General features: G+C 40.4%; 18 protein-coding genes across 18 annotated transcripts in view; 12 read left to right on the top strand and 6 right to left on the bottom strand.

Annotated features, from left to right (window-relative positions):
* Positions 1 to 9,980: 9,980 nt before the first annotated feature.
* Positions 9,981 to 10,925, bottom strand: LOC309354845 (olfactory receptor 13G1-like; the record flags this gene model as incomplete). Its single annotated transcript, XM_081885110.1, has 1 exon — positions 9,981 to 10,925. One exon carries the CDS (start codon positions 10,923 to 10,925, stop codon positions 9,981 to 9,983), a length of 945 nt encoding a protein of 314 aa, XP_081741236.1.
* An 8,455-nt stretch (positions 10,926 to 19,380) lies between these two features.
* LOC309354844 (olfactory receptor 13G1-like) lies at positions 19,381 to 20,325 on the bottom strand (the record flags this gene model as incomplete). Its single annotated transcript, XM_081885109.1, has 1 exon — positions 19,381 to 20,325. One exon carries the CDS (start codon positions 20,323 to 20,325, stop codon positions 19,381 to 19,383), a length of 945 nt encoding a protein of 314 aa, XP_081741235.1.
* Positions 20,326 to 24,945: 4,620 nt separating this feature from the next.
* Positions 24,946 to 26,302, top strand: OR13G1 (olfactory receptor family 13 subfamily G member 1; the record flags this gene model as incomplete). Its single annotated transcript, XM_081885106.1, has 2 exons — positions 24,946 to 24,971; positions 25,363 to 26,302. The coding sequence occupies 2 exons, from the start codon at positions 24,946 to 24,948 to the stop codon at positions 26,300 to 26,302; spliced, it is 966 nt and encodes a 321-aa protein (XP_081741232.1).
* A 3,314-nt stretch (positions 26,303 to 29,616) lies between these two features.
* Positions 29,617 to 30,555, bottom strand: LOC309354841 (olfactory receptor 5BS1-like; the record flags this gene model as incomplete). The annotated part of the gene is made up of 1 exon (XM_081885105.1): positions 29,617 to 30,555. One exon carries the CDS (start codon positions 30,553 to 30,555, stop codon positions 29,617 to 29,619), a length of 939 nt encoding a protein of 312 aa, XP_081741231.1.
* Positions 30,556 to 35,370: 4,815 nt separating this feature from the next.
* LOC309355547 (olfactory receptor 8S1-like) lies at positions 35,371 to 36,303 on the bottom strand (the record flags this gene model as incomplete). Its single annotated transcript, XM_081886492.1, has 1 exon — positions 35,371 to 36,303. One exon carries the CDS (start codon positions 36,301 to 36,303, stop codon positions 35,371 to 35,373), a length of 933 nt encoding a protein of 310 aa, XP_081742618.1.
* A 4,017-nt stretch (positions 36,304 to 40,320) lies between these two features.
* LOC309354840 (olfactory receptor 5BS1-like) lies at positions 40,321 to 41,244 on the bottom strand (the record flags this gene model as incomplete). Its single annotated transcript, XM_081885104.1, has 1 exon — positions 40,321 to 41,244. The coding sequence occupies one exon, from the start codon at positions 41,242 to 41,244 to the stop codon at positions 40,321 to 40,323; it is 924 nt and encodes a 307-aa protein (XP_081741230.1).
* Positions 41,245 to 46,953: 5,709 nt separating this feature from the next.
* Positions 46,954 to 47,886, top strand: LOC309354839 (olfactory receptor 6N1-like; the record flags this gene model as incomplete). Its single annotated transcript, XM_081885103.1, has 1 exon — positions 46,954 to 47,886. The coding sequence occupies one exon, from the start codon at positions 46,954 to 46,956 to the stop codon at positions 47,884 to 47,886; it is 933 nt and encodes a 310-aa protein (XP_081741229.1).
* A 3,767-nt stretch (positions 47,887 to 51,653) lies between these two features.
* Positions 51,654 to 52,574, top strand: LOC309355559 (olfactory receptor 5V1-like; the record flags this gene model as incomplete). The annotated part of the gene is made up of 1 exon (XM_081886504.1): positions 51,654 to 52,574. The coding sequence occupies one exon, from the start codon at positions 51,654 to 51,656 to the stop codon at positions 52,572 to 52,574; it is 921 nt and encodes a 306-aa protein (XP_081742630.1).
* A 3,014-nt stretch (positions 52,575 to 55,588) lies between these two features.
* On the bottom strand, positions 55,589 to 57,106 carry LOC309354838 (olfactory receptor 6B2-like; the record flags this gene model as incomplete). Its single annotated transcript, XM_081885102.1, has 3 exons — positions 55,589 to 56,584; positions 56,687 to 56,721; positions 57,103 to 57,106. 3 exons carry the CDS (start codon positions 57,104 to 57,106, stop codon positions 55,589 to 55,591), a joined length of 1,035 nt encoding a protein of 344 aa, XP_081741228.1.
* Positions 57,107 to 61,386: 4,280 nt separating this feature from the next.
* LOC309354837 (olfactory receptor 5AR1-like) lies at positions 61,387 to 62,328 on the top strand (the record flags this gene model as incomplete). The annotated part of the gene is made up of 1 exon (XM_081885101.1): positions 61,387 to 62,328. One exon carries the CDS (start codon positions 61,387 to 61,389, stop codon positions 62,326 to 62,328), a length of 942 nt encoding a protein of 313 aa, XP_081741227.1.
* Positions 62,329 to 65,494: 3,166 nt separating this feature from the next.
* Positions 65,495 to 66,427, top strand: LOC309354836 (olfactory receptor 5V1-like; the record flags this gene model as incomplete). Its single annotated transcript, XM_081885100.1, has 1 exon — positions 65,495 to 66,427. The coding sequence occupies one exon, from the start codon at positions 65,495 to 65,497 to the stop codon at positions 66,425 to 66,427; it is 933 nt and encodes a 310-aa protein (XP_081741226.1).
* A 6,096-nt stretch (positions 66,428 to 72,523) lies between these two features.
* LOC309354835 (olfactory receptor 10A4-like) lies at positions 72,524 to 73,480 on the top strand (the record flags this gene model as incomplete). The annotated part of the gene is made up of 1 exon (XM_081885099.1): positions 72,524 to 73,480. The coding sequence occupies one exon, from the start codon at positions 72,524 to 72,526 to the stop codon at positions 73,478 to 73,480; it is 957 nt and encodes a 318-aa protein (XP_081741225.1).
* A 4,045-nt stretch (positions 73,481 to 77,525) lies between these two features.
* Positions 77,526 to 78,482, top strand: LOC309354834 (olfactory receptor 10AG1-like; the record flags this gene model as incomplete). Its single annotated transcript, XM_081885098.1, has 1 exon — positions 77,526 to 78,482. The coding sequence occupies one exon, from the start codon at positions 77,526 to 77,528 to the stop codon at positions 78,480 to 78,482; it is 957 nt and encodes a 318-aa protein (XP_081741224.1).
* A 4,594-nt stretch (positions 78,483 to 83,076) lies between these two features.
* On the top strand, positions 83,077 to 84,033 carry LOC309354833 (olfactory receptor 10C1-like; the record flags this gene model as incomplete). Its single annotated transcript, XM_081885097.1, has 1 exon — positions 83,077 to 84,033. One exon carries the CDS (start codon positions 83,077 to 83,079, stop codon positions 84,031 to 84,033), a length of 957 nt encoding a protein of 318 aa, XP_081741223.1.
* Positions 84,034 to 90,430: 6,397 nt separating this feature from the next.
* LOC309354831 (olfactory receptor 10A4-like) lies at positions 90,431 to 91,387 on the top strand (the record flags this gene model as incomplete). The annotated part of the gene is made up of 1 exon (XM_081885095.1): positions 90,431 to 91,387. The coding sequence occupies one exon, from the start codon at positions 90,431 to 90,433 to the stop codon at positions 91,385 to 91,387; it is 957 nt and encodes a 318-aa protein (XP_081741221.1).
* Positions 91,388 to 93,548: 2,161 nt separating this feature from the next.
* LOC309354830 (olfactory receptor 10C1-like) lies at positions 93,549 to 94,187 on the top strand (the record flags this gene model as incomplete). The annotated part of the gene is made up of 1 exon (XM_081885094.1): positions 93,549 to 94,187. The coding sequence occupies one exon, from the start codon at positions 93,549 to 93,551 to the stop codon at positions 94,185 to 94,187; it is 639 nt and encodes a 212-aa protein (XP_081741220.1).
* A 4,397-nt stretch (positions 94,188 to 98,584) lies between these two features.
* On the top strand, positions 98,585 to 99,410 carry LOC309354829 (olfactory receptor 10AG1-like; the record flags this gene model as incomplete). The annotated part of the gene is made up of 1 exon (XM_081885093.1): positions 98,585 to 99,410. Exon 1 carries the CDS (start codon positions 98,586 to 98,588, stop codon positions 99,408 to 99,410), a length of 825 nt encoding a protein of 274 aa, XP_081741219.1. The 5' UTR covers position 98,585.
* A 6,036-nt stretch (positions 99,411 to 105,446) lies between these two features.
* Positions 105,447 to 107,588, top strand: part of LOC309355578 (olfactory receptor 10A4-like) — a 2,476-nt gene continuing 334 nt past the window's right edge. The window contains exon 1 of the mRNA XM_081886535.1: positions 105,447 to 107,588. This exon is cut by the window's right edge and continues 334 nt beyond it. Coding sequence (XP_081742661.1) covers positions 106,653 to 107,429 — 777 coding nt within the window. The 5' untranslated portion in view covers positions 105,447 to 106,652 and the 3' untranslated portion in view covers positions 107,430 to 107,588.

Below are 107,588 nucleotides of genomic sequence, written 5' to 3'. Positions count from 1 at the left end.
AATAAAGTAGATTGTGGGGGAAGGGTGCCTGGTTGGCAGGGCTGGGGGAGTTGTTCCATCTTGCAAATGTTCCCATTGGCCCCAAAAGGTTGATGGGTTACAGCATTATGCACTATATACAGTGGTACCTCAGGTTACATACGCTTCAGGTTACAGACTCTGCTAACCCAGAAATAGTTAAGAACTTTGCTTCAGGATGACAACAGAAATCGTGCAGCAGTGGCGCAACAGCAGCAGGAGGCCCCATTAGCTAAAGTGGTGCTTCAGGTTAAGAACAGTTTCAGGTTAAGAACGGACCTCTGGAATGAATTAAGTATGTAACCAGAGGTACCACTGTACAGTAGATAGCTGCCAGACACGATTAAACAACAACAACAACAAAAACCGCTTTGAGTTCTTTTTAAGAATATAGAGTGGTTAAATTGTTTGTTTGTTTATTACATTTCTGCACCACATTTACTTCCAATAATATGATGCTGCACTGGTGCCTGCCTGCACTGAACAATATCAGTGAGGAACCAAGATGGGCAAAATGTTCTTGCTGGAAATGTCTCCACTGGCAGTGGCAGGCAGAACACCCAGAAAGCGAGTTTTTCAGGGACAGTGTGCTGGCCATAGCTGTCAACCTTTTCCTTTTTTTAAAGGGAAATTCCCTTATTCCAAATAGGATTCCTTGCAAGAAAATGGAAAAGTTGACAGCTATGGTGCTGGCAGGTGAGGTCCACTGAACTAAAAGCTCTGCAGATCCTCCCAAGGCCCTGATCCTCAGGCATGTGCATAAGGGGGAAATAGTCCCTAACTTCTATCTTGGTTGCTGTGAGCCTGAAGGAATTGCGATACACCTCCGCTTATCCCCAAGTACGCTCTGTTGTATTGTTTTATTTATATGTTAGTTGAAGAATTTAAAAAAACCGAGAAACATCATATATAGCTAATGTATTATTGTTAATAAGCACACAAAGCACACAAATCTAAATGTATGGAATATATGCATATACTGAAATATGCTTTTTAAAGCTTTTGGTATTTTTTTTCTTTGCCATCACACCCTGGAAAAAGACTCATTAGCCAGACTATGGTGAAAATTGGTCATATTTATTCAAAATAAAACAGCAAAGAGGATATGCAAAAAAACCACACCAATTTAAATAAATTTCCCTAAAACACAAGGGATAACTCCCTCCCCTCCCTGGGTCTAGAGTGTAATTACCATCATTGGCCTCATCACAAAAGACTGGAATGAATCCTTTCTCCAACCTGAACCTGTTAAGTGCATCATGGACTTATGGGCTCAGCTTTTACCCTGGTGTGCATGCAAAGCAAGCACTTGTTTACATGGGAGAGATAAAGGACTGCACTTGGGATTTGTTGGGATACTGCCAGGGAGACAAAGGCCATCACTGCCTCCACGTCGTCTCCGGACGATCTGTTGATGTCCCGTAGTCACGCAGTATCAGCAATTAGCGGCACCAAGCCTCAGAAATAGAATGCCACATTCCTGGGCTGGTGCACACTCTTTCAGCAGAATTCACACAGCAAAAGTTGCACTCAGGAGAGTATCATTTAGAATGTTTATTCAGCGTTGGTCAGAACAAAGAAAACATGACCGACTGCTATCGTGTTCTGGCGCAGAGAGAGAAAACGAAAGCAATAGCAAACTTAAACATCCTGAGAAACAGGAAACACGCAGACTCTGACTCATACAGCCTGCTCCCTTTTAAGGTGGAACGGAAATATCCTAACATCCTCCCCCTTTCCGTGTAACCTGTAGTACCTGTGGTTCACCCAATTGCAACTTCTGTACGTAAACCTTAAGTTGTTCTCTGTTAACAACCTTAGACAACAGATCAGCAGGAATTTCATTTCCTGGCATGTAGGACACCTGAATCAGTCCTTTCTGAATACACTCCCTTGCACGATGTAGCTTAATCTGCAAGTACTTGGTTCTTTGCTTGCAACTCTCTGAGTTCAGCAAAGCCAAACAGGATCTATTGTCTTGGTATACCTGTATAGGACATTTCACAGAAACCCCAATGTCCTTAAACAGTTGCATCAACCATTCACAATCCATGAGTGAAAATGACAGAGCATTGAGTTCTGCTTCACAGGAACTTAGGCTCACTGTCGTCTGCTTTTTGCACAACCAGTCAAACAGACAGTGGTTGTACATGTAGCACACTCCAGAAGTGCTTGTACCATCCGTGGTGTCACTTCCAAAACTTGCATCTGCAAAGATTTCAAGACCTCCAGTCTTCTGACTGGTGAACCTCAGCCTGTAGTGCATAGTCCCTTTCAGATAGCGGGCTATGCGCTTCAGAGCTTTCCAATCCTGAACAGTAGGATTGTTAGCATGTCTGCTAAGCAGGTTAGTGCTTACAGCAATGTCAGGTCTTGAGCATCTAGCAATGAAATTCAACTTGCCTAGAATGCATCTGTACAGCGTAGTGTCAGAGAACGCTTCAGCAGTACTATCTACCTGGTAGCCTGTCACCATCGGTGTGTCTGCTGGGTTTGCATCAACCAAATTCAACCTGGTTAATACATCAGCAATTTTCTGTGTTTGGTGTACCAGAAAATTACCTGCTTGGTCCCTCTCCACCTGCAGAGAAAGATAGTTGGATACCTCACCAAGATCCTTCATGTCAAAGTGCTCCTTCAGCTGAGCTAGGGTGCTTTGGTAAAAAGCCTGATTCTTCCAAAACATCAGAAGATCATCAACAAAACATAAACAATACAGTTTGTTTTGCCCCTCCTCCTTGACAAACACACATGGATCAGCTTTGCCCTGGTGAAAACCTAGAGAAAGCAACGTCTCAGTGAGTTTTGTGTTCCAACACCTGGCACTCTGCTTGAGACCATATAAGGATTTCCGCAGTTTACAGACCATTCCCTTCTGTATCTGCATTCCATCAGGTGGAAGCATATACAGCTCCTCCCCCAGAATCCCGTACAAAAAAGCTGTATTAATATCATGGTGAGAAACATGCAGTTTCTCCTCTGCAGCTATCTTGAGCATTAGCCGAATGCTCTCATATTTGACGGTGGGCGAGTAGGTCTTGTGGTAATCCTGTCCTGGTACCTGTGAAAAACCTCTGGCAACCAACCTGGCTTTGTGTCTGACAACCTTGCCATTCTGGTCTGTCTTGGCCTTGAAGACCCATTTGCTGCCAACCAGTCTCATTCCTGGGACTACCGGTACCAATTCCCAAGTTTGGTTCCTGTTCAAGGAATCAACTTCAGCCTTCATGGCATTAAGCCAAGGCTCAGCATCTTTAGAGGTTAACTCCTGAACCTCTTTGAAGCTTGAAGGTTCCCACACCTTCTCTGAGCTACTAAGAACAGCAGTTGCCATCTTAGCAAACTCATCAGCAAATCTCTTTGGAGGTCTGCCTTTGGTGGCCCTCTCAGATCTGCGAACCAGACGTAAGTCTTCTGGACTCATCTCCTCCTTCTTAGGAGAAAAGTGACCAATGGTGAACAGTGGTTCTTCCAGTTCATTGTCAGACGCATCAGATGGTCTGACTGAGGCCTTTGCGCTCTTGTAGTCTGCTGTGTCATCACTGTCACTGACAGCAGCAGCAGCGCCACCAACTGAACTGGAATCCGAACTCTGATCATCATCATCATCATCATCCTCATCCTCAGCTTTCTCAACATCATCTGTCTTTTTCCCATCACCTTCATCCTCCTCTGGGTAACTCTGGAAAATTCCCACATTTTCCCCCCACTTAGGATTGTACTCAACACTCTTGGTGAACTTAATGGACTTAGAGTTAGTCATCCACACCCTGTATGCACCTTTCTCGTACCCCATGAACAAACCATGTGCCCCACGCTTCCCAAGCTTGTTGTTTTGTGGGGAGTGTACCCACATGTCAGAACCAAAGATTCTCATGTGCTTGACGTTCGGTTTCTTACCAAACATCTTCTCGTACGGAGTGCAACCTATGGGTGATGACAGTCTGCGATTAACGGTATAAACCACTGTCGACAGAGCTTCCCCCCAAAACTTCTCAGGGAGGTTGGCATCATGCAACAAGGTTTTTAGGCCTTGAAGCAAGGTCTGATTTGCTCGCTCCGCAAGTCCATTCATCCATGGCGATCTAGGCGTTGACAAATCATGCTGGATTCCCTTCTCAGTCAGAAAAGCTTCAAACTGCTGAGAAGTGAACTCCCCGCCCCGATCGGTAAAAAGACAACCGATACTTTCACCACGAACATTCTGCAACCAAGCACAGAATGCCTTGAACTTAGGGAATGCTTGCGATTTCTGCTCAAGCATAAACACATGAATGTACCTAGAAAAAGAATCAATTAGAACCATGAAGTACCTTGCTCCTCCCAAAGAGGGCGCAAGTGGCCCTACCAGGTCTGCATGCACTAGCTGGTAGGGTTTGGAAGCCTGCCTGCTAGACTCCTTGCCTTTTGGAGCAACCTTCACCTTGTTCTCTGCACAAGATATACATTTCATGTGGTACTTACAAGGTTTGATGCTCAAACCTTCAACCAACCCTGGCATCTTGGCTAGCGCTTGCCAAGACATGTGACAAAATCTTCGATGTGCTTCATGAATACAACCTGCATGAAGAACCTTGTTAGTTTGGGCAACACAACAAGAATCAGCATTAGACACAACAGCATTGTCATCATAAGTTATACAGAATAAACCATCCATAAATTTTGCATGCAAAATGTCCTCTTTGCCTTTCCTGATGACACAGACGCTCCTCTTGAAGGAAATTTCAAAACCACGCCCAGTCAGCTGTGGGACGCTCAGCAGATTGTCCTTAGCTCCAGGTACATAAAGCACATTACTTATGGTTGTATGCAAACTTGCAAGTTTAACAGTCCCTTCTCCTGCAATTTGCAACGTCCTTCCATCAGCCAGGTGGATCTCTCCTTCTTGAGGTGTAAAGGAGATAAACAGGTGCCTATCCTTTGTTAAATGGCGCGTGCACCCTGAGTCCACAACAAACTTGGCTTTAGCCCTTGGAGTAGTCTTTGCAGCAAGCAAAACCTTGTTTTCCACCAGCGTGGGCTTTTGCAGCTTGCCCCCCTGCTCCTGGCCATGAGGCTTGCCTTTAGCCTTTGGTGAAGCTGTGCCAGCTAACAAAGCTTTGTTTTCCACTGTCGTGGGCTCTTCACTCCCCCTCTGCTTCGGGCCATCTGCAGGCATCTGTCTTTGTTTACCTCTGGCCTTCCGGCCTCTGCAAAGACGATGACCTTGGCTCCCACGAGAAACAGAGCTCTCAGCTGCCGACTCCTTGGCTCCCCCTGGAGGCTGGAATGCTGCCTGGGCTGACATCACAGTCTGCTCCCCCTGCAGCTTGCAATCGGTACCCTCAGCATCCCTGCATTCATTCGCATTCTGGGAAACAGCCAGGACCTCCGATGCAGTCAAACTCTGGGCTGGGATGATTGGCAGATGGGCAGCTTTCAAAGCATTCCACATCTTTCGTGCCGTCATGTTGCCAGCAAGCGTTTTTATTTCCTCCAGAGAGACGGACAAGACGATTATGTCAATGGCCCTTGAATTCTGGGCCTCCCATTTCTCTGTCAGAGGAACTGGGGGGGCTTGAGACACGGTTTGCCACACCCCGTACTGACGCAGCAAACTCTCACACCATTTTGCCCAGGTCTGATAATTTCCCCCATTTAACTTAGGGCATTCAGCAGCTTCAGACACTTGGAAAAACTCCATTCCAGGTCTTTATGTGAGCCCGAGTCTCTTTCTTTACTTCAAAGACTCCTTATCTTGGCTCCCATTAATCACGAAGCCTCTTTGGCTTGGCTCCCAGGCTAATTAAGCCTTGCCGCGCGGCCCAACAGAAAAGCCTCCTCATTTTGCTTTTCACATACCTCAGCAGCAGTCTGTTGCATTTTCATTCTTACTCTCCTTTAAGTGCCGTGAATCTGGGCCCGAAACCTGTTGTTGGGATACTGCCAGGGAGACAAAGGCCATCACTGCCTCCACGTCGTCTCCGGACGATCTGTTGATGTCCCGTAGTCACGCAGTATCAGCAATTAGCGGCACCAAGCCTCAGAAATAGAATGCCACATTCCTGGGCTGGTGCACACTCTTTCAGCAGAATTCACACAGCAAAAGTTGCACTCAGGAGAGTATCATTTAGCATGTTTATTCAGCGTTGGTCAGAACAAAGAAAACATGACCGACTGCTATCGTGTTCTGGCGCAGAGAGAGAAAACGAAAGCAATAGCAAACTTAAACATCCTGAGAAACAGGAAACACGCAGACTCTGACTCATACAGCCTGCTCCCTTTTAAGGTGGAACGGAAATATCCTAACAGGATTACCATTCAGATGGCTGCTCAGCCTGACCCGTGCCTCTAACCTCAGTCATCAAGATTCAGACCTGCTACTTCAGCATACCTCCTCTTAGTTCTGTTTCTTGAGGCACTTCTAGAATGTCACTGTTCTGAGGTGGGATTCAGTCACATACTGGCAAATTCAGGTTGCACAATTATAGTTGTTTGGGAGCAGAAAACTCATGTCACTCAGAGGACTTTTTATGATAAAGTGAGGTGAAAGTGTACTGGAAAGTGAGAGAAATAACACCTGTGCATGCAAAGCTTAAAAGGCCCTCCAGGGTCCTGAAGGACAAAACAATGTAAGATTCCCACAGAAAGCCTATATTTCCCCACAAGATCTTATATTTCCAGCCTGGAAAGGCCAATTAAACCAATCCCATTAACTCTGTGCATAACAGTAGAAAAGAGGTGGGGGAGAGGAGTCCCAAAAGCAATCAGGGCCGTCCCGCAGAACTACTACTCAACACTGAAACAAGCAACTAGCAAAGCTTGTAATACTAAAAGAAGAGGGGACAATTTGGGGAGGAAACTGATCCAAATTGCTTCCTTCCTCTCCTGATCAGGCAATCCACCAGGAGCCACCTCTTGCCCGGCCTGTTGCTGCATCCCACCTCATCAAGCAGCAGAGAAGACAAGTGGCAATGCCACATGCCAGAACAGTCCCACTTTTGCTGAACTTGGTGAGAGGGGGGACATGTTCTCCAAGGCTTGGGTGTTCATCTTGTCTGCCCCAGCAGGGCACAATTTTTATCTCCAGTACTATTTAACATTGATACGAGGCCTCCTAAAGCAGCAGTTTAGTAGTGTGTTTCAAAATACTATCATACTGTCCGTATGTTGGTGACACTCAACTCTGTTTCTCCATAACATGTGAATAAGGAAGGGCATGTGGGCTTGGAAACAGTGGAGGGAAGGATGCGGATAATAATAATAATAATAATAATAATAATAATAATAATTTATTATTTATACCCCGCCCATCTGGCTGGGCCCCCCCAGCCACTCTGGGCGGCTTCCATAGAAACCAGGAAACACTAAAATATCATACATTAAAAACTTCCCTGAACAGGGCTGCCTTAAGATGTTTTCTGAATGTCAAGTAGTTGTTTATCGTTTTGACATCTGCTGGGAGGGCGTTCCACAGGGCGGGCGCCACTACCGAAAAGGCCCTCTGCCTGGTTCCCTGTAGCTTTGCTTCTCGCAATGAGGGAACCGCCAGAAGGCCCTCGGCACTGGACCTCAGCGTCCGGGCAGAACGATGGGGGTGGAGACGCTCCTTCAGGTATACTGGGCCGAGGCCGTTTAGGGCTTTAAAGGTCAACACCAACACTTTGAATTGTGCTCGGAAACGTACTGGGAGCCAATGTAGGTCTTTCAAGACCGGTGTTATGTGGTCTCAGCGGCCGCCCCCAGTCACCAGTCTAGCTGCCGCATTCTGGATTAGCTGTAGTTTCCGAGTCACCTTCAAAGGTAGCCCCACGTAGAGCGCATTGCAGTAGTCCAAGCGGGAGATAACTAGAGCCTGCACTACTCTGGCGAGACAGTCTGCGGGCAGGTAGGGTCTCAGCCTGCGTACCAGGTGGAGTTGGTAGACAGCTGCCCTGGATACAGAATTGACCTGTGCCTCCATGGACAGCTGTGAGTCCAAAATGACTCCCAGGCTACGCACCTGGTCCTTCAGGGGCACAGTTACCCTATTCAGGACCAGGGAGTCCTCCACACCAGCCCGCCCCCTGTCCCCCAAAAACAGTACTTCTGTCTTGTCAGGATTCAGCCCAATCCATTAGCCGCCATCCATCCTCCAACCGCCTCCAGGCACTCACACAGGACCTTCACCGCCTTCACTGGTTCTGATTTGAAAGAGAGGTAGAGCTGGGTATCATCTGCATATTGATGGACACCCAGTCCAAACCCCCTGATGATCTCTCCCAGCGGCTTCATATAGATGTTAAAAAGCATGGGGGAGAGGACAGAACCCTGAGGTACCCCACAAGTGAGGGCCCAAGGGTCTGAACACTCATCCCCCACCACCACTTTCTGAACAGGAGGAAGGAGCGAAACCACTGTATAACAGTGCCCCCAGCTCCCAGCCCCTCTAGACGGTCCAGAAGGATGTTATGGTCGATTGTATCAAAGGCCGCTGAGAGATCCAGCAGAACTAGGAAACAACTCTCACCTTTATCCCTAGCTCGCCGGAGATCATCAACCAGTGCGACCAAGGCAGTTTCGGTCCCATGATGAGGCCTGAACCCCGATTGGAAGGGATCCAAATGGTCCGCATCCTCCAGGCGTGCCTGGAGTTGTTCAGCAACCACACGCTCAATCACCTTGCCCAAGAATGGAAGATTTGAGACTGGGCGATAGTTGGCCATACTGGCCGGGTCTAAAGATGGTTTTTTAAGAAGCGGTTTAACGACCGCCTCTTTCAGTGGATCTGGGAATGTTCCCTCACAGAGGGAAGCATTCACCACCCCGCAGAGCCCATCGCCCAGCCCTTCCCGGCTTGCTTTTATTAGCCAGGATGGGCAAGGATCAAGGAGACAGGTGGTTGGTTTCACGCGTCCAAGCAGCCTGTCCACATCCTCGGGGGTAACGGATTGAAACTGATTCCATGCAACTTGACCAGACAGGGCTCTAGCACTCTCCCGCCCCAGCCCTGCTCCCACGGTGGTGTCTAGCTCCTTCCGAATATGAGTGATTTTATCTGCAAAAAACTTTGCAAAATCGTTGCAGGAGATCTTGGGGTCTTTACAAGGCCCCGGTGGTAAAGGTGGTTCTGTTAAATTGCGGACCACCTGAAAGAGTCTCCTGCTACTATTTTCTGCAGATGCAATAGAGGCGGTGAAGAAAGTCTTCTTCGCCGTCGCTATCGCCACTTGGTAGGCTCGACGTTGAGCTCTAACCTGTGTCCGGTCAGATTCGGAGTGAGTTTTCTGCCACCGACGCTCTAGCCGTCTCAGCGATTGTTTCATCGCCCTCAGCTCCGAAGAAAACCACAGGGCTGTCCGGGCTCCATGCAATCGGAGAGGGCGCTTCGGAGCCAGACAGTCAATAGCCCTGGTTAACTCCGCATTCCAGCAGGCCACCAGGGAATCAGCTGAAAGGCCATCAACATGGGATAAAGCATGTTTAGCTTTAATCTTTGACTCGCTCAGGCTTCTCAATAATCTTCTGTTTGTGAAAAAGGAAGATTATTCTCCAATATGGTGAGAAATAAGTTTGGATGACAAGAAAGAATGATGAACAAAAGATAGCAGGTTGGTGCCTGAGAGCATTCAAAGGCCACGTACTTGAGAAGGAAAACGGTAAATATAGATGCAGGCTTTTATCTATGACATTGAGGAGAAACCAGTTCCTACAATAATATCATTGCCTGTTAAAGCACTTATGAAGGACTCCTCTATCTATGAAATCACATCGTTTCCTCTTCAAAAACCATCCTAGTGGTGAAAGGATGATTTTAGTGTTAAGTTTTATGTATTTTTAATGAAATCTATTATCTGTTAGAGAGAAAATCATGAAAGCCTGAATCATAAGTTCTGCAATCGAGTTCTGAAGAACTGGAGCATATTTGACTACGCATAAAGAAATCAAACAGTTTACTATTTCCAGTTTTCCAGTAGTCTTTATAATAAATGTATGTAGATCAATCAACCTTGAGAAATTTGAAGCAGCCTTCCTCTTGCAGTAATTGTCTTGAAAGCATCTCTGAAATCTTTGTTTCTCAGTGAGTATATGATTGGATTAACAACTGGGGTTACCACTGTATAAAGCAGAGAAACAAATTTGTCTTGGTCTAGAGAGTAGTCAGAGGTGGGCCTGATATATGTGTAGATGACTGAGGAGAAGTAAAAACTGACTACAATGAGATGTGAGGAGCATGTAGAAAAAGCCTTTTTCTTCCCTTCAGTGGAACGAATTCTGAGGATACTTCTTATGATAAATGAGTATGATGTTAGAGTCAACCCACAGCTACAAATCCCAAAAATCACATCTGCCGCAAAAGCCACAGTCTCATTCAGACTAGTATCAGTGCAGGAGAGCTTTAAAAGTGGAGGAACATCACAGAAGAAATGGTTGATGATGTTAGAGCTGCAAAAGGAGAGCTTCAGCATGAGTCCAGTGTGAACAGCAGAGTTGACCATTCCAGCAACCCACACTCCACTTGCTATTCCTACACATACTTCCTTCCTCATAATGACTGTGTACTGCAGAGGATGGCAGATAGCAGCATAGCGGTCAAAAGCCATAAATGACAGAAGGAAAAGTTCTGTACCCAAAGCCCATAAGAATAGATACACCTGTGTGATGCAACCATAAAAGGAGATGCTGTTTGCATGGGTCCAAAGAGTCTGAATCAATTTAGGAACTGTAACAGAGATGGAAAACACATTCACTAAGGACAGGTTAACAAGCAGGAAATACATGGGAGAGTGGAGTTTTCGGCAAGAGCATATGGTAAAGATTAGGAGGAAATTACTGCCTAAAGCGATAGCATAGATGAATGTGAATAACCCAAAGAGAAAAGTCTGGAGTTCTGGGGAGCTGATCAGACCAACCAGTATAAATTCCATGGTAACCGACTGGTTCTTCATTTCAATAACTGTGGCACTGGTGTCCTAAACAGATAAATTATATTAAGTAGAATTAATTATCCAAATTTATATGTACACCATCCTTCTTTCTCTCTTTTTGTCCCAAATGGAGAAAATTGGCCCTTATTTGACTTCACTAGTCATTTTTAAGATTGTGGCAAGCCAGTCTGACATCATAGAAAATGTGAACTCTGAAGTTATCCCTTGCACTATACTCAGAAAATAGTCTCATTGACATTGAAAATTACTAAAGCAATACTACCCACCACAACCCCAAAACACACACACAAAAGATGGCCACTGCTTAGGAAAATGCAGAAATTTAAAAAAAGAACGCTGCTAGCTAGCAATAATCTCTGACATTTGTATTACCTAGTGAGGATGAGAACCACCAAGTAGTTTCAGTAAATGACACAATGCTTACCCTCGTTTATATCAGTTTTTGTTAAGTGTCAAAATTTGTTGAGACATGCTGATTATTCCCTCCATTTCAAAAGGTCTCTGTGGCCATTTTGTTCATACTTAAGCTGGTTAATTAACTATATCTGAGTGGAAATGTATTGCTGCAATGCTGCAGGATTTGAACAGGTAGATGTATCAGTCCACTCAGGGGGATGTAGTCAGGTGGAGGATCCTGTGATTGCAGATACAGATGTAAAGTCTGACAAGTGCTAATTCATCATGCACAATTGCTTGTGCCCATCAGCTCTGTAGGGAGCAAGACCCAATGAAAATGGTGAGGCTTTCATCCGAGAAAACTTCCATAAGATTGTGCTATTTAGGGTGATATCTTGGATCTTTGTTCATAAAGGATACATTCATTTCACCATATCTGGTTAAACCAGTTTTGTGAGGTGTTGCATTTTTAAAAATTATATTAAAAAGAAAGTTTTACAAGTGAAATAAATAACACAAAAATACATTTAATAAGAGAGAAACTTTATGCTTCATACTTTAATCAAACAATAATCAAACACAAATCATCAAATTTAAATGACTATTTGATGATTTGTGTTTGATTATTGTTTGATATTTTATTCCTTATTGACAAAAAAACATGTATTTATTATTCTTCATCATTTAATTTGAATTGATATAATCCAATTGTGGTTTAATTAAATCCAATTATACAATTTCTAATACCTCATTTCTATCATTCAAATATAAACTTTTATTATTTCTGTTCTTGTTAAACTTGCCCTGCTGTTCCAATCATTTTTTGGGGGTGGAGCATATTCATTCTTAGAATAAGCTTATATCTTATTGTATGTATTAATAATTTACTGTGCTGTAATTTACTTTGCCACTCTTTTAAAGATAGGTGCTACCCCATCTCTCCTTTCAAATACAGTTTTTAACCACCAGCACCTGAGCAGAGACTGACATACTCACAATCATATTTCTACTCTTAAATGAGATTTCTTTCAGCCTCAGTGTTACATTAGCCAGCAGACAATCTTGGTGGCACATTCCATGACACTGCACATGAAATACATATCAAAATATAATACTATATAAAGCCTCATTTTACAACCCCTTAAAAAGTGGTTTGAAAGGGGTTTATCAAAGCACAACAGTTTCTTATTTATATTTATTTACTGTGTATTTATTTCTTCCCCACCCAAAATTAGCTGAAGAATTACATTAAAAAAGATAAAACACTAACAATAGAGAATAGAAAGAGGAAAACTACAGTAGGGCTGCAACTGCTTGGTAATACAATGTAATTATTAGAGAGGAGCACAGAATGCCTGAAAACATGTTATCAGGTAAACCTAGCATCATAGGTGATCCTATGCTTGAACTGAATGTCTTCAAAATCAGAATTGCACGTCTGAAGGTCAAATTGGCCTATTACTGGTCACCAAAAGTGGCCACCATGTTTCCTTTGAACTAATAAGCTCCAGATATTTTCCTGCACAGTCACTGATGATGTGGTTAATGCTCCCTCTCACCAAAGAGTCACACTTTATTCCACCAGCGTTCTAATGTTAGAAGATAATGAGTGGACCAATTATGGGAGATTTCTAACATAGCAGCTGGCATTAGAACAAGAATGAGCTCTTTGTAAATCAATGGCTTCATTTCCATTAGAGAAATCAATAACAGTGCCAATGTTAGTTCTGGAGGGATAATCTGTAGGACAATTGCTGAGAATTTTTGGAAAATGGGAGTCCAAACTGCTGTCATTATTGGGCAAGACCCCCACATGTGAATAATATATGCCCAGCCTGCAACATACCATCCAGAACTTAATAAATAGCTTTCAGTTTATCTTTCCAAACTTCACCAATGAATAATATCATTGGAGCACTACTTTGTATATATATTCTTTGACTCTAGCTGAAACCTTTTGGAGCAGGCGCATGTACCATGGGTTTTTTCATGCTCCTGATTTTATGCAGCCGATTTAGGTTCAGAGGAAACAGTTAGATGAAATCAAATATTTACCTTCATATGTTTTTGCATTTGTTTGTTTGTTCCTATTATTCATTTGTTCATTTATTTCCTCTTCTTATAATGTAAAGCCAATATCCTCCTATCAACCTGATGTCTGATAATAACCAGTTTGATATCATCGTAGGCACAGTATCCAGACAAAGTTAGTAACCAGCACTAAATATTTCTTTAAGTGACGAGATGGTGCCACTGGGAGAAAGACATTAGAGGCATCATCTGGGAGATGATGATGATTAATTCTGTAGCCAAAGTAAATGCACATGTACATTTGCATCATTTCCATGTTTAGCACACTTGTCAAATTCACTTCCTATCATTCAACTTTTAGAAACCTAAGGCAAAATTCACATTCCCACTGAATTTAAATTAATATGAGTGTGCTTAACCTTGGGTGAATCATGCCACTACTATTTCTACAAATAAAGTTATTGTTTTTGTGAGATGATGCAACCCTAATATAATTGGGTTTTTCTATGAACACTACCCAAAAGTCTTTGCCTGGACATATTATAAGGTAAAGGTGACATATTATATATACACATGTAATATATGAATGAAATACAGTGGTGCCTCGCAAGACGAAATTAATTCGTTCCGCAAGTCTCTTCGTCTTGCGGTTTTTTCGTCTTGCGATGCACGGTTTCCCATAGGAATGCATTGAAAATCAATTAATGCGTTCCTAGGGAAACCGCCTTCAGACCAGGTCCGGGGACAGTCTGTCCCCGGACCTCTTCTGAAGGCTGGGGGGCGCGGGCTTCGCAGCAGCGCTACGAAGCCCAGCGGCTGGGGCAGGTGTTCCCGCCCCCCCCCGCTTCGGAGCAGCGTTCCGAAGCGGGGTGGCTGGGGCAGGTGTTCCCGCCCCCCCGCCCGGCTTCGCAGCAGCGCTACGAAGCCCGGCGGCTGGGGCAGGTGTTCCCGCCCCCCCGCCCGGCTTCGCAGCAGCGCTACGAAGCCCGGCGGCTGGGGCAGGTGTTCCCGCCCCCCCGCCCGGCTTCGCAGCAGCGCTACGAAGCCCGGCGGCTGGGGCAGGTGTTCCCGCCCCCCCGCCCGGCTTCGGAGCAGCGTTCCGAAGCGGGGTGGCTGGGGCAGGTGTTCCCGCCCCCCGCCCGGCTTCGCAGCAGCGCTACGAAGCCCGGCGGCTGGGGCAGGTGTTCCCGCCCCCCCACCCCGCTTCGGAGCAGCGTTCCGAAGCGGGGTGGCTGGGGCAGGTGTTCCCGCCCCCCCGCCCGGCTTCGCAGCAGCGCTACGAAGCCCGGCGGCTGGGGCAGGTGTTCCCGCCCCCCCCGCCCGGCTTCGCAGCAGCGCTACGAAGCCCGGCGGCTGGGGCAGGTGTTCCCGCCCCCCCACCCCGCTTCGGAGCAGCGTTCCAAAGCGGGGTGGCTGGGGCAGGTGTTCCCGCCCCCCGCCCGGCTTCGCAGCAGCGCTACGAAGCCCAGCGGCTGGGGCAGGTGTCCGGGATCTCTTTTGAAGCAAGCGGCTGCGGAGAGAAGCGATCTCCCCGCAGCCGCTTGCTTCAAAAGAGGTCCGGGATCTCTTTTGAAGCAAGCGGCTGTGGAGAGACGCGATCTCCCCGCAGCCGCTTGCTTCAAAAGAGGTCCGGGATCTCTTTTGAAGCAAGCGGCTGCGAAGAGACGCGATCTCCCCGCAGCCGCTTGCTTCAAAAGAGGTCCGGGATCTCTTTTGAAGCAAGCGGCTGCGGAGAGAAGCGATCTCCCCGCAGCCGCTTGCTTCAAAAGAGGTCCGGGATCTCTTTTGAAGCAAGTGGCTGCGGAGAGACGCGATCTCCCCGCAGCCGCTTGCTTCAAAAGAGGTCCGGGATCTCTTTTGAAGCAAGCGGCTGCGGAGAGACGCGATCTCCCCGCAGCCGCTTGCTTCAAAAGAGGTCCGGGATCTCTTTTGAAGCAAGCGGCTGCGAAGAGACGCGATCTCCCCGCAGCCGCTTGCTTCAAAAGAGGTCCGGGATCTCTTTTGAAGCAAGCGGCTGCGGAGAGACGCGATCTCCCCGCAGCCGCTTGCTTCAAAAGAGGTCCGGGATCTAGATGGCTCTAACAAAGCCTCTAGAATCATTACTCAAGATGACTCTTCTGAAGACTCCTTCCAGTGTCTACAGAATATATTGAACTTTTGCACGTTATGTTTCTTGTTTTGCTTCCTGTCTAGCAGCCCTCCCATTCGCTGACTGTGTGGACTTATTGGATCAACTCCAACTTCTTCCTTTTCAGAGAGGCTGTCTGAGTTTGATTGCACTGTTTTGTGCTTCCTGTGAGCTTTGGCCTGTGTTCTAGCCTGCTCTCAGCTACAGTGGTACCTCAGGTTATAGACACTTCAGGTTACAGACGCTTCAGGTTACAGACTCCGCTAACCCAGAAATAGTACCTCGGGTTAAGAACTTTGCTTCAGGGGGAGGGCCACCAGGTGGCGCGTTGGAAGATGGCTGACAATAACATCTCTCTGACCCATACGAGGTAATTAAGGGGCTGCTATGAGAAGTATGCAGTCTTCCTACCCCCCCCCCAGGAGACCGGGGGGGCCGCTGCCTTACCAGCGGTGTTCACAATGCACCCCCTGATCCGAGAGATGGGGGTGCCAAACACTTGGCACGAGCCCTAGGTGAAGTCAGATCTTCCTGACGCCAATTCCAATTAGCGCGTGCTGGTTGCTTCAGCTTGGAATTATAATTGGAAACATATGATTGGAATGAAGCTGAAGCACATACATCAAGTAATGTTCGAGAGATAAGACTGCTGATTAATGGATCTCTGTGACCGGGAGTGACAGATGGATAAGTAAATATTCTGATGAATCACCACTAGGAGACTGTATGTTTGGAATGAAGGGGGGTGGAGGAAAAAACTTTTTTTTTCCTTTGCACGATGTGATATTAATAACCCTTCACCCCAGATAGAAATAAGATTGTTGCGTTTTTATTATTCACAAGCAGGAATTCAAGAACTGTGTGGGATGGATTATAACAGGAGAGAGGATTGGTGAACGGTGAGAAAGAGGAATTTTTTTATGACGCAGTTAAAAAATGGCGTCTTGCCAAGACAGACTTGCCGGAGAAAAAAGGACAGGGGGAGGAGAATCAGGATCATTCGAAAGAGAAGGAATGTTGGAGGCTGTCCCTGAGCGATATGATCTTTGAAGAGTACAAAACCCACACAGAGGATGCCTGTTTTCAATCTGCTTGTGAAAATTATCAGAGATCGCAAAGAAAGGAATATATGATAACAACAAGAAGAGAAAGAAAGTAATAAAGGACTATCTGGATTGAACTGGATAGAACTGTCTAATTAAAGCAATAATATAAGTGATGTTTGGACTCGTTCGGAGTTTTGGACTCGTGCGGAGCTTGATGTATGGGTACCTCCAACAAAATTTAAAATTTGGCTGTATAATTTGGAACTAATGTGATTTGGATAATGTGATGTGATTGGCCTGTTAATAAAAATTATATATTTTTTTAAAAAGAACTTTGCTTCAGGATGAGAACACAAATCGTGCGGCGGCAGCAGGAGGTCCCATAAGCTAAAGTGATACCTCAGGTTAAGAACAGTTTCAGGTTAAGAACAGACCTCCAGAACGAATTAAATTCTTAACCCGAGGTACGGGTAACCTTATCAGCCAGCCTGTCACAGTCAGGAAGAGCTGAAGTCAGCAACTCCCTGGCTCTCCCTTGCCTGACTAACATCTAAGTTTCTCTGTTCCTGGCTGCTTTCTGCTGTTGGCTGCAAACATTCGCTCGGAGCTGACTCATTCCTGACAATTTGTTGTTAAAACTGGAACAGCCCATGTTTTGCCCTTCAGTTGTCCCATATTCTGTTACCATTGGCTATCATAACTGGGAATTGAACTCCAACAAAACCTGGAGGGCATGACACTGATTTCTGTGTTAAAAGGTAAAGGTAAAAGGTAAAGGACCCCTGGAGGGTTAAATCCAGTCAAAGGCGACTATGGGGTTGTGGCGCTCATCTCCCTTTCATGCCGAGGGAGCCAGTGTTTGTCCACAGACAGCTTTCTGGGGCATGTGGCCAGCAGGACTAACCGCTTCTGGCACAATGGAACACAGTGACAGAAATCAGAGTGCACGGAAACACCGTTTACCTTCCTGTCACAGCAGTACCTATTTATCTACTTGCACTGGAGTGCTTTCGAAGTGCTACATTGGCAGGGGCTGGGACAGAGCAACAGGAGCTTACTCCGTTGCAGGGATTCGAACCACCAACCTTCTGATCGGCAAGCCCAAGAGGCTCAGTGGTTTATACCACAGAGCCACCTGCATCCTAACAAAACCTGGAGGGCATGACACTGATTTCTGTGTTAAACCAATAGTTGAAAGAGCAAGTTAAACCTTGTTGTTGTTGTTGTTAGTTCTTTTCTGTCCCCACAGCTCCTGCCCTTGCCACACATCCATGTCTAATATGAAAGGATTAATTTGTAGTTTTGGGTTTCCCATTTTTCCAGTCCTAAAATCAGCTCTACACATTTGTCTTTAAAAAAGTCCTTATGTAAAATTGTCAACCTTTTACTGTGGATTACTCCTACTATACATGTTTGAAAGCATGACTTTCCTATTACACACACTCTCTCTCTCTTTTGCAAAGAATTTTCTCCAATATAATACATTTTGTAAGCTATGTTCAGAAATATGCACATTCAATGCACTCTTTATCTAGTATATGCATATTTCTCCATATTATGGTTGTGTTTGGGGTTGCATGTTGTTTAGGAAAGTTCGGATTAGGTAGATTCAGCTTTACATGCAAACTGAATAGAATTCCCCCTTCATCCCTAGTCCATACTCTCTATTTCAGCAGTTTGGGATAAACCATTACTCCTTTGGTTTCTGTTCCACTTCAATTCAGTTCAAATATCATTTCAGTTCAGTTCAATTGTCACATTTCACTGTCAGGTTAAGGAGCAATATGTTTAAGTTACGTATATTCATGCTGGGTTCAGTGGCTAAATATAATTCAAAATTAACTTTCAACTGGCTGCTGATACGTCCATTTTTAAGAGTAATATTTTTATTGAATTACAGAAAATTACAGTGGTTCTTGTCTTTACTCCTAAATCCATACACAATTGTACATTGCATCATCATTATTATTTTTTAAAAATTACAACTATGTGTGTCTTTAAAAGGCTTATAACTCACAAACTCACAAAGTGCTCCTAATATTCATTGCTAACTGGACAATTTGAAGAGATCCAGCAACATCATCTGTATATATTGAACTTTAGATAATATAATGCACTGTTCCAAGTTACAAAGACAGGCAGGATATTAGGAATTACAGTGGCACTTTGGTTTGCAACCACTTTGGATTAGAACCGTTTTGGATTACAACCACATCTAACCTGGAAGTGTGGGTCCCTTTTGGGGGATTACAACACATTTTTTTGGATTACAACCCATTTTTTTGGGGGGGGGGAGAACCCATTGGCGAAAGCATGCCTTGGGTTACAACCTGTTCTGGTTTACAAACAGACCTCCGGAACGGATTGTGGTTGTAAACCAAGGTACCACTGTAGACTATTTCAAACATTCCATGGGACACCATTTCACCATTTCACAATGCGTGGATTGGAATTGTGTCTGCAAAAACTGCCCAAGACCTCCATGCTTGAGTCCTGCAGTTCTAAATAAGGCTAAGGCACATGAAAGGCTCATGTATGTGCAAAAGGCATGTTCCCCAATTGTGTGCACTGATGTACATGTACACTCTCTATCAGACACTGGAATACTGCCATTCTATACTTGTATTTTCAGCAGTAATACCAATGAGTTCAGGGGAGCTTATACTTAAGTTGTTTCCTAAAATAGATTGCTTCCTAAAACGTGCTTGTTATTTATGCACCATGTTTGATTCTCAAGTACAAAATATGTCATCTGAAACATCTTACGTCAGCTAAACATAAACAATATCCTGTTGTCAACCTTTTCTTTCAGTTCGCATATTTTTAAGAATGCTGCTCTAAAAGGATATGGAGTTCATTCTTGGAGTATTGGAAGCAGCCTGCTTCTTCCACGAAATGTCTTGAGTGCTTCTTTAAAATCTTTGTTTCTTAGTGAATATATAAGGGGATTAACAACAGGGGGTACCACTGTATAAAGGAGAGAAACAAATTTGTCTTTGTCGGGGGAGTAGTCAGAGGATGGCCGGATATATGTGTATATGATTGAGAAGAAGTAAAAACTGACTACAATGAGATGTGAGGAACATGTGGAGAAAGCCTTCTTTTTCCCTTCAGTGGAACGAATCCTAAAGATAGCTCTCATGATAAACAAATAGGATATTAAGGTTAACCCACAACTTCCAATCCCAAATATCACATCTGCCACCAAAGCCATAGTCTCGTTCAGGCTGGTGTCAGAGCTTGCGAGCTCTAAAAGTGGAGGAAGATCACAGAAGAAGTGGTTGATGATGTTGGAGTTGCAGAAGGACAGTTGCAGCACAAGTACAGTGTGAATGGCAGAATTGCCCATTCCAGCAACCCATACTCCACTTGCTATGCCAAAACACACTTCCTTCCTCATAATGACTGTGTACTGCAAAGGATTGCAGATAGCAACGTAGCGGTCAAAAGCCATAAATGAGAGAAGAAAAATCTCTGTTCCTAAAGCCCATATGAATAGATACACCTGTGTGATGCAGCCATAAAAGGAGATGGTCTTTGTGTGAGTCCAAAGAGTCTGGAGCAATTTAGGAGTTGTAACTGAGATGGAAAACACATTCACTAAGGACAGGTTGATGAGTAGGAAGTACATGGGTGTATGGAGTTTTCTGCAACTGCATATGGTGAAGATGAGCAGGAAGTTTCCAGCCAAAGCAATAGCATAGATAAATGTAAATACCCAAAAGAGAAGAGTCTGTAGTTCTAGGGAGCTGCTTAGGCTGACCAGTGTAAACTCCATAGCAGTAGACTTGTTTTTCATGTCAATATCTCTGATGCTGAAGACCTAGACAGGCAAATTGTGTTAACTTGGTTATCCAGATAGAAACTTAAGTTTTTCCATTCACTTTCTCCCTCTCTCACTCACACAAGAGATTTGGCAGTTTCTTTCTTCAGCTGGCAAATATTTGCAAAGCAATTGTTCTTTCATTTGAGATCACAAAAAAATAAAAACTTATTTTGAGTCTCATGGCTAACAATATACTTTCATTCATTATTAAATTGGCTGTCTTTTCATTAAAGAGCAGCATCTACTATGGCCTAAATAACTTGTTAGTTGATCTTTATAACCTAAATTGTATTAATATTAGCCATAGCTTCTTATGGACTGCCAAGCCTTGAAATAAATACTAAATAAATAAGGCCTAAATAACCCAGTTTCATCTTTAAATTCATCCTCGGTAAATATCAACATTAGTAAGAATATGCTGCCTAAATCTTTCCACCACTTTTTGAAAGTTTTCCATAAATGTGAGTATCTGAAAACAAGTGGACATTTTTTGTGCAAGAAGTTAGACTTCAGAGATTTAAGTGATTGTGTGAAAAATCATTGCTTGCAAAATGCTATGTGAAATACTATGTCAAGCCACATATTACAAGTCATTTATTATCCTTTAATAATTAACCAATTTACATTATGAAGAAACTCTTAAGTAACATGAAAAATTTACCTTCATCCCTATTTGCTCTTTTGTATCGTTGCTGGTATTTTATAACTTGGAGCCAATTGCCTTCTATAAGTTGGATGTCTGATGAAAACTGGTTTGATCTCATTGTAGACAGGCTTTCGAGGAAAGCTATCAGCTACCTTTAAATCTTACTTTAATTGAAGTGATGGTGCCACTGGGAGAAGGAACTCTGAGGCACGTGGAAGATGATGAGGATTTGTTCTATTCATTCTATGGATGTCAACATTTAGCCCATTTTTCAAATACACTTATAATTCAAATTTCAATGTTGACAATGCTTCATTTCCAAAAAGAGTCAGTTTTCATTTCCAAAATGAGTCAGTTTTCACTTCAAACTGCACAACAGTAAAATCTGCAGTAATATATTGTCATTTCTTGCTTTTAACCTTTGCCATACGTTGCTTGATCCCTATATATAAGATCAATTATAGGAGGAATTAAGTGTCATCTAAATATTACTTTGTAGATGTTTTGCTTCAAGATATGCTTTCAAACCCACAAAGTATCTAGTGGGATCTCTTGTCCCATATCTATCCCCCATTTGAATTGATAGCTGTTCATTAACACATTTAAACCCCAGTGCATTCCAAGGTACTATTGGGGGGGGGGAGGAGGCAAAAGGAACATGGTGTAACTAACAGAGCAATAATAATACTCTGAGGAAGGGGAAATGAAATTTAGTCAAACCATCACATGTAAAGCCCAGGCTCACTTAGTCCTTGTTTTGGAGAGTTATATATCTCTGGGATGGAAATAAGCTACACCAGCTTATTTTTTAATAGTTTTAGTTTTAATGACAGATCAGGAGAGTGGGAAACTTTTGGACTCTGTGTATAGACAGCTTCTCCCAGCACACCTCTTTTTTGCACTCTCTGACACCAAAGTTCTGACGTAGAGAAGCAACAGATATGATTTGTTTTCTTTCCATCTGCAGAGAGAGAAATCTAGAAATTTATATTGTCCTTCAAAGATCTTATCAACAGTCATAGCATTAATTTACAAATTGACATTACAGGTTTATTTTGAAAATACCTAGGCAAAGGCAGGTTCATCTAGCCCCCATTTTGATGAATGAATGGAGGAAGGGAGGAAGGAAATTATACCATTGTTGCTCTTATTCCTGTTTTTACTACGATGACTTTGGTGGTTCTATTTTTATAGAAAACAGGCTGTCTGGCTTATGCCTTGGCTGGTCTGATATGCTTGAGAGATGACAGTGGTGCAACCCAGACCCAGTGGGAATCAATTGTGCTTGGAAAAGGACTAGCTGTGCAGTTAGGTGCCGCATATTGCAACCAAGTGGCTGGGTGATCCAGCACCCCAGTATTACTTTCTCAGAAGAGACTCTGTTTAGGCCTGATGGCATGCACATATTCTCCACAGGAAATGATATTTGGTTGGCAGACATTGAAGGAAGTATCAGGGTTTGAATGCAGATGTGAGTGGTTTGGCAGTGACTGTTTTGCTCGATTGGTGGTTGGGGCATTGGGACAATTCTTTGTCTTGGATGGAGGGAAGGCTGTAGTCTCCACCTGCCCTTCCAAATGCTGGGGTATCCTGATAAAGAGATCTGAAGGGAGTGGTCATGTCTGTGTGCCCAGGTGGGGCCAAGGCTTATGGTACTCCCACAGACAGCAGTCCCTGTGGGGGTCCACCTATTTCATATAAGTCTTAGGAATCCTCGCCTGGGTTGACCTACGCATCATTTCCAGTGGGTGGGCCGGAAGTATTCAATAAAGTTGTGGCCTGTTTCAATCCAAACCAGACTTAGTCGTCTTTTATTTATCTGGGGGTTGGGGGTTGTGGAGCATGATGCCTGGACCTGCAACTACTTTGGTGGTATTATTTTTATAGAAAACAGGCTTATTCACTACTGGGGGAAGTTCCTGGTGCTGGAAATTAAAAGACATTTGTGAGTTTGGGGGCTGTATGTGTATCATATGAACCAACTCCTAGGGGTCAAGCTCCCTTCAACCCCCCAATAAAACATTTGAAGGGACTGGCTAGGTCCCCCCAAACTTGATGGGCATTGCCATCCAAATGGTGTTTGTGTGTGCTGTGTCTTGTCATCAGGTATGCAAGATAGGGCTTACCTGCCACCCCCGCCCCCCATTTTATTCAAGTTGGCACCCCTGTAGCCTTTTAGAGTTCACCGATTGGGTCTGCGTTGCTCCGGGACAGGAGGAAGGAAGTCAAAATGACACCGAGGTTGTTTCAAAGAAAGAGTTTATTCTGCTCTCCGGATAGCAGAAGGCACTTGCGTGGTGAGTCCACAGCAAGTACAAAGAAATGACAGGTTTCATGCAGTTTATATATCCTCCAGGCACCCTCTCACTCCTCCCCTAGGAGCCCAACCACGTCGGTGTACGTACACAGGTTGACATCACATATGTTCCTGCTCTGGTACTCTCAACCATAAAGGGATCTTCCTTCCTGCACTCCTGACCATAAAAGGATATTCCTGTTCCTACTCCTATCTTGGAGCAAGAGGTCACTACTTCCGAGAACATGCTCTGGCGTTAGTCCCAGACTTGGGTCTCTGCATCATTTGTGTTCAGAACATAAGATATGTCTGTGTCTGTTCTACTGGTAGAGTCAAGGCCAGTCTTGCCGTCAAACTGATAAGGGAGAGCGCTGTGCTCTTGTTTTGCATTTGCTCAACGGCTGAAGTTTATGCATTTTAGCTAAGGAGAAATGGGGATTTTGGTGCAGTTTAAAAACTGCCTGCACAGTCAGTTTTTGGGTTTTGGAAACCCATTCCTTCAACATGTATATATCAAATTTGTTGACGTTCTACCAAATGGGGAACAATATCTTCAGTGGCATCAAAATTGACTTGTTTTTGACGTTGCATGCCCCGAATCATGTGAAGTCATACCCAACTCATGCTTTCTACCACAGGAGCGCCATCTCCTAAGGACCAAGCCCTTTTGGCACCCCCCCCCCATGTTTAAAGGGGGCAGAAGAGAAAAAGCACAGAGCCAAGTGTGGCACAACTGGCTCCTTCTCCTCCTGCTGCTCCTAGAGAGGAAGAAACAGGAAAGCAGCCCCCGGGTGGTGTTGGTGGCAGCAGCAGCAGCAGCAGCAGCAGCAGCAGCAGCAGGAGTCCTCATGGCCATTGAAGCCGCACTGTCAATACACTGCCACTGTGTTTGGCTCCGTCCTGGCTACTCCCAACATCCTGACATCACACACTCTGTGACATCAGCCCCCCATTCCTCCTTGGAAATTGGCACCTTTGGTCCACCATCTTGATTCTAAATGGCACCAGGCATCCAAATATTGATGAAGGCCACAGGCCCCACCTCAGGAACTCTCATGCTGAGTTTGATGATAATATATTGAAAGATATTATCTAAGCTATTGAGAAAAAGAAAACCATTTTTCAAAATTTGTAGTACATTATGATAAGAAAATAAAACGTGCCACAAAAACTTTTCTAATGTTACGTTGGCCATGTAGAACAGGTTAGACAATCAGAGACTTGTTATGGTGATATGGGGTGGGCTGGGGGGAGAATGTGAGGAAAGTATTGGGAGTAGGTCAGTCCCAGGAGCTGCATTCATTTCATTTGCTCTGATTGGGGAACACCGGGGATGAAATGATGCAATGTTCTGATGAATCGTCAGAGGGGTTGTTATCCTTATTGCAATAAAATATAATTTAACAAGGAACTTTAATGATAAATCGAAGAGAAAGGGGGGATTTGTGTGATGTCATTTCATAAACAAACTAAAATTTTAATTGTTCCTTTAGGGTTCAGTATGGAGTTGCTTTGGGAATTGTTCTCTCTGTAGTCACCTATATATCATTCCACACATTCATATTGGCATGTTCTCGCCCACTGAGTGCATTGTAGCATTATCTGTGTTCTATGGTAGCAAAACTAACCTAAGTAGTAAGAGAACAGAAGCATGGAAAAGCAGTACTTTGATGACATGTAAATATACTATCTTTTGGTCTTTTCATAAGAAGCAATCGTTTGTCTTAGTCCTTGCAGGACATCACTAAAATATATTGTGAGTTATAGAAATTTTACTATTTGGTGATATATCAAAACAATGTTTATGATAGCTGTTGTGCTTTCTAGCCATTCCATGCTGCTAGAATTCTTAATAATAAATGTGAGCTTAAAAAACAGCAGTGCCAAAATGCTTAAATTTTAATATAGATGTTCCAATATAACAGTTAGCTTTAAAGGAAGTGAAATGAATGTTGTTAGAAAAGGAGGAGGAAAGCAACTGTCTATTGATATAAAACATTACTTTAACTACACTTGTTTTTCATAGTTGTTGATTCATATTATCATGGACATTCTTTTGCATTAACAGATCATGTGGCCAAGTTGCAGTAAGGAACAGGAGCTGTGTGACCACATTCATGATGATGGGCCTCTCTGAGCATCCAAAGCTGCAGATCTTCCTCTTCATTCTCTTCCTTTCCATTTATATAGTTGCCCTGATAGGAAATGCAGCAATCATTGCTGCCATCTTTTCTTATCCCAAACTTCACACACCCATGTATTTCTTCTTGTTCCATTTGGCTGTGGTGGATATAGTCTGCACTTCCACCATCATTCCCAAGATGCTGACAAACATAGCAACTTTTAGCAAGAGAATCTCCTATTCTGGCTGCATAGCCCAGCTCTATTCCTTCACATGGTGTTTGGGAGCTGAGATGGTGCTCTTCACTGTCATGGCTTATGATCGCTATGTAGCTATATGCCACCCCTTGCGTTATAGCATCATGATGAACAAGACAGTATGTGTAGCACTCTCCACAGTGGTGATCCTTATCGCCATTACAAACTCATGGGTTCACACTGGACTGATTATGAGGCTCACTTTCTGTGGCCCCAATGGTATCAATCATTTCTTCTGTGAGATTCCTCCACTTCTGGCTCTCTCCTGCAGCCCAGTAAGAATCAATGAAGTCTGGGTATTCACAGCAGACATATTTCTTGCTATGGGGGACTTCTTAATAACATGCTTATCTTACTGCTTCATTGTTAAGGCAATCTTAAATATCAGGACCTCTGAAGGGAAGAAGAAGGCTTTCTCCACTTGTTCATCACATCTCATTGTTGTGTCCTTATATTACTCGACTGTCATCTATACTTACATACGACCAGCCTCCAGCTACTCTTTTGAGCGAGACAAGGTGGTTGCTGCCCTATACACACTGGTTACACCAACTCTGAATCCTATAGTCTACACTTTAAGAAATAAGGATGTCAAAGCAGCTCTCAGAAAAGTATTCCTCAACTCATGAGTTAAGCAAGAACATTTTACTCTTTTTCTCCAGCAGAATTGCAGTATTATATTTAGAGCTCTGGTTCTTGATTTTGGGGTGGTTTATTTTTGTACATTTGATTATTTGTAGGTAAATGGGTGAAATGTCTCCACTCAAAAACAGTATATTGCAGGTGATGGGAAATATTAAAGTTTTACCAGTAGAATATATACAGTACAGAGCAATCCTAACTATAGAAAACTGGTGTAAGTTATCACACTTAGGCTGATGTAGATTATCACGATTCCAAATGTTGTTCAGGAGGAATTTTGCCAGCTATGTTCTGCCCAGCTGCTGGGTCATGCACCAAGCTGAAAGCAGTTTGAAATAGGTATAAGTCTACCCTTATTCCATCCCACTCCTGCCACATCCCCAGGATACCCCTTCTGGTGGAAGTTCTGATGACTGAACCCTGGCTGAGACTGGTGAGGGACTTTTGTTTCCATAACCACGGCTCTGCCAGGAAAGCCCAAGATCAGCCAAATCCAAACTCTTTCATCCCAGTGGACCTTGGGTTTCTACTGCACTGATAATAAACAATTTAAAATCTATAATTTCATTTGCACCTCTGTAACAAAACAAGCTTTGTTAATGAATGGTTGGAAGAGCCAAAGGCAAAAGTGGGTGAAGAAATGAATGTATATATTGCCTTCATACAACAGGCTAGCATCTACACACATTCACAGACATTGTGTCCTCCATCAGACATGATAAGAGGACCATTCCAGCCAGAATGATCTTATTCTCATCTTGGGCTCTTTGGAATTTGGCCTATCATTTGGCCATCTTTCAAGAAAAACTTGATGAAACTGTGAGCCTTTCTTTTTGCATGTTACAAAAATGTTCACTCCTGTTACCTAACCCAATGGAAATGGCTCGTCTTCCCAAAGAGTATCAGATAAAGATGCTTTTCCATGCCCACATTCCAAGTAAGTTAACACTCCTATCTCAGTGACTGACATCTATGCTATCTTGGTCATGTCCACAGAATAGAAGATGTCAGGATCTCCAAGGGCATGCTCTGCGGGGAGCTGGTTTCAGACACCAGGCCTCTTGGCAGACTAACTTTGTGTTCTTGAACTCTGATAACGCCTCTTGCTTGGATGGGTGATAATGATGCAGAGGGGTGTGTGAGTATATATAGAAACAAGCCACACCAACCTTTGCATCTATCCACGACAACCACTGGTCTGGAAAGAGACAAGGGGGGCTGAGAGGGCTCTGTAGGGAAGGCTTTTCATAATATTGGAGCTATTCCTTAAATGTCCTTGCCTGCCATGTTTCTAACAGGAGCAAGAATAGGGTCTCATATGCCAAAGTTATGGGACACCATGGAGTTTCCCTTCCTTTCCTAACCCATTCATTTCACTAATGATATTTTTTTATAATAATTTATATTAATTTTTCATTAATAATAATCCAATATAAGCCACATTGATACAATACCAAATCATAAAATAATTTTAAAAAACCAATTATTCCATTCCAAATTAAACATTTTGGGGTGACTTCCTATGTTCTGGTCTTGTGGAGATACTGTTGTTGCTCCTTCTTCTGCTTCCATTCTTATTTAATCCGAATAATACCATTCCGATGTTATTCCTTTATCTTTGCAGCCACTGACGTAATGACTTTCATTCGTGTTTTTAACTGTTCCATCTCTGTTAATTTGCCAGAGGGGGTTATATCTTCTAACTTTCTCTGTGTAATATATTTTAATGTTTGTCTTTCCTTTTCTGTTGCAATCCATTATTTCTGGCATTCCCACCCACGCCACTCCGAGAACTTAATTCTTACTGCGCAATCCTCTCCACCATGTTTCTTTGGCCTGTAGCCTTGCTCCGGGCTGACTTACTCCGTAAAAATTATAAAGTTTTTGTTGATTCCCTCTTGCATTCCATTACTAATTACAATCCATTGATAATTATATTCCATTAGAAATTATTTTTCTTTCTTCAGTGAAGGGTTGCCAAATCATAAAACTATGTAGTGCATGTATAGAGAAAAAACTAAGGCTTCCCTCCACCTGCCTTCCAATCCGGTTATGACGATAGTCATCTCCAGATGAAGACCTTGGCACTCAATGCCTGATTCATTTAGCAGGTTATCTTGTCTCCTTCTTCCAGAACGTGTCTGTTTTTTCAGTCTAAATTCATATCTATCTTAAAAAACAGAGGAACCACTGCTCATGGTGACTGTGTTGGAAAGTTACCGATACGTGCAGTGCTATGCACTCTGCATCCCCTGTCCCGCATCATAGAAACAAGAAGCAGGTATCGGATGATCTGCAAGTGAGAGCTCACCCCCCCTGAGCTTGGGGGGGGGCTTGCAAGGATAATTACTCTCAAATTAACCTTAATTATCTGCACACCCAGCATCCACTATCATGGGAATTGCTGTTCGCCATGGCAGCTCCGGACTGGAAGTCCCATTCATTTCACTAATGTAATCTGCATTATTGTTAGCAAAGTTGAAAAATAATTATTGCAACCATAAATAGGATAAAGCTAAAGAATTCATGGTCCATTTTAAGGTATTTATTATTATTTATTATCCTATTTTTTATTATTATAAGGTTATATAAACATAGTGGTTTATGTATAGAATACAATAATTACAAGGTCAATTGTAATACAACATTATCATAAAGGCAGCATAAAACATCCAGAAGGACTACTATTACAATCAAAAAGATCCTTGGAAACTAAGAAGGACTTTGGTGTTGAAAGGACAGTCAATTGAGTAATAATGAAAATTCCTTGGGGAGAACTTTCAACAACTGAGACATCACCACTGAGAAGGATCTCTTTCTGGAAACAAAACATCTCACTTCATAGTGGCATAGTCACCCATAGAAGACCTCCATTGACAACACAATCCTGAACAAATGGGCCTACTCAAAAGTAAATTCAATTGAGTTCAATGGGCCTTATTCACTAGTAAATGTGTTCATGATTGCAACATGAAGTTCTTAATATATGGGCACATTAATATGGAAACAGGTGGTCCTTCAAATATTATGATTGATCGGGAAATGTTCAGATTTTATACACATATTATTGGGTGTTTATTCTCTTTTATGAGAAACAGACAGTCAGAAATCTTATTGCAAATTAGAGAGATGAAAATTGATTCAGAATTAATCAGCATGGCTTTATTATATTTAAATGACCACAGAAAAGTAATTCCTATAAATACAACTAATTCTATACCCACATGACAAATTTTTGAATTGTCTGCTATATGCGACTCTTTTTAAATAATAATAACAATAACAACAACAATAATAATAATTATACAGCAGGAGGTACCACTTTTTTGTACCCCATCAGTTTCTTGATGGCTTCTTTCACTTCTTTGGTTTTCAGACTGTAAATAATGGGGTTCAGCATGGGGGTTGAAATGCTATATTGGGTGGAAAAGAGTTCATCCAGTAGTACAGACGAGGCTGAATTCGGCCTTAAATACCTAAAGCAGGCAGTGCCATAAAATAAAATGACAACAATGAGATGGGAACTGCAGGTGGAGAATGTTTTTCTTTTAGCTTCTGCTGAATTAAGCTTCAGAACCATAGAGACTATGTAGGTATATGACACCAGCATGACACAGATTGATGAAAGCACTACTGCACTACTTGTAATTAAGAATGTTATCGCATTCACAAAGGTTTCTGTGCAAGATAAGGCCAAGAGAGATGGGAGTTCACAGCTGAAATGCCTGATAGTGTTTGGACCACAGAACACCAGCTTCAGAACAGGAAATGTATTAATCAATGCATGTACAAAACCTATTGCCCATGCACCTCCCACCAGCAGCTTACAGAACGGTATATTCATAGTTTCAACATAATGAAGTGGCTTGCATATGGCAGCATATCGGTCATAAGCCATTGCTGTAAGAAGGAAGATTTCAGTGCATCCTGTCTGGATGATGAAAAACATTTGCATGATGCAGGTACTGTAAGAAATTCTTTGGCTGTGGAAGAAATTCAGGAGAACCTTAGGCACCGTGACTGAAGAGTAGCAAATATCCAGAAAAGACAGTTGACTTAGGAAGAGGTACATAGGGCTCTGTAGATTACTGTCTTTCTTTATTACCATCATGATGATCGTGTTCCCTACCAAAGTTATTGCATACATGAGTAAAAACACCAGGAAGAGGCAAATACGGACTGGAAAACTGTAAGAAAATCCCACAAGAAGAAAATATGTCACAGTAGTTTGATTTTCCATTTCCTTTCCAACAAAAATGTAATCTGTGAAAAACAAACAAACATCTGATTGCAGCAAAGTTGTTCTGTTGTCCCTGAATAGTAGACTAAAGCATCTGAAATATTGTTGAGATGGGAACCATAATTCTAAAAACCTATATCAATTAAGAGCTGGATTCAGTCTATGTTGAGCAGCTTTAACCTCCACTGAGAAGTCAATGTCCATGCTCAATTTTTCTGCATCATTGAAACCAACCAACCAATCAATAAATCTTTATTGCAGTCATAGACCAGACAGCAAGATTAACCAACAGCCATTGTAGCCCAAACCAGTTCATGTTTCCTTGAAATGAAGTCCAGCTGGTCTCAGTGGGACATAATTCCATGCAAGCTATGCATGACATTTTAGCCTTTTACTTGCCTGTAATCAATGTTAGAAAGCTTATTAAAATGAGGTGTTCTTATATAATAAATAACACATTTTAAATAAATAGTATCAAAATTTCCTCAATATGCTGAGAGCATCATTTCATATTCAAACCCATAATATGGATCTTTGGTTAAATCCTAACTGGTCTAATAACAAAAGCAGCTGCTATCATCAAGATCACACAGTTGGGAAGTTGCTGTCTTTCAACATTTCTCAACCTTATTCACCAGTTTCTAAAAGTCTGCTGGAACAGACCTCTCTGTTTCTCTTCCATAAGGACTGAAGATTAACAAAAAAATGAATTGATTTAGTAAATCAGTGGCTCACAAGCCTTCTTTCTTAAGGACTGTTTGGTACAATTTAACGTCCAAGGTTGCCACCTTTTCCCTGGAAGACTTTCTGTTCCTTTAAGAGCTGAATGCCATTAATAAAATCAGCAGGCAATCACATTGCATCTCATTTCTGCTTCTGAAGGTTCCCATTTGCAGCAGTTTGCTCACTCTAAATATGCAGAAATCATCATATGGAAATATTTAGTGTGTGCGTGAGTCAGCCTTTAGAAGTGCTCCTTCAAATGCTACTTTCTTACACAGAATGAAGTGAAATGCAAGGAAATTAATGGCAACTGAAATTTAGACCATCACCACAGTAGGGCTACTCTTCTTCCTAACAAATACTGCAATTTAAAATATAGTAGAGAGAGAGATGTAAAGGGAATAAATGCCACGTTACTGTTAAGAGTGGATTAGAACAGTAGTCTTCATTCTTTTCAAACCTGGAACCCATATTTAACCCACATGTGCATTTGCAGGACCACTTCTTACTTTTTTAGCCTATGTTTGTAATTTGGTTGCACTGATGATGAAAACTACTGTACTGTATTTTTGCTCTATAAGATGCACTTTTTCCCTCCTAAAAAGTAAGGGAAAATGTGTGTGCATTTTATGGAGCGAATGCAGGCTGCACGGCTAAGCCAGAAGTCAGAACAGGGAGAGGGAGCGCTGTGCAGCACTCCATCTTGCTGTTCTAGCTTCTGGCTTAGCTGCACAAAGCCTCTGCAGGGCAGTGGGATGAAGGCACCCCGCTGCCCTGCGGAAGCTTCGCGGGCTATCCCAGAAGCCAGAACAGTGAGATGGAGCGCTGCGCAGATCCCTCTTGCTGTTCTGGCTTTTGGGATTCAGAATTTTTTTCTTCTTGTTTTCCTCCCCCCAAAACTAGGTGCATCTTATTGTCTGGTGCGTCCTATAGAGCAAAAAATACGGTACCTTGTAATTGCTCCCTTCCTACGTTCTAATTTATGTCTAGTGAGTGAGAAATTTCAAATGCTGTTTTTTTCTTTCCTTCCTGCTCATTCTCACATAAGCAAGGATTTCTGCCTTAAAACACAATGAAATCATATGTAAACATATCTCTTCTTTTCATTTCTTATTTTTTCTTTTAAAAAGGCCTAAGAAAAACCAATCTGATCAGCAAAAACAGAGGGAAAGAGAAATCAAGAAACATGCAAGAAGCTTCTGGAGGACATTGCCTTAGACCAGAGACTCAAACTTTTGTATATAATTACCTGACTGAAAAGGCGGGAATGAATTGGAAAAAGTACCTTTTATGTGTCAGTAAAAATGGTTCCCCTGCTCACTAAGACCAAGTGGAGTTTTTGCCATGATGTTATTATACTTGCTATACCAAACCCTGGAGGATATATTTTTCACTGTAGAATGTAGCAACTTATATAGAAATACTCATCCCAAGAGGATAATTAAATTCATCAGTAGTGCATTCCTGCAAATGCCTGTGAGTTTTGTTGTGTTTTGTGGGAGAAGCTTTTCTGCCATGGTGGCAAATATAGATAAACAAACAGAGGGTAGCTTGGGACCAGTTTGGCACGGTGGTTCCAAATTGTGGCAATTAGGGTTATTGTGCCTCTGAATATGTATGAGTATGTAATTGCTCAATTGGTGTGCCTTCACCCAATTTGGCATGGTGATTCCAAACTGTGGCAACTTGAATGCCTCTAAATATATTGTTGCCATATTTTTGTTTATCTGTAACAGAGTGGAGGATGTAGGCTTCATCTAAGTTTATTTCATTCAAGATGGCCAATGAAACATTCCAAACTGCAACAATTTGGATGCCTCTGGAGATATCGTTGCCGAATTTGACATGACAGTTCATGAGATAAAGGACCAGATTTTGGCATACTGTATACAGTGGTACCTCGGTCTATGATCTTAATTCGTTCCGGAAGTCCATGCTTAAACCAAAGCATTCTTAAACCGAGGTGTGCTTTCCCTGCTGAGGCCTCCCGCCACCGGTGCCCTTCCACCGTTCAACTTCCGTTCGGCTTCCAAGGCAAAGTTCACTAGGAACACCTACCTCTGCTTTTGCATAGTTTGTTGCCTGAATAGTTCATTAACAGGACTGTCTGTAGACTGAGGTACCACTGTATTTTGATACTGCAGTTATTCATGTACACAAGAACACTGATTGCACACTTGTTTAATATAATGTGTGAGCACCCCTAGTGCAACTGTATGAAATTTAGTTAAGGCAAATGTAAATGAGAGTTTACATTTCATCCAAGGGTAACCCTGCCATTCAGGAGGGTGAAGCAACAGGCATCAGTGAGAATTCTGAAAGGGAGATAGATTACAAGCAGGAGTTTATTGAATCATGCAGCAAAAGTTTTAAAAATGTTTATCCTTGTGAGGAGCGTTTGGACTCCATATCAGAAAGCAAAATGTCTTGGTTCAACATTGATTTCAGCTTGACAAAAGTTAAATCTCACTTTACTACTGTTTTGGTGAATAGTCACATTTATTTGTTCACTATCATGTCCCACTTTCAAACAGGTTTACAATAACATAACAAAAACACACATAATTTTAAAAGCCATTAAACAAATATTACATAAAAGTAATAGTACTATAATTACAAAAAAGAAACACTAGTGATCATTTTTTTATAAAAAACAACAACAGCCCTGAACATCCTGTTAATTGTAAGAGATGTGTTAAACTAAGTCCAGTAAGAATGTAAAACATTAAAATTCACCACAGCTTTTGAAAACAAACAAACAAGATTGGAATAGCTCCTTTAAAAGGTAACAAAGAAGACCCCATATACTCATTGCTGTTACAATTCACCAATTAAGCACCATTTAAGCAAACAAGCAAGCACATAACCATACAGACTGATGACAGCTGGGTTACAAGTATGTCATTCAGGCACAAAATTGCATTTTGTTTTATAAAAATAATAATTTTAGTGGCTGATAATGCTAATACTAGAACTAGGGTTCACATTATGAATTTGAGTGGCAATATACCACAAAATTGTAGTCTTCAAGCAATACATATTTAACTAACTAGTGGGGTTTCATTGCTATATGATGTGGGGATTGCTTCTCAGTTAGGTCACTTTAAATACTTGTGGAAGCTAACAACAAATATTAGCTATATTGGCTAATATTAGCTATCTTCAGAGCCTATGAATATCAGTTTCTGCTGTGTACTTGGAAGGTGAGTGGGAGGGACAAGGTCATGGTGCTTCAGATACATTAGTGTGATCAAATCAGCAATCCTGGAAGTGTGGATTTATGAATGGACACACAAGAAAGTGATATAGATTATATTAGTCCACCCATTCTTAGCTTCAAATCTCACCAATCCTACCTAGGCATGCCTCCAACACATTTCCTCAGCAATATATGGATAAACTCTCCTTTTTCATCTAAGAACATCTTCACTCCAAATAACCTCATGCATAAACAGGGAACTTCTGGCCCTTCAAGAGTTGTTTACATCACTGCAAGCCCAAGTGACCAATCAGGTTCCCCATTCCTATGCTTTCGTTCAGTGGCAGTTTAAGCATATGACTTGGATGCTGGAGAAAAAGTTCAGCTTCCTCAACTTCTACCTGAGCTTCCAAGAGGCATTGGGCTGGATGACCATTGGCTGGATTCAGAGGGCTAGACTAGATGAAGGCAGAAGATGTCCACCAGAACAGAAGCTAAATGCAAGGCAGTAGAACCAAACCATAAACACAGAACTCAAATTTCACTCCATTTCCCCTATATAATTCATATCATTCATTTTCTCTCTCCAGATTTCCATTAAGGGGAAAAAAGAACCCTTACATATTTCCCATTAGTTAAATGTCCCCTTGGTCTTTTCCCCCCATGAAAGCAAATTGATTCCAGTTCTGTCTTCTTCAACCTAATCTTATGCGTCAGCTTTGTTTTGGGGTCTTTTTTAGTCTAACTCCAACATCGAGGGAAGCATGACATTTTAAAAACAGGGAGCTGCTCTCCTCATTAGCCCCTAAGATGTTTGGTGGATATATACACATGTACACCATTTTAAATGATAGCTTGTGACATTGTACACTTTCCTAGAATTAAGTCTAATTTTATTGAAGAAACTTACACTTTCCAAACTTCTTCAACAGAGCATTTTTTATATCCTTGTTCTTCAAGCTGTAAATGAGAGGGTTTAACATGGGAGTTAAGATGCTGTACTGCACCGACACTAATTTATCCAGGTAGGCGAGTGATTCTGAACTTGGCTTCATGTACCGGAAAAAAGCTGCAATGTAAAACAAACCCACCACAATGAGGTGAGAGCTGCAAGTGGAGAAGGCTTTATGCCTGCTTTCTGCTGAACGAATCTTCACGATGGTTGAAATAATGTAAACATAAGAGATGAGGGTAAGGAGAAAGGAGCCAAGACCAAACACCAACACAGTGATAAGAAGAACAATGTAATTTATGAGGGTCTGGGTACAAGCCAAGGCCAAGACTGAAGGAAGCTCACAGCTGTAATGGTCAATAATATTGTTCCCGCAAAAATGCAAATTCACCAAAGGTGGAACATTCAACACAGCATAGAAGGTACCCATAGCCCAAGATCCACCCACTAGTTGTCTGCAGATTTCTTTTTTCATGATTGTGGTATAATGCAGTGGATCACATATAGCAATGTATCGGTCATAAGCCATTGCTGAAAGGATGAATACTTCAGCACAAGCAACCTGGAAAAAGAAGAAGATCTGTGCAATGCATCCTTCCCAGGAAATCGTTTTCTGCTTTGCTATGATATTTTCCAACATCTTGGGAACAGTGACAGATGAATAGCAGATGTCAACAAAAGCTAAATGACTAAGAAAGAAGAACATGGGGGTTTGAAGGCTACACTCAGTTCTAATCACCAGCATGATTGCAGAATTTCCTAACAATGTTACCAAAAAAATTATTAAGAACACCAAGAAGAGAAACACCTGAAGATGTGGATCTCTGGAGAGTCCTGAGAGTATAAACTCTGTAACTGCAGTTTGATTTTCCATCTCAATGAATTTAAAAGCCTTAACATCTGTACAAATTAAAAAAAGAAATAGAATTTATTCAATTTGTAGAAAGCTCTGAAAAATGATTAATAAATGTATAAATGTAGGGGAAGTATTTTCTGAATTTTTAACCCTATTTACCTGGGAGTAAGCTCCACTGAATTCAATATGATCTACTGTATCTCTATCTGGACATAGTTATGATTGCTTTGATGCAGCCAAGAACTAGACTGTTGATTCAAGTGTTAATTGTTTGTGTAGAGATTTCACATTTGCAGTTCCACACTCACTGAACAAAAGGAAATTGGATGCACACACATGTGCAACCACTTCAAGATTGTTTCTTTCTTTTTTAAGGTGGAGGTCAATATGCATGCTAATGTTTAATGTTGGGGGGGGTGAGGTTTATTTGATCTGAATGGATGGAAAACAAACTGTGTACATATAGCATTTTACATACCTGACAGGGACAAGGGAGACCACTGACCCAATAGTTCCATACTGGGCACAAGGCCATGCAATTCCAAACTCTAAATTCCAGACAGAATGCTAAATGTGGGAAGGGACGGATTTTTTAAAAAACGGAGAGAGGTTTTTGTGCATGAAAAGCAAGACTATAAACAGTCAAACTATTTCCTAGCACACATTTGGTGGTTGGAAAACTTAGACCTGTTGTACATCTGCCTATTAGAAAAAAGGAAGCAGCTCTGAGAACATGTGAGCCCCCTTCCGTTTCCAGATTTGTCCTCATGGATCAAACTTAGGTATGCTGCTGTGAATGTGGAAACTGTTCAATCTCAATTTTGAGACCCATGTCTACTTGGTAAGACCAATAATGTCATCTCAGTTCTGCTGGCACACATGAAAAAGATGCATTTTCAGATGTTGATCATGATTTTTAGTTAGGTACTGGTCCTTTATTGGTCCATCTAGCTCAGTACTGTCTAAACTGACTTGCAATGGCTCTCCATAATTTCTGAAAAGAATAAGTCTAGTCTGACCTGGAAGTAAAGGGATTAACTTGAGACTTTCTGCATGCAAAGCAGATGCTCTATCACTGAGCTTTTAGCTCTTCAGCCAGTATAGGAGACACTGGTCCTTTCTGGTTTGTATATACTAGAACAGCCTACATTTTTCATTTTTTAAGGGTGAAATTTTGAAGCAAATTTGTAGAATGTTTAAACTGCTGAAACATTTGGGAGGATTAGAAAGTACTAAAAAGTTGTCAGAAGACTAGCAAATATGTTCAGCTTCTTTGTGAATCTTAGTTATTTACTGTGATTTCGTGTTTCCAAGTGCAAGTCACTGGAATCTTTAGGAAAATATTGAATAATCCTGCAAATTGATAGCATGTACTGGTTACTGTCTATTTAAGATCGCCCAGCACATAAAACACACTGAATTAAACTATTCATAAATATCAGAAAGAGATTGCCACTTACCTGATAGCTAATCCAGATGCGCAACAACTGTCACTACCCTTAGGTTTGACTGGAGCTGCATCTCAAAGAGATCTCCATCCACTTTACAATTACTTTTAAAAATGACGATTTGAAACAAATCTTGGTGAAATCCCCAAAGAAAATAAAGATCACTCATATTATCATATTGCTCATTTAGATCATGGCTGGAGAACCGGTTGCTGGTTTTCAGTTCATGACCTTTGGCCCTGTCATCTGGGGCTGAATGCAACCTCGAGTCCAAACAGCATCTAGCTGGTCAAAGTTTTTTCATCTGTGACAGAAAGGAAAAAATATTTCAGGGTCCCTGCTGTGCACACTGAAAGGGAATGATTGAAATCACTGCCAACTCTACAAAAGCCTGATTTTCTTAATGTGCATTGTTCAGTGTCCATTCTGCCTATGTACTGGACATTTTTTAAGTGACCAAGATGGTATAGAAAGGATGGTGATGTGATGTCACGTTCATTTTCTGGAATTAATCCCATGAAATTTATCTTGCCAACTGACTTTCTCCTGGGATGCCTTTTTCATTAAATGAAACTGTATTAGTTCTTCCTTCCAAAAAACAAGAACACATTTATTATAGGTTTTACAAGTCAGCTGAACATTAAGGTGTGATAGACTTCTTTAGATATAGAGGTGCCTTACAATGAGACAGACCAGGGCCACATATCCTACTCCATATTGTCAACAACTGCAACTTTCAGTCAGGAATGGGCAGAATGAATCTGCTTGAGTTTGTGTCCATTTTGGTATATGCCTACTGGCAAAGCCCACTCTGCTCCATATCTACATTGCAATTTTTAGGAAATAACTATTGTGAAATCTGCATTTCTTTAACTGTTTCTCTCTGTCTCTCTCTTTGTATATGTGTAACTTTCTAGGTGGTTTGAAAGATGTGCTTTCTCCTTCAATAATAATAATAATAATAATAATAATAATAATAATAATAATACTAGTTACAGATAGGTAGCCGTGTTGGTCTGCCATAGTCAAAACAAAAAAATTCCTTCCAGTAGCACCTTAAAGACCAACTAAGTTAGTTCTTGGTATGAGCTTTCGTGTGCATGCACACTTCTTCAGGTATCTGAAGAAGTGTGCATGCACACGAAAGCTCATACCAAGAACTAACTTAGTTGGTCTTTAAGGTGCTACTGGAAGGAATTTTTTTGTTTTGAATAATAATACTGTAATCATAACCCAAATTTCAAGCTGTTTGGAGCAACTGGAATGTCAAGCTCATTCACAATGTATTTAAATCATCACACTTTATTACAAAACATACTCCCCCCCTATAACTGATGGGAGGTGCCTCTTGCTGGAGTCCAGTAGAAAGCATCAGCACACATCCAAGAGACATGTGCATGATATAACACATATTAGCAGAGTCAGCGAAAGCAAAATTGTGTAGGAATTGCGGCATCAAGTATTTTATTATTTACAACAACAAAAAATGGCATTTTGTGTCAGTGGAAAATATGTACAATAATATCCCTTGCAGATTTAGAGGTGCTTCCTTAGTGGGCACAAAGAAAGGATTATCCACCATAATGTACAACCACTTCCAGGTCAGTTTTAGATGCCATTTCAATGAAGCACTGTGCTTTCTAGCTGCTCGAAGCAGTTAGAAAATGTTTTTTAGAAAAAAATTACAATAAAAGTAGCTCTTGTGTGTATTTTGAGAAACTACTGCTCACTAAACCATACCCAGTAAAGTTTTGCAGATATTTGGCCTAATTTGCCTATCTGAAATGCCTCATTGTTTCCTTAGAGCCAGGTGATGTAAATTTTAATCATATAGCCGCTAAGAATTTGGTTGCCATGTTGTTTGTGTAGTTGTTTGTGTATTTCCCCATGCATTTTAGTGCCAAAAGGGCATATGTTGCTGACCAGTCATGTAGTAGAAGAAGGACACTAGGGAATGAAGTTCCATAACTATTTTTTTAGAGCAGAAGCAATGGTGTTACTGCTGGAGTGCCAAAGCTAGGCACTTCTGATTTTGGCAAGTGAATGGCAGGCATGCTTACAGATTAAAAGAAAATTGCCTAAGACATAATAAAACCCTCTCTCTGAAACCAATTCAAATAAGAAATTCTATAAAATATAGTTCATCTTAAAAATCAGCAGTCATAGTTCCCCACAGCTGAGTAAAGCTGAACATAACCCATCAATCATGTAGTGTGGACTGACATGTACTGGGCAATGCGTAATTACCATTGACATATTTGCAATCTCAATCAGTCAGACCAATGAAGAGACCCTACTAAACTGAATCTGGTTGATTGGCTCCACTTTTACCTGCTGGAAAACAAACCTTGTGGACCTTTTCCATGAGATCGCTTATTTGCTTTACAGATGCATGGAGAAAAGCTAAAGAGAATTGGGCATGTGTGTGTCTAAAATTTGCAATGTTTGTGGTGTGTAATGGAAGGGAAAATTATTGACAACCATGTTAATCAACTGTTTTATGAAATAAAAGATTGGGGTCATACAACCAATGGGACACGATCTTCTCATTACACACTGTTCTGTTGATTTGAATTGGGAATGAATATCAAGATTTCATTCTCAATATCCTCCTAAGCACCGCTTTCACCTCCTTGTTCTGCAAGCTGTAGATGATGGGATTTAACAAAGGAGTAAGAATGCTGTATTCTATGGACAATATTACATCCAAAACTACTGACGAAGCTGAGCTTGGCCTCAGATATCGGAAGTAACCTGTTCCATAGAAGAGACTGACTACAGTGAGGTGGGAGCTGCAGGTAGAGAAAGCTTTACGTCTCCCTTCAGATGAATTTATCCTCAGTATGGTGGAGATGATATGAATGTAAGACAGCACAGTGAGGAACAGGGATACAAGCCCAACTGTACTCCCAGAAATGAAGAACAGCATTTTATTGAAGAAAGTATCATTGCAGGAGAGAGAAAGGATGGAAGGGAGCTCACAACTGAAATGATTTATGATATTTGAGCCACAGAACTGTAGCCTTAACAGTGGCAATGTGTTTGCAAGTGCATAAACAAAACTAATCATCCATGCACTGGCCACTAGCTTTTGGCAGAATGCCACATTCATGATTTCCACATAATGCAGCGGTTTACATATAGCACAGTATCTGTCATAAGCCATTGATGAGAGGATAAAAACTTCAGCAGTAGCCGAGAACAAAATAAAGAATGCCTGAGTGAAGCATCCACCAACAGAGATGGTCTTCTGCTTGGCAATGATGATCTCCAACATCTTTGGGACAGTGACAGTTGAATAACACACATCAAGGAAAGAGAGGTAACTCAAGAAGAAGTACATAGGACTCTGAAGAGGTGGACTGGTTTTTACAAGCAGCATGATTATTACATTCCCCAACAGAGTTAGCAGATAAATCAACAAGAAAAGGAAAAATAAGAAGATCTGGAGCTGAAGGTTGTTGGAGAGGCCAAGAAGAAAAAAATAGTATTCAGTGGTTTGGTTTCCCATTGAAAGTTATCTGAAGGATGCACATCTAAAAAAATGACCAAAGGTTTTTTTAATAAAGAAACAAACATGAACATCTCAAGAGATAAACAATTATGATTTATCTGGACTGGGATTATGCTTGAATGTAATCTCGCAACTGATATTATAAGTAACAAGACTATAAAGTTTTCTTTATAAAAAATAATAGTAATAGATTTGCTACAAAGCTTAACTTCAACGACTGTTGTAGAGTGATTATGGCAGTTTCTGAAAAGGCAAAATACTGAAGGAAAGCTGAGGAAATGAATGCCCTCCACACTAAGATTGCTAACAGTTCAGTTAAAAATGGTGTGGGGAGATCAGCATATTTTCACACTCTCCGTGGGTGCCATATGCCACTTAAAATATATGTTTTGAGGAGATCATGTCTGCTGAAGACACTCCATACATTGAGAAAATTTAATGAGTATTGGGAAGCAAACTGACAAGATCTCACCCAAGGCAGAACTCCAGAGGAAAAATTAGGGCTACTGTATCTGCTTGGGAAATATATCTGAGGCACATCAAAGGAAAGAAAAAATGGTTTTGATAATAACTAATTGCAGTTTCGGAGGAATTAGTTTCTAGATATTCTTTTGAGATCTGAGCTCAAACTGCATCCTAACTTTATTGTTTTCAATTATCTATTATGAAGCAGCCTAGAAAGCTAATTCAACTTTTCAGTTCGCTAAACTTCCATTATGTGGTTAGTCAGATCAGGTGGTAAATGCTTAGGGACCCTCTCCTGCCACCCTGTACCAATGATACAACAGGTTATCATTCTTTCACTATGCTATAACATTGTACATCCCTACCACTAAATCCATCTGCAAAGACCAGAAATGAGTTGTCACTTACCCAGCATTTAATCCACAAGTGCATACACTATCACTATACCTAAGATCACACCTCAAGTTGAAATAAACTTCCGCCCACTCAGAATGTTCGTCATGAAATATTAATAGGAGGCAAAGTGTGTGTGGGGAAAACTCATCTATATTTATCTTTTTCATTTAAATTGATCTGTTGGGGGGGGGATATTACCTTGTATCTCCCCAGGCTATGATGTATTATTTGGTTCAGAAGAACCATATATAAGTCTTGGTGTGATATATTGGAAGGCAGGGGAAGAAACTGGATGATGTCATACCCTGCCATATGCTCTTCTGAAAGTCATCAAACAACTTTTCTCCTGATACTATAAAATCGTATTGCGTGCGTAGGTCCCCAAGCCACCCCTCAAAATAATTCACAAATCACATGTAATTTTAGTTTAAGGTTTTTGGCACTATTTTGGTTACAACGTTATTAAAATACGAAATCTGTGAGTGGTTGCTTAGACATTGGTTGTGACTATCTGTCCCCCCGCCTGGGACAGAACTGACTTTCTGAACTTCATCGGAAGCCAGTGAAGGGAAAACAATGTTGGGGATCAGTTGAGCTGAGTGTCAGCCCCTCACAGCTCACCCAACCAGCTCCCCAAGGCTTGCCAGCCCTGGTACCATTTCAGGGAATGGTCGAAATTGTGGCAAGCCCCAGGATTCCTTTAATGGAATTCCCTTCCAGCACCATTGGAGGGGCAGGCACAGCCTATCCTGACCCCTCCACCACCAGCTTTTTATAACCAATGCCTAACCGCAACCTTACAAGTTGTGACAAATTGCTAAGTAGTAGGCAAAAACCAAGTGACACCAGCCAATCAGCCAAATGGCAAAATTCCTACTAGGCCCCTGCACCAAGGCAGATGACCCATGACAGGCAAAGCAAGGTCAACCGGAACACAGGGCGGGCTGATACACTCTGCGAAAGAGAAAGAGAAAGCAATGTGCCCCAATATTTAAAGCCTATGGTCCCACCCACCCAACTTGTTACATGCAATTTGCCCCAGCAACCCGGTCAGCCAATTGTTGCGCCAGGCAATAACTATTAACCTGCCTGGCAACAGAGGGCTGGCCTGGCGGCCCACACCGCAACACGTGCTCTCATTTTAGGGAGTACACGCTTTGTGGCTCAATTTGAAGTCAGAGCCACGAGGTTTGCGAATCCCCCCCGCCCCCACCCCGCCAAAGGAAGATGTAGTACAGAGATCAGGAATGTGCCCTCAGCTCCCATGGTCCCTTTGGAGAGCAACTCTGCTTAGAGCTGAATAGTTCGTTCATTTAAGGAAGGGAGGGAAATGACTGAAGCAGATTTGCACAGCCACTTCTCACATGCCAAATAACAGAGAACAAGGGGCTTGGCGATCATTGAATTCTGACTATACCTCTTTCTTGCCTGGATGGAAGAGGGAGAAATGTTTGAGACTTTGCATATTAATATATGCTACTGTGCAAAGATAGTTGTGCTGGTTACTCCACCTTTGTTTGTTCCTGGCCCTTGCCATCAGTGTTTAATAGCCCTGGTAGGCTGCCCATGACAGAATGTATCTTTCAAGGTGAAAAATATATATGTCCCCATCCATATTGTAAGCCATCAAGCTGAAAATATGCCCCCCATCTATATACAGTGGTTCAGCAGCCTATTGCTTCCCCTGCTTTCCCAGGACTGCAGACATTGTGTAGCAGTGCTAACAGCCACATCCATGAGTGATGTCAACCACTTGCCAGTAAAGGCAAATGAACTGCACTCACAAATCATGCCTGTCCAGCCTAGAATAAAGCAAAAACTATTCCATGTTAGTAAACTTTCACAATTAAAACAGACTAAAAATAAATGGGCTTAATTACATATACTGAACAGTCTCTGTATTCCAGGGAGACTTAAGTGCAACAATAACATGAAAAAGCTTGTAAGGGCAGAATTCCCTAGAGCTCCAACATGAACCGATATTAACAGGCCTGGGACATTTCTATTGTACAGTTGCAAAGATGCATAGCCAACACATTATGCGCCACTGTCTTTTTAAGTAGGTTGGGTTACGTGCAATTGCTACAACAAATCACCATTTCAGTAATACTGGGTGAAACTTGGGCTAGACTGGACTGAAAGCAAAAGGGGTTGTTTCTTCTTCATTATCTTCATATTTTACTATAGACCATTTAAGATGCATTTCTTCCAATAAAGACCACCGTATCCCTCTGTGTAGCAAGTGCTCCTTCAGGAAACTTCCCTGGTGAGTTTCTTTATAAAAACACTTATTACAATAAATGTGTTTATATTCTTACAGGAAGTAGGTTCTATCAACGGCTTCATAGCCTTGATAGCTAAATGGAATACTCATGTGCAAAGGCACTTTCTCTCTGGCTACTAGATTTCAGGGAGAAACATCAGGGGAGCGTTATTTCTTTAATGCCCTGGAGACATTAGTTGACCATAGTTGAAAATGGAATTTTCAGGATCTTCTGGATCAGATAAGCTGATAAGTCTGCTCCAAGAGGACTATTCTAAATGTTGTTGTTGCTGTTGTTACTACTAGTAGTAGGAGAATCCTAAATATAACTACAATGTTCACCATCCCTGACTATTAGCCATGGTTACTGTGGTTGATGGGAATGGGAGAATAATGACACCTGGGGAGTCACAGTTTCCCATCCCTGAGATTTAACAGCTGTGCAGTAGCTGTATTTTGCTCAGACATAATAATCATCAGCATCCACAGTAATAGGTGGGTGGAGTCAGACTAGCCCACCACATGTGTACAGAACTTGTCCAAGTTTTGCTACTCAGCCAGATGAGAAATTAGGACACCACCAAAAAATGTTTCAAGCAAGGAATAGAGAACTAGCCCTCTTGAACTAGGTAGATTATATATTCTACACAATAGTTGTAGAACTATATGATGTGTGTAGAATAAAGTATGAACTTTGTGCATAACCTTTGCCTGGAAGAAAACTTGTGACACCCTGTTTATCTGGAATGACACAAGTTAAGTTTTATCACGTCACTGACAAACTTAGCTACATGTTCATTTAGAGGCAGCCAACCCCTATCAACAACCTCAGATATGCAGATGACACAGCCTTGATGACAGAAAGTGAGGAGGAATTAAAGAACCTTTTAATGAGGGTGAAAGAGGAGAGCACAAAATATGGTCTGAAGCTCAACATCAAAAAAATGAAGAGCATGGCCACTGGGCCCATCACCTCCGGGCAAATAGAAGGGGAAGAAATGGAGGCAATGAGCGATTTTACTTTCTTGGGCTCCATGGTCACTGCAGATGGTGACAGCAGTCACGAAATTAAAAGACGCCTGCTCCTTGGGAGAAAGGCGATGGCAAACCTAGACAGCGTCTTAAAAAGCAGAGACATCACCTTGCCAAAAAAGGTCCGTATAGTTAAAGCCATGGTTTTCCCAGTAGTGATGTATGGAAGTGAGAGCTGGACCATAAAGAAGGCTGATTGCCGAAGAATTGATGCTTTTGAATTACGGTGCTGGAGGAGAATCTTGAGAGTCCCATGGACTGCAAGAAGATCAAACGTATCCATTCTTAAGGAAATCAGCCCTGAGTGCTCACTGGAAGGACAGATCGTGAAGCTGAGGCTCCAATACTTTGGCCATCTCATGAGAAGAGAAGACTCCCTGGAAAAGACCCTGATGTTGGGAAAGATTGAGGGCACAAGAAGAAGGGGACAACAGAGGACAAGATGGTGGGACAGTGTTCTCGAAGCTACAAACACGAGTCTGACCAAACTGCGGGAGGCAGTGAAAGACAGGAGTGCCTGGCGTGCTCTGGTCCATGGGGTCACGAAGAGTCAGACACGACTAAACGACTAAACAACAAACCCCTACTGCAGTCAGTGTTTTTTGTTTTTATGGATAGTGACATCATTATACAGTTTAGCCAGCATGGGACATAATAGAACCAAGTATCTCCTGTTGCTGTTGTGTTCTGGTTGGGAAGATGCAATCAAATTCTTACCTCACTTCTAGAATGTATCCTTCAAATTTTGAGCAGCAGCCTATGCACTAATCATTCAAAAAACAAGAAAATTATGGATTAGAAAATAAAAGCTAAAAGTTTTCTGTGTGTAAAAGGCAGGAAAAAAGAGGTTTGGAGGTAAATGGATTTTTTTTAAAAAAAAGCTCTAACGTAGAGACAACTAAAATTTTGGCTTTTCAGATAAAGGTAGACCACAAGTTCCACTATTGGTAGTGCTGCATGGAGTCCAACAATATCTAGAGGACAAAAGGATACCTGAGGCTGTTGCAAAAAGTATACCAGTGTATACAGGAAATGTATTCCGTTACCCAGACACAGAGGAATGTTGACATTGTGTGTACCTCAAATAAAGCTGAAGAACAGCATAGTATAATTACTTTGTTGGAACAGAGCAAGGTCCATTCACATCAGCCTTTGAATTGGACCAATTCTTTCCAAAAAGTCATTGATGATAATATTTACCACTGCAAATTTTACTTTTGAAATTCATCAGTCAGTACTGTGGTGCACCTAGAAACAGCATCAAATGCTTTTCATAGATTCATTGTTTCTTTTTTCTTTTTCTTTTAAAATGAATGGAAGAAATACAGATGGGGAGGGGGGAGGGAAGAGGGGAGGGGAATTATATTACACTGAGCCAAATGATTTTTTTTAAGGTAAAATGCTGAGAGGATGAATAAAGAATTTATTGATTTATTTATTTTTGAATAACAAAGAATTTAGACACTGTTCTTCATCGTTGTTGTTGTTTTTTAAAAAATCATGATTTCCATTTCTTTTTATTGCTTATATCCCTGTAGCTTTCTGATATAATGGAGAAAGAAAATCGAACTGTGGTTACAGAATTTGTCTTTCTTCATTTCACTAGCATCCCCAAGCTTGAGATGGTGTTGTTTGTGCTTTTCTTAATCATCTACATCCTATCTCTTATGGGGAACCTGCTGATTATACTCATTGTGGTCGTGGACTCACGCCTACAGACCCCCATGTATTTCTTCATCTGCAATCTCTCGATGGTCGAAGTCTGGTACACCACTGTCACAGTGCCAAAGATGTTGGAGAATTTACTGGCTCAGAAGATGACAATTTCCATTCCAGGATGTATCACTCAATATTACTTCTTCTTTGCCTTTGCTGCAATTGAGCTGTTTATTCTGACAGCCATGGCTTACGACAGGTACCTTGCAATTTGCAACCCTCTACGATACTCCGCCATCATGAACCCTAGGACATGCAGGAATGTGGCTGTGATATGCTGGGTTGTGGGATTCATATGCCCTACATTCCCTTCCTTCATGTTAGCTAAAATTTCCTTCTGCAGCCCCAACAAAATCAACCACTTCTTCTGCGATGCTGGGCAGATATTTCGCCTTTCGTGTACTGACACTTATTCTATTCAGGTCATTGGCTATGGCTTCAGCAGTGTTATTGTAATGGCCACTCTTTTGTTCACTCTAGGTTCTTATGTGCAAATCGTAATCACTATACTGAAAATGTCTTCTGCTGCTGCCCGGAGGAAGACATTTTCCACCTGTGCCTCCCACCTCTCTGTAGTCACCATCTATTTTGCGACACTCATTTTCATGTATGTCCGCCCAGCAGTAAAATACAAATCTAATGCCAACAAAATAGTAGCTGTTTTCTACTCTGTAATCACACCCTTGCTGAATCCAATGATATATACCCTGAGGAACAAGGATGTGAAAGAAGCTTTGAAGAAAACTTTCCTCATAAATAAAGTCTAAAACCACCCAAAAACAAATAGCTCTAAAATAGCTTGAAGTGATTATGAAACTCACACTGAAGGTAGTCCCTGAATTACCCTTCTTTGCGCCTTCCTTGAGTGTATTTCTGAGTGTAGCTGTTTGTGCGTTTGTGTGTGTTTCCTTCTTGAAAAGTGTCATTTAAATGTAATCATGTTTCTTGCATGCCTAGTTAGAGAGAGATGTGTGATCTAAAACAGGAAATTGGATCCTCCTAATTGAGGGGCTGCATTGTGCATGGGCCCAAGGCGCTCCCTCCATTCATGGAGGGGGTGGGGGATGAGCCTGAGCCACGTGGTGGCCCCACAATCATGCCATGGCCTATTGGCCAATCAGAGAGTGGGATCGTGATTGTAGGGGCCTTTAAAAGTTGGTGGTGCATTGCTGGGGCTTTACCTGGCTTCACGCCGCCGAAAACCTGCCCACCCACCCCCTAATGTTTTAGATGTCTGCTTTGGTCTTGCTCTGGACTTTGGTTGATCGTCTGTTTTGGAACAGGGGCCGGGTAGGATTTTTTCCCCATTTGGCAGATTGGCACTGGCCATTTGGTTTTCGCCTACCTCTTAGCAATTGTTACAACTTTGTAAGGTTTGGTGGTTAGGCATTGGCTTAGTGAGATGTGGGGGGGGGGAGTGCAGCCATCACCTGCCCCTCCATGTACAAGGGTATTCCAGTAAAGGAATCCGTGGGTCTGGGTTTCGTCCAAAGTCTGATTGGGGGCTAGGGCCATGCCAGGACCCAGCAAGAACCCTGGGGTGAGTTTCAGTTAGTCGCCATCGATGGAGCTCCCTCTTTTGGTGCTTTACCCTTCTAGATTTCCTGCAAGGCGGGCAGGAGTCAGATATAGTTATTGCCAATGCCTAAGCCAATACAACTCACATTTCTGTAATCAATAAAATTGTGGCCTAAATTATGCCCATTAACCTTTAAACTAAAATTCTGTGTCAATATGTTTTTATTATTCTTGGGGGAGCGCAAATGAGATCATTCATCCACAGATAATCAGTGGCATATTGTTTTGAGCTGACATATTTAATATTATGAATCAGTTTCCATGAATCATATTGAGTAAATTCAACAATAAAAATGTATAATATATGCATATGATTTTTTATTTATTTTTTGGTCAATACAGATAGTCTGGGATTTTAAAAATTCATTTGAATGGTCTGTTGGAAGATGAAGGTCTTCAACAGGTGCCAAAAATACAATGAAGATGGAACTTGCCTAATATATAACAGGTGGGAGATGCAAAGTCTGGGTGCCACAGCACTGAAAGCCCAATTTCTATATCATATGGAATGGATTTGCTGATGGTATGTATCTACAGGAGGCTCCTTCCTGCAGAGCACACTGATCAGCTGGGTATATACAGGGTGGGGCAATTATTTAGATAAATTTGTCCTGAGCTTTGTACACTGGTACTAGCAAATTTTTTCTGTGCCTGGGTACTCTGCCTAATTCTAGGCTAGAACATGTCTCAGCTTTCCAAATAAATTGCTGACCAATAAAATGACTGTGATTCAAGGTGAAGAAGGGTGGTGTTGGGCTGACATGGGAATGCACCTCGTATGACAGTGTCTTACAAGTATTTGCATTAGGTCATTTCCCATTGTTAAAAACATGGGAAACAAAAAGTAGTTCTGATAGTGGTAATTATTTGCAAAGAGCTCCAAGGTGGGAATAGTCATCCCACCAGAATAAATATTTGTTTGGTTTGGGAATTAATGTATCCTTCATATAAAATGGATAATTATATGCTTACAGTACATTTAGCCAACAGATTTGTGCTTGGAAGAATTGAGGATCTGTTTTATTTTATCAAAAGGGCACATGAGTTGAGGACTTCTGTGCTCTGCTCACTCTGCTTTACATTCCTTCCAGGACAAATCTTATTTTGCTCTGTTTATGTGACATATCTGGTAAGTTCATATGTCTTTCAGAAATGTGCATATTTATGCACACCATCTGACCACACTGACCCATTTTTGAACTGCTTTAGTTTTCCTTTTCATTTACAAGAAGCATTGAATCTAATACTGTAGATAATGTCTAATTGTTTCCATATTGATAGTTCTGCTGCAGAATGTCAGTGCATTTGCCTTGAACATTACAGACGATTTTGGAGGTATTTCAGGGCACACGCTTTATTCACATAGGGTACTGGCTGAACATGTTAATGGTGAAAGTCACTGTGCTGGCCAACCTATGTTTCAGAAACTTGATTATATTAACCTTTTCATTTAGGGACCACAACAGGCTTTCAAGGAACTCCACATTTCCCCAGAACACAGCTTGAAAGCCACTGCAATAGTATAACTCATACTCCTCATAAACGTCTTATTTCTAAAACATAGTTTTATTTTTATCTCTTTTGTAGGGCAGCTCAACTTTTATGTATCATTTAAGACTGATGTTTGCCTGTTTGTTTGTTTGTTTGTTTGTTTGTTTTGAATATTTATACCTTGTATTTCCAACAAATTAGTTCAAAGGAAGCTTACAAGCAACAAGTAAGGATACAAAAATGAATATAAAACCAAAGAGCAAAGTACGTACAAAGGAACACAAAAAGCAGCCTTATATTGAGTCAAACAGGTGGTCCATCTGTTTTGGTATTTCTACACTGACTGCCAATAGCTCTCCAGAATTTTTGGCAGGGGTCTATCCCAGTTGTATCTTGAAATACCAGGGGGCGAGTTTGGGACCTTCTGCATGCAAAGCAAATGATCTACCATTAAACTACACATGCCCTCCACCCCCAGTCCCCCGCAACAGCATTCTGCCAGGTGACAGAAATCATTATGTGCTTTGTTTTCCATTCCTTGATATCTGTCTTGGACGAGAGGAATCCTAATGGTCCTCACTCATCTGACTAGTGGCAGAGGCAGGAGTGTGTTCTCCCTCTATGACCCAAAAGTATGTGTGAAAGAACTTTGTGCTCATCCCTTTCTTTTCTCTGGGTCATGGAACAACATGCAGAATTTTTTCTGAAGCTTGTAATGGGGAAGGAACTTTTTGAGGACACAAAACTCTGTGTGTGCATCAAACCCTTTCTCTGTGCTCTGCACTTGAACTGCAGAATTACATTGAAATCCTTCAAATCCTAACATAGCAATGATTGAGATAGATCAGACATCCTCAACCTCAGCCTTCCAGATATTTTGGCCTACAACTCCCATGATCCCTAGCTAGCAGGAATAGTGGTCAGGGATGATGGGAACTGTAGTCTCAAAACATCTGGAGAGCCGAGGTTGAGGAAGCCTGATATAGATGATTATAGCTATAGATTTGTTTCAAATTTAAGTAAATGTTTGTTTTTTTAAAAAAGAATAATAACTAAACGTTTGACCATGTTTCAAAAGAAATAGTGCAAAATGTGTGAGTATGTGTTCTAAAAGATATACTGATATATTTCATCAGTTTGTATCTTATATTATTAAGTCACACTGACCCTTTAATTTACACATGAATTCAATATTTCATCATGCTTTCAGTCCATGCTAATATTGATCCTCACATCAATATCTCTCAGGGTGAAACATCTCAAGTATGATTGCTGAACATCGGGTACAATGAGAGAATTTATATATTAAGATTGCAACTTCATACGCACTTACCAGCCACAGTGAACTGAACAGAAATTAATTTTGAGTAGACTTTTACAGAATTGCATGATCAAGGAGGCTAACAATGGGCTGAATTGTTCCTTTAAATTTTTTTTTGCTTGTTTTATAGGTTCCTAAACAAAAATGGAAAACCAAACTGAAAGTTCAGAGTTTATTTTCTTGGGACTTTCCAGTAATCCCCAACTGAATATCTTCTTCTTCTTGGTGTTTTCAACCATTTACCTATTAACACTGTCAGGAAATGTCACCATCATTCTGGTGATAAGGAAGGAACCTTCCCTTTATACACCCATGTATTATTTTCTGTCTCACTTGTCCTTCGTTGATATCTGTTATTCAACTGACATTGTCCCTAAGATGTTAATGAACTTGCTAATGAAGAAAAAGACAATTTCCTTCACTGGTTGTCTTACACAAATGTTTTTCAGCCTCCTGTTGAGTGTTACAGAGGTTTTTATTCTTTCAGCAATGGCTTATGATAGATACACCGCTGTGTGTCACCCACTTCACTATATAGCGATCATGAACAAAACATTATGTGCTTACCTGGTGATGGGGGCATGGATAATGGGCTTCCTTTTTGCAATAATAAACACAGTGCCCACATTAAGTTTGCAGTTCTGTGGCATTCACAAAATCAGCCACTTCAGCTGTGAGCTGCCACCTCTTTTGAAAATCTCCTGTTCTGATACCTTCCTCAATAATATGATTCTTCTATCTTCTGTTGTGATTTTTGGACTTGGTTCCTTCCTGCCAACCTTTGTCTCCTATTTCCAAATCATCTCCACCATCCTGAATATCCGCTCCCCAGAGGGAAGGAGCAAAGCCTTCTCTACCTGCAGTTCCCACTTCATTGTGGTTGGATTATTGTATATGACAGGAATGTCCCAGTACATGAAACCCAGCAGCATGTCTTCCATGACAATTGATGAGCTGTTCTCTATTCAATATAGCATTTTGACCCCCATGTTGAACCCAATTATCTATAGCTTGAAAAATAAGGAAGTGAAGAGAGCTCTTGGGAGAATATTTGGGAAAAAGTAAATGTTTTAACACTACAATACTATTCAGTTTGTTTCAGAAGCAAGTCCCATTAGGTAAATGGCGGCTTACTCTCAGACAAGTAACTATAGGACTGCAGCTGTAGTTTATTAGTATGAACATGACACTAGCTTAATATATTTCATTGTATTTGGGTAAGATAATTAAACATTATAGTGAAAGGATGTTTTATGTCATTACAGTTGTAAACCACAAAATTCAGAGATTAGTTCAATATTCATCAATATGTCATATTCAGATTTACTCCCCATCTCATTCCCATGCCAGCTCTTTTAATAAGCAGCCGTTGTTCTTTATTATGTATGCCAACATGGTGTCCTGCAGATTTTCTTGAACTCCTATGCTTATAACCCCTAGACAACATGGTCTAGGCTGATGAGAGTTGCAGTTCAACAACATACCAAAGTCCACAACTTGGCTACCTTCATTCTATGTCTTTCCTCAACACAGACTCATCAATGCCTGTTTCTCTAAGCCTCTTTTCTCTGACAATGTTGCTTCCATCAATTGACTCTTTTTTCTTCAGCAACACATCCTCTTCAGTCTGTTTTCTACTCAGCTTGCTAATCCTCCACCATGGTATCTTTCATCTAATTTCATGATGCTTCTTCTCTGGCACTGTGTATTGTTACGAGTTTGTGGGTGCAAGACCAATATAATCTCTGGATCAAGCTAGTGCTAGAATTTAATTAAGGCTTCATGCATTAGAACTAAGTGCCAGATACACACGTATTAAGCTCTGTACTAGATACTTCTGTCCTCTGGAATCAGCATGTGTTAAAATCTAATTAAATTTCCCATGAGGTGATAGCCTGGGCTAATGGGTCATTAAGACAATAAAGGATCAAAGGAACATGGTGTGGAAACAAACATGTTGAAGAAACATTTCAGGGGGTCACATTTCCCAAGGGGAATAAAGAGATGAGTTCAGCCAGTTGTGTATTTTCCAGTTATAAATCCAGAGCTTCAAATCAGACCAAGTAAATCAATAACAACATACTGAGCAGTAGGATCTACATTAGGTTCTTTCACTTTCAGTGATGTCTGCTAAGAAATTAGGAGGGCCGCATCACTGTCTTAAGAGTCCTTCACTGATTTCACAAATAAAAGCATTGAGTTTACTTGAATGGGTTTTTAGAATGTCACAGCCAAAGATTAGTATTTTTACAGACTGCAAGCAATATGTCTGCCTCTCAGGTGAGGATTTAGACATTGAACAAAATTTATGTTTTTCTCTTTGATAAATGCTAAAGTGTTAATTTTCCAAAAAAAAAAAAAATTCAATAAGTCAATACCATATTGCTTGCCCATAGAAAGTCTTGTGAGAAAACTACTACAGCATATAAATGTAGGACCATATTGGGTTTAATGGTCTTCAGTGTTTGGTCCATACAAACTGGTTGTATCTAAATATATGAATTTCCAATGTTTGCTTAAAAAAACACCAGATTTTTTAAAAAAACAAAATGCATTTGTATCACAAACACAAAAACCATGCTCCATTTTCTTCTCCTTCCAAAGTGTACATAACAGTCAACAACAGCAAGAGAAAAAAGTTCTGAAATCTGTAATGAGAAGGATGCAAACTCATACCCTTTGCCTAAAAGACTATGTAGGCTGGTGCTCTGAGGCAGGGAGTATTCTTAAAAACAGAAATCATTTTATACACTGTTATGAATTTTTTTACGGGGGGGGGGCAGGCTGTAGTCTTGAGCCCCTAGAGTGGAGTTTTGTGAGCTAGAAAGGTGGACACTGACAGGCTGGGTAGCTGGGAGGCAAAGCTATACCTGATTTCTGTTGGAATCCAAGGCTGTGGCTATGGGAGAATCAAGAACCTCATGGGATGTTAATGCTGTGAGCCCCTCCCCATCATAGGCTCAGGTTGTATATAGGTGTAAATAAACTACCGTGCTCTCCACTGTCTCCATTCCAAAGGAAATAAGGACCCTGGGTGAGTGCCTGGAACCCCTAGAATCTCATACGGCTTGGAGATTTGGGTCTTTGTCCACAATACTATGCATTAAGCACTATTTTGTATATTTACATTATTTTAAACCCATTCAAATGTCCCCAGCATGTAGCTACATACAGCAATACTAGTCTTACCACTTTCTCTATGTCTATAACAAAGAATACAGCAAATTACCCACAAAACCACCAGGCAGGGGCATAACATCCCTTTGCAAACTGCCCTTGTAAACTTTAAAGAAACCTGGCCCATCAAGACTTTCCTTACACTGCATGCCCTTGTCCATCACAACCCACTTCTTCATATTCCACATTTGTTCCATTGACCTTTACTTATAGCGTCCCAGTTCCTCCATGTATTCTCACACTCACTCCTCGTCTCATTGCCATGTGTGAGAGTTGCATATAGATGAAATGTTTAGCTATCTGCACTGCTCTAAACACTGTCTTGCTGAGGAACCCTGCCTCCTTGCCTGCAATCAGACATTTTTTGCCACAACCAGCCAACTGTCTTTGCTCAGTAGCAAAACAAAGGAGCACATGTTGCTACTGGTGTGCTTGTTGCCAGCCTTCTTCCTTCCCTGAACTTACCTGTCACTCCAAAAGTGCTTAGTTATCACCAGCCTTCACCAGTGCTTGGATGCCAATGCTTCTAATACTTCCAAAAGGAGGAATCACTGGAGGTGATGCCCTGTCTACTTGTTTGCTTTATATGACAAAAGGGTGCCATTTGGATGCAATTTCTGCCTGAGTTGCAGTGGTGGAGGATCAGTAAAAACAACAACACTAAAACACACAATGTTGTAAAATACATTTAGTGCATTTTCAATGCAACTCCTATGGAATGTGATGTGTACAGAAAGTTCAGTCTTTAAAAAATGTTTTTCAGAAGACGTGGATAAAATTTGGATGCAATATCATAGATGTTCTTAAACATGAGAGGGAAATAACTACTGAATTTGTAAGGATACAGTTATACAAGGTAATTAATTGCGCTCACTCAATTGAGGTATGTATACTATTATCATCTACTTAACTATGCCACTAAAAATCCTACTTGTTTGGAGCACACGCTTGCCACTGATTGCTTTCCGGAGAGCATCTTTGACCTCTTTGTTTCTCAGGCAGTATATAATTGGGTTAAGCATGGGAGTAACCACAGTATAGAACATGGACACAATTTTGTTGAAATTCACTGAATCAATAGAGAAATTTGATGTTGGGCGGACATACATGAACATTAGAGTGCCATAGAAAATGGTCACTACAACTAAATGGGAACCGCAAGTTGAGAAGGCTTTTTGGCGGCCTGTCGATGAAGGGATTTTCAGAACGGCGATGAGGATGAGGATGTACGATATCAGAATGAGGAGGAAGGAGCTAACAATGACGCTTGTGGCCACTATGAAATTGGACAGTTCTGCTTCATGTGGGCTTGTGCAAGAGAGTTTCAGTAAAGGTGGTGCATCACAAAAGAAGTGATTGATCTCATTTGGGCCACAAAATGGCAGCCTGCAAAGCGCAGCTAATGGAGGGATGTTAACTATGAAGGCAGCAATCCAAGAGCTTACAGCTAGCTTAAGGCAAACTTTGTCATTCATGAGTGTAGGATATCGAAGAGGATTGCATATGGCTAAATAGCGATCAAATGCCATGATAGCCAGAATGAAACATTCTGCAGTACCAAGTGTAATAAGAAAGTAGAGTTGAGTAATGCAGCCTGCATATGTAATGGATTTGTTCTTATCTAGGAATACTTCTAGCATCTTTGGAACAATGTTGGAGGTGTACCATATCTCCAGGAAGGAGAAGTTGCTGAGGAAAAAGTACATGGGTGTTTGGAGATGTTGGTCAATACGTACTATGGTGATAATGATGAGGTGTCCACACAAGGTCAAGATGTAGACAACCAACCCCACGAAGAAGAGGAGAAGCTGAAGATTCTTCAGACTTGGGAAGCCCAAGATGATAAAATGGGTTACTGCAGTTTGATTGCCAATCAACATGCTGATGTACTTGTGGATCTATGAAGCAGGAAACAAAAAGATACATATATCAAATAATCATCTGGCATAGAATAATGATCATTGTGAAAAAAGTTAGAGAATTTTTGATGCTAAACTCACCTGATGTGCATCTAAGCACGTTTCTATGATGTTATCTGAAGAGAAGAGAAAAAGGGAGTCAGAGAAAGTGATGCTCACAGTCACTGGGTATAGTTAAAAATGTGGAAATATATATATATAATTGCTGATGCTTTACTGTTTACAAAGTTTTGTTGCCTGCTTCTTCAAGGTGGAATTCACGATGTTGTAAGTACTCTGAAATTTCAGATGGGAGGTGAACCTGAATGGTAACTGCTTCCCAAAAACTTTGCAGTATGTTCAAGATTGAGACAGGATTTGAGCACAAGGTTTTATGTCTCACAGATTTGTTTATTACAGTCTCCTAATGTATACTTTCCATTTGGTTCAATGCTTATTATGTTCAGGGTTTTCCGTTTATTTCAATAGGTGTTAGGATATTCTCATGGATTAATTACCCATGCTCATTAAATGACCATTTCTGATTTTTTTCAATTTAGCTCTACTGTTGAAGTTCCCTTTGGAAGTTACAAATTCCACTTAGAAGTGATGGCCAATGATTCAGGGACACAACTACAGTAGCAGCATTTTAGGAGCTACTTTATTAATTTGAAACTTACCTTTTTTAAATTTGAAGAAGGCTGAAACCTCACTGTTTCCTTTCTTAAGAGCTGAAGTGGAAGGTGCTGCTAAGGAGATGAGACTATGCTGATCATATCTGGAAGGCAGTCAGATAGCTCAGGAGACTCAGAGCAGTTCTTCCTTTATGAATATAGATAATTGGAGATGATGTTTAAGAGAAAGTCATGAAGAACTATCTCCAGTAAATGAAAAGACATAGTAAATATAACATTTTTCATCATGCACCTCAATTCTCTCTGGAAGTTTTATTACACAGAGGACCTACTCTGGGACTAGTTAATTAGTAGGCACTGCAATTTGTCCACCTCCCTGCAGACAGACTCCACATGTGCAATATTTTCTGTCTTATGGTGTGATCCTATACATGCATGCTCAGAAGTAAGTCACATTAAGTTCAGTTGGGTTTACACCTGTGTAAGTAGATAAAAAGAGCTGGTGGTGAGAAATCACAGAAATAGATCTGCATGAAAACATTAATCAGTACTATGGCACTTTTTCAGGTGTTACATCAACTATATAGTTGACCATCCAACTTTGACAAAAGGACTTCAATGAATTGAATCAAAGCATTTAAAGGAAGATGCGGGTAGCGCTGTGGGTTAAACCACAGAGCCTAGGACTTGCTGATCAGAAGGTCGGCGGTTCGAATGGAAAGTATTGTTAAAGAGGCAACAAAGTGTTGATCATTTCTGGAAGGCAATCAGATATCTCTGTAGTCTAAGGATAAAAAGGTAAAGGTAAAGGTACCCCTGCCCGTATGGGCCAGTCGTGTCCGACTCTAGGGTTGTGCACCCATCTCACTTAAGAGGCCAGGGGCTAGCGCTGTCCAGAGACACTTCCGGGTCACGTGGCCAGCGAGATGAAGCTGCTCTGGCGAGCCAGCACCAGCGCAGCACACGGAAACGCCGTTTACCTTCCCGCTATAAAGCGGCACCTATTTATGTACTTGCAGTTAAGAGTGCTTTCGAACTGCTAGGTGGGCAGGAGCTGGGACCGAACGACAGGAGCTCACCCCGCTGCGGGGATTCAAACCACCGACCATACGATCGGCAAGTCCTAGGCGCTGAGGTTTTACCCACAGCGCCACCTGCATCCCACCAGTCTAAGGATAGTTCTTGTTTAATGAATATGGATAATTGAAGATGATTTTTCAGAGGATTGTTTCAAAGAATTACTGAATCTCATTCTATGAGGCAAAAAGGGCTATGGTAAATATAACAGGTTTCATTATGCATCTCAATTCTCTGTGGAATTTGCATTCCACAGAGGCTCTACTCTGGGATTAGTTCATTAGTAGGCTAAACTCTGGGAAAGAGAGAAATATTCTGAAGTTTGTCCACCTTTGTATGTACATGCACCATATTTGCATAACCTTTTCCACGACATTTAGAAGGGGGGGTTAAAAATGAGTGTATATGCATACAAATGAGTTTCACTTTTCTTGTATTTTATATCATACACATGATTGTGGCAGCTCATGATGTTCTGCAGTGCATTGTTAATAGGCTATAGCACTTCCTAACATTAAGGAACACATCCTAACACGTAGCTTGAATCAACTCCTATTAAATAGTGGTCTGTCCTCTTCTCATTACTCACACTCCAACATTCTCATTTAGCTGCTGGGGGGTTTCTCAAATCAATTAAAGATGGTGAAATATTTTCCACCACTTTCATCAGCACAGTTTGCAGAGTCTCACTGATAAGGCTGTCTAACTTTAAGCTCTAGGGTTTGATCCCTTGGAGATCAGGTCCCCAGGAGTTTGAATATAGGTATGCTGATGAAATAGGTTCAATGTATAAAGTACACATGCAAATCTCCCCATGAAAAGATAATATAATTTATCTTTAAGTCTTCTTTTCACATCATCTTGTCCCAACACCTGGCCAGTCCTCATGGCAGTCATGATGGGACCAACTATTTTCAAATGCATGATCTGCATCATTTGTGAGTATAGCCACATTGCAGAATGAAAATGGACAAAACGTTTTAAAATATGTACTTTTCTTTTCTGGATTTTTCTTTAATGAAGTAGTTCAATGTGCATATAATTTATTGATTTTAATTCTACTGACAAAAATGTCACATTGCCAGGATATGTGAGAAAGAAATGCTTTTTTTGTTTTTTCTTAAACTTAGTAAATTTTTCAAAGAAAAATTGGAGATTATATATGTAATAGCACATAAACTGTTATGAGGAGGAATGTTGAGAGTTGAGAGGAATGTAGAACTCCAGAAGGATTATATTTGTTATTCTTAATACTGGGAGAAACATTCAGCTGAGAAGTGTGGGGTATGTGTGAAACCACTGGATTATTCTTCAGGCAGAAATCAGGTCAGGTTGGCTTAAATTTATAGATGAGCTGTCTAAATATTGGCTCACACTTTAAATGCAAACACAAACATTTTTTAGCACCTGCAAAAAACCATTATTCTTTAGACGAGCCTGCCCAGGTATTTAGAAAGCTGAGGTAATTTTAAAGGTCCTGTGTGAGTGTCTGGAAGCGGTTGGAGGATGGATGGCGGCTAACAGATTGAGGTTGAATCCTGACAAGACAGAAGTACTGTTTTTGGGGGACAGGAGGCGGGCAGGTGTGGAGGATTCCCTGGTCCTGAATGGGGTAACTGTGCCCCTGAAGGACCAGGTGCGCAGCCTGGGAGTCATTTTGGACTCACAGCTGTCCATGGAGGCACAGGTCAAATCTGTATCCAGGGCAGCTGTTTACCAGCTCCATCTGGTACGTAGGCTGAGACCCTATCTGCCTGCGGGCTGTCTTGCCAGAGGGGTACATGCTCTGGTTATCTCCCGCTTGGACTACTGCAATGCGCTCTACGTGGGGCTACCTTTGAAGGTGACCCGGAAACTACAACTAATCCAGAATGCGGCAGCTAGACTGGTGACTGGGAGCGGCCGCCGAGACCATATAACACCGGTCTTGAAAGACCTACATTGGCTCCCAGTACGTTTCCGAGCACAATTCAAAGTGTTGGTGCTGACCTTTAAAGCCCTAAATGGCCTCGGTCCAGTATATCTGAAGGAGCGTCTCCTCCCCCATCGTTCTGCCCGGACACTGAGGTCCAGCTCCGAGGGCCTTCTGGCGGTTCCCTCCATGCGAGAGGCCAAGTTGCAGGGAACCAGGCAGAGGGCCTTCTCGGTGGTGGCACCCGCCCTGTGGAATGCCCTCCCACCGGATGTCAAGGCGATGGACAACTACCTGACATTCAGAAGACATCTGAAGGCAGCCCTGTTCAGGGAAGTTTTTAATATGTGACATTTTAGTGTATTTTTCATTTCTGTTGGAAGCCGCCCAGAGTGGCTGGGGAAACCCAGCCAGATGGGCGGGGTACAAATAATAAATTATTATTATTATTATTATTATTATTATTATTATTATTATTATTATTAATCTGTTTTAGTATTTTAACATTTGTATGTTTTAAAGTGTGGCTGTGTTCCCCCCCCCCCTGCATTTTACTGTTTTATCTTTTATCTTTTCTGGTCTCTCATTGGAAGCATAGGTTCATATCCCACATATGACAAATCCTCATGGTCTGGATGGCTCATCTGGAGTGTGGTGCTCAATTTAGTATGATTTCCTCTTAACCAAGCATTCATAGAGTAACAGTACTAGGCAGCAATTGTGTGCAATTAACAAGTTCCACTGGAATCAATAGAAGAGGTACAGTGATAGCATGCATTACTCTACATGAGCAGTGTAATGCACACTGTACGTTTAGTGGCATTTCCAAGTCCCCAAGTCCCTCCAAGTCCCTCCAAGTCCAAGTCCACTCTCCAAATAATGACCTTATATTATCAATAGATATAAATGCACTCAAGACTACAACATTTCTTAAGCACACTGGCAATGTTATTTACTTCAACTGCTGTGAAGGTTAGTGATCATAGAATTCTTTTCTTTCTTTCAGTCATAGATTTCTTCGCTTTGACTGACGTCCTGTCCTTGAAAAAAATCATCTGAAGCCTTTTCTAGGTTAAACCTCTTCAACTGATATATCATAAGAAGTACACAGAATGCTTTCACTTTAGGGCAAACAACTGTTCCTTTTTGGTTTCCACAAAAAAACAACCAATCATAATATGGATCTCTCAAACCATACAACAGTGAGTGAATTTCTTATCACAGGATTTCCCAACCTGGGAAAAAGCAGAATTCCAATATTTATGCTAGTACTAATTATGTACACACTAACAGTGATAGGAAACATGGTTATAGTATTCATCACCAGGTATGAAATTTCTCTTAACACCCCCATGTACTTCTTCCTGGGCAATTTTTCCTTGCTGGAGATCTGTTTTACCTCAGTCACAGCCCCAACAATATTGGTTGATCTCATTAGAAAAAAGAATGTTGTATCCTTCAAGAACTGCCTTACCCAAATATATTTTTTCCATGCTCTTGGTGGCATTGAGTGCCTCCTTTTGGCTGCCATGGCATATGATAGATATGTGGCTGTACGTTCTCCTTTAAGATACAACACCATTATGAATAGTGTTGTCTATCATCAGCTTGCTACTTGGTCTTGGGTCACAGGCTTGGTTCTGCCATTGATCCCAACAATTCTCATATCTCAGCTCAACTATTGTGGGAGCAATATAGTGGACCATTTCTTCTGTGACATTCTGCCATTGCTGAGGCTGGTTTGCAACAGGACCCAGCTCAACGAGATGCTGAGTTTCTTCATCTGCTCCTTTCTCCTTGTTGGGTCATTCACAATAACTGTGGCTTCTTATGCCGCCATCTTGATCACTGTTCTGGGCATTCGTTCTTCCGATGGACGGAAAAAGGCCTTCTCCACTTTTGCTTCCCATTTGACAGTGGTTGGTATCTATTATGGAACGATGATGTTCATTTATGTCAGGCCCACCCGAAACCTCTCCTTCAATATGGACCAGGTGGTAGCTGTCTTCTACTGCCTGGTCACTCCACTCTTGAATCCCATCATATATAGCCTCAGGAACAAGGAGGTGAAAGAGGCCCTTAAAAAAGTTCTCTGTAGAAAACAGGAAGGACTGAATTGATGTTACTCTTCTAGAAAAAACTGAGCTGAGCTTTAACAGAGGAACAAACAGTGAACAATGTATAAATTTTATAATGTACCACTTATAATGCCTACTTAGATACTGTATGGCCACATTTAGTAGCAATCATCATCATTTAAGCTTATGGTCACTTTTTTGCAAAATCAACTCAAAACAATTTACAATATCAGAACTACTAACTAAACTTGCAGAGCACTTCCATGTATGTATACTCAGAAGTAAGCTGCATGTGTATCTTTTAATACATGCTCATCTTTTAATGCTTTGTGATATGTACATTTACCAAGAAATAAATCTGTCTGGATTTCTAAGCAATGAAGATTAAGATATCAGCATTCATTATATACATGAACTGCATTGCTTTTTAAAACTCAATAAATTATTGGTGTAGAGACTCTCAGCCAAGGTTATTGAGCAAAAGAAAAGATGAATGTAAATCCTTTACTGTAAAGCTATTCACCATGACTTTTAGAAGACATCTGAAGGTAGCCGTGTTTAGGGAAGTTTTCAATGTTTGATGTTTTATCATGTTTTTAATATTCTATTGGGAGCTGCCAAGAGTGGCTGGGGAGACCTGGCCAGATGGGTGGGGTATAAGTAATTTATTATTATTATTATTATTATTATTATTATTATTATTATTATTATTATTTCAACAGGCAAATATTATTTGTTTGAACAGGCAACCACTTTCCAAGTGGTCATTTATTGCAACATGCATATGGCCATTTAAATCCTGCTCAGACCTTTTTCTCCACACAATCTTTACACACAGAGACAGCTAGCCTCACTCCACTAACACTCTAACTCTACCCTCAACCACAGGGGCAATCCTATGCACAAGAAGGTGGAATGAAGCAAGCCAGTATAAAAGTTAAGCTGGTTTAAAGTTACACCAAATTCAGCAGGGTGGTTGCTGCTTTGCATAAGCTTGGCAGAGGGAAAACAAGCCTTTAAAATTGTGCTTTATGCCAGGTTGCCAAGTCATATAATTGAGCTGAATGGGTTTAGAATCCAGCCTAAGTCCGCCCACCCTTTCTAGTCCTGCCTCTTCCACACGCCTCCTAATGCCCCTTTTTGAGACTTACACTTGCCTTGACTCAGACAGCTTCAGCAGAGCCCTGGCTGAGCTGCAGAAAGCCAGTTACACTGGCATAGCATCAGCTGAGCCAGGGTTGGAGATGAAGTGCCTACTTAGCCCAGCTGAGTCAGAGATCCACTGCATCCTAAGCTGCTCCAGTAGCATAGCGTGGGTTGTCAGCACCCGGGGCAAGGCAAGTAATTTGCGCCCCCTAACCTGTGGATTTGCGCCCCCTAACCCTAACCCCCAGATGTTGCGCCCGGTGCGGCCGGCCCCCCCTGCGCCCCCCACGCTACGCCACTGAGCTGCTCATCTTGGTGGAACATGCCATATGATTGCTCCTTTAGTGGCAAAACATGTCATGTCTGAACAGGAACCCTGATCATTCCGGGTTAATGGCACAGGGGTGTTGGGACACAGGAAGCACATATATTCCTGCTCCTCTGTCCATGACTTGGAGGAAGAAACCTGATTGGTACATTGGTAAACGAGACAACCACTTCATCCTGCCAAGAGATGATAATCATTTTGCCATTCCCAGCTGCATCATTATAGTATAGTATATTAATAAGTATAGTAAATTTCTCTTTCTCACCTTGCAAAACCAGCTTATAAAGTAGCTACATGTACAGTATTTCTAGGTTGTTAACTGGGAAAGGGTGGAATGGATATCCCTGATTTTCGGGAATGTATTAGTACAGTAGAATGTGTATTACAATATCAGCTTGGCCTGCAATGAAAGGCATCCTGACTTCTGTTTCAAATGGTTAAAAGTGGTGGCAACACTTTTGAAAGTAGTTAGGATTTGCTGTCATTTCTCAAAGCTTGTGTAGTTTGCTTTCATCCACAGACTTACAACATATTTTGCCATAGTTCTAAACCTCCATGGATTCATTAGTGGGGCATTCCCATGGGCTTCCCTTAAACAAGAATATAAATAAAAACATGCTTCTTTGCTACATCACAGTGTGCTACTTTAAAATAAGAAATAGTACTTCTTTGGTGGCCAGAGAGCGTTTTTGTGTAAGTTGGGTATGTTTGACATCTAAGGGAACCATTTGCTCTTTGGAGCATACAAGAACAAGAACTGAGCGTTTGTGCTTCATATTAATAGAAAATGAAAGAAGTATGTTGCATAGGGAGGAATGATAGGGATAGTTGTTACATGTTATTTCTAAGAGCGCACAAATAGTGTGCCCTCTCTTCAAACCTCTTGTTATTTTTTTCTTTGTGGAAGTGTCCATGATGTGGTCAGAGGCATCAAAATATAAATTCTTTTGAAACTCCCGAGATCTTCATTTGAGACGGTGCCTGTGGTCTGCATATCACAGAATGCACACTTCCTGACAGGAAGCCATGGTATGGGCTGGACTGGTCAATATTTTCCTACTCTATTATCATATTTACACAAACAAATTATATGCAATGGGACAAATTTTTAGTGTAAATTCTAGTGTGTTATAAAATGGTTTGATTCTCCCATACGAAAACACACATCCTGAAACTGGAGGAACTGGTTTATTTTTTCCTTGGGTAATAATGCAATTTTATCTACAACATCAGCTTATCTATCCCAACATTTATGCATTTATTTATTTAATAATTTAATAAGCTATCTTCCAACGGGTGGTAATGTAGGAGCTTTCCAATATGTGGTTAACACAGTTTTGGCAGCAACCAGAAGTTGCATGGAAAGCTCAGCTGCAAGGTCATTAAGACTGAGCTTAACAAATGTAAAGAAGAACTGATGATGGTTGGTATATGAAACTGAGGGCAGGAGTTTGAGTCTTAAAAAGATCAAACTGACCTAAGTATATAAGGGGAGGGGGTAGCAAATCCTGTTAACCTTCATACGTGTGATATTTGCTCATGGACAGTGAGTGTAACAATTTGCTTTTCAGGTACTACCACACAGTGGAATTTGTTGCATACGGAAAGCCATGAAGGTGATACAGTCTATATAGTTGCATTATGCCTGGAAAGCTTTCACTGATAATGCGGAATAGTACTGAAATTTCTAAAAAAAAAAGCACTCTCCTAACTGTAATATTCAGATAAGACACCATGGGCACATCCTTCTTTAACAACCAAACATCAATAACAGAATTTGTACTTCTGGGATTTGTAACTATTAAAAGAGGGAAGTCCTTGCTCACCATCCTCTTCCTCACAATGTATATTATGTGCTTCTTGGGCAACTCAGTCATCATCACTGTGTCTCTATTAAATCAGTCCCTCCACACACCTATGTATTTCTTTCTTGGCAATCTCTCCTTCCTAGATATCTGTTACATCTCCGTGACTCTCCCTAAAATGCTCATAGATCTTTGGGTCCAATCTCCACACATTTCCTTACTGGATTGTGCAGCACAAATGTATTTTCTTATCTCATTGGCGGGTGCTGAGGGATTTCTTCTTGCCTCTATGGCTTTGGATCGGTACTTTGCTATATGTCACCCATTGGTCTATGCAAGATTCATGACTAAATGGACCTGTCTCCAGCTGACTGCAGTATCCTGGGCTTGTGGCTTCTTCAATGCTACTCTCCATACAGCACTCACATTCCGCCTGTCTTTCTGCAGATCTAATGTGATCAGTCATTTTTACTGTGACATTCCTCCATTGCTGAGTATTTCATGCTCTGACACATCAATTAATGAAGTGGCACTTTTCACAGTGGGTGTATTTGTAGGTTTTAGCCCTTTTTTCTTTACTCTGATCTCCTACTCTTTGATTCTTCATGCTGTTTTCAACAATCAGCAAAAAGGACATCGTCACAAGGCCATTTCCACCTGCGTATCTCATGTCACGGTTGTGATTCTGTTCTACTGCTCTGGGATATTCACATATTTTCGACCTACCTCCAGCTACTCACTGGAAAAGGACCAGCTGGTTGGGGTTCTCTACAATATCATAACTCCGACGCTTAACCCTATCATTTATAGCCTACGGAACAAAGAAGTGAAAAGAGCAATAAGTAAGTTATTAATTAGATAACATTATAAAGTTAGGACCTTTAACAAGAACTGAGATTAACTGAGACACACTGTTAATAAATGGTGGAACAAGACAACTGAACTTTCTTTAAAATAAAATGTTAAATGGTGTGTGATGAGCTGAGAGGAATGTGATCTCTGTTTTACCGTATGATGCTAAATATTCCCAAAAAAAATGCAATAGGCATGTGATGTCCTCTAACCTTAGTTTCCCCAAAAAATTGGTGCACTGTTTTGTAACTGCCAGTAGTGAAAGTTGCAAATAAATATGGAACCTTGATCAACTAACTTGTATGTGATCATTTCAGTATAGTGGTATGCATGATCCAAAGTAGATAGATAGATAGATTAGATTAGATAGATGATAGACGATAGATAGATGATGATAGATAGATATAGATAGATGATAGATATTTTGTCTTCACTGATAATTTCTTGAGCACAACCTTATATGTACCTTAAAATCCCACTTTAGGCAAATTTTGGTAATTTTTTTTAGAACTGAAGTCATTCAAAGGTGAATTCTTCAAAATATTCCTCTGGTTAACTTCTATCATTATGACTTTGGGAACCAATATGTTTCAGGCACTTTTGTTCCAAAGTTAACAGAAAGGTGAATAAAAGAGATGGTAATTCTGTATTTTAAATAACTAATACCACAATGCTAAGGATTGACTTAACATGGAAACCTTCATTGCTATGAGTTCTTTTAGACATTTCATGGATGACTCTAATCTTGGATCCCCAGTCTTGGGAGGGATATTGGCACCAGGAGACTACCATCCCTACTCCCATGAGCATCTTCCACCAACTGCTTGCCATATTTCTGATATGCATACTTCACAAAATGCACCAGCTCTCAACACAATCATCTATAGCCTACAAAATGCAGAAGTGCAATTGGCAGTTGAGACATTGGTGGGGAAGAGAAAGCATTTACTCATGGAAATTAAGATTGTCCAGAGAAATTGAACTAAATTATGTCCATTTGTCCTAACTGGTGGAATGAAGACTTAAAGGCTTCCAGAATAGCATGGAGCTTTTCAATGAAATCCAAACATGAAAGATTTTGTGACTCTTTGGGACATTTTAGCCAAGCCATGCTCTACTGTCCTACACCTGATACCATATCTGCAATGTATTTCATGTCAAACTTCTCTTTGTCTGTTAATGACTTGCAGTGTTCTTCTTTAATTTGTATCCCTAACATTCTATACTGAATTTGCTTTGAGTAGAGGTATGGAGCGCTATACACAAATCATTCAAATGAACAGAGTTGAGAATGACAATTTTCAGCTTACAGTAAAAGCACACTTGAATGGAACCAGGAGAGGAAACCTTAATGGCTGCAGATATATTATGAAACATTAAAAAACCCCTTCACAGCTTTTCATTGTTTATTGAAATACCATTTCATTCCTGCAGATTTTATTTTATATGTAACACATAATGATTCTATTTTATGTTTCAATTGCTGCTTCCTTTTTATATTGCTAGGTGTTTTTAAAATGGCATTGTGACTTCAAATGCAAAGTGCCTTTTGTACCAGAATGTTGGGATAAAAAAGCTTTAATAAAACACAAAATGAAGGATATACCTTAATATACACATTATTACAAGCAATCTTGCCCAACAGAATGCAATTTCTGCATTATTTTCACTAAGAAATGCATTTCTAGGTATACTTTCCCCCAGAATACACATTTGTGTATATATTATTTATTGGAGAACTGCATGGCAAAATTCAGAGAAGTTTAAAGAGATTTCAAAGGATAGGAACATTTTGTTTAAAATATTGTTTCAGGAAGTATGGATTATTTAGATTCAAATTAAAATGTGAAGCAAATCAAATTTGTATTCCATTCCTGTTTCACAGATCCTTTCAGTAATGTATTAGTTGCAATGTCAGAATAGAACTGAAGATACTCAGGATCAAGTCCTTGTTCAGCCATGAAGCTCACTGGGTGGCCACGGGACAATCACTGCTCTTTAATCTAAACTCCCTCACATATGGTTGTGAGGATAAAATAAGGAAACATATATGCTACATTGAGCTGAGGCATAAATAAAGGTGGGGTGATACACACACACACATGCATGCATACATATATACACATTCTATAAGACCAGAAAATGCTTAAATGCCCACAGATTTCACATTCCCGACTGTGTCTTTGCACTTGACTCTAGCTACTGACTCCCCGCCCCCGTATTCTTACTAGAAATGAGTTTTGTCTCCAGATCTGTTGTTGAGGTATGCACCATGATGTGCACCATGACAGTGTGTGGTTGCAACATTGCACACCTGAGAACCATAATGTTCACATTTGCTTACTCTGTAATGATGAAAACTCTGCTCTGTTTTGTTTTACCAAAGGCAGCATTGCCAATGGTCAGGTTCTCCATCCCCATTTTTGGGAATAGAGAGGAAGTCTGTGGGAGAGAGGCCTCCTGAGAGAACTGTGGGAGTTGAAAGCTTGTCTACCCGCACTAGAAATACTGATGGGAATTTACCTAAAAGGGTAGCTTTAGCAAATGCCTATTCATTGTATTCTAATAGGCCAAGCATAATTTACAGATTCTTCCCTACCAAGCACTAATGAATGAATTTGTAATGATATTGCCTGTTTCATCTCCATACCAAAAGGGAAAATATATTTCTGCATGTAGCACTTTTTGAACTCTCTAGAGGTCTTTTGACCTGAATTTCCCTATAACACTGTTTTATTATCATTCTATCCCTGATGGATTTTATCAGAGGAATGCTCCCATCACTTTCTCTGCGGAATTACCGTAGGTTCCCTCAAGCATTGGATGGCATAAATACAGTGAATACATCAAAATTCCACCTAGATGTGAGCATCAGCTTGTGCCTAGTCACTTCACTTCAAACATCCATATAAAATGTGCGAATATTAGGGTGGGTGGTGGAGCAATGCTCCAGTTTAGCAAAACTAATGCTGCACACCTGGTAGAAAACATGCTGATGTTCTAGCAAATGTGTAGGTCAGAAGCAGGACTTGCTACCACTCTTATGCTTCCTCTGAAAATGTGTCTGTTGAACAGTCACACAAAGATAAATTATTTATTTCATAAAAATCATACACATGGTCTGATTATAAAAGGGGGAGACTAAAAGCAGTACAGTATACAAAAAGAATTTTGAAATGCTAAATATATAAAAAGCCATTGGAAAATTGTATCTTAAATGGCTTTGGAAACATAGGATTTTTGTAAATAATTTGATGTTCCTTGCAACTTTAGAGATAACACCACTTCTTTTTAGTGGATTAAATACATAGAATTTTGTTGCTTCCATGAATTCATTGGCAGGGTATTCCCAACACTTTCCTTCAATCCTGAGCTGTATTGAGGGTGAGAGCACATCTATGAAAATACCTATGTTTGGTACTCCATTTTTCACTGTTTTGGAGCAAGAAAGAGCAAGCACTCAGTCTGCAAAGTAAGTTTTTAGGGGTGTGGGGAATATGATTGTTAAATCTAAATCAAAGGTCATAAATTCTGATGAAACATGAATATGCCTGCCTGTGTTTTAATTCTGGTGTTGAAGGTTGTGTATGTGTATTAAGGATGTTCCCAGCCGATGGGATGCTGTGCTGAGTGGTTGGCCAGGATAAGTAGATGGCCCTGCCACCCCAGGGCTGCCATGGATTGCCTTATTTGAAGGACAGGTGGAAACCCGTGAGCCTCCACAGTGGCCGGAGGGGATTGGGAAACAATCTAAAATGGTGCTGCATGTCTGGGGGAGAGAGGAGGTGCCACGTCAGGCTGACAAGACAGTCACTGACAAAACAGTAGGCAGCCATTCTGGTGTGTGTGTGTGTGTGTGTGTGTGTGTGTGTGTGTGTGTATTAAGGCCAGCAATCTTGACAACTAGACCCAGTTCATAGGAAACTCCCAACAATGGGATCATATGTATATTTATTTTGATTCATTTAGAATCATAATCAAGAAAAGTAAAGGTGAGGGAAATAAACAAATGAGGAAAGGAAAGGGAAAGAGACATAATTAATGAATAAAATGCAAATGATTCAAAGCAGATTCATGGGTGCCACTTGACGTCTCTCTTTTTAAATTATTCTACCTGCAAGGTGGATGACTTGCATTTGGGACATTTGGAAAGCATGAGAGCTGATGAATAATCAAATTTAAATCTACACATTAGTCCAAGAGATGACAATAGTGTTGACTCACACTGGAATTGTCACAGACTATGCCCATTTATTATGTTTTTAAGACAGTTGAGAATGTTGTGATGCTTTGAAAGCCGGAGTAAGAAAAGAGTGCAACATATTAATTGGCATCTATCCACTGTTCTTGATTACTGTTTGGCAAACTGACTCCATCAAATGAGCTTGCAATGTCATTAATACCTTCAGTAAGTTGGATGCAGTAATACAAGGTTACCCAAACATTTTTTAGCAAGCTGCTTCTTTTTAAAAGGGTTCCTTGCACATTTCCAATGAAAAAGAAGGTGTAGTCTGCAAAACATCAAACAGGGATAGACCTCTCCCCCCCCCCCTCTCTCAATTCCACACAGCCCCTGGAGATGTTGTTATAAAATCACATTATGCCATTTCCAGTGACATTTATGGCCCCATTTTGAATATGTGTGGCAGGATCTGAGCTTTCTAACTGCTTAGAGAGATTTTAGTTTTGAAAAAGCTAAAGAAAACAAATAAGAGAATGGATAAAAAGTCATTGGAACACCTCATAATTCCGGAAATTCACTAAGAGCCATATAAACACAGAAAGTAAAAATTAATTCATAATCAGATTTGCTTTGAATTACAAAATATTTTCTTACTTAGCAGTTTTTCTAGACTGCCTTTCCTCTCACAGGGTTATCTCAGGACAGTTCCTAATTCGGGGTTAGAGTTCACATGATTGGATCAGGGCATGTTATATATTTGAGAACTGCAAACCTACTATATTTGACATGAACTGATTAGTTTTGATTTCCAGCAGCACCATTATTCATGATGTGTTTGCATTGACCATTTTATCACATGACAAAATTGTGTTGTTTTAATGCAGTGCAGTCCCTCACTTATAAGAATCTTAATCCAACTGCATGTACAATTAGATCAAGTTTACTTCTTTATACTGTTTAAGCAATGCATACAAGTCAACACCTTCAACTATGCACTGTGGACCACAAAAACTTATGCAGTTATAAATTTGCTAGTATTTAATGAGCTGTAAGCCAAACCACTATTTTTGCTTCACCAAAAAATCTACCCAGGAAAGTGCTTTTTCTGGAATTTTTTCATAATATGTACAGCTGTACATTATCAGCATGTGGAAGATTGGGGCGGGGATATATGAGAAAGCTAAAAGTGAAATAAAACTATGCACACATAGTGCTAGAAAGTAGAAAATTGTAAAATATAAAAGGACCCAAGAGAGAATTCTGAATCCATTCATTTTACTTCAGGTAATATATCCCAAAATCTGAGAATAAATTAGGAAAATTTGGGAACAATGCCCATTTATGAGTGCTATTGTATTCACACCCTCTTCGGGGTCTTATAGAAAGCCAGTGTAAGAACAGAATGATGAACCACATAGCTCTTTTGGCTGATTCAGCAGGCATTTCTTAAATTCCTAAGCATTTTGTAAAATCTGTTTTGAATTCAAGCATGTGATAATTTAGACAATTCTTAATCCAGTTTCAAAGGCATTTGTGTATGAGGTTCATGGGGTAATTCCATTCATTAACAAAACAGTTCTGAGAAAGATTGAAAAAGAGGGAGTGGGAAAGATAATGGTTTGGTCTGCATGCCAGGCTAAGCAAACCATAATTTAGCATCAACATATGAGAATGGGGGCTTCCAGGAAGAAAATTTAGTCTACTTTGTTCTTCTCTGATCACTTTGCTGCCATGCCATGCCATGAAATTTGAATCCACTCTAATGCCCTAACTTTCTCCAGACTAACTATGGATTTGTAAAATTCCTTTATCCTAAATTACATTTTTGCCTGGTGTGACATGCAAGCCAAACCAGTATCAATAGTGTAATCATCTGATTAATCTATATCTGCCTTTTCCTCTTCCATACAGGATATCCATTCTATGGAAGAGCTAGCTGAGAACCAGACCAGTCTAAATGAGTTCATCCTGGTAGGGTTTTCATACCTTGCTGAATGGCAAATCTTGCTGTTTTTGTTTTTTCTGCTGATGTACATTACTGCCTTAGTTGGAAACATGCTCATAATTCTGCTTGTGAAACTCAACCATTCCCTTCAAACTCCCATGTACTTCTTTTTGGTAAACCTATCTTTCTTAGAAATAGGTTACACCACTAGTGTGGTGCCCCAGATGTTGGCACATCTGTTAACAAAGCATAAAAGCATTTCCAAAGCTAGATGTGCAGCCCAGATGTATGCCTTTACCATCCTGGGGCTGACAGAATGTTGCCTCCTGGCAGCTATGGCATATGACCGCTATGTTGCCATATGCCACCCATTGCACTACACAGTAATCATGAATCACCAAGTCTGTACAAAGTTGGCAGCCGCAGCCTGGATTATTTGCTTCTTGGTACAAGTTGCTCAAACAGCATGGATCTTCAGCTTACCCTTCTGTGGTTCTAAACACATCCAGCATTTCTTTTGTGATATCCTACCAGTGGTGAAAACGGCATGCACAGATATCTACAAAAATGAGATTGCTGTCATGGCAGTGACCATCACTTTTATCATGAGTCCATTCCTACTGATTATCCTCTCCTACGTCCGTATAATTTCAACCATCCTTAAGCTTCCTTCTGCTGAGCAAAGGCGGAAAGCCTTCTCCACTTGCTCCTCACACCTCATGGTGGTGACATTATTCTTTGGGTCAGGCCTCTTCACCTACTTAATCCCCAAGTCCAAATATACTTCACGGAGTGACCAAATGAGTGCTCTTATGTACACAGTTGTCACTCCAGTTTTAAATCCCATTATATATACCCTAAGAAATAAAGAAGTGCAGAAAGCATATAAGAAAACAATTGCAAGGGTCTTCTCTCCACACTACCCAACTAACTGAATGTCTGAAGAATGGAGCATAGAAAAAAGGAAAAAAGTAAACACCGAAGACATAACTACTGATTAAGCGGATGTAAATATTTCATTCAAATGTGGCTCGTGGCTGCATTATTGCAGGAAGCCAACCAGATCCCAACCCAATGCAACCTGGACTGTCTGTATATCAGTGATCATTTGGGAGGGATTCTTACTTTAACTATAAATCTACATTTGCTTTGATTATTGACTATTTCTTTTTGTAGACTGTTTGCTGTACAGGAACCTGTTTTTTACATGTGTCTCACATGATTATTCAACAGCTGAGTGTGAAGTACACTCAGTAACAATGGTTTTCTGGTTTATTGCTGTCATACAGTTGACATCTTTTCTCAATAAATATTAGGTATCCATTTACTCACAGACCCAATTCTGACACACACAAAGTGTGTGTATGACCACGTTTTAGATTTTACTAAAATTCTCCCCTGTGGGGAAGGCGGTGGAGAGTATCTCCCACACACGTTAGGTGCCACTGCAGCCACCAACACCCTCCTTCAGTGATGAGATTTTGGCACTGAAAACTGTCTTTGTTTCAGCAAGTGTCATTTTGTGGCTACAACTGTGGGTGAGCTCCAGCAGCCAGTGCGCACCACAACAGCCAGGCTGGAGCCAGGAGGCCACCCCAAATAACGACAGCCATGTTGAACCACAACTTCCACTCCCTTCGAAGTTGGTCTTCATTTGCCTTAGATTATTATCTAGACTGCTGAAGGACTGTGTATAACTCAAGTCCTTGTATAGTGTACTGGATGCAGCTGTTGGCATGCATACAACACACTGCACGACCCACTCCATTCATGTTATTCTAATCAAACATGATTACCTAGTCTTTTTTATCCATCCATTCATTAATTTCATAAAATTTATATAACTGCTTGGTTGTAGAAAAAAACTGAAAGAAGTTTGAATCCACAGGAAATTATATGGGTGAAATTTAGATTGCATTGAAAAGCAGTATTTTCAATTCCTATAAAAATGTGAGGTTTCTGGAAGTAATGGTAATTTCTTGCATCACCCAAGGATTAAATGCATATATTTTTTTGTTAGCCATTCTTACCACCATGGATTAGTTAGCAGAAAATTCCCAAACGTATTCCTTCAAAATTGAGTTGCATCAAGAATGAGATCACATATATGAAAATATCTTTGTTTGGTGCATCATGGTGCACCGCTCTGACGCACGAAACAGCAGTTACTTCTTTTGCAAAGTAAGATTTTATGGTAGTAAGGTATGATTGTTACATCTAAGTCAAAGAACTTTTGATCACAACTGACTGTGTTTTAATTCTGATATGTTTTTCTGTAATGCTTTAAGAAGAATCTCAACTGTGAGATATTCTATCATCTATCTCTATCTATCATCTACCATCTATCTATCTATCTATCTATCATCTATCTATCATCTATCTATCTATCTATATCTATCTATCATCTATCTATCTATCATCTATCTAGCTATCTATCATCTATCTATCTATCTATCTATCATCTATCTATCTATCTATCATCTATCTATCTATCATCTATCTATCTATCATCTATCTATCTATCATCTATCTATCTATCATCTATCTATCTATCATCTATCTATCTATCTATCATCTATCTATCTATCTATCTATCTACCTATCTATCTATCTAATCTATCTATCTATCTATCTATCTATCTATCTATCTATCTATCTATCATCTATCACCTATCATCTATCTCTATCATATATCTAACTTCATTTTTATACTGTCAGGAGAATCTCAAAAGTGAGATATTCTATCATCTATCTATCTTTTCATCTATCATCTATCTATCTATCATCTATCTATCTATCTATCTATCTATCTATCTATCTATCTATCATCTATCTATCTATCTATCTATCTATCTATCTATCTATCTATCTATCATCTATCTATCTATCATCTATCATCTATCTATCTATCTATCATCTATCTATCTATCTATCTATCTATCTATCTATCATCTATCTATCTATCATCTATCTATCTATCTAATCAATCTAATCTATCTATCTAATCTATCATCTATCTATCTTCATTTTTATTTTACAACCAAGAAAATTCAAGCCATGAAAGAAATGAAGAAATAAAGGAATATAAACGATTCAAATCAAACTAGTGTGTGTTTTTCAGTGTTTTACCTTACTCTACTTACATAGCCACAGATCACAGTGAAGAAAAGTTACAGTGCTCATAGAATTCAAGCAATGGGACTTCAGTTTCATTTTCTGATTACAGGTCCCCCCCCTCCCCCCAGTGTGCTCCATAAGGTCGCTGAACCTCCTAGAGCAGGTTTTGAGGGTGTGTGGGTGCTTCAGGAGAATCTAAGTTCTCATGCACAAGTGGAGTCTCTTCTCTGAGTGGAACAGCAGTGTTGAGTACAACCCATTGTACCTGAGTGCTTTCCATTTCATGGCTAATAGGACCCCTGACCATTAGGTCCAATCATGACCGACTCTGGGGTTGCAACTCTCATCTTGCTTTATTGGCTGAGGGAGCTGCCGTACAGCTTCTGGGTCATATGGCCAGCATAACTAAGCCGCTTCTGGCAAACCAGAGCAGCACATGGAAATACCTTTTACTTTCCCGCTGGAGCAGTACCTATTTATCTACTTGCACTTTGACGTGCTTTCTAAATGCTAGGTTGGCAGGTTCATGGCTAATAGACGATTGCAATTTGAAGCCTGCTTCACCAAACAGTTCAGATGAGCTGATACTGAAGCATGCTGTAAAACATGGGTGGAAGCTCTGTGGGTGGCCCCCAGGTTTTAGTGGAATCCGAGTTCCATTGTCCCTGACTGAAATGAAAAATAGTCCACTAATAGTTGGTAAACCAAAGGTTCTTCATCGCAGCCTTAAAAGCTTTGATGCAAGGGGCAAAGAAATTAGTTTGTTACTTTAAAAATAATCTGCATGAATGAGTTCTGGCAGCATCAATAATAGCAATGTGATGGTATTGAACATGTGACAGCTTTTTTAAAAGTGTTGTGCTTTGCTGAGATATAATGTGGCTCTGTACAGTGATAAAACACAACTGGTTATAACCGTAATCCAAATGCATGTACAACTGGATCAAGTTTACTCTTTTATGCTTTTTCAAGGAATTCATACAGGTCATCAGAAGCATGGTGGATTATTGACCATGAAGAACTATGTAACAATAGATTTGTTAATATTTAAAGAGCTGCATCATTGACGACAGTCTTTGGTCAACAGGAAAAAAGCATAACACTGCTTCTTTCTTGCACTTTTTTCTCAACATGTACATCTGTACAATGTGCATGCACTTGGAGAGAGCAGGGATATATGAGGAAGCTGAAAATGCAACTAAATTGTGTCTACACAGTGCTCATTGAAAGATTGAGATATATGAAGGGAACTATGGGAGAATTCTTGAATGTATTGGTTTTATTTCCAGGGAGAAAACCAGTTAATTTAGAATTCCAAACTCTGAGAAGGAATTAAGGAAAATTTGGGAACTTCTTTGCCTCCAGTAAGATTATCCTAATTACACTCGAGAAAGTTTCAATGGCTGCTAGTCACAATGGCTTTATCTTACTTCCATTGTCACAGACAGTAATCCTATCGGGAAGAGAGCTATTGCGTTATTGTCCAACAGGCTTGAAGGCTTCCCGTAGGCTTCTGTTTTGCCACAGTGAAATTAGGATTATGCACTAGATGGGCCTTTTGTATGCTCCAGCTAGCTCTACTATAATTACCAGATTTAATACAAAAAAAATTCCTTCCAGTAGCACCTTAAAGCCCAACTAAGCTAGTTCTTGGTATGAGCTTTCGTGTGCATGCACACTTCTTCAGATACACATGCACATGAAAGCTCATACCAAGAACTAACTTAGTTGGTCTTTAAGGTGCTACTGGAAGGAATTTTTTTTGTTTTGACTATGGCAGACCAACACGGCTACCTATCTGTAACCAGATTTAATACATTATTTGTATATATCTTTTCCTTTTCCATACAGGTTAAGCATTCTATGGAACAACTAGGTGAGAACGAGACCAATCTGAATGAGTTCATTCTGGAGGGGTTTTCATATCTTGCTGAACTGCAAATCTTGCTGTTTTTTGTTTTTCTGGTGACATACATAATCACCTTGCTGGGAAACATGCTCATTATTCTGCTCATAAAACTCAACCCTTCTCTTCAGACTCCCATGTACTTCTTCTTAGTGAACCTGTCATTCTTAGAAATGTGTTACACCACTAGTGTGGTGCCGCAGATGCTGGTACATTTGTTAACAGAGCATAAAAGGATATCCCTAGCAAGATGTGCAGCCCAGATGTATGCCTTCGCCATGCTGGGGCTGACAGAATGTTGCCTCTTGGCAGCTATGGCATATGACCGCTATGTTGCCATATGCCATCCATTGCACTACACAGAAATCATGAATCACCAAGTCTGTACACAGCTGGCAGCTGCAGCGTGGATTATTTGCTTATTGGTACAAGTTGCTCAAACAGCATGGATCTTCAGCTTACCCTTCTGTGGTTCTAAACACATCCAGCACTTCTTTTGTGATTTCCTACCAGTGATGAAAATGGCATGCACAGATACCTACAAAAATGAGATTCTTGTCATGGCAGTGTCTATTATTTTCATCATGAGTCCTTTCCTGCTGATCATCCTCTCCTACATCCGTATAATTTCAACCATCCTCAAACTTCCTTCTGCTAAGGGAAGGAGAAAAGCCTTCTCCACTTGCTCCTCACACCTCATGGTGGTGACACTATTTTTTGGGACAACCCTCTTCACCTACTTAATTCCCAAGTCCAGCTACACTCCGCGGAGCGACCAAATAATTTCTCTTATGTACACAGTTGTCAGTCCATTTTTGAACCCCATAATATATACCCTAAGAAATAAAGAAGTGAAGGGAGCATTTAAGAAGACAGTTTCACGGTTATTCTCTGTACAGAACCCAACAAGTTGAAAATCAGAAGCATGGAGTATGGCAACAAGAAAAATAAATAAAAACAGGACATATCATTTTTGATTAAATGGCTGTAAGTATATTGTTATGGTCTAATTTATAACAGTTATTATAGAAATGAACCTGATTCCAACCCAGCAACCTATATTGCCTGTACCTCAGCGATAATTTTGGAGTGATTCTTTGGTTTAACCATAAATCTGTAGCTTCTTTGATGATTAGATTTCTTATACTGTTTGCTATACAGGAACCTCTACAGCATGATTGGTTTACTTGTATACTGTATTTTTCCTCTTTAAAGAAACTCATACTTGGAGACTTACTGTATGGAATTTAAACAGAAAAGGGATTTAATTCACAACAAGAATAATAAACAGAAATAATATGGGGGTTGGAAATCTTCCAAGAAACAGCAAACTATATTTTTTAAAAAAAATATTTTTTTTTTATTTTTTAAACACATAATAAAAAACACACAAACAAAACACAAAACAAAAACATACAAAACATTTAAATCATAATGTTATTTTCATACACCTTCTTTCCTCCAACTTCCCCATACATTACCTCCCTTTCACTGCATCCTTGTTTTGCAGTTCTTTAGCAACCCATTAGTCAGTTTATCTACTAGTTCCCTTTCATTAAGTTTCCTTAAACTTATTAGTTACAGCTGTTATTCTCTACTTCTTACCCCTTGACATCTTAACACTCCTCAATTTTACAACAATTTTTAAGATATGTTTTAAATTTCTTCCAATCCTCTTCCACTGTCTCTTTCCCCTGGTCATGGATTCTGCTGGTCATCTCTGCCAATCCCATGAAGTCTGTCACCTTTGTCTGCCATTCTTCCAGAGTAGGTAGTTCTTGCATCTTCCAATACTTTGCCAAAAGAATTCTTGCTGCTGTGGTAGCATACATAAAAAATGTCCTATCCTTCTTTGGCACCAATTGGCCAACCATGCCCAGGAGAAAAGCCTCAGGTTTCTTAGGAAAAGTCCACTTAAGGACTTTCTTAATTTCATTATAGATCATTTCCCAAAAGGCTTTAATCTTTGGGCAGGTCCACCAAAGGTGATAGAAGGTACCTTCAGTCTCATTGCATTTCCAACATTTATTATTGGGCAAATGGTAAATTTTTGCAAGCTTGACTGGGGTCATGTACCACCTGTAAATCATTTTCATTATGTTCTCTTTTAAGGCACTGCATGCCGTAAACTTAACACCAGTGGTCCATAACTGTTCCCAGTCAGCAAACATAATGTCATGACCAGAAACAGCAAACTATACACACACTGAACTCATCAGATGTCACAGGCTTTTCAATAAGTTGGTTAGTGTACAGCTTTGATTTTATTCAGGTACTTAAACTTATCACAGACATGGTACACTTTAGGTTTCAATAACTGGGGATTCTGAAACAGGTTGGTCCTTTCTGTCAGGTGAGTTCTGCCAATTATTCTTCCCAAACTTTAGAAATCTCTAGAAGTCTTAGTGGCTAGGCACATGGGTGGTGCTGTGGTCTAAACCACTGAGCCACCTGAGCTTGTCAATTGGAGGGTCTGTGGTTTAAACCTGCATAACAGGGTAAGCTCCTGTTGCTCTGTCCCAGCTTCTGCTACCTAGCAGTGTGAGAGCACACCAGTGCAAGTAGATAAATTTGTACCGCTGCAGCAGGAAGGTAAATTGTGTTTCCATGTGCTCTGGCACTCATGGCAGTGTCCTGTTGCAGCAGAAGCGGTTTAGTCATGCTGGCCACATGACCTATAATGTTGTTTGTGGATAAACGATGACACCCTCGGCCTGAAAAGTGAGGTGAGCATGTGCCCCATAGTCACCTTTGACTGGACTTAACTATCCAGGGGTCCTTTACCTTTTAACTAGTTGACATAGAATATCAGACCAGGGAATCAACACTCATTAATGTTCTAACTAGTTTAGGATTATTCTTCTCTCACTAGAAGATCCACCCTCTTCCTACTGGACTGAGGTTTAAGTAGAGCATTCCCTCACAACTCCACTAGTAAAGGTAAAGGTACCCCTGCCCACACAACTCCACTACTCCTACACTAAAATTCAGCTTTCCAGTTCTCGTGTTTCTGTATACTCTTAAAGACAATAACCTTTTTCTTTCAATCTAGCTCCCAGATCAGAGACTGCCTTCTCTGGCTGTAAATATTCCTTCAGAGTAGTTTTCAAACAACTCAAGAGGTACACTGTCCCTCCACTAGTAAAAATGGTATGCATAGACACCTCCAAATATGAAGTTGCTAACAAGCAATAATAAAAACAAGTTGAATGAATACAACTTAAAAACAAAATTAAAATACAACATTAAAATACTGAAACATTAAAATATTAAAATGTAGCCTCATCACAGGAGGAGAAAGGAAAAGAAAAAAGAAAGAGGGGAAGGGAATCAAATTGGCTCCAAGCCAAAGGCCAGGTGGAACAACTCTGTCTTACAGGCCCTGCGGAAAGAAATCAGATCCTGCAGGGCCCTGGTCTCATGAGGCAGAGCGTTCCACCAGGCTGGAGCCAGAGTTGAAAAGGCCCTGGCTCTGGTTGAAGCTAATCTAACTTCCTTCGGGCCCGGGATCACTAGGGTGTTGCTATTTATGGAGCTTGAGGCTCTCTGTAGGGCATACTGAGAGAGGCGGCCGCGTAGGTATGAGGGTCCTAGGCCGTGAAGGGCTTTAAAGGTCAAAACCAAACCAGCACCTTAAATCTGACCCTGTACTCCACCGGGAGCCAGTGCAGCTGGAAAAGCACTGGGTGAATATGCTCCCATGGTAGAGACCCTGTGAGGAGCCTCTCTGCAGCATTCTGCACCCGCTGGAGTTTCTGGGACAGCTTCAAGTGCAGTCCAGCGTAGAGTGAATTACAGTAGTCAAGCCTGGAGATGACCGTCGCATGGATCACTGTAGCCAGGTCGGGGCGGGAAAGGTAAGGGACCAACTGCTTGATGCGGCGAAGGTGGAAACATGTCGCCTTGGCTGTTGCTGTAACCTGCACCTCCATGGAAAGGGAGGTGTCAAGGATTACAACCAAACTCTTAACAGAAGGTAATGGCACTAATTGGGCCCCCGCAAGAGAAGGGAGTTGGTCCCTCATCCCCATGCCATCCCGACCCAGGCATAGGACCTCTGTCTTCAAAGGATTTAGTTTCAATCGGCTCCCACTAAACCATCCAGCTACAGCTTCCAAGCATCTGGTCAGTGTGATCTGGGCTACCCTTAAATTTCATTCTGATCCTCACACTTCATGGTAGTGAAATTGTTCTATGGGACAGCCTTATTTGCCTCCATTAGGCCCCAATCCAGTTACACTCTGGTGAGTGACAAAATTATTCATTTTATGAACACTGTAATGATTCCTTATTTAAACGCCATAACATATACCCTAAGAAAAAGAAGTGAATAGAGCATTTGAGAATCAGTTATAAAAATTTTCTCTGCACATGATTCAACCAACTGAACATTTGGCAACAGAGTTAGGAACATGCTCATAATTCTGATTGTGAAACTCAACCATTCCCTTCAAACTCCCATGTACTTCTTCTTGGGAAACCTATCTTTCTTTGATAAATTAAATGCATGTATTTTTTGTTAGCCATTCTTACCCCCATGGATTAGTTAGCAGAAAATTCCCAAACGTATTCATTCGAAATTCAGTTGCATCAAGAATGAGATCTCATATATGAAAATATCTTTGTTTGATGCATCATTGTGCACTGCTCTGACGCACGAAACAGCAGTTACTTCTTTTGCAAAGTAAGATTTTTTGGGAGTTAGGTATGATTGTTACCAGTGGCGTAGCGTGGGGGGTGCAAAGGGGCCGGCCACACCGGGCGCAACATCTGGGGGTTAGGGTTAGGGGGCACAAATCCACGGGTTAGGGGGCGCAAATTACTTGCCTTGCCCCGGGTGCCGACAACCCACGCTACGCCACTGATTGTTACATCTAAGTCAAAGAACTTTTGATCACAATTGACTGTGTTTTAATTCTGATATGTTTGTCTGTAATGCTTTTATAGCTAGATACTGTTAGGAGAATCTCAACTGTGAGATATTCTATCATCTATCTATCATCTATCTATCTATCTATCTATCTATCTATCTATCTATCTATCTATCATTTATCTCTATCATCTATCTAGCTTCATATTTATTTTACAACCAAGAAAATTCAAGCCATGAAAGAAATGAAGAAATAAAGGAATATAAACGATTCAAATAAAACTAGTGTGTGTTTTCCAGTGTTTTACCTTACTCTACCTACAAAGCCACAGATCACAGTGAAGAAAAGTTACAGTGCTCATGGCATTCAAGCAATGGGACTTCCTTTTATGATCACATGCCCCCCTTCCCCCCTTTATCTTACTTCCATTGTCATAGATAGTAATCCTATTGGGAAGAGAGCTATTGCATTATTGTCCTGTTTGAAGGCTTCCCGTAGGCTTCTGTTTTGCCACAGTGAAATTAGGATTATGCACTAGATGGGCCTTTTGTATGCTCCAGCTAGCTCTACTATAATTACCTGATTTAATACATTATTTGTATATGTCTTTTCCTTTTCCATACAGGTTAAGCATTCTATGGAACAACTAGGTGAGAACGAGACCAATCTGAATGAGTTCATTCTGGAGGGGTTTTCATATCTTGCTGAACTGCAAATCTTGCTGTTTTTTGTTTTTCTGGTGACATACATAATCACCTTGCTGGGAAACATGCTCATTATTCTGCTCATAAAACTCAACGCTTCACTTCAGACTCCCATGTACTTCTTTTTGGTAAACCTATCATTCTTAGAAATGTGTTACACCACTAGTGTGGTGCCGCAGATGCTGGTACATTTGTTAACAGAGCATAAAAGCATATCCCTAGCAAGATGTGCAGCCCAGATGTATGCCTTCGCCATGCTGGGGCTGACAGAATGTTGCCTATTGGCAGCTATGGCCTATGATCGCTATGTTGCCATATGCCACCCATTGCACTACACAGAAATCATGAATCACCAAGTCTGTACACAGCTGGCAGCCGCAGCGTGGATTATTTGCTTCTTGGTACAAGTTGCTCAGACAGCATGGATATTCAGCTTACCCTTCTGTGGTTCTAAACACATCCAGCACTTCTTTTGTGATATCCTACCAGTGATGAAAATGGCATGCACAGACACCTCCAAAAATGAGATTCTTGTCATGGCAGTGTCTATTATTTTCATCATGAGTCCTTTCCTGCTGATCATCCTCTCCTACATCTGTATAATTTCAACCATCCTCAAACTTCCTTCTGCTAAGAGAAGGAGAAAAGCCTTCTCCACTTGCTCCTCACACCTCATGGTGGTAACATTATTCTATGGGTCAGGCCTCTTCACCTACTTAATGCCGAAGTCCAGCTACACTCCGCAGAGTGACCAAATAATTTCTCTTATGTACACAGTTGTCAGTCCATTTTTGAACCCCATAATATATACCCTAAGAAATAAAGAAGTGAAGGGAGCATTTAAGAAGACGGTTTCACGGTTATTCTCTGTACAGAACCCAACAAGTTGAAAATCAGAAGCATGGAGTATGGCAACAAGAAAAATAAATAAAAACAGGACATATCATTTTTGATTATATGGCTGTAAGTATATTGTTAAGGTCTAATTTATAACAGTTATTACAGAAATGAACCCGATTCCAACCTAGCAACCTATATTGCCTGTACCTCAGCAATAATTTTGGAGTGATTCTTTGGTTTAACCATAAATCTGTAGCTTCTTTGATGATTAGATTTCTTATACTGTTTGCTATACAGGAACCTCTACAGCATGATTGGTTTACTCTGCTTGTATACTGTATTTTTCCTATTTAAAAAAACTCATACTCGGAGACTTGCAGTGTGGAATTTGAACAGGAAAAGGATTTAATTCACAACAAGAATAATAAACAGAAATAATATGGGAGTTGGAAATCTTCAAAGAAACAGCAAACTATACACACACTGAACTCATCAGATGTCTCAGGCTTTTCAATAAGTTGGTTAGTGTACAGCTTTGATTTTATTCAGGTACTTAAACTTATCACAGACATTGTACAGTTTAGGTTTCAATAACTGGGGATTCTGAAACAGGTTGGTACTTTCTGTCAGGTGAGTTCTGAAAGAGTTGGGAAGGATAATCTGCCAGTTATCCTTCCCAATCTTTAGAAATCTCTAGAAGTCTTAGTGGCTAGGCACGTGGGTAGTGCTGTGGTATAAACCACAGAGCCTCCTGAGCTTGTCAGTCAGAAGGTGTGAGGTTTAAACCTGCATAACAGGGTGTGCAGCCCATAGTCACCTTTGACTGGATTTAACTATCCAGGGGTCCTTTACCTTTTAACTAGTTGACGTAGAATATCAGACCAGGGAATCAGCACTCATTCCACTTCTAACTATTATGGGATTATTCTTCTCTCACTAGAAGATACATCCTCTTCCTACTTGACTGAGGTTTAAGCAGAGCATTCCCTCACAACTCCACTACTCCTATACTAAAATTCAGCTTTCCAGTTCTGGCGTTTCTGTATACTTTAAAGTCAATAACCTTTATCTTTCAATCTAACTCCAGCTCAGAGACTGCCTTCTCTGTCTGTAAATACTCCTTCAGAGTGGTTTTCACACAACTCAAGAGGTACTACTGTTGACCAACCCAATGCCAGGAACTAATTTTGGGCAGCACTTATTCTGTGATATCCCTCCACTAGTAAAAATGTTATGCATAGACACCTCCAAATATGAAGTTGCTGTCCATTCTTGCTGATCATTGTCTCCTACATCCATATGATCTAGGCTTCCCTTAAATTTCATTCTGATCCTCACACTTCATGGTAGTGAAATTATTCTATGGGAAAGCCTTATTTGCCTCCATTAGGCCCCTGTCCAGCTACACTCTGGTGAGTGACAATATTATTTATTTTATGAACCCTGTAGTGATTCCTGCTTTAAACCCCATCACATATACCCCAAGGAAAAGAATACGTGAATGGGGCATTTGAGAATCAGTTATAAAAATCTTCTCTGCACATGATCCTACCAACAGAACATTTAGCAACAGAGTTGGGAACATGCTCATAATTCTGATTCTGAAACTCAACCATTCCCTTCAAACTCCCATGTACTTCTTTCTGGTAAACCATTCTTGGTTAGAAATTGGTTACACCACCATTGTGGTGCCCCATATGTTGGCACATCTGTAAACAAAGCATAAAAGCATTTCAAAAGCTAGATGTGCAGCTCAGATGTATGCCTTTACCTTCCTGGGGATGACAGAATGCTGCCTCCAGGCAGCCATGGCATATGATCCATATGTTTCAATATGTCATCCATTGCATTACACACTAATCATGAATCACCAAGTCTGTACAAAGTTGGCAGCCGCAGCCTGGATTATTTGCTTCTTGGTACAAATTGCTCAGACAGCATGGATCTTCAGCTTATCCTTCTGTGGCTCTCAACACATCCAGCATTTCTTTTGTGATATCCTACCAGTGGTGAAAATGGCATGCACAGATACCTATAAAATGAGATTGCAATCATGGCAGTGACCATTTCTTTCATCATTAGTCCATTCCTACTTATTATCTTCTCCTACGTCTGTATAATTTCAACCATCCTTAAGCTTCCTTCTGCTGAGCAAAGGCGGAACACCTTCTCCACTTGCTCCTCACACCTCACGGTGGTGACATTATTCTTTGGGTCAGGCCTCTTCACCTACTTAATGCCCAAGACTAGCTACACTTCACGGAGTGACCAAATGAGTGCTCTTATGTACACAGTTGTCACTCCAGCTTTAAATCCCATAATATATACCCTAAGAAATAAAGAAGTGCAGAAAGCATATAATAAAACAAAACCCAGCTAGCTGAATATCTGAAGAATGCAGCATAGAAAAAAGATGAAAAGTAAACACCAAAGACGTAACTGCTGATTAAGGGGATATAAATATTTGATTCAAATGCGGCTCGTGGCTGCATTATTGCAGGAAGCCAACCAGATCCCCACCCAATGCAACCTGGACTGTCTGTATATCAGTGATCATTTGGGAGGGATTCTTGCTTTTAACTATAAATCTACATGTGCTTTGATTATTTCTTTTTGCAGACTGTTTGCTGTACAGGAACCTGCTTTTTACATGTGTCTTACATGATTATTCAACAGCTGAGTGTGACGTACACTCAGTAACAATGGTTTTTCTGGTGTATTGCTGTCATCCAGTTGACATCGTTTCTCAATAAATCTTATGTATCCATTTACTCACAGACCTAGTTCTGACACACACAAAGTGTGTGTATGACCACGTTTTAGATTTTACTAAAATTCACCTCTGTGGTGAAGGCGGTGGAGAGTATCTCCCACACACGTTAGGTGCCACTGCAGCCCCCAACACCCTCCTTCAGTGATGAGCTTTTGGCACTGAAAACTGTCTTTGTTTCAGCAAGTGTCATTTTGTGGCTACAACTGTGGGTGAGCTCCAGTAGCCAGTGCTCCTCCCACAGCCAGGCTGGAGCTGGGAGTCCACCCCAAATAACTACAGCCATGCTGAACCGCAAATTCCACTCCCTTCAAAGCTGGTCTTCATTTGCCTTAGATAATTATCTAGACTAATGAAAGACTGTGTATAACTCAAGTCCTTGTATAGTGTTCTGGATGCAGCTATTGGTATGCACACAATGCACTGCATGACCCACTCCATTCATGTTATTCTAATCAAACATGATTACCTAGTCTTTTTTATCTGTCCATTCATTTATTTCATAAAATTTATATACTGCTTGGTTGTAGAAAAAAACCTGAAAGAGGTTTTGAGTCCAGCCGCTTTTACCCACGGGAAATTAGATGGGTGAAATTTAGATTGCGTTAAAAAGCTGTATTTTCAATCCCTATAAAAATGTGAGGTTTTTGGAAGTAATTGTAATTTCTTGCATCACCCAAGATTAAATGCATTTTTTTTTGTTAGCCATTCTAACCCCCACGGATTAGTTAGCAGAGAATTCCCAAATGTATTCCTTCAAAATTCAGTTGCATTGAGAATGAGATCACATATATGAAAATATCTTTGTTTGGTGCATCATTGTGCACCGCTCTGACGCACGAAACAGCAGTTACTTCGTTTGCAAAATAAGATTTTATGGGAGTAAGGTATGATTGTTACATCTAAATCAAAGAACTTTTGATCACAATTGACTGTGTTTTAATTCTGGTATGTGTGTCTGTAATGAAGAGAGACACTTTTATAGCTAGATACTGTCAGGAGAATCTCAACTGTGAGATATTCTATCATCTATATATCTTTTCATCTATCTATCTATCATCTATCTATCTATCATCTATCTATCTATCTATCTATCTATCATCTATCTATCATCTATCTATCTATCTATCTATCTATCTATCATCTATCATCTATCATCTGTATATCTATCATCTATCATCTATCTATCTATCTATCTATCATCTATCTATCTATCATCTATCTATCATCTATCTATCTATCTATCATCTATCTATCAATCATCTATCTATCATCTATCTATCATCTATCTATCTATCATCTATCATCTATCTATCTCTATCTATATCTATCTATCTATCATCTATCTATCATCTATCTATCTATCATCTATCTATCTATCATCTATCTATCTATCATCTATCTATCTATCTATCATCTATCTATCTATCTATCTATCTATATCTATCTATCATCTATCTACATGTATCATCTATCTATCATCAATCTATCATCTATCTATCATCTATCTATCTATCTATCATCTATCTATCTATCTATCTATCATCTATCTATCTATCTATCTATCTATCATCTATCATCTATCATCTGTATATCTATCATCTATTATCTATCTATCTATCTATCATCTATCTATCTATCATCTATCTATCATCTATCTATCTATCTATCATCTATCTATCTATCATCTATCTATCTATCATCTATCTATCATCTATCTATCTTTCATCTATCTATCTATCATCTATCATCTATCTATCTCTATCTATATCTATCTATCTATCATCTATCTATCATCTATCTATCTATCATCTATCTATCTATCTATCATCTATCTATCTATCATCTATCTATCTATCTATCATCTATCTATCTATCTATATCTATCTATCATCTATCTATATGTATCATCTATCTATCATCAATCTATCATCTATCATCTATCATCTATCATCTATCATCTATCATCTATCTATCTATCTATCTATCTATCTATCTATCTATCATCTATCATCTATCTATCTATCTATCATCTATCTATCTATCTATCTATCTATCTATCTATCTATCTATCTATCTATCATCTATCTATCATCTATCTCTCTATCTATCATCTATCTATCTATCTATCTATCTATCTATCTATCATCTATCTATCATCTATCTCTCTATCTATATCTATCTATGTAATCTATCTCTATCATCTATCTATCTTCATATTTATTTTACAACCAAGAAAATTCAAGCCATGAAAGAAATGAAGAAATAAAGGAATATAAACGATTCAAATCAAACTAGTGTGTGTTTTTCAGTGTTTTACCTTACTCTACCTACAAAGCCACAGATCACAGTGAAGAAAAGTTACAGTGCTCATAGCATTCAAGCAATGGGACTTCAGTTTCATTTTCTGATCACATGCCCCCCTTCCCCCAGTGTGCTCCATATGGTCGCTAAACCTACTAGAGCAGATTTTGAGGGTGTATGGGTGCTTCAGGAGAATCTAAGTTCCCATGCACAAGTGGAATCTCTTCTGTGAGTGGAAGAGCAGTGTTGAGTACAACCCATTGTACCTGAGTGCTTTCCATTTCACGGCTAATAGGAGGTTGCAGTTTGAAGACTGCTTCACCAAACAGATCAGCTGATGCTTTAGAACAGTGTAAAACGGGTGGGAGATATGTGGGTAGCCCCAAGGTTTTAGTGGAATCCGAGTTCCATTGTCCGTGGCTGACATGGAAAATAGTCCACTAATAGTTGGAAAACCACAAGTTCTTCATCCCAGCCTTAAAAGCTTTGATGGAAGGGGGCAAAGAAATTAATTTGTGACTTTAAAAATAATCTACATGAATGAGTTCTGGCAGCATCAGTAATAACAATGTGATGATATTGAACATGTGATGGCTTTTTTAAAAGTGTTGTGCTTTGCTGAGATATAAAGCGGCTCTGTACAGTGATAAAACACAACTGGTGAAAACCTTAATCCAAATGCATGTACATCTGGATCAGGTTTACTCTTTTATGCTTTTTTAGGAATTCGTATAAGTCATCAGTAGCATTGGTGGATTGTTGACCATGAACTATTATGTAACAATAGATTTGTTAATATTTAAAGAGCTGTATCATTGACCACTGTTTTTGGTCAATGGGGGGGGGAGGACATAACACAGCTTCTTTCCTGCATCCTTTTTTCTCAACGTACACCTGTATACTAGCAATGTGGATGCACTTGGAGAGAGCAGGGATATATGAGGAAGCTGGAAATGCAACTAAATTGTGTCTACACTGTGCTCATTGAAAGATTGAGAAATATGAAAGGAACCATGGGAGGATTCTTTAATGTATTGGTTTTATTTCCAGGGAGAAAGCCAGTTAATTTAGAATTCCAAATTCTGAGAAGGAATGTGGGAAAATTTGGGAACTTTTTTGCCTCCAGGAAGATTATCCTAATGACTGCCAGCCATCTTACTTTCATAGTCACAGAAAGAAATCCTCATTGGGGAGAGAGCTATTGCATTATTATCCTGTTTGAGGGCTTCATGTAGGCTTCTGTTTTCCAAGGTGAGATTAGGATCATCCACTAGATGGGTCTTTTGGATGCTCCAGGTGCCTCTACTATGATTACCACATTCAATTAATTATCTGTATTTGTCATTTCCTTTTCCACACAGGATATCCATTCTATGGAAAAACTAGGTGAGAACCAGACCAATCTGAATGAGTTCATTCTGGAGGGGTTTTCATATCTTGCTGAACTGCAAATCTTGCTGTTTTTTGTTTTTCTGGTGACATACATAATCACCTTGCTGGGAAACACGCTCATTATTCTGCTCATAAAACTCAACCCTTCACTTCAGACTCCCATGTACTTCTTTTTGGTAAACCTATCATTCTTAGAAATGTGTTACACCACTAGTGTGGTGCCCCAGATGCTGGTACATTTGTTAACAGAGCATAAAAGCATATCCCTAGCAAGATGTGCAGCCCAGATGTATGCCTTTACCATCCTGGGGCTGACAGAATGTTGCCTCTTGGCATCTATGGCATATGACCGCTATGTTGCCATATGCCATCCATTGCACTACACAGTAATCATGAACCGCCGGGTATGTGCACAGCTTGCAGCTGCATCATGGATTACTTGCATCTCAGTAGAAATTGCTCAAACAACATGGATATTCAGTTTACCCTTCTGTGGTTCTAAACACATCCAGCACTTCTTCTGCGATATCCTACCAGTGGTGAAAATGGCATGCACAGACACCTCCAAAAATGAGATTCTTGTCATGGCAGTGTCTACTATTTTCATCATGAGTCCTTTCCTACTGATCATCCTCTCCTACATCCGTATAATTTCAACCATCCTCAAACTTCCTTCTGCCAAGGGAAGGAGAAAAGCCTTCTCCACTTGCTCCTCACACCTCATGGTGGTGACACTATTTTTTGGGACAGCCCTCTTCTACTACTTAATTCCCAAGTCCAGCTACACTCCGCGGAGTGACCAAATGATTTCTCTTATGTACACAGTTGTCAGTCCATTTTTGAACCCCATAATATATACCCTAAGAAATAAAGAAGTGAAGGGAGCATGTAAGAAGACAGTTTCACGGTTGTTCTCTGTACAGAACCCAACAAGTTGAAAATCAGAAGCATGGAGTATGGCAACAAGAAAAATAAATAAAAACAGGACATATCATTGGTGATTAAGGGTCTGTAAGTAGATTGTAAAGGTCTAACTCATAACAGAGTTATTGCAGAAATGAACCTGATTCCAACCTAGCAATCTATATTGCCTGTACCTCAGCAATAATTTTGGAGTGATTCTTTGGTTTAACCATAAATCTGTAACTTCTTTGATTATTAGATTTCTTATACTGTTTGCTGTACAGGAACCTCTACAGCATGATTAGTTTACTTCTACTTTTAATGTATTTTTCCTCTTTAAAAAAACTCATACTCGGAGACTTACTGTATGGAATTTAAACAGAAAAAGGATTCAATTCATAACAAGAATAATAAACAGAAATAAAACAGGAGTTGGAAATCTTCAAAGAAACAGCAAACCACACACACACTGAACTCATCAGATGTCTCAGGTTTTCAATAAGTTGTTTAGTGTACAGCTTTGATGTTCTTCAGTTACTTGAACTTATCACAGGGGACGCGTGTGGCACTGTGGGTTAAAGCCTCAGCGTCTAGGGCTTGCCGATCGAAAGGTCGGCGGTTCGAATCCCCGCGGCGGGGTGCGCTCCCGCTGCTCGGTCCCAGCGCCTGCCAACCTAGCAGTTCGAAAGCACCTCCGGGTGCAAGTAGATAAATAGGGATCGCTTTCTAGCGGGAAGGTAAACGGCGTTTCCATGTGCAGCTCTGGCTCGCCAGAGCAGCGATGTCACGCTGGCCACGTGACCCGGAAGTGTCTTCGGACAGCGCTAGCCCCTGGCCACTTGAGTGAGATGGGCGCACAACCCCAGAGTCTGGCAAGACTGGCCCGTACGGGCAGGGGTACCTTTACCTTTACCTTTTATCACAGACATGGTACAATTTAGGTTTCAATAACTTGGGATTCTGAAACAGGTTGGTACTTTCTGTCAGGTGAGTTCTAATCTGCCAATTATCCTTCATATTCCCAACCTTGAGAAATCTCTAGTAGACTTAGCAGCTAGGCACGTGGGTGGAACTTTGGTCTAAACCACTGTGCCTCTTTGGCTTGTCAATCGGAAGGTCTGCAGTTTGAACCTGCATAACAGGGTGAGCTCCCATTGCTCTGTCCCTGTTTCTGATAACCTAGCAGTGCAAGAGCATACCACTGCAAGTAGATAAATTTGTACTGCAGCAGCAGGAAGGTAAATGGTGTTTCCATGTGCTCTGGCACTCGTGACAGTGTCCCATTGCAGCAGAAGCAGTTAAGTCATGCTGGCCACATGACCCAGAACGATGTCTGTGGATAAACGATGATGCCATTGGCATGAAAAGCGAGCTGAGTGTGCGCCTCATAGTCACCTTTGCCCGTACCTAACCATCAGGGGTCCTTTACCTTTTACCTAGTAGAATTAGTATAAAAGACCAGGGATTCAGCACTCATTAATGTTCTAACTAGTTTGGGATTATTCTTCTCTCACTAGAAGATAACATCCTCTTCCTACTGAAATGAGGTTTAAGTAGATCATTCTCTCACAACTCCATTACTCCTATACTAAAATTCAGCTTTCCAGTTCTCGCATTTCCGTATACTCTTCAAAGACAATAACCTCTATCTTTTAATCTAACTCCCAGCTCAGAGACTGCCTTCTCTATAGGCAGTAAATATATTCTCTGTAGGCAGTAGGCTTTAAATATTCCTTCAGAGTGGTTTTCACACAACTCAAGAGGTACTACTGTCGACCAACCCAATGCCAGGAACTAATTTTGGGCAGCACTTATTCTATGATATTCCTCCACTAGTAAAAATGGTATGAATAGAGACCTCCAAATATGAAGTTGCTGTCCATTCTTGCTGATCACTGTGTCCTACATCCATATGATCTGGGCTACCCTTAAATTTCATTCTGATCCTCACACTTCATGGTAGTGAAATTATTCTATGGGACAGCCTTTTTTGCCTACATTAGGCCCCTGTCCAGCTACACTCTGGTGAGTGACAAAATTATTTATTTTATGAACACAGTAGTGATTCCTTCATTAAATCCCATAACATATACCCTAAGAAAAAGAAGAAGCGAATAGAGCATTTGAGAATCAGTTATAAAATTTTTCTCTGCACATGATCCAACCAACCGAACATTTGGCAACAGAGTTAGGAACATGCTCATAATTTTGATTGTGAACCTCAACCATTACCTTCAAACTCTCGTGTACTTCTTTTTGGAAAACCTTTCTTTCTTAGAAATTGGTTACACCACTATTATGGGACCCCAGATGTTGGCACATATGTTAAAAAAGCATAAAAGCATTTCCAAAGCTAGATGTGAAGCCCAGGTGTATGCCTTCAACATGCTGGGGCTCACAGAATGCTGCCTCCTGGCAGCCATGGCGTATGATCACTATGTTTCCATATGCCACCCATTGCACTACACAGCAATCATGAATCACCAAGTCTATACAAAGTTGGCAGCCACAGCATGGATTATTTGCTTCTTAGTACAAGTTGGTCAAACAGCATACCCTTCTGTGGCTGTCAACATATCCAGCACTTCTTTTGTGATATCCTACGTTGTGAAGATGACATGCACAGATACCTACAAAAATGAGATTGCTGTCATGGCAGTGATTATCTCTTTCGTCATGAGTCCATTCCTACTGATTATCCTTTCCTACACCCGTATAATTTCAACCATCCTTAAGCTTCCTTCTGCTGAGCAAAGGCGGAAAGCCTTCTCCATTTGCTCCTCACACCTCATGGTGGTGACATTATTCTTTGGGTCAGGCCTCTTCGCCAATTAATGCCCAAGTCCAGCTACACTTCACAGAGCGACCAAATGAGTGCTCTTATGTACACAGTTGCCACTCCGGTTTTAAATTGCATAATATATACCCTAAGAAATAAAGAAGTGCAGAAAGCATATAAGAAAAAAATTGCAAGGGTCTTCTCTCCACAAAATCCAACTAGCTGAACATCTGAAGAATGGAGCATAGAAGAAAAGTAAACACCAAAGACGTAACTACTGATTAAGGGGATGTAAATATTTCATTCAAATGTGGCTCATGGCTGCATTATTGCAGGAAGCCAACCAGATCCCAACCCAATGCAACCTGGACTGTCTGTATATCAGTGATCATTTGGGAGGGATTCTTGCTTTTAACTATAAATCTACATGTGCTTTGATTATTTCTTTTTGCAGACTGTTTGCTGTACAGGAACCTGCTTTTTACATGTGTCTTACATGATTATTCAACAGCTGAGTGTGATGTACACTCAGTAACAATGGTTTTTCTGGTGTATTGCTGTCATCCAGTTGACATCTTTTCTCAATAAATCTTATGTATCCATTTACTCACAGACCTAGTTCTAACACACACAAAGTTTGTGTATGACCACATTTTAGATTTTACTAAAATTCTCCCCTGTGGGGAAGGTGGTGGGGAGTATCTCCCCCACACACGTTAGGTGCCACTGCAGCCCCGAACACCCTCCTTCAGTGATGAGCTTTTGGCACTGAAAACTGTCTTTGTTTCAGCAAGTGTCATTTTGTGGCTACAACTGTGGGTGAGCTACAGCAGCCAGTGCTCCTCCCACAGCCAGGCTGGAGCTGGGAGGCCACCCCAAATAACTACAGCCATGTTGAACTGCAACTTCCACTCCCTCCAAAGTTGGTCTTCATTTCCCTTAGATAATTATCTAGACTGATGAAGGACTGTGTATAACTCAAACCCTTGTATAGTATACTTGATACAGCTGTTGGTATGCATACAATGCACTGCACGACCCACTCCATTAATGTTATTCTAATCAAACATGGCTACCCAGTCTTTTTTATCCATCCATTCATTTATTTCATAAAATTTATATAACTGCTTGGTTGTAGAAAAAACCTGAAAGAGGTTTTGAGTCCAGCCCCTTTTACTCACAGGAAATTAGATGGGTGAAATTTAGATTGCATTGAAAAGCTGTATTTTCAATTACTTTAAAAATGGGAGGTTTCTGGAAGTAATTGTAATTTTGTGTGTCACCCAAGAATTAAATGCATTTATTTATTTATTTTTGTTGCCTATTCTTACCCCCATGGATTAGTTAGCAGAAAATTCCCAAATGTATTCCTTCAAAATTCAGTTGCATTGAGAATGAGATCACATATATGAAAATATCTTTGTTTGGTGCATCATTGTGCACCGCTCTGAAGCACAAAACAGCAGTTACTTCTTTTGCAAAGTAAGATTTTTTGGGAGTAAGGTATGATTGTTACATCTAAATCAAAGAACTTTTGCTTACGATTGACTGTGTATTTTAATTCTGGTATGTGTGTCTCTGTGTAGTGGAGACACATTTATAGCTAAATATTGTTAGGAGAATCTCAACTGTGAGATATTCTATCATCTATCTATCTATCTATCTATCTATCTATCTATCTATCTATCATCTATCTATCATCTATCTATCATCTATCTATCATCTATCTATCATCTATCTATCTATCTATCTATATCTATCTATCATCTATCTATCTATCTATCTATCTATCTATCATCTATCTATCTATCATCTATCTATCTATCTATCATCTATCTATCATCTATCTATCTATCTATCATCTATCTATCTATCATCTATCTATCATCATCATCATCATCTATTTATCTATCTAATCATCTATCTATTTATCTATCATCTATCTATCATCTATCTATCTATCATCTATCTATATCTATCTATCATCTATCTATCTATCTATCTATCTATCTATCTATCATCTATCTATCTATCTATCTATCTATCTATCTATCTATCTATCTATCTATCTATCATCTATCTATCATCTATCTATCTATCTATCATCTATCTATCTATCTATCTATCTATCTATCTATCTATCTATCTATCTTCATTTTTATTTTACAACCAAGAAAAGTCGAGACATGAAAGAAATGAAATAAAGAAATATAAACGATTCAAATCAAACTACTGTGTGTTTTTCAGTGTTTTACCTTACTCTACCTACAAAGCCACAGATCACAGTGAAGAAAAGTTACAGTGCTCATAGCATTCAAGCAATGGGACTTCAGTTTCATTTTCTGATCACATGCCCCCCTTCCCCCAGTGTGCTCCATATGGTCGCTAAACCTACTAGAGCAGATTTTGAGGGTGTATGGGTGCTTCAGGAGAATCTAAGTTCCCATGCACAAGTGGAATCTCTTCTGTGAGTGGAAGAGCAGTGTTGAGTACAACCCATTGTACCCGAGTGCTCTCCATTTCATGGCTAATAGGAGGTTGCAGTTTGAAGACTGCTTCACCAAACAGATCAGCTGATGCTTTAGAACAGTGTAAAACGGGTGGGAGATATGTGGGTAGCCCCAAGGTTTTAGTGGAATCCGAGTTCCATTGTCCGTGGCTGACATGGAAAATAGTCCACTAACAGTTGGAAAACCACAAGTTCTTCATCCCAGCCTTAAAAGCTTTGATGGAAGGGGGCAAAGAAATTAATTTGTGACTTTAAAAATAATCTACATGAATGAGTTCTGGCAGCATCAGTAATAACAATGTGATGATATTGAACATGTGATGGCTTTTTTAAAAGTGTTGTGCTTTGCTGAGATATAATGTGGCTCTGTACAGTGATAAAACACAACTGGTGATAATCTTAATCCAAATGTATGTACAACTGGATGAAGTTTACTCTTTTATGCTTTTTAGGAATTCATACAAGTCATCAGAAGCTTTGGTGGATTGTTGACCATGAACAATTATGGACACTCTTCCTTAACTCATAGTAAAATAAAAAGTGTTAAGAGAATCGACTTGTGCATATCTGTGTGCTTCCTATTGCACATTTCTGAATAAGCATAAATAATTTACAGTATTTTGTGTGTGTGTGCTTATCAGCAGCTCTTCTGGATTGTTTTCATTTGAGGTGATATTCAGTCACATACAGGAAAATTCAAGTTGCACAACTATAGTTGATTGGGAGGTATTGACAACAAAGTGATCGAAGGTGAGTGCCTCTCCAAATCTGAGCCCCATGTAATAACTATGCTAGGGGCTTAGCTTTACACACTTCAAGTACTGATGGTATTTGATTGCCACATGTGTATGGGGAAAACATGTCAGAATTTTGGCAATTTGAGACACTTTTCCCATTGCATATTTCTGATATGCTCCCCATGACCCTGTTGACTGGAGAGAAGGCCAAAGTATTTAAAGACTTGAAGTTGTTTGATCAACTGATTTTCCATCTACCATCAATGGGCCCTATAGTTTCTTGGAAACACCATGAGTTTAGTTTTCTTATAATTCACAGCCAGCTGTTCTCTTTGGCAATATCCTGAGGATGCCCTCACCAATCTTTTTAGGCCCACTTTTGTTTGAGATAGAAGTACTGCATCATTTGCATATAAGAATATAGAGATGGCATTTGTGGCTACTTTAGGGGCATGATACTCTGGAGATGTTAAACTCCAGACAATATCATTTATATATAAATTAAACAATGTGGGAGATAGGATACAACCTTTGCTTAACTCCCTTTGTGGCTGGTACGAATCCTGTGAGCTGCCCATTTGTAGAGCAATGCACTTTTAACACAGTGTTTTTATATCGCCATTTGATCCAGAACAATAATCTTTTATCTATACTTGAAGAGTTCAATTTACCTCACAGTCTTACTTGAGAGACTGAATCGAATGCAGCTTTCAAATCAATGAAATCTGCATTCAGCACACTACCTTTCAGGGGGGAAAGCCCATTAATTAAGAACTCCAAACTCTGAGAAGGAATTTGTAAAACGGTGGTATAATTTTTGCCTCCAGACCAATCACATTCAATAAATTTTCAATGGCTGCTAGTCATAATGGCTTTATCTTACTTCCATTGTCACAGACAGTAATCCTCATTTGTCCTGTTTGAGGGTTTCCTGTAGGCTTCTGTTTTGCCATGGTGAGAATAGGATTATGCACTAGATGGGCCTTTTGGATTCTCCAGCTAGTTCTACTATAATTACCTAATTTGATTAATGATCTGTATATGTCTTTTCCTTTTCCATACAGGATAAGCATTCTATGGAAAAACTAGGTGAGAACCAGACCAATCTGAATGAGTTCATTCTGGAGGGGTTTTCATATCTTGCTGAACTGCAAATTTTGCTGTTTTTTGTTTTTCTGGTGACATACATAATCACCTTGCTGGGAAACATGCTCATTATTCTGCTCATAAAACTCAACCCTTCTCTTCAGACTCCCATGTACTTCTTCTTAGTGAACCTGTCATTCTTAGAAATGTGTTACACCACTAGTGTGGTGCCGCAGATGCTGGTACATTTGTTAACAGAGCATAAAAGGATATCCCTAGCAAGATGTGCAGCCCAGATGTATGCCTTCGCCATGCTGGGTCTGACAGAATGTTGCCTCTTGGCAGCTATGGCATATGACCGCTATGTTGCCATATGCCACCCATTGCACTACACAATAATCATGAACACCCGGGTATGTGTACAGCTTGCAGCTGCATCATGGATTACTTGCATCTCAGTAGAAATTGCTCAAACAGCATGGAACTTCAGTTTACCCTTCTGTGGTTCTAAACACATCCAGCACTTCTTCTGCGATATCCTACCAGTGGTGAAAATGGCATGCACAGACACCACTAAAAATGAGATTGTTGTCATGGCAGTGTCTATGATTTTCATCATGAGTCCTTTCCTGCTGATCATCATCTCCTACATCTGTATAATTTCAACCATCCTCAAACTTCCTTCTGCTAAGGGAAGGAGAAAAGCCTTCTCCACTTGCTCCTCACACCTCATGGTGGTGACACTATTTTTTGGGACAGCCATCTTCACCTACTTAATACCCAAGTCCAGCTACACTCCACGAAGTGACCAAATGATTTCTCTTATGTACACAGTTGTCAGTCCATTTTTGAACCCCATAATATATACCCTAAGAAATAAAGAAGTGAAGGGAGCATTTAAGAAGACAGTTTCACGGTTATTCTCTGTACAGAACCCAACAAGTTGAAAATCTGAACCATGGAGTATGGCAACAAGAAAAATCAACAAACATAGGACATATCATTAGAGATTAAGGGTCTTTAAGTATATTGTTAAGGTCTAATTTATAACAGTTGTTACAGAAATAAGCCTGATTCCAACCTACGTTGCCTGTACCTCTGTGATAATTTTGGAGTGATTCTTTGGGTTAAGCATAAATCTATACCTGCTTTGATTATGAGTTTTCTTAATACTGTTTGCTGTACAGGAACCTGTACAGCATGATTAGTAGACTTCGACTTGTAGTTTCTTTTTCCCCTTTAAAAAACCCTCATACTTGGAGACTTACTGTATGAAATTTAAACAGAAAAAGGATTTCATTCACAACAAGAATGGTAAACAGAAATACCATGGGATTTGGAAATCTTCAAAGAAACAGCAAACTATATACACACTGAACTCATCAGATGTCAAAGACTGTTCAATAAGTTGGTAGGTGTACAGCTTTGATTTTCTTCAGTTACTTAAACTAATCACAGGCATGGTACAGTTTAGCTTTCAATAACTTGGGATTCTGAAACAGGTTGGTACTTTCTGTCAGGTGAGTTCTAATCTGCCAATTATTCTTCATATTCCCAACCTTTAGAGATCTCTAGTAGACTTAGTGGTTAGGCATGTGGGTGGAACTGTGATCTAAACCACTGAGCCTCTTGGGCTTGTCAATGAGAAGATCTGCAGTTTGAATCCACACAACACGGTGAGCTCCCATTGCTCTGTCCCAGCTTCTGCTAACCTAGCAGTGCGAGAGTGTACCACTGCAAGTAGATAAATAGGTACCGCTGCAGCAGGAAGGTAAATGGTGTTTCCACCCACTCTTGCACTCGTCACAGTGTCTCATTGAGCCAGAAGCACTTTAGTCATGCTGGCCAAATGACCTGGAAAGCTGTCTGTGGACAGACGACAACTCCATCGGCCTGAAAATTGAGATGAGCCCCCCCCCCCCACCATTGACTGAACTTAACCATCCAGGGGTCTTTTACCTTTTACCTAGTAGATTTAGTATATCAGATGAGGGAATCAGCACTCATTCCACTTCTAACTGTAACAAAATAAAACAATTCCTTCCAGTAGCACCTTAGAGACCAACAAAGTTTGCTATTGGTATGACCTTTCATGTGCATGCACACTACTTCAGGTACATCTTTAGATACTTCTAATTGGTTTGGGATTATTCTTCTGTCACTAGAAGATACATCCTTGTCCTACTGAACTGAGGTTTAAGTGGAGCATTCCCTCACAACTCCATTACTCCTATACTAAAATTCAGCTTTCTAGTTCTCACATTTCTGTATACTCTTAAAAGACAATAACCACTATCTTTCAATCTAACTCCCAGCTCAGAGACTTCCTTCTCTGGCTGTAAATATTCCTTCATAATGGTTTTCACACAACTCAGAGGTACTACTGTTGACCTGCCCAATGCCATGAACTAATTCTTTGTAACACTTATTCTGTGATATCCCACCACTAGTGAAAATGTTATGCATAGACACCTCCAAATATGAAATTGCTGTTCATTCTTGCTGATCATTGTCTCCGAAATCCATATGATTTGGGCTACCCTTAAATTTCATTCTGCTCCTCATACTTCATGATAGTGAAATTATTCTATGGGACAGCCTTTTTTGTCTACATTAGGCCGCAATCCAGCTGCACTCCAGAGAGTGACAAAATTATTTATTTTATGAAAACTATAGTGTTTACTTCTTTAAACCCCATAATATATACCCTAAGAAAAAAGCAGGGAAGGGAGCATTTGAGAATCAGATATAAAACTCTTCTCTGCACATGATCCAGTCAACTGAACATTTGGCAACAGAGTACAAAGAAATCACAGTAAAATAGGATGCCCCTATTCTCATCAGAAAAAGGTATGAAATCATGACTGTTGATTAAGGGACTAACTATACTATTAAGCACTAACTCATAACAAATTTATCACAAAAAAGCCTTTCTGATTTTATGTAGCTAAAAGGAAAAAAGTTTTATATTTGTAATTTCATTGAAATTAAGATATTTGAAAACTCATTTTAATAAATATTAATTATACATTTAATCATAGGCATGTGTCTGATCATCTAAAGAGGAGCGGTAAACTGTTTCTGGATGGCACAAGTTTACATGAAGGCTGAATGTTTCATATAATATTCCTGGTTTAGAAAGACAGATAGCTGGGAGAACACCTCATTGTCTATTGTTAATTGTTTTTATCACCTATATAAACCCACCACTAGGGATGAAAGAGAAATTTTATCTACGTACCAGATAATCACAAACTGACTGAATTACTTTCTGGAACAATACAAAAACTGTAACATAGCCATCCTTGAAGTTTGTTCCTCAATTTCATGATGACTTGTTGAAGCACAGTAAGGTGTATAAAAGATCTACATAAAATGCAGATATTAGCGAAAACAACATACAAACATGTAATTATACCGGAAAATTGTTTTACAAAATGTTGCATAATAGGAAATACTCATATTAAAATGCTGGTGAATTTTCATGAATAGTTAAAAAATGCATACTGATGGGAATTTAAGTTTTTTGGGGGGATGAGAAACTTTGAGGAACTGAAATTGCATGTTGAGATCCCCAAGCCACCCCTCTAAATAATTCACAATTCACACAGAATTTTTGTTTAAGGTTTTTGGCATAATTGTGGCCACAACTTTATTAAAATACAAAATGTGAGTGGTTGCTTAGGCATTGGTTACAACTATCTGTCCCCGCCTAGGGACAGAACTGACATCCGTAACCCTGCAAAAGTCAGGTAAGGGAAAACATTTCTATGGAGTGAATGGAGCTGGGTGCCAGACCCTCACATCTCCCCAAATGTTCCCAGGGCCTCTTGCGCGGCCCAAGCCCCTTGTGAGGGATTCGGACAAAAGCATGGTGAGCCCCTGGATTCCTTTAACAGAATACCTGTGCAGCACCAGCATTGGAGGGGCAGGCACAGCCAATCCTTACCCCTCCATCAACCAATTTTTAACCAGTGCCTAACCACAACCTTACAAGTTGTGACGATTTGCTATGCAGTAGGCAAAAACCAAATGGCACCAGCCAATCAGCCAAATGGACAAAATTCCTACCAGGACCCTGCCCCAAAAGCAGACACCCCATGACTGGCATAGCAAGGTCAAATACAAAAGCCCTAAAATTAGGGAGGGTGGGTAGGTGATCCGATGCATACAGCGAAAGAGAGCGCTCACGCTGCATGCAGGGAATGTATAGCCTTTGGGCTGTCCATCAAATTAGCAACATCAAAATTTGCCCAACAACCCAGAATAGCCGAATCACTGTCATGGCCATCTAAATGATCCCACCAAGCAACAAAGAGGGGGGAGGGTCCTGCCAGACCTCACCACAACACATGCTCTCCATAAAGGATATTAAATAGGATATTAAATATGTATTATATACCGGAAAATTGTTTTACAAAATGTTGCATACTCATATTAAAATGCTGATGAATTTTCATGAATAATTTAAAAATGCATACTGATGGGAACTTAAGTTTGAGGGATGGGGGGATAAGAAACTGAAATTTGAGGAACTGAAATTATCAGATTTGCCAACCCTACCAACACCACCCCCTCTGTCATCTGAAAGACCACCTGCAAGTACAAGTAGTGCAGTCTAGATACTTCCTAATATTCTCTTTGTGATTACTAGGCTATTGTTTCTTGTGCATCCCTTCAGTATTCTATTGCTGATTTTACAGCTTCACTTTGGATGATTTTGTTGTCTTGCCTGCAATACAGATGAGAAAATATTAAATATAAGCACATATCAGATTGTTCTAATTAATACCAAGACTATATCTTGGAAGGGGGCGAAAAGGATTGTTACTTCTTTTTGCTTATTGCAGGAGTCGGCAACTTTTCAGCCCAAGGCCAATTTCCCTTTTAGATAGACTTCTGGAGACTGTAGGCCTGTGATGGAGGGAGCCTATTCACATGTTTCTCTCCACATATAAGGCTAATTCATGGACCTTGGTTGGACCACACTACCTGGCTTAATCCTTGATTTTGAACTGGAGTGTCAATTGCATACAGTGCTACATGTCAGCAGCTGTTCATGCATAGGTCAAACTTAGATTCACAAAATGTTTAGGGGTATGCATAACCCTGCATCCCCCCAGAAAAAAAGGACTGGCACTCTCTACAATTTTGTGCCATGCCATTTCCCCACAGCAGCCATTTTTGTGTTACATCACACTCCCCCCGTCCCCCATGGCAACTATGTTATGCTTGGCACTTTCTCCAAATTAAAAGTGCTGTCTGGTTTAAAAAGATTGTCAACCCCTGATATAAAGGCAAAAAGCAAGCTATGCTTTGGCCTCAGTACTGTCTTGAATTGTTCCTTTCCTCAGCACTCTCTAGTGCTACTTTGACACCTCTACCTGAAGTTCCTTAGTTTCTCCATACAATTAAAGGAAATCTTGTGCAACCTTCCTTAGATCTTGAATGCTCAGACGGATGAAGAGTCCCGTGAAACTCAGAAATGTGCACAGCACACTGGAAACAATGGATGGTATCAGGAGTGCCATCTATGTGGGGCCATGGGAGCCAAGGCCCCATGAAAATTTTCAAGGAGGGGCCGGGTCCCCTCATTATTCCACAGCCCACACAGCGGAAGGAGGCCTGATGGGGCCCATCACATCCTCAGAAAGGGCTGACAGGGCCTGCTGCAGCTGTGTTGGGTTCTGTTGGGCCCTCCCACTGCAACAACAGACTTTGGGAAGACCTGACAGAGCCCATCACAGCCACAGCAGGCCCGGTTGAGCCTTTCTGAGGGCATGACGGGCCCCATCGGGCCTCCTTCTGCCATGTGATATCATGTGTGAGGCGCACATGAAATCAAACACATGCAGTGGGCACCCACAATGTTGGGTGGAACCGGGAGCACCTGTATGGCATTCAAACTGTTGGTTGTTTTACCAACTTCATTCATTTTATTCTAATCAATCCAACATGGTTTATAGATGCTGAAAGCCACCCCCCCCCCCGACTATTTTCCTGCACAATTATTTTTTTCAGATGGGTGAATTTTTAATTGTATGGATAAACTGTCTTAAATGCCTTAAAATGTTGGGATTTATGTAAGCCATTTGTAATTTCTCACATCTCTAGAGGTAACTTCTTTTCACCCACTTATTTCATCATTCATATTTGCTGTGTAAATATTTTGCAACTTCTCTAGACCCCAATGATTAATTAGTGGAACATTCCCAAAAGCTTTTCTAAAGAATTTAGTTACATCAAGGATGGGAAGATATAAATTAACATGTATTTGTTTGCAGCATCGCAGTGTGCTACTTCAAAGGAAGAAAGAGTGGTTATTTCTTGCGTAAAGTAAGAATAAGGTTGGTTTGTTACATCTCAATGACAGCAGTTTTGTCTAATTTGTGGGTTAAGAAGATCTGGACACTCTTCCTTAATTTGTAGTAAAATGAAAAGAGTTAAGAGAATCAACTTGTGCATATCTGTGTGCTTCCTATTGCACACTTCTGACTAAGCATAAATAATTTATAGTATTTTTTGTGTGCTTATCAGCAGCTCTTCTGGATTGTTTTTATTTGAGGTGGTATTCAATCACATACAGGAAAAATCAAGTTGCACAATTATAGTTGATTGGGAGGTGTGGACAACAAACTGATCGAAGGTGAGTGCCTGTCCAAATTTGAGCCCCATGTAATAACTGTGCTAGGGGTTTAGCTTTAAACTGAGGAAATGGTGTGAGTGGAATGGCTTAGTCCTCATCCCCCAATACTACAACTCCTGTCTAAGGCAACACTCCTCTCCATCACTGCTTTTGGGGTGGTGGTGGTGTGAGACATAGGAAGATTAATTTAGGATTAGGGTTAGTGATCTTGTGCAACATTTGGAGTTTGGCTCTCAGTTTGCAGTACAGTTGGTTCCTTTTTAATAATAATAATAATAATAATAATAATAATAATTTATATTATTTCATGTAAAACTACAGATGCTTGGGAGATACAAAAGCAAACAATGGTTTGCCCATTTCACATCATATGATCCACAACTTAAGAAAGAAAATGTTCCTAAAAATAATGATATGAATAATAAGATCAAGATTCCATGGATGTGCAACAAAGCAGTCAATAACAAGTCCTGGAACACAATTATATCCATATGCAGTCATATTTTGTAGGAACCTGCCAGCTATAAGTTTGTCTTTTTATACAATGGCCACCATTTACCTTTACCTTTACCCCTTTAAACTCATAAAGAATGGATGAGGTTTTTTCCAGATAATGAAAAAAATTAAACCTTATTAAAGCAAGTATCAAGGGGAAAGGCCAAGCACACAGGCTTGCCCTTGCGACTGAGGGAGCTGGCTCCATGCAATGTGCTCATGTCACATGCACACACCACACAGCTTGCACACGTGGCATGAGCATGTCACTGTGGGATATTCAGGGGGCATGGCCCCCTTATTAAATTTTTTTGGGGGGAGACCCAAGATCCCTCGGTTCCCACTAGCTGGCACTCCTGAAAAAGGCTGAGTTAGGCCTCCGTCTCTGTGTAATGGCTACTTGAGTGATGGCAAACAAATACATTATATGGTGTTTACACATAAGGTCTGGATTGAGAGGAAATGCTAAGCCATTAAAGAGATTAATTTACCATAGTGCTGCAGCAAGCAAAACAATAACAGAGGAGCAAAGTGTTTGCAATTTCCTCCTTGGAATCCTCCACACTTGCCCATTTCTGAAATCTTCCATCTCGAGTATCTTCTCAAAGTTAAGTCAAATGATATTACCCTGAACGTGGCAAAAAAATTCTCAGAGGTAATAAGAAAAAGAAATCAACATGCTCTGGATAAAACATAGTAACTGTCTTGGTATCTTTTCTTTGTATCTCTCCTGCATTTTGGTTCTGAAATTTTTTTGTGGGTCTTGGACTGTAATAAAACAATGTATTTGAGTAACTATACTATACTTATTTGATCTAATTAATGCCCAGTATCAATCTATTCCTCTTCCATATAGGATATCCATTCTATGGAAGACATAAGAGAGAACCAGACCAATCCCAATGAATTCATCCTTGTAGGGTTTTCAGACTTAGCTGAATTGCAAATCTTGCTGTTTTTCATTTTTCTGGCAACATACATGATCACCTAAGTTGGGAACCTGCTCATAATTCTGCTTGTAAAACTCAACCCTTCTCTTCAGACGCCAATGTATTTCTTCCTGGTGAACCTATCATTCTTAGAAATGTGTTACACCACAAGTGTGGTGCCCCAGATGCTGATACATTTGTTAACAGAGCATAAAAGCATTTCTAAAGCTGGATGTGCAGCCCAGATGTATGTCTTCACCATCTTGGGGCTGACAGAATGCTGCCTTCTGGCAGCCATGGCATATGATCGCTATGTTGCCATATCTCATCCTTTGCATTACACAGTCATCATGAACCACCAAGTATGTACACAGCTGGCAGCCGCATCATGGATTATTGGCATTTCAGTGGAAGTTGCTCAAACAACATGGATCTTCAGCTTACCATTTTGTGGTTCTAAACGCATTCAGCACTTTTTCTGCGATATCCCACCACTGGTGAAAATGGCATGCACAGACACCACTAAAAATGAAATTGTTGTCATGACAGTGTCTGTCCTTTTCATCATGAGTCCATTCCTGCTGATCATCCTCTCCTATATCCGTATAATTTCAACCATTCTCAGACTTCCTTCTGCAGAGGGAAGGAGGAAAGCATTTTCCACTTGCTCCTCACACATCACAGTAGTGACATTATTCTATGGGACAGCCCTTTTTGCCTACTTAAGGCCCAAGTCCAGCTACACTCCGGAGAGTGACAAGATGATTTCTCTTATGTACACTGTTGTGACACCTGCTTTAAACCCCATAATATATACCCTAAGAAATAAAGAAGTAAAAGGAGCATTTAAGAAGACAGTTACAAGAATCTTCTCTGCCCAAGACTCAACTAATTGAACATTTGAGTAACTGGGTAGGGAGAGTTGTTTTAAGCCCTAACAGTTTAATCATTTGTCACAGAATGCCATTCTTATTTTAAAAATTTGAAAAAAAGTTTGAAAGTTGTAACATGAAAATAAAATATTTAAAAACTCTTGTTAATAGATATTAAGCCTA

Source organism: Podarcis melisellensis (assembly GCF_964234715.1).
Source record: "Podarcis melisellensis genome assembly, chromosome: 13".
In the NCBI taxonomy this organism is placed as follows: Eukaryota; Metazoa; Chordata; class Lepidosauria; order Squamata; family Lacertidae; genus Podarcis; species Podarcis melisellensis.
The sequence above is the reverse complement of the archived record's forward strand: the minus strand, read 5'-3'. Positions and strand labels throughout refer to the sequence as shown.